The 121896-nt window shown below is 38.9% G+C and overlaps 5 protein-coding genes across 10 annotated transcripts in view; all 5 read right to left on the reverse strand.

Moving 5' to 3' along the window:
- ric8b (RIC8 guanine nucleotide exchange factor B) overlaps window positions 1-141 on the reverse strand; it is a 13534-nt gene extending 13393 nt beyond the window's left edge. For both annotated transcript variants that reach the window (XM_041795365.1, XM_041795364.1), the window contains exon 1: window positions 1-141. This exon is cut by the window's left edge and continues 82 nt beyond it. In XM_041795365.1, coding sequence (XP_041651299.1) covers window positions 1-2 — 2 coding nt within the window. In that variant the 5' untranslated portion in view covers window positions 3-141.
- A 7451-nt stretch (window positions 142-7592) lies between these two features.
- rfx4 (regulatory factor X, 4) lies at window positions 7593-34651 on the reverse strand. The gene is made up of 18 exons (XM_041796010.1): window positions 34463-34651; window positions 31831-31917; window positions 31551-31611; window positions 27636-27759; window positions 26194-26255; window positions 24133-24346; window positions 23583-23660; window positions 23297-23460; window positions 20570-20670; window positions 20421-20479; window positions 20171-20315; window positions 19731-19825; window positions 19094-19211; window positions 17690-17809; window positions 15800-15961; window positions 15536-15701; window positions 15288-15426; window positions 7593-8688 (listed from the first exon to the last, which is right to left on the reverse strand). Exons 1-18 carry the CDS (start codon window positions 34503-34505, stop codon window positions 8416-8418), a joined length of 2211 nt encoding a protein of 736 aa, XP_041651944.1. The 5' UTR covers window positions 34506-34651; the 3' UTR covers window positions 7593-8415.
- A 6487-nt stretch (window positions 34652-41138) lies between these two features.
- Window positions 41139-75479, reverse strand: polr3b (polymerase (RNA) III (DNA directed) polypeptide B). Its single transcript, XM_041796627.1, has 28 exons — window positions 75318-75479; window positions 74985-75017; window positions 73701-73757; window positions 73537-73601; window positions 73341-73416; window positions 72607-72707; window positions 72307-72398; window positions 72099-72216; window positions 70638-70746; window positions 69750-69872; window positions 65119-65235; window positions 64902-65036; window positions 63562-63723; window positions 61890-62090; window positions 60466-60628; window positions 57867-58020; window positions 57636-57710; window positions 55531-55629; window positions 55290-55417; window positions 54020-54229; window positions 53753-53911; window positions 51661-51778; window positions 50499-50641; window positions 46252-46355; window positions 44788-44954; window positions 42609-42722; window positions 41502-41675; window positions 41139-41376 (listed from the first exon to the last, which is right to left on the reverse strand). The coding sequence occupies exons 1-28, from the start codon at window positions 75387-75389 to the stop codon at window positions 41247-41249; spliced, it is 3399 nt and encodes a 1132-aa protein (XP_041652561.1). The 5' UTR covers window positions 75390-75479; the 3' UTR covers window positions 41139-41246.
- Window positions 75480-76903: 1424 nt separating this feature from the next.
- On the reverse strand, window positions 76904-81299 carry endouc (endonuclease, polyU-specific C). The gene is made up of 8 exons (XM_041794939.1): window positions 81204-81299; window positions 80989-81045; window positions 80810-80909; window positions 80621-80732; window positions 80410-80531; window positions 77800-77912; window positions 77483-77633; window positions 76904-77370 (listed from the first exon to the last, which is right to left on the reverse strand). The coding sequence occupies exons 1-8, from the start codon at window positions 81212-81214 to the stop codon at window positions 77095-77097; spliced, it is 942 nt and encodes a 313-aa protein (XP_041650873.1). The 5' UTR covers window positions 81215-81299; the 3' UTR covers window positions 76904-77094.
- Window positions 81300-83862: 2563 nt separating this feature from the next.
- Window positions 83863-121404, reverse strand: ppfibp1b (PPFIA binding protein 1b). Of its 5 annotated transcripts, none has more exons than XM_041794935.1 (27): window positions 121244-121404; window positions 107984-108066; window positions 105885-106090; window positions 104736-104825; window positions 104494-104607; window positions 103880-104008; window positions 101186-101278; window positions 99458-99575; window positions 99270-99314; window positions 97611-97672; window positions 97425-97509; window positions 96167-96306; window positions 95676-95773; window positions 93650-93707; window positions 92983-93157; window positions 92504-92536; window positions 91787-91928; window positions 91499-91630; window positions 90750-90900; window positions 90537-90648; window positions 90290-90378; window positions 87562-87684; window positions 87341-87466; window positions 87065-87253; window positions 86692-86856; window positions 84931-84996; window positions 83863-84832 (listed from the first exon to the last, which is right to left on the reverse strand). In XM_041794935.1, the coding sequence occupies exons 2-27, from the start codon at window positions 108045-108047 to the stop codon at window positions 84749-84751; spliced, it is 2889 nt and encodes a 962-aa protein (XP_041650869.1). In that variant the 5' UTR covers window positions 108048-108066; window positions 121244-121404; the 3' UTR covers window positions 83863-84748. The 5 variants fall into 5 exon arrangements, with proteins under 5 accessions (XP_041650869.1, XP_041650868.1, XP_041650871.1 ...); XM_041794934.1 differs by having other exon boundaries at window positions 93650-93710; XM_041794937.1 differs by lacking the exon at window positions 99270-99314 and having other exon boundaries at window positions 93650-93710.
- Window positions 121405-121896: the final 492 nt, after the last annotated feature.

Here is a 121896-nt window from a genome sequence, read left to right on the forward strand (position 1 = left end):
ATGGTGGCTTTGTGCTGAAAATGGTGTTAGGTTGCGTTTAGATGTGACCAGTTAATGTTGTGGAGCTAGCTTGCTAGCTGGCAGGCTAGCTGTGAGTGCTACAGTCAGATCGGCTGTCAACGGCAGGGAAACTCCCCTCACTGTCTCCATCACAGACAGGAAAGACTGCTCCACCACCGAGTTCATCCTGAATCTTTCAATAGAACTACCTACATTAACCAGAAGTTTTTATAACACAGTAAAGCAGGTCTGATAAGTAATGGAGTAGGGATCTGAGTATGAATAGATAAATAAATCAGATTAAGACAATTAAAACGTTTTTGCTCTTTCTGATTCATTTGTATGGAAGCCCGAAGGAGATGTCTAAAATATTTTTATCACCTCATTTCCCTGAGTCGCCTTCATTTCTGTCATTTTTTCATTAAACAAGTATTAAGTTATCATTGAGAAACCAGTAAAAATAAAAAATAAAAACAATTTGAGTAATGTTAACACGTGATGGATTATCATAAACAGGCTGTAATTTGCCCCAGACTGGCGCTCAAACTTTAAACCGATCCAACTAAATAAAAGAAATGCTCAACAAAGAAAACATAAATCACATGAAATATAATGAGTAGGAGTTGGTGCATGCTGACAAGGGGTTTACACTTTGGAGAAAACACCAAGAATCAACATGTTAAGGTCCCATAAAGGGAAATTTACAGCTTAAACACATATAGGACAGTAATTGTTTGACCCATAAATTTTGCTTTTCTACAGCCAGTTTATCTCAACAATTTTATCAGAACACATAAGACCACTTCATGTTACAGAAGGTCATCAGAACACAAATAAACACTTCTAAGGCATGGTGTATAGTCTTCCTTTGGAGAAAAACAGGCACATGGTGAAAAGAGAGAATAGCTTAGCATGATAGCTAACTTGTTTACAGTTATTGTAGCAAAATGCCTTCTTAACCAGATCCTTGACAGGAGCTACCTGGTGGCCATACCAATCCTACTTTTAATAAGTTTGGTTTAAAATGGATTTAGCTTCATCAATAACACTCTCAAATAATAACAAAAAAAAACACCACTGATAAAAAAAAAGTATTAAAAGCCTTTTAAGACATTTTAAATCATTGGAATGGTGAGCCATTCTGATTGGCCCAACAGCTCAAAGTCGGGCAGCCCTTCTGAGATTTTCCCAAACTCCAGACAACAAGTCCTTCACTAATGTGAACACATTGATGTATATTTTATATCCATACAGATATTAAAGTTCAAATCCAGACTTATTTAAAATATTTATTTATTCACACAACATTCAGTGTTAAAGACTTGGATCAGAAACAGCCTAGCAAATGCATTCACCTCTATCACACTATTTTCTAATTTTTGCAGTCTTAAAGTACTGATTTTTCAAAGAAAAATCCACCCTGCCCATCTACATTTATGTGGTTCCTAAGGGGCAACCACATAAAGGTTTGGATCCACATGTTTGGAGCACACAGGGCATGCACAAGGGTTTTCTGTTTCATGGTTGGTAATTTTCTGTGGAAAACAAAAAAACTTTGAACGCTTTCCAACTAACCTAAAATTATGCTATCCCATCCAATGATTGATATAAAACAACTTAATTCCAAAGATCAATACAACAAAAAAATAAAACATTGGTTTTATTGCAGTAGAACTTCATTGCAAATTAAAGAGCAGTTTTATATATTTGGCATTTATATGACCTTACTATGAAAATGAACAAATCTGGGTTTTGACTTCATTAACATCCCTCCCCTGCAACACTTTCCAGTTCCTCCTGAGGGATTCCAAGGCGCTCCCAGGCCAGATGGGATATATAATCCCTCCAGCAAGTTCTGAGTCTTTCTTGGAGTGTCCTCCCGATAGGACATGCTCAGAAGACCTCCACAGGAAGGCGCCCAGGAGGCATCCTGGATGCCCAACCACCTCAACTGGCTTCTTTCAAAGTGAAGGAGCAGCGGTTCTACTTCGAGATCCTCTCGGATGTCCGAGCTCCTCACCCTATCTCTAAGGCTGAGCCCGGCCACCCTCCTAAGGAATGTCTTTTTGACTGCTTGTATCCGCGATCTCATTCTTTCGGTCATTACCCAGAGTTCATTACCATAGATGAGGGTTGGGACATTGATCGACTGGTAAATTGAAAGCTTTGCCTTTCAGCTCAGCTCCCTCTTCACCTCAACAGTACGGTACAGTGCCTGCAAAACTGCTGACGTTGCACCAATCCACCTGTCAATCTCACGATCCATTCTACCCACACTCGTGAACAAGACCCTGAGATACTTTTTTTTTTTTTCCAATCATATTGTTATTGGGGGTTTTTCAAATTAAAACAAACATATAAACAAAAAAGAACATGAACAGGGCAGCTCAGACAATTTACAAAAGGACACACTACTAGGAAATAAAAGATACGCAAAACAGGTTGTACATATTACATATGTTACAGGTGGACCAAGAAGATTAAAACGTAAGTTTATCGGTTTGGCACCCCTCATTCATATTTGCTGACAAGTCAGTCCCATTATGGCTATATTCAGGGTAAGGTGCAGTCATTGATCCTATGTGTCCTGGTTGACAGTGTCACTTCTGTTAAGGATCCCACAGTTAATGTGTTGGCTAGGTTGGGATCAATATACTGTAGATACAGATCCCAAACCTTGTAGAAGGTATCAGTTGTTGAGTGCAGCATACATGTAAGAAACTCCATGGGCATACACTGCATGATGATTTTGTGCCAGTGTTTCTTCGTTGGAGGCTTCTCCTTAATCCAGGATAACAGAATGTTTTTCCTTGCAGCATATGTTAAAAGGTTAAACAGACGTTTGTGATGTCTATTGACAAGCTTCCTATCAGGAAGGCCAAGAATAAGGCAAACAGGGTCTGGCTCAACCTCCACGCCAAATATTATACTCAGCTGCTCTACTATACCCGAACGACCCCGAAATACTTAAACTCCTTCACTTGGGGCAAAGACTCACTCTCCACCCAGAGGGGGCAACCCACTGTTTTCCGGCAGAGGACTATGGCCTCAGACTTGGAGGTGCTTATTCTCATACCAGCCACTTCACACTCCTCAACAAACTGCTCCAGAGCCTGCTGGAGGTCCCCAGCTAAGGAAGCCAGAAGAACCACATCATCAACGAACAGTAGTGATGAAACCCTGCGCTCTCCAAACTGGAAACCCTCCTCCCACTGCCATGACCGTGCCTTGAGATCCTGTCCATGAAAATCACAACCAGCATTGGAGACAAGGGGCAGCCTTTGCACACCAGGAACATGGACGACTTTGTGTTAAGGATGCGGACACAGCTCTCACTTTGGTTATACAGGGACCTGATGGCATGCTGCAGCCCGTAGTACCTCCCACATGCACAAGTCCACAAATGACATATAGACTGGATAAGCAAACTCCTATGCTACCTCAGGAGCCCTGCGAGAGTAAACAGCTGGTCCATTGTCCCACGACCAGGACAGAATCTGAATTGTTACTCCTGAATATGAGCTTCGACAATAGGACGGAGCCTCCTTTCCAGCACCCTAGAGTAGACTTTCCCCTGGAGGCTGAGTAGTGTGATACCCTGATAATTGGACCCTCCAGTCCCCTTTTTTAAAAATGGGAACCACCACCTCCGTCTGCCAATCCATAGACACTGTCTCAGACCTCCATGCCACATTGCAGAGACGTGCCATCCATGACAGCCCAACAACATCAAGAGCCTCCAGCATCTCAGGTCAAATCTCATCAATACCTGGCACCTTGCCACTGGGGAGCTTTTTGACCACCTCAGTGACCTCTACCAAGGATATAGCTGAGCTTTCCCTTAGATCCTCAGACTCTGTCTCCTCCTTGGAGAACATCTTAGACAGGTTCAAGAGTTTCTGAAAATGTTCTTTCCACCACTCTTGGGTCAGCAGTTCTCCACCCCTGCTTGTAACAGCCTGAGCCAAGCTCAGCTTTCCCCTCCTGAGTTGTCAAACAGTTTTCCAGAACACCTTTGGGTCCAACCGAAAGTCTTTCTCCATAGCCTCCCCAACTCCTTCCACACCTGGATTTTTACTTCTGCAACAGCCACAGCTGCCACTTTCCATGCCATCCCGGACCTGTCAGCTTCTTCCAGATACCCCTGGGCTAACCAAGCCCGAAAGGCCTCTTTCTTCAGTCTGACGGCTTCCCTCACCACTGCCATCTACCAGCGGGTTCTAGGGTTGCCACCAGGACAGGCACCAATGACTTTCTTGCCACAACTTGTAGCTGCTGCTTCCACAACAGAGGCTTTGAACATGGACAACTCAGACTCCATGTCCCCAGCCTCGTCCAGGATGCACAAGAAGTTCTTCTGGCGGTGGGAGTTGAAGACCTCCAGACAGGGGCTTCCACAGGGGTTCCCAGTTCTTCTGCACTACACGTTTAGGTTTACCAGGTCTGTCCGTGTGGCTCCCCCGCCATCTGATCCAACTCACCACCAAATGGTGATCAGTTGACAGCTCCACTCCTCTCTTCTTCCGAGTGTCCAAAACACACGGCCGCAGATCTGACGAAACAACAACAAAGTTGATCATCTGTCTTTGGCCTGGGGTGCTCTGGTACCAAGTACACTTATGTGCATCCCTCTGTTCAAACATGGTGTTCTTTATTGACAGTCCATGGTTTGCACAGAGGTCCAATAACAAAGCACCACTCAGGTTCAGATAAGCCAGGCCATTACTCCCAGTCATACCCCTCCAGGTGTCTCCGTCATTGCCCACATGGGCATTGAAGTCTCCCAGTATGACAAAGGAGTCCCCAGGAGGCACCCTTTCCAGGACACAACCAAGAGACTCCAAGAAGGCCGGATACTTTGAACTGCTGTAAGGTGCATATGCACCTACAACAGTCAGAGCTTTCCTCCCCGCAACCTGAAGCTGCAGGGAGGCAACCCTCCTGTGCACAGGGGAAAACTCCAACACAAAGGCTGCCAGCTGGGGGCTTGTGAGTATCCCCACACCCGCCCACCGCCTCTCACCCTGGGCAACTCCGGAGTAAAAGAAAGTCCAGAGCTGATGCTGTGCATGGAGGAGGGCCAAAGTATATTTAGCTGGTAACGCTCCACTTCCTGCACCAGCTCCTGCTCCTTCCCCACCAGAGAGGTGATGTTCCTAGAACCAGTCCATGTTGCCCGGGGACAGTACTCCTGGGCCTCCGCCCTTGCCTGCCTCGGAAATATATTTTTTTTAATGTGATTTTCAAAACACTGAATTATTCAGTGTTTATCAAGTACCTTCTGAATGAATCAGCTGTGTTTTAGATAGATATCCAGATGTTTTTAATTTTAATATTCTGGTTGATTTTTCTTTTAACAAACATGTTGCACAGATAAAGTAAGTGTATACCTGTGTGTTTTAAGAAGGGAGCTGTCATTACAACCTCAGGATCAGAGTGTTTTGTTGACGTGTCAGCACACACTCAGCTGACAGAATCCGCCAGCACAACCAGAATCTGCAATCTTTATCTGTAACCTTCAACGGATATTGATATTGACACTCAGGTCAGGTGATTAAATCATATTAGAGGATTGTCATTTTTCACATTGCTGTTAACAAGGGTTCTGTATTCAAAGTGGTGCTTGTGAATCCTGCATTATTCTGTGGAGACACATGGGATCCATATGCCAATGACAGACTATAAAACATGGGCGTAGTTACAGTAACTTGATCCAAGTTGTGAGGCCCATAGAGGTTGACTTCCATATTGGAACAACTGCCTCCCTTTTGGTGAATCTAGAAACAGGCCTTATACCACATCTGTTAGTCAAATATCCCAAGCCCCAATTAACGACTAGTCTCTGAATCAGACTGTATAAGTTTATTTTTATTGTTATAACAGGTACTCTTATAAGGGCCTTTATGAAGTTTCCTTAGTTTTATCAGTGAGCCTTAAGTGGACATTCAGAGAACTGCAGTTTTTTGCACTCTGTTTTGGTCGTGTGGAGGATGTCACTTGTTTCCAATAAACACAAACCTCAGCAGGGGTCAGAGGTCAAAGGTTACGGGACAGAGGTGCAGTGACCCCTTCACAGCAGGACGATTACTCTATAGAAATGTAATTCTTTCTGCAGTGTGGGTCCTGTGTTAGTAGCCCAACCCATCCCCCCACTGTTGTCACCACTTATAGAGAAAGTAAGACTTGGCTAGAAAACTTCCACATCAAAACATAAACAGAATATTGAGGAGGATCATTAAAGAATGCTGTGAGGATCTTTCAGTTTGCTGCAATCTTATCGGCCATTGTGGATCTTTTATTTTTGCCGATTTGTCTTTTCAAATACATTTTATTAAAATAAAAATCTTATTGTTTTGATTCTAACAGTTACTTGTAAAAAATGTTTGACACTGTAAAGGTGAAAATGTCTGTTCATGCAATCTGCTCCAACTATCCTGATATGACACCTGCCCTGCCTGAGTTGTTTAAGATATTTAAAAAACAGAGAAATCATTAATTTTCTTGTTTGGTGTCTTTTTCTCTTTTGTAGCCCATAAAGAGGCATCAGTACATTTCAGTCATTTTTCAGAAATAAACGAGCTAAAAACTCCACACAGGAGTTTTAAAAGAAAGTAAAAAATAATCTAAGTAATATCTACCTAATATAGGGCTTTGAATTCTTTTAATCAACAAAAACTGCCCTATATTCATGCACTGAAGGTAGAGAAAAAAATTGGGCTGTCAGCCTTAATATGATTAATTAAGGTACATAATTAGCCTAGCTTTTTCTTAATCACATTATCTGCATGCTTTATTGTCCCTTTCAGAACACTTTGGCTGAGCCTCTGCAATGTTTCTCTACAGCCACAGAGATTTAAAATAAGTCCACTGTTCCTCTGTGTCACTTTTCAGTTTAAGAAACTCACAATAAAAAGAAAGAAGTCATCTACACCTTGTGTTATGCAACATTTCACTTCTTTGCTGTTCCTTTTATTCTGTTTAAATTCATAAAAATGTCCTTTATCTGAGGTGAAGTTAATATCATAAAAATATGTTCAGAGTTCCTCATTTCCATCCTCATCAGCACATCTATTAATCTTAGTTTAAAACAGAACTAAAATTCAGAGTAAAATCAAGAGTTTTAGAAGCAAAATGGGGAGATTAAACCAGATCAACCACAGAAATTTTGAGGTCTATCACAATCGTTTTAACCGTTTGACATCCCTAGATAATGGTAATTCAAGACTGAACTCCACAGCTGAGTTTAAAAGTGATAACTAGAACAATAAAAACAAGATTTTTTAAAAGACTTTTTACTAAATATGTGAACCCGTTAGCTTATGATATGATGAACTTTGAAACTAAAATTGGAAAGAGAATAAAATAAATAAGACAATCAGGCAACTCATTGTTTTAAATTGAGAAATTATTTATGTGGCATTTTTTCCCACATACACATCAGTTTCCACTGTGATAGTTCGACAGTTACCACAGACAGTTTCCAGTGCTTTTATTTACAGAAAAGTGACTAGATTCCATGTTACTGTACACTTTGATATTTCCCTTTTTTTAATAAATACCCATAGGGTAATAGGTCCTCAGTAGCTTTGAGTGCATTATAAAACACACAACCCTAGGTTAATGCGTCTCTTACTAACCATACAAAACAGAGAAAACAAAGTACCAATTGTAACATAGAAAATAAAGGATACACCATGTTACAAAGTTACAGAATACATACTTTATATATATATTTATATTTACATTGTACAGTTTTTTTGAGTCACAGCATTCAATCATTAAAAAAACTCAAAATAAAGACACCTAAACACAGCACTCAGGAGTTTGTGTCTTTCAGTGTTTTGCTTTGTACCACAGTGTGTACCTGGTGTCCTAAAAGAACATTAAGGCAGTACAGTTCATCCACAATCTGCAGCAAACTAATGTGCTTTGACAAGCCCACGATGAGATGCTGCTCTCTGCAGAGTGACAAGAGGAGACAGCCATGTCACTGAGATTGTAAAGGAGTCAGTGACAGCTACCAGCGTGCAGATCTTGCAGTCATAAAACAGACTGATGCTGCGTGCTCTCACGTGGAGACAGAGGAGGGAAACTGGCAAAGGAGTACATTCCTTAAAGCAAAGGCACAGCTTGGCAGCAGCATTGCACTCATGATTTTGCTGCATGTTGTGACAATCTACATGATTCAAACTGAAATTTTTACCCCAGCAGTGAATTAAGACATTGATTGTTGAAATTTCACTAAACCTCTGCACAAACTATACAACAATCAGCAGGGTATTCTCAAATTGTCAGTACATCCTCACCATGATTCCTAATATCTTGCATTGGTACGCCTCACTATCTGCTCCTCCTTTTTTGACTTAAATGATTGGAAATGTTCAAAAACTTTGCATTTGGCAGGAAGGTCTCCAGTTATTTGGCCCAGCCGGTGGTGGCCTCTCCATTAATGTAGGCAAAGCCAGGGAAATGCTGCGAGTGTTCATACTCTGAGTTCCTGCGTGAGCCCAGAGGAGAATACATGTCTCCAGAGGTGGCATAACGGGATGAATGCATAGGTGGGCTGGTGTAACAGCTGTTAGCTGGGGACACGTCTGGCCACCGAGGGGCAACAGGTGCAGGGTGCAACCGAGGAGTGCTGCCCATCAAGCAGGGCTCCATGCGAGACATCTGGCCATTCAGCTGGTACTATGGAAAAGAGAAAGGAGAGGACACAAGTTAGAGATCTAGTTATTCATGAAACAAACAAAAAATAAACAGGTGAAGAAGAGGACATAAGTTGGGGATCTAGTTATTAACAAGACAGGCAAAAATAAATGATGAACTGGTAAAGCTTCAGGAAATTATCTGCCCTATCATAATTTTGTGCCAACACCTCACCTTGTTCCAATTTTGAAAACAGTACTGTTTGTTATTGACCTACTTAAAAATCAGAGTACTGATGTCTGTTTTAAGATTTGGACTTCTATTTCATTTTACATATCATATATGTGAACTTTTATTGTGCTTTGTAAATTTTCTATGCATTGTGTTGTCTTTCATCTGGATCTAGAGTATGTAATGAAAGTCTGGATTGAACTTAAATGTGTTTTAAAATCCAAACATTTTCAGTTTTCTATTATAGAGACTGAGAAAAAACATCCAATTAATACATTTAAGTAAGTAGAATAATTTCACGTCTCATGTTTGCATGAAAATAGATCAATAAAGACAAAGGATTTCTGAATGTAATAAGAGCTTTCCAAATTCTTCTACTGTAAGCAATGAAATGTTAAACAGGATGCTGATATGAAAAAAAAAACTCTTCAACAATGAAGAAATGCTGATACAAATGCAATTAAAGCGTATCTTTCAATTCGACAGGGGGGCCGGAAAATCTAAAAAATCGAAATCTAATCTTTTTTCTAATCTTAAAAAAAAAAAAAAAAAAAAAAAAAAAAAGCTTAAATTTCCAGAGGATTTTTTAAAAATAAATTTTTCAATAATTCTGTCTTTATTTATAGAAAAGAACAGTGACAGAGCCGGAAACAGGGATGAAAGAGTGAGGGGGATACATGTGGGTGAGGAGCCACAGGCCAGACCTGAGCCCAGGACAGACAGGTGCTTCTAAACCACTTGGCCATCTACGCCCCAAAATTGTTATTTTCATTCTGATTTTTTGGACTGAACATCTACTGAATGTGTACTTAGTCACTGAAATACCTTTTTTTGGTTTTCAAGGCAACAGCATTTTTGGAAATGCAATTTATAGTGCAGATTAAGTTTAACTGATTCTAGTTACATTACACTTCCTTGACATGTACATTCCCCTGTATGAGTCTGAGAACAATAATGTTGTGACTTAAATCTGACAATTACAGAGGTTCAGCAGAAGTTCTCTGCTGCTCTTTGTGCTTTTATTCATTCAAGAATTAATAAAAGTCGAACACAGATAAATCAGAAGAGAGCTATGGTGTAAAAATGACTGGGTTTAGTGTGGCTTTGTTACACTTTATCTTTTACGTGAGTAGTTTATGTTTTTCTTCATGTTGAATCTCTGTTAAGCTAACAGACCACACACATGGACTGCTGAAGAAAAGAAAAGAAAATCTTGCTGAGTTTGCTGATTACACCCCCTAACCCTAACCTCACAGTGGAAGACTACTTCTCTCTGACAGGAGTCTGGAATCTCAGGAGGTGTAATAATCACGTGGCATGTGATAATGCCACAAATATATTAAATTCTCCACACATGTCATTTTATATGTTATTTGACAATAGATCTAAATAGATCAGCTCTGTATTCTGGGCTGATTGGGTAAAAGCATGTCAAGGAAGCACTAAAACTCATTTATCTCTTCATCTATCAGCACGTTGAACAAAACGCTGACCTGATCATCACTACTTTTGACTTGACTTGACCTGACTCTTGACTGTTCAGACTGATCCAGTAATGATGTAATTAAATGTAATCTCATCACTTAAACGTTAATCCTCTATCTTTTGAAAGAGCAAAAGATTATGAAAGAGTATGGATGATTTTATTAGGTTAAAAAAAAGTAATTTCATAATCTAAATTTAACAGTTTTTCATTCTTTAAAATAATGGAAACAAAGCATTTCTCATGATTTAAGACAGCCTGACGACTGATAATTAAAGGATAATTTTAAGGTTAATTCCACTGATGTGAACGCAGCACACACTCTGGTCTCTCCATTACCTAAATGATAGATTTTATGTTACATTTACTTATAATAGAGGTGTTTCAGTGTCATTGACACTCACCCTGCTTTGCATGGGAGCAGACATCAGTTTGATTTTATTTTCAAAAATAAATTGTTTTGAGTTCATGCACCCATTTTCTAAAGTGTGCAGTAATTTGAACATGTTTGTGAAACAGGTACACATTTGGTCATTTGTGTGCATTTTATTCATATTTCATTTACCTGTTTTGTAAATTAGGGACCCATTTTAGTCATTTACAGTAGTTAAAGTCCTTTAATCTGCACAAATAAAAATATTTCCTAAAATATCAAACTATTTTAGGGTCAAGGGGTGCACGTTTTACCAGGCAAGCCACAGTGTCCCAAACACACCGATCAAACAGTATTCATAAGAAGCACCATGACCCGTCTGACTCTATAATGACAGGACCGTTACTTCCACAGAGAGCTGACCTCTGTGCCCTCACACCTGCATCCCTGCCGATATCTGATTTGATGCTGTGAGAGTCCTGTGTGCTCGGACTCAAATGACCCTGCCAGTGGTAATTTCCTGTCAGGGGAAATTGCTTCACAAGTCCTACCACAATGGTAAAAACAGAAAATTAAGCCACTTAAGAAAATGAGCTGACAAAGCGTTTGTTTTGCTGTTATTTTTGTCGCCAGTAGAGACCGAACTCAAACAGCCTGTTGACGAGGACGTGCTGAACAGATGTGATCGGGCAACTTTTTCTATTCATCTCCACTTCATCCTGTCCTCTGGCATAGACAGAGCAGAAGCATTGTACCCGATTTATCTCAGACAGGCTTAAAAAAAAAAGTGGAAGTAGGATCCTTCTCCCTTTTCACACTAAATATAAACACGACAGTCGCTCCCATTATGAGGGATCACAGCATGGAAAAAGACAGTCAGAGCAGGTCAGAGAGCAGAACGGACGGTCCAGCTGCCTCTTGTTCACGGACAGAAAAGACACCATTGAATAACAATATTTTAATAAACGCCCCCTGGCCCCACTCTGTGGCTGCTGCCTTACACACTTGAAGATACCATTGAGAGTCAGAGAGGGGAGTAACAGAGCAGAGCCCCTCTTTGCCCCGGCTGAGCCACCTTTCACTGTCTGTTTCCGCTGTGTTTAAAGGAGGATTCTGGGACTTTTAGAAAGGCTGCACTGCTGCAGCCCAGCTGATCTCCTCCCACTTTAAAAGCAACAAGGGGGCCAGTAGCCCAGTGCTCATGTCTGAACGCCACATGTACAGACGCTGTTCTTGAAGCAGGCAGCTCAGGTTCAAATCAGGCCTGTTGCTCCTCTCCTGCGTTTCATTCCACCCTCTCTCCCTGGTTTCTGACTCTATCCACTGTCCTATCTACAATAATGCCATAAATGCCCAAACATGAAGCATCAGCATCACTGTCTCTTCTTAGTGTTTAATTTTCCTCTTTAAATTGCTTCTAACTCTCTTTAAAGGACAGTTCAGGCTTCGAAAGTTGCTTTGATTTGATGTCAGTCTTATCCATACTTATGACCCCTATGTATGATATTATTCTGCTGCTCCTAATTGCCAACATAGTACAGTTTGACATCCTATCTGTATTGTGGAAACATGTAAATTAGTTTAGTCATAGTAAGACACTTATTTTCAAACAAATTTTCCCGGCCATAGAAAACATCAAATACGTTTAAGTTTCTTTGTTTGACAGATGTGACACTGAGTTTTCCCTGCCTCATTATGGACATCAGCTGCTTTCTACAGCTACTAATTATTGAGCTTTTTATTCATTTTCATTTACCTTCAACAGGTAAAAACGTTTGTACAAATGGTCTAAGGAACATGCATGTGTGGGATGAGCAGCAGAGCTGAGTATGTGCTACTATTGGGCCTGGGTGGGCCTGGGCCCATCCATTTTAGGCTCGGGCCCATCCATTTTGACCCAGGCCCATACTGATTTCGGACACAGCATTAGTTTTCATTCTGGCTATTCATCCAAAAAGCAGCCTGAGGAAAGCTTTGAGTGAAAGCTTCTCAGCCAATCAGAGGATTGTACCCCACGTGTGGACTCTTAAGCCTGCCCACAGGCTGCATCTTCACCAGCAAGTGATCCAATGAAATGAATGATAATGATGCGCAAGCTTTTCAAGCAGCAAGCTCAACGAGACTGACACAGACGGTAACTTTAGCTATTAGCTAATATGAAATGTCAACATGGCAAAGCAAAGCAGCTTGTTTTTATTTAAATTCACTAAGAAACGCTCCGAGGAGCAGGAGGAGGAAACTCCTGCCATTTTAAGTAAAGATACGAGTGATGAGTTACCGTCCAGCTCAGCCGCCCTCTCCCCATCATGTCCTTGTAGCCACCCCCTCACACCAGCAATTCAAGTAACAGACTAACGTTATCGTTAGTTTCTGGCTGTCTGTATGCACAATTTCTGGAGCGAAAATAATATTGGCAGTAGGCAGAGGTATCTTATGATAGCGTTATGGCGTTATGTATGTCTTTGTCCGCTTCAGCACTGAGCTGAGGATAGCGACACAATAGCCACGCAGGTAGGCTACTGAGTCGCTGTCCTCAGTACCGCAGAAAAGCTCTGAAACGCAGATGAAGGGGAACCCTTTTTTTGGCTTATTTTAACTGGCCCATCCAGTTTCCTGGAGGCCCATCCACAAACAAAATCCTGGCGCTGCTATTGGTTGAGCCCATGAGAAATTTGCAAAATCTTCAAGGTTACAATGGTCTCCCCAAAGGAAGGGTTTATCAGAGATGACCTCCAGAGTTTGGGAATGGAGAGGATGGAACGGCCTGCGGTCCTGACCTCAACCCCACTGAACACCTGTGGGATCAGCTTTGGTGTGCTGTTCATGCCAGAGAGACCAACACAACCACATTGGCTGACTTGCAATAAATACTGGTTGAAGAATGGGAAGCATTTCACAGCAGTGTGTGACCAGGCTGGTGACCAGCATGAGGAGGAAAAGCCAGGCTGTTGTGGCTGTGGATGGTTCTTCCACACGCCACTGAGGCTCCTTTTTGTTAAATGAATAAATTGTTAAATTGCCAATACTATTTTTTCTTTAGACTTCAGCCATCCAATCCATCACACAACACCAAACAAGAGTCAATGGCAGAATAATCTGTTTGGCATTGGTAGAGGAGATTAAGCAAATTTTTCATGGGTGCACCCTACATACTTAGCTCTGCTGCTCATCCCACAAATGCACAATCCTTACAAATGTGGCACCATTTAAAAGTGAAATTGACCAGCTTTCTAATCGTATAAGAATTATTGCCAAGAAGCATTGATACAACAAAGAAAATAATCAACCAAACACAAATTTCCATACCTTTTGTGATAAGTTTCGATACAATTATTTCAGTTTAAAATAAAACAAAACCTTTAGCTGTAATTTGTACTTGAATATAAGTTATGTTTTAAAAGTTCTTCAAATGTGAGTCTACATCATAACTATTCCTAACATATAACGCTTTTAACCACCAGCAGGGACAGTGGGGGATCCCAGTCTCTGGCACTATTACTTTGAAGGGTGGGCCAACAAGTTTGGAACCTGCTGCTGTAAAGGACTAACACTACATGGCATTATAAGCAGTTTATTACCCATGCCGATGAAATCGGCAGGGGGGTTATGTAAAGGGTTCTGTATCTTTGTTTGTTTCTTTGTTTGTTTGTTTGTTTGTATGTGTACAGGATAACTCGAGAATGGAAAGTTGGATCTTCGCCAAACTTTCAGGGAATATTGGGTTAGTGACAGGGAAGGATCAATTAGATTTTGGTGACGATCCATGCACCCATTCGTTTTTTCCCGGACTTCGAAATTTTGAACACCATAGTAATCAATGGGAGCGTAAGTTCCTCGCTGGCGCTGCTTAGGCGTGGGTCTGCCGCCTCAGATGGCCATTCTAGTTTTATTTCATGTTTTATGTTTGAATCTGGGTTTACTTGTAACATTTCCTTTTTTTACCTACAATGTTGAATGTTGTAAAATATTTTTCTAAGTTATTGCAAACGATGCTGTGGTATTTCTAATTTTCATCACAGTTTTATTTCTTTTATCAAAAACATTTTTGAAGACTTGTTTGCATGAGATATTAAGGTAGCTCACTCTGCCTGTGGCTTATAGAGCAAAACTTTAGCCTAGGCTCTTTCAATGGAAAGTTTTGACTTAGAAGTTGTATTTTTTCTTCATGTAATGTTAATTAAACAGCTTAACCTGCACCAATTTAAACCTCAAAAGCAAAGTTTAAAATTCATTGTTATGAATTTGTATTTTTTTAACAACTTCTCTTGAATTGAATTGAAATTATTTTTATTAAACAGCGATGATGCAATTTAACATAGTTTTAATGCAGAATATGAAACTTATAAACTGCATTGTTGCTTAATATTAAATTTTGTCCCTAGTTGGGGCCATTAATATTATCAGGTAACACTCAGCAACAACAAAAAAACATATTAAAAAAAAAAAAACGTACTACAATTTAACTAATCTCTAACTGCATGAAGCAGCATTTAAAAATGGATCTAACATGCAACAATCCAAACATGAGTTCAGCTCTGGTTTAGCAGCACTGACCTGTGCAGATGAGCGGTGGTAGGCTGAATAGTGGAGGGGAGGCGGGATCGTTGACTCATGGCTCAGACTGGGATACTGGCTCTGGATGGAGTGAGGATGCTGGTTGGTGTAGCTGCCATAATTGTAGCTACCAGTGTACCTACAGGGGGTTAATAAAGTAAAAAAATCATTCATAATGTCATCAAGCTAATTCAGAATATTTCCAAAAATGCCTCGATGATGAGATTTAATGTCAAAATGAAAATTACCCATGCTCCTCTCTGTGTGTGTAGACCGGCATCCTATGGGCTGAAGAAGGAGGAGGGACTGGAGCACTGTTCCTCATACAGGACAGCTGCTGGCCGGCCTCTGGAGCGGAGCCTCCTGCTGTTGTCACTGTGTATGTAAGGGACCAGGTATATGACTGAACGGCGCCTGCCACACACACAGAGACACACGTGTTGGCGCAGAGGAGCTACGTGCTTCTGTTTGTCTTTATGTTTATCTTAGTGTGACTGTAGAGCCCGGCTTACCTGTGGTGGGAGTGACTCCCGTGTACTCGGGGGACACGGCTGCTGTAGGGGAGCTGGCTGAGGAAACCCCCACTGAGTGGACCGAGCGGGCGGGGGAGAAGGATCCTGGAGATGGAGAAGTGGGGGTGTTTTCTGTCAACGTGAATTCCTCCTCTCTCTCTGCTGTATGGGTCGACACAGAACAAGTCTTTATAACAAAGTAAAATAAACTCATACCTCAAATAAAAGCTTCACTGTGAAGGTTTTAATATTATTGTGTCCTACATGTAAATAAAAGTAAGAACATCTGCTAATGCAGCGAAAAATTTAACTTGAGTGTCTTGAATTGAGTTTTATATTTTTAAAGGTTAGTACATCTCATTTTAATGCACTACAGAAATGTAGTGTTAAGGTTATATTCTACTGAGTGTATAAAGATATGGATGCTCTAATGCCTTGGTTCTCAACTGGTGGGTTGCAAAGTCATTTACATTTATTTTTCATTTCTTAATAACATTTTTATTCAAAAGGATTCAACCCCAGACATAAGGGAGCATAGCCTCCGGGTTATATGGGGTTTACACTATTATCACTGAGCTACACCAGCACCCCAGTGAATTTTATTTTATTGTTTATTCTTTGGCTTTTTTCTTGAGAAGTAGCTGCTATCCCAAAATCTTCTGAATTTTTTTTCAACTTTTTTCCTCCCTGTTTGTATGATACAATACAGATAATATAATATACATAACCAATAAAACTCTCTAATAACCCAACATTATGTCTTTAAATACAAAAAGTTGGTTTAATTCAAACAAAGACTCCTAAATTTACAAAGTTTTGTTTACTTTTGTAATCAGGAAAAAGGATTTCCTCAACAACACTGATGATTGAAAAAGCAGAAAACAAAGAAAATTGTACATAACATTGTCAACCAATGACACTGTTCTTAACAACAGCTTTATCTTATCAAGTTTTCATGTCTAATATAATCATTAATTCCTTTCTCGATACACCTAATAAAATAGCAAAATATATCACATTTTAAAAAGCACAAGATAAGACCTACACTGCTTGTAAAAGGTACAAAAAAATCTGCTAATGAACCAAAAAATTATTATCTAGTGTCTTGAAATGGGATTACTTTATCTAAACTAGTTAAAACATTTTTGAACAGTCATTCAAAACACAAAAAAGATACATCTAGCTTGGTAGACTTTCCTCTTATTACAAGCAATTCAGGACTTGAAACTAGATGTTTATCCGGACCTGCAAGATAAATGTGGCTTACTTGGTGTGTCATTTTTAGGGCTGCCAAGATTGATTGTATGAATTGCGATTATTTAATGTCCGCAATTAGTGTATTACTTGCAATTAATAGTATACTTTATTGTCCCTTTAGCATACTTTGGTTAAGCCACTGTAGCAACAATGACGTAAAAAAACGTCAACCACTGCTCCTTAATGTTTGTTTCACTTTAAATAAAAAAAACAAACTCAGAAACTGCTCAGTGGACAAGTCAGAAGGCATGTGCACCTTAGGTTATCAAACATTTACATTTTCACTGTACCCTAATTTGTTTTCCAATTCATGACAAGTTCCTTTTCTTTGGTCGAGTTCTTGCTATAATATTTGAGGCAGGTCTATCTACAAACAGACAGTAGAAAAATCCCAAACTATGCAAAAACAGTTTTAAATGTGCTAAAAGGATGTAATTAACCACAGAAATTCTGAAATTAATCATGATTTTAAAATTCTGATCATGTGACAGCCCAAGTAATTTTATATTTTTGACAATAAATTAGAAAAATATGCTTGCTCTTATTTGAATTTTTCCTGTGTAGTTTCTTAGCTAACTTGTGAAACATGTTTTTCTTTTTAGTTTCTCTGTTATACATGATCTGTGTTCTCACCTGTGCTGCCCTCCCCCTTCATGGCCCTCATAAGGTCATTGGCTCTCTCCTGGCAGTGCAGAGACTCCAGCAGATAAAGCACGTAGTCGTCAAACATGAGATGAATCAGATGGAAGGAACCTGCAGCAGAGATGAAAAGTTTTATGTAACAAGGACTAGAAGGGGTACAGAGGTTATAAAGTGACAGATTTAAATGGTGGAAAAACCAAACAAAGGGACAGAAATGATGATGCCCATTAAGATTGGAGCGTGTCTAAAAGCATCCGAGTGATGACATCACATCCTCCAGACTGACAGGACGGCTGCTGTTATTAAAAATGGACCGTGTGCGATTTTTCCGTGTACAGACTCAGTGCCAGAAATACATCCGCTGACCTCAGGGTCACGCAGAAGATTGGACCTTGGCATGTGAGGGAGTGTCACAATTGTGTCATTGTGCCGGTCGCTGCAGTCGCCGTGCGCATAATAAACACTTGTGGCTATTCAGGGGAGCGGGGCCGTAATACTGGCCGGTCATAAAATGGAAAAGACAGGCAAACACATCAGGAGAGGGGAGGGGCGTCTTTTGTTAATTAGCTGTTTGTGCACAGAGACCTGCTTTATCAAAACACTGCAACCAGCTGTGTCTTTGATTTCAACAGCCATAGACACAGCGCATAAGGAGAGGAAAGAGAGGCTTCTTTTATTTTATTTTAACTACTCTTCACTTATTGCTAACCTCTGTCATGCACAACAAGCTGTTACAGCAGCCATTATACTCCTCTTCTTCTAAAACAGGAATGAAATCCTCCAAAATTTAGCTTTATCAGTGTCTATGAGCTTTGAATATCAAATGTCTCTGAGAACTTGTTTAGGTTTGGATTTATCATTTGTAGGGTATCATTCATGATGCTCAGCACAGATTACTTAATTAAAGATTATTCATCAAATTTCTGTAAAAAAAAAAAAAAAAAAAAAAAAAAAAAATCTAATTTAAATTAAAATAATCTTCCCTTACCTGAAAGTCCTAAGAAGCTGTAACGGCAGATACTCTAGCTTGTTTCAAGCAATTCAGGCCGTTTTTTTTTGTTTGTTTGTTTCTTGTAATATCTTGAAATATGATGTTTATCTGGACTTGTTATGTGAATATGGCTTATATTAAGAGAAATGATTAAAAATTAAAAATTAAAAAGTTATAAAAAAAGTTACAGAAACAAGCAGGTGCAGGTGTAATTTTCTCCTTGAAGACTGAACTTATTTGTTTTTTTTTTTTCTCCTTATATGGCTGAATTTCCATCCGGGTGATTTTATAATCCTGTGTTGCATGGGTAGTTTAACGGTAATATACACACTAAACAGCACTGTCAACATGGTATTCCTATATGTTGCAATGATGAAGCATGACAAAGCATTATCTCGGCTCACCAAAGCTGGGTGCGCTGTGGAGGGTCATATCCCGGATGACTCTGGTACCAAAACACGACCACATCAGCAGGAACTGTTGGGCCACCTTCTTCAAGCACCCGGGCCTCTTCCCTGCCACCTAGAGAGAACATTTCCATGAGAAAAGAGGGGGAAGGGTCGGGATGCCGGGGCAGAATTAACCCCTGGGTCCGCATTGGGGCTTAACCCTCAGGAACGAAAAACATGTCAACAAGTCAACTATTTAATTTGCCCCCGGGGACACGCCTTCCCATTGAACTATTGTCTGGGCAGTCCAAGACGTTGCCAGGGTGACCAAATTTTACAAGCCAATATCTGGCACATAATGGACGCAAATGGGAAGCTTGAAGACATCATTAACTGGGAGGATTGCAACGTAAGTGCCTGTGAGGAGAAAGAGGAGCTGAGACGAGTGGCCTGCAGCAGCAGGTGTCTCTTAAGGGCAAAATAATCAAACTTCTGCTGTACAAACACTTCAAATGTTCACTTTAACCATCAGCGATCACAAAGAATCACACAAACAGCAGAAAGAGTAACATGAATGGAGACTCTGAGGAAAAAAAGGCGAGTCAGAAACGTTTTTAACACCCATTATTGAGAAAGGGAATCACTCTCTGACCTTGACGACACAGCGGTCCACCATTGAGTCCAGCCACTCGATGTATGCCTCGATGGGAGACTGCTCCTCCAGAAGACGATCAAACTCCTGATACACTGCGACAGCAAGAAAACAGCTCTAGTTATAATATATTTTTTAGCTTTTAAAAGCCTGAAATAGAAACATCTGGACTTAAACTACATATTTCTACAACATATTCTTCGCATCTGTGACCTCTGCTCTGGTCAGGACTGATTCAGAGGAGTGACGACAAAGATGCTCCATGGGGTGTTTTGGTCCAGAGTGAACTTGTTTAACCTTTTGCTCTTCATCATTAGCTCTCTAACTCTGCTGGTCGTGGGAACGATTGTCTCTCTGTGTGTCGTTGTGCTTCAGCAGAGTGTATTTCTCTTGTTTTCTGTGCATGTTGGAGTGGAATCAGCCTGAATGTTTGGACTTACAGTGGATAATAAGCTGCCTGTGTTCCTCTTGTGAGTCCTCCATGGTGTAAAGTGTCTGCTTGGTGATGCTGTTCAAGTCCACATTCCTCCAGTCTTCCAGCATTTGAAAGGTGATGTCGGCACTGTTTATCACTGTCCGCGATGCCTGGAGGAAAGATAAATCAACAATATTACCCACACAAGCATACCCATACCCCTTATCAGCTGTTTTTGTTCATACGGATTTTATTAAAAAAAACACAGTCAGTACCTGACAGAGATGGTTTAATGAAGTTTGCCGCTTCAGAATCTGAGAAAATCTCCTGGACACTGAAAACAATAAGAAGAGGAAACATATGGTTAACACTGTGAGCATCATGTTTTTAACTTTCTGTAATAAAAAAGATATTTTATACATACATTCAAATTTGATGTTTCTCAGGTTTTCAGGGAGGTCGTGAAGTGCTATTTTAAGCCACTCATCAAGCTGTTTGGCAAATTTTCGAATAACCTGAGTCAAACTGTTGAGTGAGAGAAAAGATAAACAATATTAATTGATTGGTTACAGCAACAACTGACATTTGTTTAAGCTTAATCTTTTTTTGTTTTAATCAAAGAAGCTAAGTGCTTGTTCTTGCAGGACATACGCCTAGCCATGATCAGCTTAGCCTAGCCAGCTGATCTCAATTATCATCTCCCAGCTCTCACAGCCAACCACAGCTGTTTCTCTCAACATATCAGTGTATCTAAATACGACATACTTCTCATTAATCCCTGCTTGCATTAATGCTGATGAACTATGCTGCTGCTGGCAAGTCTTTACCTCCTCCACCCCAGCCTCCTCCTTTATAGCATAAAGCTTGTTGCCTGCTTATATTGAGATTCATAGTACTATGGACTAATTGATTTAGAACTAATTTTATTGTATTCAGTACGCATTGTAGTGAGGGTCCTAATTTTCTTTTAAAATGAAAGCAGGTCTGCATCCAAACAGGAACATCCAACTCGTAATTTAAGAACGTACAAAAATCCAAAATAAAATAAGAATTGTGTAAAATGCAAGAATGGGATTTCAAAGTGTGATAAAAATGGATATTAATTGTGATTAACTACAGAAATTATGAGATTAATTATGTTAAATAAATCTCATCATTGCACCTCCCTATATGGAGCTTTACTATTACACATTTTATTTTGAACCATAGTGCAATGATATTATTCAGCTTAAATAGCTGCATTATACACTTAAATGATAAGTGCAACAGAAAAAGCTAATTTAAAAAAAATTGTTGTACTGATTTGTCCACTGGGACAAATCCTCTGTGACCTCTGACAGTTATAACGCATTAAAATTAACAGTATAGACTCATGTTTGTTGCTCCTAAACCGTGTCAATGTTGTCGACTACAACTATGACTAAAACTACCTTTTTCCTAACCTGACACGTGTATCTTTCAATACACAGCGTTTGGGAAAGTGCAGAGGACTTGAAAAATACTCAGTGTGATTGGATGAACGTTCTGTCTGTCACATCTTTACAGGCCAATCAGAGCAACAAAATATGTGATGTAGCCACGACTGAGGTACACATGCACAGCTACCAAAGAATAACGTGGACCATGGTGACTATAAACATGTCAGTACACAACTTTTGTCGTTTTTGAAAAATGAAAACCAACTCACTGCTGTTCTTTGTTCTGATAAAACTGCTACTTTAGCAGCATCCATGCTAAGCTCTTCCGTCATAATTGCACCGGCCTCTTGTTGCTGCTTGCTTATGTCACGACTCTGCTGCGCCTGAAAGTACTGCCCCTTGTTGCTGATTGGTCCTGTCACTTTCTAACCGGGCCCAAACGGTTCAGACGGGAGCTTTGCAAGATGGACTCGCCAGTGAGAAACACGGAAACGGGCGTATCCATCTGCTTTGCAAGGTTACCTTTTTCCATGAGGAAGACGAGACTAAGACTAGCTAAAAGTGGACATTTAATTTTAAAAAAGCAGAAAACGACGCTTAGTTTTCAGGGGAGACTGAAAATGTAATTTAGTTTTTTTATTGTTGTTAAAAGTGAGGAAGACTTCAGCCCAATTCACTGCAGTTTAAAGCGTAATTTTTACGCTTCCCTGTGACATTTTGCCCTCACTGTCAACGCCACAGAGGCTTAATGGGGGATAAGGTGATCCCCCCTCTGTGTCATCTTAGGAGCTAGAATCAGAGGCGTTACAAACGGGATAAACAAAGTCAGCAGGATAGTGCAGTACTGTTGGCACGGCATACTGTGTGTGTATTTGGAGCTCCTGCTGTGCCATGCTCTCTTATGCTCCTGCAAACACAGAGTTTTTTTTTAAGATGATTTTTTGGGGTATTTTGCCTCTATTTGATAGGACATTTGAAGAGAACCATGAATTGGGGGAGAGAGAACGGGGGTGAAAACATGCGGCAAACAAGTGCCGAGACCAGGAACTGACTCTGTGGCCAGTGCACCGAGGACTTTAGCCTCTGCCTATGGGAGCCTGCTCAACCCACTGAGCTGCTCTGAGGCGAAGCTTCATAGCAGCACTGTCACTGAAATGCACTTAGAAAAACCTTCAGTTTGTGACAATTTTGGCGCCCTCTATGGTCAGTTGGAGGGGTGGGACCAAACTGCTAAGTCATCTGTGCCTTATGAGTAGTGGTTTTGTTGGGGGGGTGTAAAAGGTTATCCATCTGTATTTTGACTGTCAAATGTATTTCTTATTGAGAGTTTCTGCAGGGCAAAATGAGAAAAATACCAGTTTCTGCAGCATGCTGGAACTGTCTTCCAATGATGCCTACCCTATTTCAATTCAGGCATTTTTTTTAATTACACACAAATAATCTGTTTTGTAGCTCATGGTTTTGTTCTCCTTTTTCAGCACATCAAGAGACAACAATATAATTTCAGTCTGCTTCATAAATAGCTAAAAAATCACCACAGAAGCTCATGTAAACTTCAATATTAGATTATTAAAAGTGAAAAAAATACCAGACTGATTTACTCAATGAACTGAATGAAAGCCATGGCATTACTGTTACAGATTATCTTAAATTCACACTAAAGAAAGTAACAAACAGCTGTAATAACCGTTCATGTGCTGATTTGAAGAGTAAAGCTGACCACAGGAGCTCACCTATCAGGCAGTGCTTGCAGGACGGTGGGCATCAGCACCCCAGAGATGGCCTTATAAAGGATGGAGTCACAAACACCCACGATGTTCACCACTGTGGGAGAGCCAAGGACGGGGAGCATGTGGGGAGGCATGCCCTGCCAGAAGTGCAGCAAAAAGCTCTGGACCTGAAACACCACACACATCATCATATTCATTAATACAGGAAGCAAAAGCTCAGCTTCTGTAACTTGTTCCATGCAATAAGAGTTTTGAGACAGATACTGACATGTAAAAATGAAAAACTTGCCTCATCAAAGTTAGCTCTTATTACAGTGTCCAGTATCCTCTGACAGTGCGTTCTGTACATCATGATGAAAGTTGACACCTGTGGGTAACACCAGAGTTTTAATCTCATTGCACCACAAACTTTTAGGGTTTTTCTTTTCATTTGGGGAAGCAAAATAGAAGTGGTGGAAAAACAAGAAAATAAATCTTGTAGAAAGCATGTGAACCAATAAATACATGTAACAGGTCTAGGCTGGAACGGAGTAATATAAAGCAAGCTTTAGAGATCAACAGAACACAAACCATTTAAAATCATGGCCCCTCTTTAAAAGCTGGACAGCTAGTGCCTGTCCTTTGTCCAATGCTAGATCTTATTATCTCCCCCAAAGATTAAGAGTTAGTGAGGAGCCAGCATATAAATCCTCAGGGTCCTTCTCTAAATGCAAACCCAGAGAAGGTCCTGGGGCAGATAAAAGACTGGAGCCAGAGGGGGCGCAGAGATGGCGAGATGGTTTAGGAGAGGTGGGAGGAGGGAGAGATTGTAAGGATGGACTTTTAAAACTCCTGTTTACCCTCTCCTCTGGCAGGCTGGCGGGCAAATTTAGGTCTTTGACATTTGGAAACTCTGGCAGGAGTGTCCCCAGTTTGGAGCGTGGTGAATACGCCACTGTCTGCTTCGTGACCTCTTTCTTCCCCGTCTCGTTCACCCACGCCGCTCCCTTTTTGGAGTACATCACGTCATAATACTGAGAGGTCTCTTTCACCGCTATGCCGTAGTAATGGTACCTGAGGTTGAACAAGTGGAGAGCAGCGGTTAAGGACAAGCAGGATCACTAGAGAAAAAAATTCACTTAAAGAAAAACTGAGCATCACCAATTATTGAATTGTTATTTTCAAAGATTTACATTATAAAGAATACGTCTAAATGCATTTATTAGTGACTCTTTGAATCTGATATTAGATCAGATTCAACGAGCCATTGGGCAAATCAGATTATTTATTTTGCTCAAATTATTTTAGATTTTCTTTATCAAACATATATATGTACTTCCTGCCAATTTGGAGGTGGAAAATTGAATTGTTGTTAGGCCTATATTAAAAAAAAAGTGTGCAACTTTCGCTTAATTACGTTTTTTAGTCTGCTCCCTTTTGTTATCAAACTGTGCTACGCATTTGGAATTGCTTAGTCAAAAAAGTTCATATTACCAGCATTAAATGCATACAGTTCATAGAAATATCAAATAAAATGCATTACAAAAAAATACAGATTTCATTTTTAAAGGAAGGCTGGAGAAGAATAATTCAAATGAAGTGGCATTCAACCTGTTCAACTGCATGGTGCAAAATCTTTTGGAAAATATCAGAAGATGTTTTTGTTACAAAATGCATAAAGGACTTCAGGGTGGTGACAGCAGTTGATGTAGATAACGTGAAATAAATGGCGCAAGCCATTATCATATTTTCTGGAACTTCCCGGTCATTGTTTCTTATTAGCAGCAAATTCATTCAATTTGGAGTCAACATCCCTTTCATCCATATATGGATGATTTTCTATTGGATAAATGGAGCATGTGACTGAAGAAAAATTACGCATATTCTTCCAACTTTAAGCAAAAAAGTTATATAGTGAGAAAATGGCTTAAACCCTTCCCACCTATTATTCATGAATGGATAGACACCATGTATGAAATATATGCCATGGAGCTGCTGTTATGTACCTTAAAAGTCCAAAAAGAAAACAGAATTTGACCAAATGGACTGAGTATGTCAAACCTATACATGCAGCCCTTACTTCAATAAAAAGAGGAAAAAGATTAGAATGCAGAGCACTCTTTATTTTCATTTTCAGTATTCTTTAGCCTGCTTTGTTTTGTTGTTTTCCTCTCTCTGTCTTGTGCCTCTCCAGTATGAAAGCTTCCCATGTTTCTATAGATAAATCACACTAATAGAGTATAAAAAGATAACAACTACAGAAAGAGCTATACTGGAAAAAGGCTGAGAGTTTAGTCTTGCAGTCGATGTAACATGCAATCATTTTTCAGAGAAAAAAAATATAAAAAAATAAACAGATGGAAAAGGTGAGGCTTGAGTTTATTATACCTACACTTTGTACGCAGCATGTACAAAAAGGCAACACTTGCTCTACATATGAATGTAGCTCCATAAAAGAGTTTGCCTACTGTAAAATGATGCACAGTGTACATTAAAAATAGAAAAATGTATATGGTTATTTAAAGTTTTGATGTTGTCAACCAGTGTCATGTTATGACACATTCGTGGTGTGTTTTATTTTGGCGGGAATGTCTATAAACATAGGACGGTCTTTCTCTTTGCATCAGACAGACGTGTTCAGTTGAGGTTGAGTTTTTTAATAGTAAAATTAAACTAAAGCCCACTTGTGTACTATCATGTCTTAGTCTTGAGTTAGTTTGCTTAATTTTGTGATGTCCTATCATAGAGTTTTAGTGTGTTTTTAATGTTTTTGACTGTTTTTAATTTTTCTGTAATCCTTGTTTGTTTAATGTTATTAATGTACATACGCAGTTAAATTGAAAGTGCTTTACAAATAAAGTTTTGCTTTGTCATTTGTACGAGCGTGTGATATATGTGGTTAGCTTATGGGACAAACTCACTTGGACTGCCCTCTAGTCCCCAGTCTTCTGGTAGTTAACGCTGGGAACTGTTGCCTGATGATCTGTTCATCAAAGAAACAGAAAAAGAAAGATAAAAGATGACAAACTTCCTTATTAACTGTCAATTTTTACGGTTATCTCAGCATTTAACAGTGAATCATAACAGTAAAAAGATAAAAAAAAACAGTAACTTTTTGAATTGTTACAAGCATGTTATTATTACATGACCACAGGGAATACAGGATAGGAGGGAAGGTTTTGCATTACTTAACAAGTTGCATTTTTACTTAAAGCTCTATCTCATAAATACTGAACATTTTTAGTCGTGTCAAACTAAGTTTTTTTTGGAGAAGGAAATCAAAGTCTCATAGCAGTAAAAACATGGAGTTTTGTGAAGAACATCTTTTGAGCACTATCCATTTAACATCTGAAGCTATAACTTTTAATTTCTTTCATCTATCCACCGAGCATCATCTCTCCTTTTCCTCTCCTCCTCTCCTTCCTTCTTCCTTTCCTCTCTTTTTGTCCAAAGAGATTGGCTCCTTGGTCCAGCTCCTGGTGCAGAAACTTTAGCAAACAGTGTAGCTCTCCATTGTGTGGGATGAAAAAAGAGGCCAAGCTGTGAAGTTTCTGTCAGGCCCCGCTTGATAAATGAGCAGACAGGGAGGCAGTCCGGGCCCTCTCTCGTTTTTTTGTCCTGAATCAATGAAGCCTTCCTAAAGGACACCCCACACCGCTCCAGCCACTGATCTAACATTCCCCAACATCTCACCCTTCCAAATTTCCTTTAATTACACATTAATCCAGGCCCCTTCTCTTTTTCAATATCTTCCGACAGGAGCTGCACAGGGGCGGGGGTGGGCTGGGTTGGGGGGCTGGGGCCGGAGTCCAGGGTACAGAGGATGGCTGGGGGTAGGAAGGCTGAGGAACTTCTTGGGGTTGTGGGAACAGACGAAAGCACATCTCCTTTGGCTCTAGATTATGTGTTCAGTGAACGACCGCAGAGCTTTGCTCGCTTCACACTGAGCTGAGGATGATATTACTTCAACAGCAGCCAGAGCCGCTGCAGTACAGAAACTAATCCAAGCAAGAGATGATCAGAGTTAAACTGACGAGAGCTTTCATTGGAGAGGAACATCAAAATGTTGATTATAATCTTATCCTTTTTAGTTTGTAACTTTTAACTCATAGAGAAGTGTAGATGGGCTTTAAAACCCCTTAAATGAGGAGAGAGCTGTCTTTATTCATGATGAGTAATCAGCTTCTTTCCAAATTACTCAACAGCATCAAATGTCTTTAAGACGGTCACTGAGCACAGATGTTAGAGTAAGTGTCCAGCTAACTTTTCTGTGTTTGAAGACGTTGTTAGAGAGTTTTAAGTCAAACTGTACACGTATGAGAGTGATGAGCTGTCTTCATCCTCTCTGAAGTTGGAATCGTACCTTTCCAAAGCTGGCTGCGTTCACAGGCTGCGTGTCGTGCTTCTCGCTGAAGTCAAGGTAATGCATATAGAGGGCACTTCGGGGGATACATACTCCTTCAGCTATCTCATAGTTCTCCTCTAGCCTGTGAATTGAAGCAGGAATGATTAGTTAAAAAATACCTGGAGTGAAAGTTTAAGCCTTGTTCAAATGTTTAAATGGGGATAAAAGTAAAAACTTTAAACAGAACCCTGATGGTAACAGGATTTCTGATGGAGCAAAAAAAAGTAATTTTGGAATGAACCCATATTTATTTATGTCAGGACCGTGACTCATTGCATTGGAATAAGATTTTCATGGCACTGCTGTTGGCACCATGAGTACGTATCACGGCTCCAATGTTTCATAACAAGCAAACAACCTAGTCCTCCAACTAATTGAGTTTCAATTACAATGTTGGCTTTCTGTGATATGAAAAAAACATAATTATGATTAAACATTTACAGTGCCTCATGCTGTCTTACGCCAGTTTTGCCATCCAGTAAACGTTTCAGTGTCTGTTGTGATATTTTGGTAACAAAAGTAATTATCATTGATTATTCATTGTACCATCATTATTTTATATAATTACACTATTTCCACCCATTTATTTTCATTTATGATTTGTTTTTAAAACTGCTGAGTGTTAAAATTCAATAAATGCATGTGGCGCTAATGCAGTAAAATCAGTGAGTAATCGAGCATAATAACATGATCTTAAATCAAAACTATGGTAATTATGTTTTTTTTCCATAACTGGGCAGCCCTTCTGACAACCCAGGTTTTGCTGATATCTCTCTTGTGAGATTTTCTAACATAAGAGGTGCCATTACGCCAAACTTAAAGACATGATAATGTGACTGTTTCTAAGGAAGCAGGTTAATGTGGATAAAAATACCATCTGTTAATTTCTGCACAATTAATTTGCAGTGAAATATTGTGAATCTTTATCTACTTAAATTTCCAGTATGTGAAATGATTTCTGAATTTAAACTTTTCCCTGTAATTTGAGAGTTGTCACTATCCAGAGAGAAACAAAACTACACCCCTACAGCCAGGTCAGAAATATATGTCTTATTTATTCTTGTGCTCTGGTTGCTTGTTTCTTTCTGTCTCTATCTTTCTTCATCTCCCTCTTTACCCTCACATGCACAGCACGGCTTCAGCAGACAACAGTGCAGCATGAGTCTGTTCAAAGAAAGTTTTTCCTTGCCACTGTAAATTTGCCCTGTTGCTTAGAGCTGTTCTCATGGTAGATTATTTTCATATAAAATAACAAAGAATAAGGTCTAGACTTGCCCTCCTTCTAAAGAGTCTTGCGATAACTTTGTTTACGAACTTGCCATTACAAATAAAGATTGTTTGAATGGTTGGTTCAGCTTTCTCTTTCTGTACGTGTCTCTAAATCAAGCAGAGAGTGAAGTAGCTTAAGTTTGTTAGCTCATTTAGCTGTTCAACAGGTAACTCTTTTGTGGGGTCCCACAGGGGTCTGTTCTCGATCACCTGTATTTACAATCAGCCTTTCACCTCTGGAAAAATTCATGTAGAGACATTAACTTGATTAGGATAATACATAACTGTGTCTGAGGTACAGTGTCTAATATTTAGCCTAGTAGTATTTAGCAGAACAAACTTGGAAAAAATGAAATACAACATTTATAAGTAGGTCTATCTAGAGATCATATTAGGTTATCTTTGATTTCTTTTTATTGTATTTCCTTGTTTTTACTATAAAGAGGCTTGAAAAAGAATCTTCTGACAGAAAGTTTTTGAATGTGTACAGTATTTTGCTAAACATATATTATTGGTATGTTTTTTAAGATAGATATGCAAAGCACTATAAACATTTCCTATCACAAAAAAACTCAAAAATTACTAAACAAACTTAAATAACAGACAAGAACAGACCAAAATCTGAGCAACTGAGCTATCTGAAGTACACTATTATAAAACAAATTTGTAGCTTTTGACCTGTGTTGAACCATAAACAGTATTTCTTTAAGGAGACAAGGCTTTAATTGGTCTTGTGGCACTCTTACACACTGATACAATTCTTTCCTCATCACTGCTGATAATGAAAGCTTTCTACATGTAAAAATGAACATACACAATAAAGACTTCTGCCACAGATTATGCAATTAAAGAGGCTGAATTCAAATGGCAGATTGAGAGAAAAACATACTTAAAAAGTGCAAATAGTTGTGTAGTTATTATTGATTAAAACATGATAGCAGTGTATGAAAATGAGCACTGGAGCTGCATTTTTCCACATTTTAAGAACAACCGTGTAACTTATAAATCAACATTGTGAGGTAAGGAGTAGCAACACGTATTTTAAGTTCATATTTTAATAATTATTTATCATTTAATGGATGAAACCTTCAGAGAGCAGTCCACTTATCTGAAGGTCAGAATAGGAAAGAAAAGTCAAAGTTGTGATTAAAATGTCTCTCGTGTCTTTCCAGGCATTCAACAAATGTAGTTCTGGGATTGGAATAGCTGCCTCTGGCATTGTCTTTATTCTTCAGTATATAAAACGTCAGTAAAGCTTTGTCCCGTTGAAGAGCACAGACTCCTGAGCTTATTGAACTTTCGTTCCCTCAAAAGCCTTTAAATTCTCCTCTGAATCAATGTTAGAAAAAATGCTCAAAGGCTTGGGTTTTTAGAAGGAAGTTCATTTTCCACAGTAATTTTCTAAATGTTGTCCAGTGCTGAGCTAGGAGTGGATTTATGATCAGTATTTGTAAATAATATAACATCAACAGGTGTGGTTTAGACCACTTTATGAAAAATGTGGATTGATTAAACGGTTACATTTTCAGTGAAAAAAAAAATCATTAAAAACACCTATTATTTCATTAACTTTTTGGTTAAATAATTTGTACATTTTGGTTTAACAGTTGTTCTCTAATGTTTATTTTTCTGGTTTGACCAAAAAAATCATGTTAATATGTAAGCTTATTATTATTAATTCCATGTCTGCTAAAGAAAAGGATTCCCACTACACAAGGTGACACAAGACCAACTACAGTCACATTTATGTCTGATATTTCATTTTAAATTTACTGAATAATTGAACATTTAAAGTTAGGTGTGCCATCGTCACAGGGCTACGCCATAGACAGACACGTATGACACAGAGACATGAGAGGGGTTTACATTCATACATGCAGAGGGTATAAAAGATATGAAATATGTTAGAGCTGCTCTTCTTCACATGCAGCATTTTCACATTTTAAGTATTACAACATTCCTTTGTGATGACAAATAAAAAGCTAAATTCTGAGCTTATCAGATAATAATGATAAGAAATAATAATAAGATAATAATAATCAGAAAAAGTAAGGCTAAAAGCAAATGTAACACCTCTAAACCCTGCTCCTCATCACTTACAACACAAAATGTTTTTCTGCATTAATAAATAAAGAACAAGAACATTTTAAATTAGGACGTCAATAAGATGTGTCTGAGATCCAACGATAAAATCAAAATCTCCTCAGTAGCTCACATACAGGCTGGTGTTAATGGTGCTGTGGTTCATATAAAACTAGTCAATTAAACGCAATCTTTACACACAAAACTAGCGTTTATAGAGAAATTTCTCTAGGCTTCAACAACAGGTTACGACTGCTGATCAGGCAGAACAAAATGTTATATCTAACATTTGAAATCTTCCTAGATAAGCATACGTTATTAAAGTAATTGTGTTATGGTTTCCTCAAAAATATAATATCAAGGCCAAATAAAAATAGGGTTTGACCTCATTGCTTGCTATTAATTCCAAACATTTCATTGTGACATTTTGACATAAGGTTTTTCTGAGCATGTTTTTGCCTTTTTCTCTAAATAATCGTCACATTTACTGAAGAAATTAGGAACCATTTTTGGAGTACTTACCATTCCAGAGTAGCCGGTGTCGAATGTGGTTTAGAAGCTCTATTGTTTTCTTTTTCTTCATCTGAAACAAAAAATACATCATTTAGAGCAAAATTATGTTTTTGTGGCACCAATGAAAGTTAACATACCTAACACGATAATGTGGAGTAAATTACATTTATCATATAAAATAACAAGCATTTACAATTTAAACTGAGTCTGAAATACAGCAAACAAACAGGGTTTATAGGACTCCTCAGTGAATACTGCAGTTGTTGAGTAGCAGAGTTTTTCTGCTTACGTTCATCGTTGGACATGTTCCCCAGAGACGTGTGGCTGGAGTATCTCTTACTCTCACTCTCGCTGAGGCATCTTTCAATCCAACTCTCTAAAAAAAAAGACACGATGAACCACAGATAAAAAAAAACCTGGACAAAATGTTTGTTATTAGCCTAAATCTAATTCATAGTCTTTATTTATCCATAAAAAGCAATTCAGGTCTCTTTTTCAAGAGTGTCCTGAGCAGGAAAGGCTGAAGCAAGTTAACCAAGTTTCTGACAGAGAGAAGCCATGTATTCAAATATGAAAAAGACACACAACTATAAAACACTAAAGGACACATAACATAAAGTTAAACCAGAAGATATCTGTCAAAAATAACTAAATGTTTCAGGCTTAAAAGATTTTACAGTGGTTGCTCATGAACTCTGTTCTTTTACTCAGACGTAACCGATTATGAGATTGGGAAAAAATATTCTTTTTTTTTTTTTTTAAATGAAACACTAGTATTTTTAATTGTTTAACAAATCGTCCGCTCTTTAGCAGCATTGTCTGGCCTTCACTTTTGCTGAAACTTGAAATCTGAAAAAACACTTTGTGGTATGAACTTATTCTGTCCCTCAGTAGAAAAGAAGCAAAGCTGTATTTACATAAACAGTGCAAATCACTGCCTATAGAGGACACTTTAAATGTCACTAATGTGACAGGCCGAGCTGACAACAATCGATTGTATGGGCAATGGTGGCGGCCATGGCTCTATTTGAGATGTTTTCACCAGGACGGCAGGAATCCAGCTTTGTTCCCAGGGGAGTATGAGCGTACACACTTGCTTAAAAGAGCCTGTGCACATTACTGAAGCAGTCTGCTGGAATAGAGGCCATTGTCCCGTTTTAATTTCTACTTAGAAATAGCTCCACTGGTGTTCTTTTTGTCACCAAGCTGCAGCAAAACACCAAAGCTTTCATGTAGAAACTGTCTGATACAAAGTGGAGAAATCATCTTAAACTCTCACATTTGTTTTAAGAAAAGTATTCGTGGAGTGCTGGATTTAATGAAGAAGTAAAGCAAACATGGCTGCTGGAGATCCTGTTTGGTAAAGTGCAACAAAATTAAGCAATTAAATTTCTAGAACAAGCTTCTTCTTGATGATGTGAAGTCATGAGAAAGTCTTGTATTTTCACAAAACCTAACGAATAAAACAATCAGCAACCTAAAAAATCAATTCAGTTTAGCACAGCCAGAAAGTGGTTCTAACAATTTTTGCAACATGACTATCAAAACAAAACTCTACTTATTATGAAAAACTGTTTATCCTGTTTTTTTACAGCTGATCTACAAATGATCAAATCATTATCTGTGAAGAGAACAAACTGCTGGCAGAACTACCTGTTGTTGCAGCCTGTTATTCAGTGGAGGACTCAAAAGTTTGAGAGCACCCAAAGAGGAATAAAACACTTCAGGGATCGGGGCGTGCTATAGTTTACAGACAGTTTAAAGACGCATTTTTTTACTTTTCAATCTTTGATAGTTAACCACTGTCATCAGCAGACTGTAAATAAATTATCCAAATTAATTCTTTACTCATTTTATCAGATTATAAAACCAACTGATCCTACTTTACCTGCCAGTTCAATTATAAAGCTTTTACCAGAGTTTAAAAAAGCACTCAGCCACGTGTCCCAAGGTTGAATAAATCACTATCAGAGTCACAAATGTGTCTTATCTTCCTCTGACAATTTTGCTTGTAAATACAAAGGAAAATCCAAAAAAAGAAAATAAAATAAGGAAACATTGTAAATTAAAAACTGAACCCACTGAAGTGAAGCTAATTCTCTTCAGAGGCTCTGTGTCATTTGACACAGTGACAGATACGTAAGGGAATAAATAATTGGATTAAATTTGATCAGCACATAAAATAGATGTTCATTCATCTATTAATGCCCATTTAGGGTAAAACTTTTTCTGCAGCAGCAAATGAAAAAAAAATGTCTCTGCTGGTAGTGATTTCAAAAACTTGTCACTTTTCTTTGACTGAACCACTTTTTAGCAGCAAGAAACCACTGTCTAATCTGTTGCATTCCGCCTTTAATCAGATTAAACATAAAAATATAATGTCACTAAACAAAATAAGACAAGATGCCAAAATTATATACACCTAGATACAGTTTTTAAATTAAGTTTTCGAATTCGGGGTCTTAAAACACCAACAATAATGAGGACAGAGCAGGTGCATAATATTCTCAGTGTGTAACAGGATGTCTCAGTTCTAAACATGAAGGAAGGAAGATTTTTTTTTTTCCCACAGATAACCTAACCTACATTTATTTTAAAAAGAAGCTAGTTAGTCAAGCCACTATGGGAGATTACAGGACTTTCTCCCTGCTATTTGTCTTTTCTTTCAATCACTGAACAAGTTTCTCTTTTGATAATTTTCGATAAAACCTAGCAAGAAAAAGTTCTATAACAAATCCTAAAGTCAACGAGGAGTGAAAAAGGTAAAAATCTAAATAAATAAACAGCTGGGCATTGAGGACACCCTCATCAAATGAGTGTAGAGGAAGTTTCCAAGCAGCAGAAGAAGCTCACACACTGTTTCTGAACAGAAGTGAGATTTCTGAGCACATTCAAAGCGAGCAGAGTTGAACAGGACTGACCTGTGGAATCCATATCAGGCTCCTCCAGCAGCCCGCAATGCATCCTCTTCCCATCAACGACACTGGCTCCTCCAAGAAAATGGCTTTAGTGCACGTTTCCCCCTCCTTAGTGGCTCTCCCCTTTGCTTGCTCTGTGTTTCCGTGACCACTGCCCGTCACAGAAGATGTTGAGGATCTGAGGTTCGCCCAGAGAGGGGTGGACTTGGCGGAGGAGAGGAGAAGGGGGAGGTGGGAAGAAGGGAGGAAAAGAAGGTGGGGAGGGGGGGTTAGAGACTCCAGAAATCCAGCGGGGGGAAAGCCAGACCCGTCAAAATGTTTGCTGATGTTTCATGGGAAAGGGGCTGATTTTATAGGAGCCCTGATGGGGACATGTCATTGATAGGCTTGGAAGGCTGATGAATGGCCCCAAGTCAGATGGGGATGTGGCAAGGCTCACTGGAAGTCTTTTGTGGGGCTGTTTTGAATAAGAAAAGCTCCCTCCCAACGAAAAAAAGAGGCTTAGATCTACGCAGTCCTAACACTGTGGCCTCCCCGTCTTCCATTATGGCATTTAATACGTTTTATACACCCCAGAGCTTCATATAAACATATATCCCTTCATAGCAACTGCTCATTCTCATTTTAACTCCCAATCTACATCCTCAGGACACTTGTTGCACCATTTGATCTATTTCTAACTTTGTTCCATGAGTGAAGCATCTTTATGTTTACTTTTTTTGAGTCAACATGTGAGCTCAGGCTCACATCTCAGAAATCCTCAAAACTCCACCGGTGTGAATTTTCTAGTGGAGTTCTCCCCTTCTCTTTCGCTCGCTCTTTCGCTGTGGAAACCTTATTTTTGGTGTGCCTCTGAGAAGAGGGAACCGTCACAAAGGGGGGGAAGTAAAAGTGCAAAGCCCGAGGCTGGGAGGGCTCTGATGGAGTGCCTGAGAGCTGGAGAAGGGAAAGCTGTGATTAGAATATGAATGGAACCACAGGAGAGGGGGAGACGAGAGGGGAGAGAAGAGGGGAGAGGAGAAAGGCGGATTATGGCTGAATTACTCACCACACCATGGATAGCAAAAAGGAGGACTTTCTCAACCAGTGCGCAGGCGTGGGCTCCACTGATGCTGCATCTCAGTGATACACAGCATGCAAACACCTGAGAGCAGGTGTGGGACAGGTAGGCGGCATCATCGCAGTTAGGAGAGATCTGTGCATCAATCCAGACTCAGAGGAAGGAAAAAAAAACTTCAGGAATGAGTGCCAAGTAAGAAAACTGTTATCAACACAAATTTCAACGGAGATGGGATGATATTGATTGATACAGTCAAACAGGATACAGTATGATGCACTATGACTCAGTAAGATAGGATGTTAGGGATATGATAGGATACAATGCAACAGGACAAGGAAAGATAGAATATAAATATAATTACATCTACAGCGCTTAACAAATTTATTAGACCACCTGTCTCAGAGACCATCCAGCATCATGAAGTGCTTTAATGCGGACTCTTTCATTTTCAGTGAGCTCTCCACATTTTACCATTTTGGACAGGAATGAGGAATTTCAAACTGAATTCATCTTTTTATACCCAAATTTGAGCCGGCTCACTGAGCTTCTCTGAGAAGTCAGAAATTAATCAAGCATAACATTCAACCACTAAAACTCATTTTTCTGTTCAGGAATGCAAGTAAATAACTATAATTTGACATAGTAATCAAGAAATATTAATGTGCTTTCCTATTTTTAGTTTTTTTTTGAATCCGTAAATTTGAAAATTCATGGATAACAATAATATTTATATTTCAGCATTAAAAATATCATTTGGGTTAAAGAGCTTCTACATATTGGTGTATAAACCATTTCAGAAACAAAAAAAAAAAAAAAAAGATTTTGGTTTTTACCAATTTTTACCAATGCTGTTAATTGAGGGCAGCTGTGGCATAAACCTTACTTTGGGTGGTGGTCTAATAAATATGAATAAAATATGATACCACACAATATAAAACAATAGGGTACAGTATGATACCATTCCATGCAGTGCAATGAAAAGACATGATACAATACAACATACCATGCAATGCAACATTATACAGTACAATACAATGTGACACAAAACTTTAGGATATGACGCAAAATTATAGAAAACATTAAAATATTTTATGAAATAAAGTCAGACAATACGATATGACATGACACAACAGGATATGATACAACACCATGCAATAGGACACGATACAATGCAATAGGAAAGGAAAATATATGATTTAAAACGATGGGATACAGTGAATAACAGGACAATAAGGACAAAAAAATGACTATGTACATAATACCCACAACACAGAATATGATACAGTAGGGTATGATACCATACCTATAGCATACCATGGAATAAGACAGAGAGCCCGGCTGCAGACATCAGACATACATATACACATGCAGGCTTGTTTGTTTTTTTTAAACTGAGGTGTCTTTTCAGTAAAACTGAACCCCAAAAGGTGAATGTACTAAACAGTAAACCAATGGTTCATTTTTGTGGATGTCACATTTTGAGGGAGAAGATTTGGTTAAAACTGAAGACTTATTCCCAGCCTTGCGCTGCACTGGGTTCCTAAAATGCTTTGTGTTTGGCTGCTGTCCAGAAGCTCAAGCTTGAATACTCTGGCACTTCTAAAACTGCTTTACTTTACTCTATCAGTGTGCTTCTTTATTGATATCTGCGGCCTGGTGCCTCTAAAATAGGATGCAATAGGTGATATAATCAAATTGGATAAGATATAGTGCAACATGTCATGCAATGCAAAATGCAGTACAACGGAACACATTATGATAAAATTAGGCAAAATATACCATGGTAAAATAAGACACAATGCAGTGGGATACAACATGATGCAACATGCAATGGGATAGGATGTGATATCATAAGGGATGGGATACGATACAGTGGGATAGGATACAATTTCTTGTCCTCTTAGGGAAATTGGTCTTGGACTCCAGAGATGCACACATTATCTGTCATCGTAGTTTTTATCTATTTAATTTTTTTTATTCATTATTTAATCAGATGAAAACCCATTAAGATTAAAATCTCTCTCACAGGGATGACCTAGCCCAGAGGTCAGCAGCACACTTGTAATAAATAAAAAACAATAAAAGCAAAAATCCATTTTTAAACTGAAACTATGTATCATGGGCATGCCAATATATTTCACAGTAGTTATTCTAAACAAAAAAAGCCATGTTTTTTTGTTTGTCAAGAAGAGATTAAACAAGAAAATCACTCTAACACATTAACGAGACAACATTCAAAGGCCAGGACAAAGCTGTGACTTTAAAGAGGATCTAATTAATTTCAGTCAGAAAAAGAAGGTGGAGTCTGAATCTCCTTCAGTCGACGTTCTCTGTTTTCAGAGCCGTTATCTTCTTATTAGAGCCTCGTAAAATAGGACAGGTGCAGGCACCAAAAGAGCCTCTTCCACCAGTCCTATTCTCACAGACACTCTGCACACACAAACGGATGTGTACTGCTTTGTTCACTGAAAAGGCCCCAATTGAGTTGTGTGTGTATGTGCAAGTGGGGGGCATGGTTACGCTACATATAACACGGTGGTGAATTTAAAAGAGGAAACCATATGATTCAGACACTCTTCCTGATAGCACGAATGAGCGAAATGCTCTGTTTTCTGCTGTCACTAAACACAGCTATATCAAAACATCCAGCTGTCTGCTCACTAAAGCTCTTTCAGCTATCGACTGATAGATTACAAACATCTCTGTTTGTAAAAACTACTCATTCTGAAGGTTTAATGATCAATAAGCCTCTAATGGACTTCTTTCTGGCAGCAAACATACAGAAATATTTAACTGACACATCAGGTCACCACAAAAACTCAAAATACAATCAAGCAGTACGTAAGGCTAGAGTAGCTTGAACAAATATCTGCTATTTTGGTGAACGTTTTACTTGTTCAATGTCTTTTAATAAGATGCATTGCCTAATTTAGATAGTACATCTCATTTCAACACAAATGAGGAGTAAAACTGGCTTGCAAAATTCCCAAGTTTTTAAAAAACAGGCTTGTTCTCTATTTTTTTTAATTTCAATCTTGTAATATGATTTATAAATGAGGCTTGTTTTAAATACAACATTCAGATTTAAGTTTTGCAGTGTGTATGAATTAATTCGTATCAATCTGTTTTTCTTTGTGAATTACATTTTCTGATCTGAGCTTCTCCAGTGTGAATATTGGCTTTTTAACTTTTTTAACTTCTACAATACAAAACTAAATGTGTACATCTGAAATTTCAACAAATTATAATTCCCCTACATTTCAATAGAAGACTTAATGATAATGCAAAAAGGTTTGATTCAATACTGTTATATTGTCAGCATTTTTTAAACCATTTTATTTTCACCTACAGTCATGTGCATATGATTTAGGCATGCAGGGCGCTATGAATCATGGTGCCCCATGTGCCACACATCCCGGGGCTGCAGGGGGGGCAGAGTCAAGCTGGACACGTCAACACACGTGTGTTGCTTGGCACCCAAGGTCAAGCTCGACAGCATCTCTTTTTTCCAGGCCTTTTCACCCCTGGTAGTACGACCCGAGAACACAGGTGATTTTAGGGCCCCAGACATCCACAGCCAGACCAGGGACTCATAGCGACCCTACTACCAGCCTAAGCCGCACTCTCTCCCCACATCCACTCCATCCTAAAGGTGTGGACTTTACTTTTTCAACAGATTATTGTCCCATGCCCCTGGTAATGCAAGGACATCCAGAGCATGACTGGAGAAGTCAATCTGCTTTCTCATCCAATGGTGCCCTGAGGCGGCTTACTCTACATGTTTGGGCCAAAAATTGAGGCTGATGTTCAAGTTTTGGCCCGAGCATGCCTAAAAATTCTGCACAGTACTGTATTTCTTTAAATATGCGGTTTAATCCATTTTCTTTTCTCTTGTTGTAAACAGCTAAATTTTATCCTTTTTCTTTTCTTTTTATTTCTCTCTACTTCTAGTAGTTACTTTACAACCTTAACAATGGAACAATCTTTATTTTAACACACATGGAGGATTTGGTAGAGATGCCCCCATTGTAAATATCAGGGTTGATGCCAGTTCTATTGTTATAAATAAAAATGTTGCTGGTTCTCACATTGCCAACATTTCCTCTCATGTTTGACCACCGTGAAAACAGATCAGAGTTGGTCGAGCAGGTCATATCTTCTGTCCAGCGAGGAGCAGTTCTTCTCTTTTCTGCTGTATTTCTGTGGCAGCATTACTGCGCCACTTACATGCCTGGCATATTTTCCACGGTTTTGAATGGTTTCATGCTTAAGCAGACATTTCTTGAAACAATCCCGTGTTTACAGAAAACTTTTAAAAAAAGAAACAGAAATATATAGTTTTTGTCTCTGTGTGGACAAGACTTTATACTCATAGTAAACTGATCAATCTGTGCATCCCTGATATTGGCCCACATGGTACAATACACAACAGGGTGACATATTTTAATAATAATTGAGTGAGGGGTTATCTCATTTGGTAGACCAAGTGCCCATATGCTGAGGCTGTAACCCTCAAAACACTGATTATGCGATTCCCAGTCCTGGTGCATGTTTGGTGCAAGTCTTTCCCCAAACTCTCTCCCCATATTTCCTGTTTCTTTGGCTGTCCTATCAAAATAAAAGCAAACAGCCACAAAAAACAAAACACAATCTTTTTTGATTAGCACTTTGCGAGGCTTTTAAGCAGTTTTCAGGGTGGTGGTGAATATTTAGTTTCAATTTATGTGTGAATAAAAATGGAAACCAAATTTAAATATCTGATTTAAAACATTTTATTAGTATTTGACCATAATAAGTATACTCTGACATTAACACTAAATAAAAGGATTGTGGAGAACTAGAAGGATTTGATATGTAACTACTGTCTGCAATTTCATTGAGCTACGGAATAAATAAAAAAGATAAATGAATAAATAAAATCCAGATATCACCTGAATGATTAGGAATAAAGATTTGATCAAGCTTCACTGCAGTGATCACCTAAGAGATTAAAAGAGTTTGAGGTTTCTGACTAGAAATAACAGTTGTTGGCTTAAAAGTGAAAATGCTTTTGGCCATCTTTAGTGCCCTTGCTGTACTAATTTAACATCAAAACATGCGTGTATGTCTTTGTAAACGAGACAGTTTGCTGATTGATAGACACCATTCTGCCTGAAGTCACACTGCTCTTAGTGGAGTTACATCCACAAGGTTAATTTTTTATATGGATAATTTTGATGTAATGATGAAGAAACCCTGATTAGAAGTGGTTCAGATATCTCAGTTGTTGACACTAGCAAGCCAAGTATACTTTGGATGAGACACAGACGATTGCATGACAAAATGAATGGGGATGCACGCTGTTATAAACTGCAGCCATTTGTTCCATGAGTACTTTTAGTCAAACAAATTAGTTTAAACTGCATAGTTAAAGTAATCAGAGTACCACACACAGCGGCTGAAAATGAAATGATTGTTTTTGTGTTTATTATGTACACATACAAAGAGCATCATGTTGAAAAGGTAGCAACAAAAAATCCCATTGTTTTGGCTTCTGAACACTATATATATATATATATATATATATATATATATATATATATATATATATTTTTTTTTTTTTTTTTTTTTCCCCCCAAACTTTCACCTATTGATTACACTCATAATCAGATTTGACATCCAAACAAATGTCCTCATCCAGACAGCTTACATAGTGTCTAACTGTGCACCTGTCTGTCCCTGTTCTGGTCACTCATTGTAGCGCGACAGTTTGAGTCGGGGGATGATGTTCATGGACTGCAGCTCCTGGAAAAGCAGCTTGCAGGCGTACGGGATACGCAGCGAGGAAACATGGCAGGAGGATTTACAGTAGTGACACCTGGAGGATGAAAAACTGAGAATCAGAGTGGAGAAAAAAAAGAGGGATAACATCTCTACTTCAAAGACAAAAAGTATTTTAGAGGCCCTGGGGTTCACTGAAAATTCTTCTGCCGTTCCACTTACCAGCCAGAGTACCCCAACAGGCCGCACTGTCCGCAAACGTCCACCTCAAAGGCATCACTGGAGATCATGAGGCGCTCCAGCAGTAGCATGCTCGCTCCGTAGCCGATCAGACAGTCACGTTCCATCTCGCCAAGACGCAGACCTCCATCTCTTGAGCGTCCCTCAGTAGGCTGCCTATAAATAGGAAAATGCAAGGAAATAAAATAGGTGAGACAGGGCAACAGAACATGCTGCCTGGTTTAGAGCAGTGGTTCTCAAACTGTTTTTGCCCAAGTCACACCAAAAATCAAGCTGAAGTCTCAAGGCACACCGTTTTCATGTCCTTGCAAAACAGCCTCTTTTACATATGTCGCAATATGTCCCAACTTTATGCAACGTGAGTGTGTGCCAGCTACAAAATCAGTTTGGTTACAGAGTTTCCTTTTACAATACAGCTCAATGGTGCGAGGTTTATCCCCAGTGTCTCTGTCCCAATTTCCTCTCTGTTGCTCGCATTGAGATGGACAAGTAAAAAAGGAAGAGGTAGCACAAAGGATGACAAGGTACCAGGAGTGTCCTACCAGAAGATATTCTTAATTTTCTATCACTTTTCTCACTCATTAAACTTGTTATCTTGTTTTACAAAGTGGAGATTGTGATGCATGTGTATTCTCCATATCCTTTCATGCCATTTTATGATCTGACTTTTGCTAACATGGAGACAAAACTATGTGGCTCTCAGCCATTAGAGGTTAGTCAATACTAGGTGCCACACCTCAGACTCTCCATTTTCCAAGTAAAGCATGAAATATCATATTTTTACATGTGGAAAACAGTCCATTTGCAGGGCAGAGAATTGCATATTTAACAGGTAACAGACAGTGATCATGCAGTGTTTCTTGATGCAATGCAATCTCTCATGCAGTATAGACATGGGTTATAGTAGTTTTAGTTGCTGCATAGTTGTAGTAATAATGTATAGTTAGACAAATTCCCAAGGTACACCTAGACTTGCCTTAAGGCACACCATTTGAGAACCACTGGTTTAGAATCAACAAAAAACAATTCTAAAACATATTACATGAAAAATGAAAAGTCCAATCAATAAAAATACCATATAGAGGTTACCTGGTAAGGACGGCTCTGGGCCCACGTGCTCTGGCGTGCATTTTGTCAAGGACCATGTGCTTTAGTTTCTGATAATACACCGGTCCAAAATAGATGTAAGCCTCCAGAGGTTCCCTAATGATGATACAGAAGTCAAACAGATAAAAAGTAAGAACATCTATGAAGAACTAAATCTTTATAACCATAAAAAAATATTATGTTGAATATGTAAATTTGAATAAATATATTTACTGGAATTTTTTTTTTTTTTAATAATTGAAGGATGGCTGACTCATTGTATTATTGAGTTTCATTGCCCCCTCTGATTCCTGATTTTTTTTGCATATTTTTCACACTTAAATGCCTTGGATCATAAAACCAATTTTGATCTCACAAAGACAACCCAAGTAAATACAAAATACAGTTTTTACACTATGATTTTGTTTGTTAAGGCAAAAAAAATCCAAACCTATCTGGCCCTATGTGAAAAAGTATCGCCTCCCCCCCTTTACATCATGAGTTAACTGTGATTAACCACAGTTTTTGGAAAGCTGAGCTCAATTTCACTGGCCACACCTAGGCCTGATTACTACCAGATTTGTTGAATCAAGAAATCCCTTAAATAGAAGCTGTCAGACAAAGTGAAGTAGGCTACAAGATGTCAAAAAGAAATGCCATGATCTAAAGAAATTCAAGAACAAATGAGAAACAAAGTGATCGAAATCTATCGGTCTGGAAAAGGTTACAAAGCCATTTCCAAGGCTTTGGGACTCTAGCAAACCATGGTCAGAGCCATTATCCACAAATGGAGAAAACCTGGAACAGTGGTGAACCTTCCCAGGAGTGGTCGGCCAACCAAAATGACTCCAAGACTGCAATGACGACTCATCCAGGAGGTCACAAAAGAACCCAGAACCATATCCAAAGAACTGCAGGCCTCACTGGCCTCAGTTAAGGTCAGAGTTCATAACTCAACCATAAGAAAGATGCTTGGCAAAAATGGGATCCATGGGAGAGTTCCAAGGCCAAAACCACTGCTGACAAAAAAGAACACGAAGGCTCATCTCAAATTTGCCAAGAAACATCTAGATGATCCCCAAGACTTTTGGAGAAATATTCTGTGGACTGACAAGACAAAACTTGAACTTTTTGGTAGGTGTGCGGCCCGTTACATCTGGCCTAAAAATAACACTGCATTTGATAAAAACAACTCCATGCCAACAGTCAAACGTGGTGGTGGCAGTGTGATGGTCTGGGGCTGCTTTGCTGCTTTGCTGCTTTGGGACCTGGACCACTTGCTGTGATTGATGGAACAATGAAGTCTGCTGCCTACCAGAAAATCCTGAAGGCCAATGTCTAGCCATCAGCTCGTCCCCTCAAGCTCAAGCACTCTTGGGTTATTCAGCAGGACAACGGCCCGAAACATACCAGCAAGTCCAACTCTGAATGGCTCAAAATAAACAAAATAAGGTTTTGGAGTAGCCAAGTCAAAGTCCGAACTTAAATCCAATTGAGATGCTGTGGTGTGACCTTAAACGGGCTGTTCATGCTGGAATACCATCCAATATGGCTGAGTTAAAACAATTCTGCGAAGAAGTGGGTCGAAATTCCTCCACAGCGATGTGAAAGACTCATCACCAGTTATCACAAACGCTTGATTTCCATTATTGCTGCCAAGGGTGGCACAACCAGTTATTAGGTTCAGGGGGCAATACTTTTTCACACAGGGCCAGATAGGTTTGGATTTCTTTCCCCTTAATAAAATCATCATTAAGAAACTGCATTTTGTATTTACTTGGGTTGTCTTTGAGAGATATTAAAATTGGTTTGATGTTGGTGATGTCACTGAGTCTATGTCCATGTTATATACAGTCTATGGCAGAGCCCTAATAAACCAAGTTTTGGTATGAATCAAATATTGACATATTGAGAGTGATCATTCTTTATTGTTTCATTAAAGAGGCAGTAGCTATCTTCTAAAGAAACCATCATTAGAGCTGCATACCATGAAATTATTATGTCACTCTAAATAAAGGGATATTACTGGAATTGCTTTCTTGTCTGTTGTGTTTTATGTCTGCACATGCAAAATTGTGGAGTTGAAAATGAAAAAGAAATAAATGGTAAATAAATTATGGTTATTTTTGAGTGCTTGCTGTGTAAACAAGTCCAGTTGGATCAAACATGGCCTTTTATATACCCTGTGATTCCTGACGTGACGTAGTCTTTGCCCTGGTAGTTGTATCCATAACGAATGAGATCCTCGCACACATCCTTCACCTTGCTGCCTCCGAAGGCTGTGCCATAGTGAAAACGTCCATCCAGGACCCCCGCCTTCCCAGCCAGTAGCTCTATCAGCTTTCCCACCTAAGAGAATCAGAAACATAAACAATATAAAGGCTCTGTGATCTAGACTCACACATAGCACCTTATGTTGTGGTGAGCTTAGATCACACATGTACCCCCTGGGGTGACACCAGCAGTCCTAGGATGACTGATTTCAACAATCCAACTGAGGTCACATCCACAGGACCCCTGACCCTGCCACATAAAAGGAAACATCTACTCTAAGGCCACTGAAACATCCTCCCGGGCCAAACATTTCTCAGTCTTTTCCACGGCAACCACAGAGCGTAAACACGCTGGCAAGGACAACTTCAGCAGTAAAGATCGCTCAGGTTTTTTACAGTGTAAGGGACAAAACAAGGGCAGAATCAGCCAAGTTTCATGGTATTTTCATTCAGCGCCATCCTTCACTTCAGATGTACTGTGCACGTTTGATAAAACTTCCACACTCTGCTACAGGCGGCCGTCTCCTCAGCAACAAATATCTGTTTGTGAACAGTGAGATTGCTGCTTAGCGGCGTCAATAGACGTGTGCTCTGGAGGCCAATGATAACCCTGAGAGGAGAGGAGCGTGGATAATGAGGGTTTTGTCTCAGGAGAGCAACACAAACACATGAAGTGAGACAAAGTTGATTCACAATGAACTCATAGATAACTATTTAAAAGTTACAAGATAAAGTGTAATAACAAAACATTTTCAGAAACAAGGATGAGACCAAAAAGTCGAAGTCTCATCAGAATAAGAGCACTGAATTAATATCTAATAATGATTACCACAGAAAGTATTTGGAAGTCTGTTTGACACTTTTAAAGACCCATGATCAGCCTTTAATGGATGCACCTGCACTTGTTTGGTTGTTTTGCTTTTATTTGTTAGCAGATGAAAGGTTACCTTTATATTAGGGTCTGTTGACAGAAAAAATAAGACATGTAAGAATGCCATCATGGTTCATTTAGAATAGAATTTTTCTTTTAAATCATTAAAGATAATAAATGTTAGTGGGTGCCTTGATAAATCACCTGTGTTTCTGGGGAAGATTTATCAGAATTTTACACGTTTTCATATCTGTCTTTAGAGTTTCTATTTTGCCAACATTTGATGGGACAGCAAAAGGGAAACAAATGCTAAGAGAGAGTCAGAAGGATCAAATCAAATCTTGGGCATCTGCAACAGGACTTTTCATACTGAGCACAATCTGAGCTGAATCAGCACCTCATTTCTGAACTTTTTAAGACAGGTCATTTAAATATGTTGATTCATTTTTTTTGTGTGAGAACCTGCAGAGAAAACATCCTAAATGCTTGTGAAGAGTCATACCGTCATTCTGGAGGGATAGCCATGAGGGTTCATGATAATATCTGGACAGATGCCTGAGTCACAGAATGGCATGTCCTCCTGAGGAACGATGAGCCCACAAACGCCTGACAACACAAAAAAAAAACAAGCATAAATACATTAAAAAACAGTAAAAAGAGTGGGAATGTGAGATATTAGATATGCCGATATTTACAGATTCCTTTTGGCTGATACCGATATCTCATTGTGTATTTCAGTCCTAAAACGTCAGTCCTTTGAACAAACTCTGAGGTTTAAGGATGAACAAAGAAACCCTGCTGTCCTTAAACCACACTTTAAAGTTTTAAGAATGAGGATAAAGAAAGAAAAGGACCTCAACTGACCTAGGGCTGTTGGTCAAACCAAATTCTCCATCCACTTACAAATATACATATTCATATTGGTGCAATAATACATATTCAAAACAAAAAAACAAATATTGGATGCAAATATCTTCTAAAATATTGATATTTGTTGATACCTATATTTGCCTTTATAAGCGTAAATCTGCCGATACTAACATAAGGCCGATAATGTCGTGCATCCCTAAATGTCTTTGATTAATGTTGACGTTTTTTGGTAGGATGATCATGAAAAACATGAGTTTTGCTTCAGAAAAGGAACCTTTTAATAGCAGATTTGATCTGCAAATACTGGGAGAAAAGGCAGAATATATTGTTTATTACCGAGCTGGGAAAAAATTCAACTTTGTAAATGTTTGTAATTAACTGATTTTTATAACACTGCAATTGTATTTCTGGTGCCTTTTAAACTCAAGCGGTTCAGGCACTTTTAGTGCATAACATGTAAATAAAGTACAATCAAGTAAGCACTGACACTAAGCAATAACAAAAACAATCTCTTAGGGGCAGTTTACAAAAAAAAAAAAACCAACAACAACAACAACAAAAAAAAAAAACAGTTGCATTAATATGCACACCCATAGACTAAAACTAACGATTGAGTCCCTTTTGATTTCATTACATCATTCAGTTTTTTTGAGCCCATCAGTGTAACAAATCTCATATGGCATAATTTGCCCACTCTACCATTTCCTGTGCACGGTTCTCTTCGAGTCACCCACAGATTTTCAGCACAGTTCAGGTCTTGGCTGGTCACAAACTAAGACAAATCTATTCTTTCGTAAGTTTGGATGTTCATTTAGGTCACTGTCAGGCTCTAAGGTGGCATTTCCCTTTATCCTCAGCTTTCTTGCAGATACCTAGCATATACCTGCACAGTCTCTAGCATAGCATGGCAGCACCTGCATCAAATTGGACTTATAGCACTCTGTGGGTGCCGGTTTGGTTCTAGGGTAGAGCAGGCGCTGATACACAAAGGCTGTGGTCCTAAACGCACTGGCAGGATCAATACCCAGTCTCAGCACTGTTTGCTGCACGTCTTCCCTGTAATAGAATTTAAAATGTGCTTCTACAAAGTTTCAGTCCAGGTGTGTGCATATTTATGCAACCACATTTTTTGCATTATTTTTTATATTAATTCTTCCTATTAGATTTTCATTGTTTTTTTCTATTCAATTGTTTGTTATACAATACAATACAATACAATAACTTTATTTATCCCCGCAGGGAACATTACATGTTTTATTAAATGTAGCATGTTACATTAAATGTAGACAAACTTCTGAAATGATTTGTCTTTGTCTCATTTCCTACCCTACAAAAATGAGGGCTGTGGAGACAATTAAGGGCCACCGTACCTTAAAGCCTGATCAGATTCTTTGACTAAGGCCAGCCACACACTACAGGATTTTAAGCCCAATTTGGGGCAAGATTTGCCCCCCCCCCCAATCGTGGCTGCGTATCCAGAGAGGAGCTTCGTCGCAAATGACTGCCTGAATAATCCTCATGCGTGGTGTCAACACGATTGTTTTACTGCTCCAAATCGCATCGTAGCCTCCAAAATCCCGAATCGTAAATATCAAACACTTTTGATATTCATGATTCCAGGTTGTAGTGCCTCTGACGAAGTACCACAACAACCAATGAGAACAGCAGAGTAGCGTCACAGCCGGATCATATGTACTTTCACCGCTCACAACCATAAACAAAGCTTTACTAACTAAATTCCAGCCAGGATTTCATCCTGAGTCTTTCCCATGTTTTATGATTTTTGCTTCACCTGTAACACATGCCAGGGCAGCCTGTTGTGGAGGGACAGCATGAGGGTTTCGACAGACATCCGTGTTTGTTTCTTTGTTTGTTTGTTTTTTTTTCTGAAGTCACGTGGTCGTTGGCAGGTCAGCAGGTGTGTGGTCTCCAGTGATATGACAGTCTGGCTGAGTCGTCTAGTGTGTGCGTTCAGAGGATTAAAGATGAAAATTCTTTTGAAATTGTCCTCATATCTTTGGTCTCACATGGTTTTTAAATCGTTTCAGATTTAAAAATCATGTTGTGTGTGGCCGGCCTTACTTAACAATCTTGTAGTAAACCGTTTGTATTTATTCATTGTGCTCCCCTGGCTGAGTTGAGCTGGGTGTGACATTTCTATACTTATAAGGACCAGCAGGTTCGTCTTTTGATTCACATGACATGGGGTGACGAGCACCCTGGTAGCCAGGAGTTTAAGTGTGAGTGCAAATGTTTGCCGAGGGGCCGAAGCACTCTTCCCTGGCCAGGGTAAACAGATTGTCGGCCCATTTGCAAATGAAAAAAAGAGAAGGAGGAGAGGCGAGAAGGAGAGCAGGAAGTGGAGAAAGGTGCTTAGCTTGACAGTGAGACCAGGATTACACATCCATGACTTTCAGCTCAACTCAGAGGAAGTAGAGAGGATCAGCTGGAGAGGAGAAATTGAATCTGTGCACGTGGGAAAAATTCACTATGAGCCCAGTGGTCAGCTACACAGCAGACTGCTGATGCCTAACAGGATGTAGTAACAGGATGTTGACTGGGAACAAGTGCAGCGATTTACTGGAAAGTCATCCAACAGCAGGAAGAAGGTGTAAAAGAGAGGAGAAAAGGCAAGAACACTGGGCCAGAAGAAACATGAAAAGGCGAAAATCAAAAGAAAGAAAAGGCAGTTTACAAAAAAACCCTTAAATGTTGGGATAAAAGTAGAAAATGGAGGCTTGAAGTAATCAGAGAGAGAGAGAGAGAGAGAGAGAGAGAGAGAGAGCGATACTCGTTCCCATAGCAGACATCCTTGGTGTTGTTTGTTTTTTGTGAAAGTGAATGATAAAAGAGGCATGAAATCAGCAGAGAAAGGCAAGACAACAGCAAGGGTCCAGATCCCTCCATCACAGCTCATACAGCTCCACACTGGCGGCTCGCACAATGGGCCCCTACTACTGACTACCGCTGCACCTCCCCCCCCCCACCTCCACAGCTGTGAGTGTGTGTGTGACCGGTAAATAATTAACTTATTCTGCTCTGCTGACCAGGACTTATGAGACTAGTCATGAGGAGCAAAGAGATCTATTGCTTAAGAAAAATTCATGTTTAATTAAATAATAAAACACGAGTCTGCGACTCTTTAAATCTATCTGTGTTAAACGTGAGTAATACAAGAAAACCTGTGCTTTTATATGCAAAAATATCCCACAAGGAGCTGGAAAAAGTTTTGTGTAAAATGAACATAAAAGTAACTTTTAACACCTCAATGTGACGCTCGAGACTCTGATTAAGCCGTCCGTCCATCAATTTCACATCTGTAACTTTCCATTAAAGATCTCCTCTGGTTCACCCCATGGCGACCCCACTCTCTTCGTCACTATCTGAGACAGAAGACATTGTCCCGTCCCAAGCTGACCGCCCAGTGGCCACAGCGTTAATGAGGAGAGTAAATTATGCATGGCGCCAGTTAGCTTTTTGATTAAAACATCATACCAGCCCTCTATAGGGGAGGTGCTGCAAAACAATGGAGGTTGTAAACACTTTTTCCCCCGAGTAGCAGCAGAATACTGCTGGGGTGTAATAAATTTGCATAGTCTGGCACTGGACAAAGAGCCAATTAATTGAAAAGAGCTCTTGAAAGATGAGGACAGGGGGGCAGTGACAGAGCAACAGCCACTGGGACTTGACTCAACAAATGCTCTAGCATTGAGACGACCAAAAGTTTTTTTCTCGAAGTCATTTACAATTTTGGTGAGAAAATTTGGGGCGGAAGGTTGGATGTATGTAATCATGATGCTCTGTGTTTTACAAATTATCTAATATCTAAGGGTATTTATTACACAGAAAAGAGTGGGTGAAAAGTGCTGAGGTCTGCACCTTTCTGTCCATGTCGACTGCTGAATTTGTCTCCAATCTCCGGTCTCCTCGTCTGCCTCAGGAGGATCTTGATGAGGAAAGCATCTTCAGCGTTGGAGGATATCATCACCTTCTCAATGTACGAGTCTGTTGAGCCCTTATAGCTGCAGAGAGGAAGCAAGACAACAGCAAATGTTATTTTCAAGAAATTAAGACAGTTAAGATGATTTCTCTAAGGTCTGGATTAATGGCTGCAGGGGAATCTTTAATATGCACTGATTTTCAAAGAGAGTTTCTCCTTCTACCCTCTTATTGTGACACAGTCTTCTTATAACATCAAATTTGGTTTATCTATTTGTTGATCTTGAAGTTGTGGCTGGACTGATGGACAGAGGTTGGTGAAAATCTGAAATTTCATTTAGATTTTGTTTTACTATTTTTTTGTTCCTTATTTTAAAAAAGTATTCCAAACTACTTTTGTCATGTAATGTGGGAGCTAATTTTTTAACTTGGTCTAGTTGTCAACCTCTCCCATAGGGGAAAAAAGTGCAGTTTCTGTGCATCTCTTTCAGTACCACCTGTTTTGCCACTGAAGTTTGCACCTCTGCTAGCTGTAATACAGTAGTTCAGCTCGAAGCCTGCGGTGATTGTTGTGAAACTGAAAAACTAAATGAGTTGCTCTGCCCACCTCCAGAGTCACCTGATGTCTCTGACTGAAGTGTTTTCAATCAAATCAGCACTCTACAAGGTTTATTTACTCATCAGTATCCCCCTGTTTTCATTAATTACAGGACTCTGATCTAATTAGAGAGAAAAATATCAAAAAAAAAAAAATCAAATGGATGCAAATTTTTAAACCTGTCAAGTTGTATCAGTTTGCGATAACTGCACCTGCTGTAATAACAGCGCACATCCCCAAACTTTATACAGCTGTATTGGTTTCACTTGCAAATAGAATAAAGCCAACTTTTTTAGATTAAAAATGGTATTGAAATTCATTTTATACATTAGATTTCATGGTATCTTAAAACAAACAAACAAACAAACAAAAAATCTGTAACTGCTTTGACATTTCTACGAATGACTTCGACTGAAGCTGAACAGGTATTTTTAGAGAGCGGCACTGAAGTCACATTCAACATGTCAAAGTGGATGTGTGTGAGAGGAGCTAAAATAAACTCACCTGATGGGCACGTCTCTGTACTGGGGCTGGCCTGGCTGGGTACTGCCCTCCAGTGGTGTCTGGGTGACAGTTGGCATGGATTTGTTCACCAACACCTGCTTGTTCTCCACTCTCTCACCTGCACCACACACAGGACATGGACGAGTCATTTTTGTTGAAAAAAACATATTACTGTTTAAAAATAGTCAAGTGTTACATTTGATTAAAGTCCTAGGTGACAGATTGAAAAGATATGCACTGATAAAATCATGAAAAATCTTTGTAGACTTATAATAACTGAAGTGTTTCCCACTGGGTCAGACAGACTGTCTGATGAAGAGCAGCAGTGCTTGAAATGTCACTACTTTGGTGCAATAAATAATTGTATTTTTGGAGCCCTGCAGTGTACAAGACGTTTTCTGTTCACTCCTGTGTCCCCCTTAGCATCTGACTGGCAAATTGTTCTGATCATTACTGCTACAGGACTTATTATTTTCATCCCAAACATATTTCACCAGCATTTAATCACATAAAGCAACTATAAAATTATTTAGGTGCACTGACCTGAGTTCACTACTAAATGATTAAATAAAAACCTAAACTGTCTGCCCATCAAATCCTAGAAATATACTATGCAAGCCTTAGGAGCAACTGCGCATCCTGGGACGCTTTCAGTAATAAGAGGAGACTTAAGTTGGAAACAAAGTTCCAGTTTAAAAACATAAAAGAGAGAAAACATCAAGGGCAACATTTTATTTGAACTGTATGAATTAGGAGAAGTTCGAAAGAGTAGCATTTGTTAGTATTTTTAAATTGTTTTTTTGTGATACCTGCCAAGGAACTACAAATGTAAATTAGCAATTTATATAACTCTGGCATATTCACGTATTTATATTATACTTACATTCGTTAATGTGCTCAGCCCCTTTTAAAAGCATGTAAATAAATATTGCCTTATAATGAGCTAAAAACACCTGTATTATATTGAATGTATGCTGATGATTCTGAGATTTTTAAATACATTACTGACAGAAGAATAAACAGACGATTCATTTGAATTGATATTGTTCTTCTTTATTTTCAACCCTCTCAGCCCATTTTGTCTCGCCTGGACTTATTGTCTTAAAATTTCGTAAAACATCAACCCTGTGGTGCACAGTGAAGCTCTAGACATCCTTCTTCAGGACAGCCTAGGCTTTGTGAATATGTGCGCTGTAAAATGTAATGGGACTGTAAAGACAAAATTTTAAAAAACAGAAAGTAAAATTCAGATTTTTATGTATGACACACAGTAAACGATAATGACTAAGTCTTTTTCACAAACTTGTTCTCCCATCCCTTGAGGACCAAAAAATTAAAAAATAATCATTCTGTGATTCAGTGATAAGTGGTCAAAATATTCACAAACTGACAAAAAAGTCCTTATGTTTTGTTTTTTTCTTTACACTGGCTGATAATGTGCCAGTATTCATAACAGTTTCTGTCTGCAGTGACACAGGGGGCCACATAAAAGGGTCTCTGTCTCTCTTTCTCCCCATTATGAATTATTCAGGCTGTCTCCTCCAGCTTCTTAATGTAAAGACATGTTCTGTTTGGCAAAGCATGACGTGGCAACGAAACAGCCTTGCATTTGTTGTAAGAGTCCATACGACAAAACAACACAATGAACAGCATTAGCCGCTAGCAGCAGAGACGATCAAAAAATGATTGAAAATGGATAAAAAAGCACTCAATATCGGAGTTATTGGTGTGAATCTAATCTTTTAAGACCCCAGAAAGTCACCCAAGATCCAGGTTTGCTGAAAAAACCTCTATAAGGGCTACAAAAGCATGGACAGCATCATTAGAATGGCACAATGGAAGGCTTCCAAGGGAAAAAGCTTAACCTTAAATAACTTTTGTTTCTTCTTGTCTTATATGACAATGTCAGTCTCAAAGGGTTAAATGAATGAGGATACACAAGCAAATGAATTATATGATTTGTAATCTTTGTTTGTTTCTGGTTTCTTTTCTTGGCTGTTGTGTCTTAAAAGGCCTGCTTTAAGCTGGGTTTTATTTCTTTGTGCATGACACAATAACTAACTTAAATGAATCCAGTCTTGTTGGTACTCACCAGGGGAGCAGATGCCATCAGCATCCAGGATGCTGTGCAACCAGATGGGCTTTCTTGTGGCAGCATCTAGCATGGGCCCCATCACCTTATCAAAGGTCTGGTTGGTGTATCGTCTCAGTGTGCACTTGGCATTTTTATAAACTAGGCAGCGGCCAAATCCTACACGGGTACATTCAGATCAGGCTTTCAATATGTTTTTGGATTAAACAGAATCAAAAACTGGGACTGAAATGCTAAAATCCTGTGTGACTGAAGACATGCTCTCACCTCTGTCAAGAGAAGCTTTGTTGAGGACCAGAGCATCCTCAATGTCGTAGCCGCTGTAGCTCATCACGGCCACTGTGGCATTCTGACCGGCAGGAAGCTTCTCAAAGTCAATCAACTCGATGGTTTTTGTTTTGACCATGGGCCTCTGAGGATATGCCAGGAGATACATCAGTGTGTCGATACGATTCCTCTGGTTGTAGCCAATAGTGCCTGCAGACAAAATATAATGAACTTTTCAGTGTTTAGATAAATAGACCACATTTTATGTGCATATGCATTGTCATTTTTGATTTGATCAGGTGTTTAAAAATCAGTTAGTTGCAGATCAAAGTTGTATTGCCCCCCCCCCCCCCCCCCCTTTAGTGTGGGGGTGTCAGGGCTGAACCTGGTTAGGACTGTCTCAGAGCAGGGGATTTGAGGAACAGGGCGAGTTATGGCATAAAGCCCAGCCTCCCGGAAGCTTTGACATTTGTCAGATGCTATTACTTCACAATCAGGCTACAAGCTCAAAGTGTGTGATAATAGGCCCGAGCCACACAACCAGATTTGCACATGTATAGAGCCCACCACACAAAACAGACAAGGCAGAGGATATTGGGCCAAATATAGTTCCAGTCAGTGTTTTTGTAATAGCGGGGGGAGGGGAGGAAGGGGCGGATGGAGGTAAAGCGGTGGGGTGGGAGCTCTTACGAATGTTAGTCAGGCTGTTTGGGGAAGTTTTGGTTACCAAGGAGTTGCGGGTGCGCACTCTGTGGTCTTTTGCAGCTGAGCACACTGACCCCCTGAGCACAGCCAGAGCAGACACAATGAATTGCTAATGACACTCTGGGTGACTGGCAGGGAAAGGGCCTCCGCACACACACAGCACAATAGAGAACCTACGCAAGCGCCCCATGTTTGATGTCCATGCGCATACACACACTGACTCACACACATAAGAAAAACACTCAATCACACATACAAATGTATTCTGACAAGAAGTAGAACGGGAGTGGGGTTTTTTGGGGGAGACTAACCAGCAGGCTGCTTGTATCTATAGTGTTTGTTATTCTAATGTGCTTTTGTATCATTTCAACTTATGCAAATAAAACTGTAAACTCTGAACCAGCAGATTTAAAAGGCTTAAAAACAGAAGATTAGATTACTGTCAGTACACATGCACAAAGGTGAACACTGCAGCTGTGTGGAGGATGTTTGAGAAAGGATTTCAAGTCTCCACAGTTCAATGACCTGTCTGCTGACTGAAGCCACCCGCTCAGCTGACTCTTACCCATCGCCTGCTTGCCCATAGCACACTGGTATGTGTTTCTGGGGGACTGGTTGTGGTGGGGATAGGGAATGAGGCCAGCGCACACCCCTAACAGTGTGAAGGGCTCGATCTCCAAGTGTGTCGTGTCCCTGTGGATATAAAAAAGAATTAAAAAGAGGCATTAACACCCAAGTGTTGAATGATGTAACCAATTAAGGGAAATTTTGATCAATTAACTTTAAAAAATCATTTGACCACTCACTTGTTAATCATGTGCTCATACAGAGCAATCTGACAGTCATTCTCCTCGTTGACATCCAGGTACTCCACCAGGCCCTCATGTAGAAAGTCCTCAAAGGATCTGGAGAAAAAAATTAATGGGATTCAGATTTTTTTTGTATTTCTTGATAATCTTACCAGACAGTTAGGGGAGGGCTCTACAAGAAGATGTAGAGTTAAAAGAACAACACGAAAACAACAAAAGAAGCAGCAAACTTGAAGAACGGTATTTTTTCTTCTACATCAATGCTATGTGTAGTTCAACATATTCATAATTTCAACAAAGAGCAAAAAACAACCAAACACACCAGATAGACTGCTTATCATATGTACTGCGTGAGATATGGGAGGTTGGTGAACATCTAATTCCCCTAAACCCCTTTTTGAACCCCTGACACTGATGGACAGGCAGTGGAGCAGGTAGAGACCTCTAAGCACCTGGGCATAGATACTGACAGGCGGCTGACCTTTTCAAAACTCAAAGTGTACAAAAAGGCATTAATTAAAAATCAGTTCCTGAATCAGTACTTACCTTCAATATAGGAACCTGGTTCAGTTTCATTTCAGTTAAAAATAAATCAAAGCTTTCCTGGATCATTAATAAGTAAGTAAAAAAACTGGAAAAACTCAGCTATCAGAACTTCATACCCAAGCAGTTAAAGGGAAAGCCAAACACATCACTGCAGATCCCAGAGACCCTTGAATCCTTTCAGCTTTTACCATCAGGTCATCGCTGCAAAGTCCCCCCTAGCCACCAACACCAGTTATCGAAATTCCTATTCCTGCTTTAATTTCTTTCCTCCCAATGTGTTTTTTTTTTTATTTCTGCAGTGTTTGTGCTCTTTTTCTGTGTTTTTAATGTTTTAAAAATGTGATATATAAATAAAATGGATTGGATTCCTGCCACCATAAACATCTTAAATAACCAATAAACATTCCTACCACAACTCATGTTTCCACTACTTATTCAAGGTAAATTTGCAACAAAAGCATTTTAAATACATCATCTTATCCGTTTTAATTTATTGTATTAGCCATTTTTACTCTGTTTCTAGGAATGTACGGTTTTAATGTTATGTGTCTTTGTTTTGTATGTTGCACTTTATGTTGAACCACAACTAAAAAAATGTTTGTGTCACGACGAACAGTAAAGTTTTGTGAACCTGAATCCACCTGTGCAACCACCTGTGTCTGTGTCTGTGAGGGGAAGGACCTTTGAAAAAATCTCAGAGCATGATTGGATAAACTTTCTGGCCGTCACATTTGGCTCAATCAGAAAGACAAGATACATTATTTAGTAGGCATGTGCCTACTAGCATTGAGAAACGCTACAAGTGTGGTTCTTTGCACTGTTTATAAAAAGAATTGTCCAGTTCTGACAAAACTAGCACTACAGCTACATCTGAGCTAATCGCACCACTGACTGCCAGTGTTTACAGTACAACTAAACCAAACCCAAACCAACCACAGACTAATGCAACGGCAGGCTAGACGAAGCACAAATACCTATTTTACTGCCAAGAAAAGCTTTGGATAAGGTTCTTTGCTCTTCTTTTAATAAAAAAAGCAGTCCAGTGTGATTAAAAACTGCCACTATGGCTACATCAGAGCTAATTGCCAGTCCCCACTGTTTGCCAGCTTGCAGTATAACGAAATCCCGCTTGTAGCTACTGCCTCATTCTCCTCAAATGATGCAGATTTATCAGGTTATTCTCAGATCAGGCATAAATGTTTCAAATTAAAATTTTGCAAGATGGATCTGATGACAGAAGTCTGGCCGAGTCAATCTGCATTACAAGATTATGATAAGAACACACTGGATAAATAAAACTCAATGAAACAATTACAGTTTGTACATGAAGATCTTCCAGGGGTCTATACAGTCTATGGTTGTAGGCTGTTTGCACAACACCACAAACCCTTCCCACTCACTCACACTGAGTTTTCCAGGAAATTGTCTTCTGCCTTCACACATAAATCTACACTGATTTAATGTGGAAATATGCTCTGGTCTAGTTTTCAGGAGCTTAGTTCAGCTGTTAAAGCATCTTTAGAGTGATTGCTGACATGTTGTCCTCTTACTCTCACCTGTAGCCCTGTGACAGATCTTCAATGTGCTTGTTCTTCACCATCGGCTGTCCTTTCTTTACTATGATGTACGGCCTGATGAAGACAAACAGAGAAGTGAAAAAACAACCTTAAATCAATAATGCATCATATAAAGACCGGTGTAATCAACTATTGTACCAATGTCTGCTGATAGATGTTTCCTTTGATGTTTTTTATGTTAGATGTAAAAAGTGGTTAAAGCTTCCTGACCTGCAGAGACGTCCTCCATCAGAAGAGATGTAGACGCAGCGGTCAGTCAAGTTGGTGGAGATGGAAACGAACTCATTGATGAAACCTGCCCTGCGCATCAGCCTGAATGTGTTGACCAGCTTATGATGATCACGAATCACACCAAGAATGTTACCTTATAAAATTACACAGACAGATGTCCAGGATTAACCTCACTATAGAAACACTTCAGCGATAACCTCATAATATTAAAGATAAACATTGTCCTGAACCTGTGACTCAATCAGTTGTGCACTTGTGTAACTCTTTTGATTGATTCCCTTTTGATGGAGAAACTTTTCTGGATAACATTAGCTTTCTTATAAGGAGTGAGAAGAAAAGATCAATGTGATGTATTACGTCAAGCACATTAGTGAACTCTGTAGTTATGTTATGATTTTTTGTTTTAAAAATGTAATAACAATAATCTGTTACCAGAGGTATTTATGTTGCAGCAAAAATAAACAAAATTAACTCACACTGTTTTTCCACTGCTAGTAAAGCCTGGCAAATTTTATTAGAGGACTTCCAGGTAAATGTGACCGACAGAATGTTCATCTAGTCACCCTACGCATTTTTATTCAAAGGCTCTGCCCTTTCCCAAATGCTGTATATCGAAGGTTTTTTTGTCAGGTTAAAGGAAGGTAGTATCATCATTGTCACTACCTGGAGCATGCATATAAGAAGCCTGAATCTGTTTAAAGTGGTCATGCTGTTTGGGCTGTGATGGCCATATGGGAAATAACGCCTTAGTATTAAGATTATGGGCAATGAGAGGTTGCATGGTAATGGGTGGCTAGGGAACACCAGAGCTCACTGTTCAACCTTTCTGAGGTGTCATAGGACAAACTGGACAAAAACAGTTGAAGGGCGATTTCCTTTTGATAACCCTCATTGTTGTCATTTTGCAAAGAAGATATCTTGATTAATAACATCGCTGGATTATCACAGCAAATAGCAGCAACAATACTTTTTTAGGGGCAGAGCCAGCTGTAGCCAGGGCTAAAGGGGGCCCCATGAAATCTGATTGGCTCCCCAAAATCCTGAAAATGACCATGTATCTGCCCTGCCAGCCATTAACTAGCCATTTAGACATACTCAATAGCTGAGCATGTATTAACTTACACTGGATTAGTCTTACTAACTTTAAAATCCTAATGGCGAGGAATATGAAAGTGGCCCCACCCTCCTTAAATAATTCTCCTATGTGGATCTCTGTGGAAAAAGTTTGGACACACCTGGTCTAACAGGACCAAAGGTTTGCCTCTTCGCCACCAGACAAGATGCTTTGTTAAGCGGACACCAAACACTGCACATCATCACAAACACATCATCCTCACTGTGAGACACAGTGGGGGCAGCATCATGCTGTGGGGATGGCAGTCAGCCCGGGAAGGCTTGTAAAGGTAGAAGGTAAAATGAACACAGCAAAATATATGAAGATTGTGGAGGGCAATCTTCTTCAGTCTGCAAGAGAACAACGGCTTGGGGGAAGATTTATTTGCCAGCAAGACACTGACCCAAAGCATAACGTGAAAACTACACAGAAATGGTTTAGAAACAACAAGGTGAATGCTCTGGAGTGGTCGAGTTAAAACCCAGACCTCAACCCAACAGAGAATTTGTGGCTGGACTTGAAAAGGGCTGTTCTTCCCCATTCAACCTAACAGAGCTTGAGTAGTTTTGCAAAGAAAATTTGAGTAAAATTGCAATGTCCAGCTGTGTGAGCCTGACTGAGACTTATCCACACAGACTCAGTGCTCTGATTGAAGTCAAAGGTGACTACTGGGGCTTAGTATTTAACAGTCTCTTATTTCAAATGATATAATATTATTCAAATAACATAACTTCATAGAAATCTGTTTTAACATTGACATTAAAGAGCTTTTGAAAATTTTGTCAAAAAAAAACCAACTTATTGTGATAAATATAGACTTTAGTGAGCCCTTTATTCTAAGTGCTTGCATCCTCATAAAGATGGCATTGCTGCACTACGTTTAAGTTAAATACATAAAACCCCTTAGAATCAGAAAACTTAAAATAGAGACAAAAAAAAGGGTAAAGCCTGTGTATGTATGAATGTATAGTAGTGTACTCTGGAGCGCCTGGGCTGGTAGACTGCTGGGGTTTGTTCATATCGAGTCTGACAGACAAGCAAGTGGAGAACAGAGGAGACACTGTGCTCTGCCTCTGTGTGAGGGCACACGTGCAGCGAACACACTCTGAAGGGCTTTGACACCTGCTGCTACCAACTAATTAAATGGTATGGCAGCTAATATAATTTGACAGTTATCAGTGGCGAGACAAACATATACAGTAATTAAAGGGCCAAGTTCTGACTCAAGAATAATACCTACTGCTGCCATGAAATTAATGACTTATCAGCCTCCCTGCTAAATACTAAATTGCCTTCTGTAAACTAAACAGAATATTCTCCTTCATGTTCACAAGCAATGTTTTCAGAACAAGGAGGATTAGACTTTCTTTTCATGTGATCTAAAGTGACAGCATCCAGTCTTAATTCTCCCACTTTATTTATTCATTATATTTACTTATTAGGCTCTGCTGCTGGGAGTTTTACCGTTGAGGAAAACGAGGAAGACGCTCGGGTATGAGAGCTCCTCCCCGCACAGCAGGTTGACGTCTTCTACCCCGAGGTTGAAGGCCAGCTTGATGATCGGACCGTCCTCCATGTCGGTGGTGATGTGGGTCATTAGAGCCAGGTTCTTTACCAGACCACATGCCTATGAATAGAAAAGATAAAAAAAAACCAACAGATATTTAGAAATTTAAAGCATGTCAGATAAATATTGTACCACACACAACAAACAACATGTACTTCACAGGTGTATTAAAATAATATTCCTCTGCGGTTCAGTACTCTGTGAACATATTTCCTAACCTTGCAAAGCCACTGATTGGCCAGATCTGTCATCTGGCAGATCCATCTTGCTGAGCTCCATTCTGGGATGTTTGAATGAGCGAAGAACCACAATGAAAGATTTTCTTTGTGAAAAAGATGTTTTTGCTCTCTACCAGCTTCAGCAAGACTCTGAGTCACCAACTGGCTTCACTGATATTTTAACATTTGCACAAAAAGGCTGAAATTTAAGAGAAACTGTTGGGAAAAAAATCATCATAGCACTACTGATTTCTCTAACATTTGCATATCCTTATCTTAACAATCTGTCCTTCCTCCTGTAACCTCACCCCCATCTGACTGGAAAAATCACCCACTGCAAAGACATGGGTGAACAAGCAACTCCGGATAATTTTTTGAGAAGCCTAACATAAATTTTATGGAAATTTTGAACTGTGCATGTGAAAAAATGGCTTATTTGACTTCTTCTACCTGGTTGAAGTCCAGAAAAGGGAAACTAAAAGAGCAGTCCAAGCTTCACATTCTGCTCCAATGTAATCCAGTGGATGTTTTATGGCACCCAGTGGAGTGTTGACTGCAGAGCGCGTAATGTGAACCACACGTGTAACTTTACATTTGCTCCAGTGTCCTTTATGTAAAAAACTAAAGCTTATCGAAAAGCTCATTATCCCAAACTACATCCAACATCTTTTATGGTTTAATTAAACAAAATATGCTCCCTACTGCACCTACAGGAATTATAGATTTCTATCAAATCAAAAAAGAGAAACTTGCATAGCAAAATAGCAAAGTGCTAAAAATGCTTTTCCCTATCAAGGGCATTCAGTCCAACAATATATAACAAGCAACTTCCTGCTGACATCTAAGTCAATTTTTCTCATTCCTCTTTATTTTAATTTTATCACATCTAAATGTCTTTATCGCATCCTTTCTAGTGATACTATTTGTGCAGAGTTGAGCTATATTACTGGTTGATTAAACACAAAAAGACCCAATTTTTGTGACATTTGTTCACCTACCATGCCAACAACAGAACATCTAAAAACATGGAGCATTCAGCATTTAGTAGATCTAAAACAAGGAGATCTATTCCTCAAACCTTCTCGCTGCAGCAGCACACTTACTTCTCCCTCAGGAGTGTCAGATGGACACAGCATGCCCCACTGTGACGGCTGCAGAGAACGTGGACCGCTCACTTTTCTGGTCTTCTCAAACTGAGAGGAGATCCTGGTCATCATGCCAAGAGCTGAGATGAAGGAGAGACGAGAGAGGACCTGGGTGACCCCCTGACGGTCCATCTTGAATCTCTTCAGGGACCAATTGCCCTGTGGACAGAAAATTCCTTATTTCACCCACCCCCAAAGGAATTTACAGAAACAAAATATAATCTAGCAGTAATATTTAGGATGGCTCCTGTTTAAATTCTTACGTAATCTTTCTTTTTGGCAAACTGATGTTAGTTCTAGACGTTTGCATTCACAAAATTTCTATTGCATTATGTCAAAGAAACACTGTTTATGCAGCATGCATAGATTGCTTGTACATCACCTTTGTGTTTATATTGCCCTTAGTGCTTATACATACTTTTTTATATTAGCTAAGAAACATACCATTCCCATAATGCTTTCACACAAAGCCCCTAAATATTGTCGGAAACTTTCAGGGTAAACTGCATGTGTAATACAAATGGTCAATTGACATTTTTCCTATTAGCATCCAAGAAAATTTTGCATGTAAAGTCTGATTGAGTCCAAGTGTGAACACAGCAGGTATTATCCAGGAAAACTCCTCGCGGGTAATTTTGAGGGGGTACTAATATTTACTAGTGCATCTGAAACAGTTAGAATATCATGTAAAATTTCTTTTGTTTTGCTATGATTTAAGTCAAAAATTGAAACTTCCACATATTGATCCAGACCGCAGCAGCATGTCTGGTCTTCAACCAACCCATGACAGCTCACGTCACTCCTCGCTACACTCAGCCAGCGAAAGGCGCCTGGTACTTCCAGCACATCAGGCCCCTAAGTCACAAGCCCGATTCTTCTCTTCTGTTGTCCCTCGATGGGGGAACATCGATGCTGCAATTCATGCAAAAGGAGCCAAACCAAATATTGAGAGGATAAATGAACATAATTTTACAGAGGGTCAACATTTCTGAATCACAAATCCTTTTTCGACTGATGTTTAGTGATATCCTAATATTTTGAGATGGTGGAGTTTTGATCTGTGTGAGCTGTAATCATCAAGAATAACACAAAAAAGTCTTAAAATATTTCACTTTGTGTGAGATGATTGTAGAATAAATTGAAGTTTCCCATTTTGAATCAAATCAGGGAAAAAAATGAACATTTTCATGATATTCCTAGTTTTTGAGATGCACTAGTATATCCTGCTACTGACAAACAACCCATGTGCAACTGGGGAAATCTTTGTGCATGAGATGAAAGTTTTTTATAGTGATTTTTATTTGCCAGTATGATATTTTCTGCACTTATGGTGCATATGTGAAAAAACAGCCATCAAAGCTTCAGTCTGTTGTTCCATCTGCCATGTCTGGATTGTTCCTGGCCCCTGCATCAAACTACAAAGCTTTTGAGAAACTTTCAGGATTACTTTCGTGAAAAAGTGACAAACTATCCCACCTGTCTCCTGCAGCACCCCCACAACCCAAAACCACAGTGATTAAATGAAGAGTACATCCATTGCTGGTTGTTGATGTAGAGTGATGTGAATGTTTTAAAATAAAAATGTAGAGAATACAGAGTTTATGCGTGACAGAGGCCTTGCCCCCCTTACTGTGGATATGGCGTTGACCATGCCGTTGGTGATCTGATCTTGGCGCATGTGCTTCACTACATCAAACTGAGCTGCCCTCTGCTTTGGGATGATCTGGTCAGCAATCTTCTTCAGTTCAGAGTTAAACTTCTTGAACAGATCTTCAAACAGCAGAGACAGGAGCTGAAAACACGTGAAGAAACAACATTTTTAATTTACTTTGCATTCTTATTTCCTCTAAAAACTGAAAAATCAAGTGAGAAGACTCATTTCAGATCATCATTTGTTTCCTACAGTCTGACTCTCTGGTGTACTGACACTCCACATCTGTTCTGGTCTCTAGCCGGTGCTGAGGTGTGTTGAAAAGTCAGCTTTAATAACCAGGTGTGGCGGTTCTCTGATAAGCCTGACCTGGCCTACATCCTAGGTCCCTGTCCTCCTGCACCAGGCCTAAAGAAGGCAGTGTCTCCCACAACACCTCCCCCCACCCTTTCACCCACCTCCACCCTTTGCATTAGCATACATCAAAACAAACAGGCATTGCTGCTTGAAATTAATAAAGAAATTAAGCTTCCGTCGCACAGCCAGGCCAATTAGTTGAATGTCAGGGAACCATAATTGGAGAGTGAGGAGATTGCTGGCGTTGTTAGTGTGTAAGCCCCCTATTGAAAGAGGGCTCTGTGCCCCCCTCCTCCTGTCTCCTGCTCCTTATACAGAGCAGGTTGGGGGGGGAAATTAAAGGCCTTAAGACAGCAGTAATTACATTATCAGAGCCGGGCCTGCGGATTAGCTCAATCGCTCCAGTCAAGGCAGCATTTCTATTGTCATGCTGCTGAAAAATCCCCATGCTTCCACAGCCTCTGGATTTTGGTGCCACCTCATATCTCTCTCCTGACAAAGCCAGGCTGAAATACAGAGAGGAGGGGGTGCGAAAACAAAACAGGGAAAAACAAAGCTGAGGGAAAATAATGAGAGTCTTATTAAAAGAACGAGGCAGGAACAAAGATGCAGGTGAGAGATCAGGACTGGAGCAGCCGCTGTCCTCTGGCTCAGCGCTGTGATCAACTGGCACTGAAGCTTTTTTTGTACTTTTCTACACATGTATTATTAACAAGCATATTTTGTACTGGAGCAAAGAACATGCAGGAAATACCTTTTGGCTGACAGAATAAAGAAATGAATTAAAAAGGTTCCTTTTTATATTGGAATTGAACTTATTTCTACTTCCTGTTGATCGTATGGCAAATTAACTTAACATGACAGATCTGCATGTTTTTGTAGGAGGAGAAGTCTAAATGGTGGGTAAATTATGATATTTTAAACCATTGCATAACTATGAAGTATAGAAGCACTGAGCTTACCTGTCCAGCCAACTCAAGACGTTTGTTGCCATAGTAATCTCTGTCATCCACCTTGTTGTCACCTTGAGCCAGGATCACCCTCCGCACCATCACAGCCAGGTAAATGCACTTTGCTCGAAAGTTAAACTCTTTCACCTAGATTAAAAGAGACTAAATGTTAAGACTTTGTTGTGTGTAGCAGATAAAATCCAGTATTTCTCTCCGCCTGTAAACGTACAGGCACATGTGTGAGGATTAAAGATGCCAGTAGCTCTCTGGCCTCCTCCATCTTGGTCTTCTTGGGGCCTCCCCACATGCGCTGTCTGCGCACTTTATTCCCGAGGTACCGCAGAGCCTGAAACACACAGCAGCAGACAGATAGAGGTCAGAGGGCTGAGTCAACTTCTGCAAAAGTTTTACAAGTTAGTGCCAACCTGACACCAAAGTCCTGAAACTTGAACCATGGCAGTTATTAAAGTGATTCATTTTTAGAGAATACAGTACCTTATCAGCATTAGCACACTTCAATAAAACTTCATAAAAAACTCTGGTAAACAAGGAAAACAATCAAAGACAAATAGATCAGAAAAAACATCTATTATTAAAATCAGCCATAAACATAGTATATCTTAATATTGGAGTTAAATAGAACCACGTCTTCATTAACATGACACATCCACATTAAATACTTAACCAGTCTCAAAATTGTAGTCTCTGATCAGATGTAAATCTGGAAACTCTGGATCAATGAAACTTTAAACGTCTTTCATTCTGGTCAGTTTTGTTTAAACTGTTGGCACTTCTTTCAAGGATTTTATAGGAATGCACAGTTTTATCCACATGATAGTGGTATCAACAGACATGTGCTTCAAAAGAATTATTTTATTAAGAGATATGAAAATTGCTGATAAAGTAATGAAGTGTTTTGGTCAAAGGCAGCTGTTAACAGATGCGTCTTCAACCTTGATTTAAAAGAGCTCAGACTCTCAGCAGACCTGATGTTTTCTGGGGGTTTATTCCAGATGTAAGGAGCATAGAAGCTGAACGCTGCTTCTCCATGTTTAGTTCTGAATTTGGGGAAACAGAGCAGACCTGAACCAGACAACCTGAGTGGTCTTTGTGGTTCATATTGTATAAGAAGTCACTGATGTGTTTTTGGCCTAAACCCTCAGTGCTTTATTAGCAATCAGGCATTCAAGAAGATTCACCATGTTTATTGTTGCTCCAATTAAACCAAAATTCTTGAAAGAGTTCATACTAATTACATTAAAAGGCATTAAAATATAATTACCTAGATTTGATGTATCAATGAAAGAGGACTGGTTCTGCTCAAGGTTTTGCTTAAGGTGGATTTATGTTGGGTCTCTGTGAAGTAAAGAGTCTGGTCTAGACCTGCTTTGTTTGTAAAAGTTCTTGAGAAAAAGTTTATTCTGAAATGAGGCAACACAAATGAAAAGTGATTCATAAAAATAAAATGAGGATGTTTTACAAACCGTGCACATTTAGGGCCAAATATTAATTCATAACTCTGATACAGGTAACCTCAACATACATTTCAACTAGATATGTGTTTTTTTCAAAAGTCAGTTTCAAAGTGTGAAGTTTTCTAGTGAGGGTGAAAAAAAAATGTCTGGAAGCCTCAAGTGAACTAAAGGAAAAGTCAAAGATTAAGAAGACCACTTTCTCTGCCAAACATGTGGGACAAAACTATATGAACATAACAAATTTAATTGTAATCATGTAGAAAAACATGAAATTGTCTTATTCAGTCATACCAATAATAAATTTAATTGATTAAATCATGTCTTTAAATCCAATGACTACATTTATATCAATAGGAAAAAAGCAGTTTAATGTTGTTAATGCAGATTACTTATCATAATCTGATAAGAATGTTTCTAAAGCCGTATCTGCCTTTAATTATATAGATTTAGGCCTCATTGTGCACAATACAATGACCCTGTGAATACCATGAAAAGACATGACGAAGGCCGGCAGGCAGGGGAACATGAGCGTTGTGGCGACTGGTTGCTAGGCAGCAAATGTGGCCTCATCAATGCATCAGCAGTGCGTCTAACAACATAATCTTTATGAAAAACAAATTGGCCGATAGCATTCATCTGTAGATGTCAAAGTAAACAGGCGGGCGTCTTGAATGAAACATTACTTAACAAGCTGGTGAGACAAAATCTTAGTCATCTGATGACAGAGACACAAAATATCCACTGCCAAAAAAGGTTAGGAAGAAGCTGCTATTTAATGCAATGAAAATGAACTTTTCTCTCTTTTCATGATACATAAAAATAAATGTTAATATTTCAGTCATTAAAGACCATTTGTTTTAGTCCTTTGTTTTCAGTGGATGGGACAGTTGATGGAGTTGTGAATGTTGAACCCAGGAGAGAGCTGTATCACTGAGCACTGAGTGTCTGCTTTCATCACTGAACTTAACCCAGTCAGAACATTAGAAATTTAAGATTTCAAATCTATGGATGGAGACAATAATAATGCTTATTTTTGATACTATCCTTATAGTTAAGTTCTTCACTGACTAGGAAAATTTGGGCAGATAGCGAGGTTAGATAAAAGAATTTAGCAGATTCTGATGTTTTTCTTTATCTTACTTTTGAGTCTTTTTTATTGTTCAGGGTTTATAAACACTTTTAAGGATCAAATTTTTAGACTTTCAAAGACTTTTTTAAGACCTGAACTGAGAAAAATTAATTCTATATAACATGTTGAAAATGGTCAAAAATTAAAGGAGTGTGGGATTTCTTGGTGGACGGGAAAAAACTGAATTATCCGGTTTAATTCACTGATAATGACATGTCAGTTGATACAGGACAAAGAGATTTTTTGGTCATAAACACATTAAATGCCACTTTCTGTCACTATAAGGTATGATGATGATATTTATCATAACAAATACAACAAGCATATACTAAAAAATTATATATACATCGGTATTTTTTTAAGGATATATTTCTGTCTCTATTTATAGAGGAGGACAGTGGATAGAGTCTGAAACAGGGATGAGAGACATGCGGGAAAAAGGAGCCACAGGCCCGATCTTGAACCCAGGCCGTCAACATACATGAGGCGCGCTTTAACTCCTTGGCCATCTACATCCCAAAAAATAATATAATAAATCGAAATAAATCTAGGTAGAAAAGAAAGACTGATGAAGACACGTGTAAGTCAAAGTGCCCCCTAAACTTTAAGACCACTCAATGGTAAAAAGAAGACTTTTTATGGCCTTGAATTTCTAGAGTCCAATTTAAGACTTTTTAAGGATCTGCAGAAACCCTGATTGTTGTTTTTAATTCCCCAGTCTGGATGAATGGCAGCAGCTAATCAGCATTATGAAAATATAAAAACATCTGTTAAAATTGTTTAAGTCATTCAGGCTGTCATTAAAAAACAACTAAGTAAAATTAAATCATTAAAATTTTGAAAAAACAGCCGTAAATTTCATCTTTTTAACATTAAAAAAATATGTCCGATACAAAAAGAGAAAACCAGGCACTCCAAAGAAGTCGCTCTTAATCAAGGCTTAAAGACATCTGGAGTGGTGGATGAAGACCAACTTGGTAGGAACATGTTGACCTTTTAAATGATTTGGACATTAAAATAAAGGATTTTAAGTATTTTCTTCCTCATTTTTACATGTTTTCATGTTTAGAGTGCCTGTTTTTCTCTTTTCAAGTTGGACGTTATTCCCCCCTGTTCTCCAAGAGCACTTTACTTTGTTTTATAATTCTTACAAATAAGTCACAATGAGCAGCCAGTCCCCCACCTTCTGCTCTATTCATTTAAAAAAGTTTTTCCTTAATAAGGGTAAAATGACTTTATCTGCTTCTGTTTCATACAAAAGCGCATTCACATTTTTCCAAAGAGTTCGGCAATTTGAGAAGCACTGTCATATCTGAACGCTAAATAAGAAACCAGAAGTTTTACTAAAGCATGATATATGGGTCAACAACATGCACAGATCTGTCCAAAGGTTTTAAGTCTGCCTCTAAAAAATTTCAGTAATCACACAGATACTTGTGTTTGTGTTATGTGTACAGGAAACAAAGACTACATGTGACAAATTAGGGTTTTACGAGGTATGACTTCCTAACAGTTGTTGTCACTTCGAGGCTGCCAGGCAACCAGAAAAAGCTCCAATAAATAAAGTTTAAAGGTGCTGAATGTCTAAACTTTGGACGGAGCCAGGCTAACTGTTCCTCACTGCTTTAGGTCCTTGTGTTAAGCTAAGCTAACTGAAAGTTGGCTAAACATTCCTGTTCACCAAAGCAGATAAGACAATTCTAGTCATGTTGTCATTTAGCTTCCAGCAGGGAAATAAATGAAGCCATTTCCAAAAATTTCTGCCTACTTCTTTAAAAAAACAGGTTAAAATGTACTACAGGTTATTAATTTAAAAGTAATGCTCCTATGTGTACTAATTTAATGTAAATTTCCTGCATGCTTTGTTCTCACCAAACTCCTTATTCTGTACCACACAGGTTAAGAAATTTTTTTTTTCAGGATGAGAAAAACTCACAAATATTTTCATTATTTCTTGTTTAATGTGTTTTTTCTGTGGGTGATGGTTTGGCTGCACATGCATTACTACAGTGAACAAAACAGCATTTTTACCGGTATACCAGTCACAGTGATATTAAGGACCAAGCCTTTTTCTGGATGAAAAATATGGTTTTAAAGTGTTAATAGAGCACCAGGTTAAATCTGCATTGACAACTGACATTCCAGATTTAGATAAATGGAGAATAAAAGGCTGAGGTGATGCCCTATCACAAGTGAACTGACTTTTAGCTTTATATTTTACAAACAAGCTGTGGCACAGATGGACCACAGAGGTACCTGAGTCTGTGTGAAGATCTGGGCCTTCTGACACTCCTCCAGGCTCGGGGCGAAGCTGGCCATAACATGCTCCTCTGTGCCGATCATCTGCACAATCTCCTGGTCGCTCTCTACACCCATACCCTGTGTGAATGTCAAACAAAGATTTTACAAGACTAGTCAAGTCTGCATAAAGAGTAGTTAATATATTTCACATGCTTTTATATCAAACAGGCCTTGTTAATGCGATGGATTAATATTTTACAACTTCTAACTTATGCCAGAAGGCGTGAGGAGGAGAGGTGTGTATTTAGGGAGAAGATGGGTGAACTGGGAGTTACAATGTAGTCTGACATTTGCTTATGGAAATGTGGAGCTGTAGAAACTGAATCCTCTGTCCCACACTGGGTCTGATGTTTTTTGTAGCTGCTGCCAAACAAGGAGAAGAAGTCATCCAGGATATAAAAGTTCACAGCAAACAGAGCAGGCAGACGGACTGTGTACTGCGGATATTGACTTGCGCTCCCAACCCTCAACACTGACATGTTGGGAGAGATTTGTCCTCACAGGGAGAAAGACGTTAATGACGCCAGCTGGCTGACTGACATTTTTATCAAGAGCAGGGAGCAACAAATGAATCTGATGAAGAAAAACTGAAACTTCTTATCTCCATCACCACGCTCACCTCATGTAACATGCATTACTGATGGTTACTTCATTTATTACAGCTTATGTGGATGTATTTAAACAGAGTGGATCATAAAGGGTCAAACTATCAGATAAAGCAACTCTGGATAAAAAAAAACTAAAGCCTCTGTTCATACATCTGTGCAAATTCTTGGGAAAAAAAACATCACTCTAACTGTCCTGTAGCACCCCCTACTGGTTGTTAGGTGTCTTCTCATTTACCTTGAATATAATGGCAATAGGAGCATCCTCTGACAGCGTGTTGTGTCTCAGGTAGAATCTTCCTTGTTTGACGATCATGTTGGTTCTGCTTTTCTTCTCATGGGTGGAGCTGGAACAAATCAGAGCAGGGTAAGAAACAGAGGGTTTGACAGAGGAAGTTTCCCAAAACACAGAGACCTAGAAGCTATTGAAACAAGACCAACTTGTAATACATCCACCCATCCATTTTCTACATCACATATCCCAGAGGCTGGAGCTTATCCCAGCTGTCATTGGGCAAGAGGCGGGGTACACCCTGGACAATCAGAGTTGACAAAGAGGCAAATAACCGGACATGCTCACACTCACACCTAAGGCCAATTTAGAGTCACCAATTCACCTAAGAGCATGTCTTTGGTGGTGGGAGGAAGCCAGAGTACCCAGAGAGAAGCCACGCATGTACAGGGAGAACATGCAAACTCCACACAGAAAGGCCCTGACCGGGAAGTGAACTTGTGTGGCAACAGTGGTAATCCATGCGTTGCCAAGCAACCCACTTATAAATGAATCCGTTATTTGCAGCAGAAACAATGGGCAGTTTTAGCTCGTTAAAGGTTTCCTGCAGACCTTTTTCCTATTAAGTAATGTGGGGTTTTTTTGTTTGTTTCATGTGCAAAAACTTTAAAATGATCTCTAGATCATCTGTTGAAGGTACAATGTTTAATATTCACCTAGTAGCATTTAGCAGAACAAACTTTGTAACAATGAAACATAATATCAGTAAGTGTTTAATCGCCTGTAAATACAGAACTGCTTTCTGTATTTCAACTTAGAGTAAGCCTTTTATTCATTCATAGGGAGAGACCCTGTCATTGATGTCACCTTGGAGTTTTGCATCTTGCATGTTTCTACAGGTATACATTTCTTTTTAAATTCCTCTGGTTGCAACGTTTACCACCAGAAGTGAGCAGCTCAATCTTGAATCTGACTCTTAGATGTTGCCAATATTCTGTAATTTCACAGGGTGTACCTTTAAGATGTGTGCCTGCAGTGTTAGGTTACTTTTTTTAATCCAAAGGTAGATATTTTTGTGGGGCTACTGAGTCAGCTTCCTTTTACACAAACAAGCAGCACAGGACACCATAGGCAAAGGGATGACAGTGCTCAAAGATGGAAGCAAACAAGATCACAGTATGCCATCAGTATCAAAAGGGTAAGTAGAGACTAAATAGGAATAAAAACATATCACTAGTAATTGTAAACATAGCAGAATAGAACAAGTTCAAATGTAACATCAGTAAAAACAAGATAACTAGACTCAAACAGTCAATAAATAATTGTGTCAAAGCTTCTACAGCACTGATATGTACTCTGACTTGCTGCTGGAAAAAAAGTTTTTTTGTATTATTTGGTTTGGTATTTTATACCTTCATCCTGAGGAGAGAAGCTGAGCTGATATTTGTTAGAGGAATTTTTCAGTACCTGGTAACTGAGGCTCCGACTGCACCCTTTCTGTCCTGCTCCACAATGATTCTGTTTTTGGACAGCTGCTCTTGGATCAGGATGACTTTCTCCTGACCTTTCACAATAAAATAACCCCCTGTAAAGAAATTAGAGGAGATTGAAGTTCGATTTTTTTTTTTGTCTATAATGGACAGTATCATTTTTGCCTGTGTAATCTTTTGTGTACCTGGATCCAGAGGGCATTCATTAAGTTTTGAAAACTCCATGGGAGTCTTTCCTGTGAGAACACAGTTTGAGCTTCGCAGCATGATTGGCATCCTGAGGGGAAGAAACACATCAGAATACAAAAAAGACTTCTTCATATTGAGTTACATCATTTTGAGTATGTTTCTTGCTGAGTAAAGCATCTACAAAAATGTGGAGGAGACCAGCATTGTGTTGATTTCAAACTCAGCAGATTAAGTTTGAAAAGTTTTGGGATAGGCTGGATGTAACTCTGTAAGATGCTTAAGACAAACTCTGATACCTTCCGATGGGCAGTGCATTGCGGATGATTCTCTGACTGCCGCGAGTGTATTCAATGTCCACAGTAATGGGCGCTGAGTAGGTCATGTCTCTGAGACGACACTGTGGAAACAAACAGGACAGTGGTAAAGATACATTAATGATTAGTTTGCATGTTAAGTATCAAGAGGTGAAAGTGATGTGTTCATTAAGCTTGTAGAAATTAAGAAATGTTTGAAACACAGCATGACTTAAATAAATAGATGGGAGTTCGGTTTGTATGGCCATTAAATAATGTATATTATCAAATATATATATAACAGGTAACATGAAAAACATGCACACTCTCAGACAGTAACGAATATACATAAACATTCTTTAGCTACTTCAGAAATTATACCTATTCATCCGGTCGTTAAACCGAGTGTCTAATAAGATAGGATGTGTATATATATATAGATATAGGAAAAGGAGTACCTCTTGAACTCTAAAAAGAGTGAGTTTGAGGTACTCTTTGGAATGGGCTTCATATAGTCACGGAATTAAAGAAGAAAAAACTCTCTTTAACCGTTTAAATACACTGAATTTAACAACATCAAGTAGTTTTTCTTCTTTATTAATATTCCTTCTTTAACCCTATAACTAAGTACATACTTTGACTTTTGGACATCAGTCAGTAACCTCACTGTTCACAGGCAATAATCTGGCCAACCACCAGTCATATTTCTTTAATGCTGCTCAACAAAGAGCGCTCACCTCATGAGGAGATACTGGTCTGGTAACATTGAAGCTTTCTTCAACATCAGGCATGCCAACATAGATATTGAGGTATCTGAAAGTAAAACACAATAATATTTTAACTCACTTTAAATCTGGAGGCTTGTGTATTTCTGGGGTCATTAGTGTGAGATAATTAAGATTAATTGCAGAAAATCATGTTGACGTGACTTACTTGAGGTACCACATTGGATCAGCATCACTTGTGATCTTTTCATTTGCTTTCATTATTTTCTTTATCTGAAAAATAACATGCCAACATATTTACATAAAGACTGAGCTAAAAAAATGAAACTTAAACAGAGGCAGCATTACAGTAATAGTTAAGCCGTGTTCTACCTCTACATTGATGAAATAGTTGAACGAGTCGATGTGCTGCTTCACCAATCCTTTTACCTGGAAAACACAGAAAAAAAAAGTCAGACAACAGCACAAAACACTGAGATACTTAATGGCACACAAAGTTTGTGTTGTAGGTGGTGGTGAAAGGACTTGTCTGACCAGTAGATTAATAAATGAACCTTTTTTGGACAAGAAAAAAGTGAACATATAAACCATGATTGTCTTTAGAGCTCATCTCTTGTGGTTTCTGGGTTTATAGGGCAGCTTTGCTCAAGGATACGAATCACTGATATGGACTTTTAAGCACAGTCAGCAACAATTGATATGTTCATTTATAAAGCCATTCTAGCCAAATTTCCAGACTACGCTTCCTCTCTTTTAATCTTGAAGGATGGATTGCATAACCTGCTTTTGTTCGTCTTTGTGCAGTTTTTTGTTCACAAAGATAGCACTGAACTGGGAGAGAGGGCCATTTTGGTTTTCTGCCCCTTTTCTGGAAACAACCTGTAAACCTATTTCAAACTGCAAAACCTAGTGAACCTAAATGTTTTAAAACCTTTAGTGAAATCTCTTGAATCCAAACTTTAAGACTGATTATTCATAATTGCTGTCAACGTCTATTGTGTACTGTACTAAGTGTAATGGTTGTTGAAACTGTGCACTGCTGCCATTCTTGGTCAGGTCTTCTTTGAAGGGAGATCCCTGGTCTCAATGGGATTAACCTGGCTATATACAGGTTAAATTAAAAATAATAACAATTTCTTACAGTCATTTATATCATATTTTTTATTTTTACCAAAGTTATCCAAATATTGTTTGGTACTCAAAATATTATAAATAATATGAATAATATTTGTTTTCCAAAGTCCAAGAAGAATGTTTCATTGCCATGTTTTCATATCACTGAATTTGGGTATTTTCAAATATTAGTTATATTTAATATTAATTAAATATAATAATGAAGGTACTTTATAGCTGTTGATTGATTATTAGCTGACAAAAAAAACATCAGTCATATAGCTGTCAAACCTTTTATTAAAAGATTTCTGATTAATGCAATAAAGATCTATTAGTGAAAAGGTTTTAATTTACAGTTAAAAAAAGACTCTGTCTTCTCACTATTAAATTCATCAAAAGCATCTTCTTTTCATTTACAAGGTATTTTATTTTTACTTTATAAATTAATCCTAATAAAACATTTTTAATTCGGGGGATTTATAAACTGTATGGAGGATCAAATTCCGTAAAAATGTACAAATAAATGAACGTTAGCTCTGTTACCTTAAGAAAGGCTGGCAGCAGTTTCCATTTTTCCTGTTAAAAAGGGAAAAATAAATAATTACAAACTAGGATTCATTTAATGTTATACTGTCTTCATGCAGTGCAACTTTACACCTTTAACAAAGCAACGAAGCGAACACACATTCATCCGATAGCGTTTAAATTCAAGTATTTACTTTCATTAAGTATACTGAATGTCAAGAAAGCGACACATTTTACGTGGTTTAGCTTTTCTCTCCTCGCTGTGTGTGAATTAGGATCTACAGCTAGCCACTGCACTAGCTTTTTCGTACTCGTGGTCTGAAATTTCGTGTTTTTTCATCATAAACTCACCGCTACAGTGTTGACAGGAGCCGCCAACTCCTGAGGAGTCATGTCACAAAACTCTCCTCCAAGTACCTCCATTTTTATTTTCTATTTTTCAACAGTAAAACATTAAACTCAGGCCATTGCATCTGTGTTATTCTTCAGCACCGGAACTCGTTCAAGCATGTGTCTCGCTTGTGTGTTCCATCATAAAATTGCCGTGCCGACAGACTCAAATATTTGTTCCGGTTCCGCGTCATAAAAAGAAGTCAATTTATCGATTAACTCTAGCTTTGAAAGGGTTTGAAACGCAAGAGATGTGTAGAAACTCGTCACACTTAAAGATTTAGAAAAAAATACTGGCAGTGGTTTGCAAAAAATGTACCTAAAATAAAACATTTAATAGCAGTCATAGGTAGGGTATCTTACAGAAAATAATACCCCTACTTATACCTCAACTTCTTTACTGATAAAGTAATTTTTTTTTTTAAACTTTTGTCTTCAGAAACAATAAATCACCTAAGTCGGAGCTGTAGACTGGGATTGAGTTGTTTAGTTGGTGAAAAACTCTAAAGCTCTGACATCTTTATTCTTAGTCTATTTCCATATGTAGCCCTGGACGTCGATGTGTCATTACACAATATATTAGGTTAGTTTTCTGGTGTCTGACATTCAAAGACTTAAAGCTTGTCTTTTCATTTGCTCATTAAGAAATTAAACCGTTTTAATTTGAATAGAAATGAAATTAGACATTGCTGTCAATATTTTCTCTCTCTGGGTTACACTGGCTCAAAGAAATTAGCATTAGTAAATCTACAAAAACTTGAAAATACAGCTCTTACTTTGTGCACAGAAATTAATAACATAGTTGATACTTCTTTGATGCGTAAGGATACACTGGTAACTTTACATGCAGAGGCAAAAAATAATGAAGAACATTAACATTTTGTTATAATCAGTTTACTGAAAAAGGGATGGTGTATTTCTTCACAATACTCACAAATTACATTCCAACTAAGAGATGATTAAAATGTGTTACAGGAATTAAACGGTGCATGAATTTGTCAAATATTTGATTTTGAAGGGTGGCCGAATATTTCATCAATATAACTTTATTTCATGGAAAGTTAATCACATGTACAATGGTTTTGATTTAAATGACAACTTGAATGCAGTTTTAACCAAATACACAGAGCTTAAAAAATTTATTAGACCACCATCCAAAGTAAGGTTTATGCCACAACTGCATCATGGAGTGCTTTAATGCGGACTCTTTCATTTCCATGAGCTCTCCACGTTTTACCATTTTGAACAGGAATGAGGAATTTCAAACTGAATTCACCTTTTTATACCCAAATTTGAGCCAGCTCACTGGACTTCTCTGAGAAGTCAGAAATTCATCAAGCATAACATTCAACCACTAAAACTCATTTTTCTCTTCAGGAATGCAAGTAAATAACTCTAATTTGACATTTTACTCAAGAAATAATAATGTGCTTTACTATTTTTTCAGTTTTTTTGTAAATCAGTAAATTTGAAAATTCATGGATAACAATAATAATTCTATTTTAGCATTAAAAATATCATTTGGGTTAAAGAGCTTCTACATATTGGTCTATTAACCATTGCAGAAACATAAAAAATGATTTTGGTAATTACCAATGCTGTTAATTTAGGGCAGCTGTGGCATAAACCTTACTTTGGGTGGTGGTCTAATAAATTTGTTAAGCACTGTACGTATATACATTCCCTCTTAGTTTTATAGCTATTTTAAATGAAGGAGCATATCACAGGATTGTCCACCTCAGTGTGAGTGCTGTCTAATATGCCTGCTGTTGCTGCTGAGCAGTTTGGGATATGCCGTCCCAAGGGAGCGTCCGTGTCTTATGACCACGAGCTCCATCTGACACCGGTCGATATTGACCAGCACTGTGGTGCTCCTGTCTGTGTTCATCAGGAAGACGATGGTGAAGACCGCCATCTCAAACTCAGGGCTGGTCCCAATAAAGGAGCTGCCAACAGGCTTCACCAAACCATGCCAGCTGAACTGGAGGTTCAGGACGTGGTCATCTTGATCAGGCTGCAGAAAAAAAATCACAAATTTTTAGTTAGAAGATTAGTTCCAAACACATGAAGAATGAAACATTTTATCTAGTTTCAGAGTAAAATAGTTCACTGTCGCCTCTACGTACAAGGTCATGATTTCTGGCCTTGTAGCCCTTGTAGTCCAAATGTCTGTTTTTTTCTTGCAGGTAGAACTGGACCCAGTTGTGAAAACCAATGATTTCTGTTTCAGATTTTGTCTCTCCAACAAAGACATGCTCAAATCCACAGGAGTCCAGGCTGGTGAAATACAACACAAAAGTACTTTAAACGCTCATTCACTTGTTGATACATTTGTAGATGATTTTATCACCCGACTACTTCCTATTCACTTATTGATCTGTTAGAAAAATAAATTAGATAGAATCTATAGAATAGAATCTATGATGATGTTTGGGGATCTTACCCTGTGTTTCTCTGTCTGTGGTAAAGGTGGAACCAGATCAGGTGCAGCTGACTCTTAAAGAGGCGCAGGTTAGAGCTGGACTTTCCTTTGCTCACCAGATACCTATGAGCCCGCTGTGGAGAAGACACATCAATAAACATACACATCAGTGCAAACCAGACTGTGGTACAACACTCATTCTCAATAAAGAATACAGTGCCTATAAAATTATTCACCCCCTTAGATGTTTTACCCTTTTATTTATTTTAAAAATCAATTATGATCAAAATAATTGGGCTTTCTTGAAAAAAATACACAAAAACTCCTTCCATAAATTCTCTTTTGAATTGAGGTCTGAACTTTGACTCAGTCACTCCAGCACATTTACCTTGTTGTCCATTTCTGTGTAGCTTTCACTGTATTTTTCAGGTCGTTGTCTTGCAGAAAAAAAATCTTCACCCAAGCTGTAGTCCTCTAGGATTTTCTGCATTTATTTTACCCTTTATCTTTACAAGCCTTTCAGGGCCGGCTGCCAAGAAGCATCCCCCACAGCATGATGCTGCCACCACTGTGCTTCACAGTGGGGATGGTGTGTTTGTGGTGATGCGCAGTGTTTGGTGTCTGTCAAACATTGCAGCTTGTCTGATGACCAAGAAGCACCATTTTGGTCTCATCAAACCAGTGCACCTTCTTCTACTTGAATTTTTTTTGTATCCATCCCCTGACTAATGCTTTTAACAACCTTTTCTCTGAGTTGCTTGGAGTGTTCTACTGTCTTCAAGATGTAATGGTAGCCATGAATACTGACTTACCAGTGACTGGACCTTCCAGGCACGGGTGTCTTTATACTAAAAATGCTTGAGACACATTGACTATGCTCTTTAGGTGGTCCCCACTTTACTTATTGTGAGACTACTACCACCCATTGGCTGGACCTCTGTTGAATTAGGTCAGTCACGTATGTTACATTATGAAATTACATTGATTTTTTGGTCAAAAAAAGCCAAATTATATTGACCATGACTAATTCATTTGATCAATAAAAGGGTAAAACATCCAAGGGGTAGATAATTTTTTATAGATGCTGTAAATCTGCAGCACATGCAATCTCACCATCCATTGTCTGTCATCCTCTGATAGATGGAAAATGCCTTCAAGAACATTTGTGAATTTGTCAGCGATTACGGTAAAGCCACTGATTAGCACTGATTAACTTCCTCATAAGATTTCTTTTTCCATGTAGCAGTTGTGTCTGCAACATGAACACTTTTTTTTTTTTTTTTTTTTTTTATCTAAAAACATTCTTGAGTAGTGCCAGTAGAAAGCTGCTTTACTTCAGCCGTATGAGTATGAATTTAGGGATTAACATTTTCTGAAATAACAACATCAAGATGCAAATCTGTAACAGTCAAGCTTAGCTCTGTCCTCAAAAGGAGAACAAAATAACTTTAGAAAATGCTTGTTATTTTCTTATGAGTTTGGTTTGATAATTTCTGATCCTTTTAATTATGACTTTTAGTCTTTATTATTCCCCATTTGGACATTATAGTGTAATTTCTATAAAATTTTAGTATTTGCTTGTGTGGACCCCACAGAGAGTAGTCGCTTTGGATCCTTCCCATAAAAAAGCAGACTGTTTTGACAGTTTGTTAAGCACCTGGTTTGACACCTAATAAATGGCAGCAGCTCCAAAAAGTAAGAAAAACTATAAAGTAATAAGAGAGCTTCTCGCTAGCTGTCTCTTTTCCTTATGAAAGACAAAAGAGTCATTAGTGTTAATGTTTGTTAAAAACTCCTTACAGGAGCTCTAAGCAGGTTACTTCACATAACATTTGACTTAACACTTTACTCTCATTTGTTTATCTAATGACATATTTTCTTTCTTAAATTCTCCTCTAAAATGTTCCTACTTCTTTTTTTGTATATAGGTTTACCAGATGTTATAACAAGATCCAAATAATTTCTCTGCAATATATCAAAAATAAATACCATCAAGTCAATGTAGCTCACAGTTTTACTACAAATGTCGTATGTAAGTGACACATATGTTTGATTGTGATATTAAGACTTTAGAAATTGTGAAAAACTTTCATTCTGTAGTGAAAAGTCTGTTTGAGAAGTCTCCCTGTCTTACATCAAATCTAGCAGACAGAACTGAATTCTACAGTCTATCACTGAAGATTAACACTTTGGTCTTGATCTGGACTGCTGTCATCAGATCCATCTAAAAAAGCATCTTCCTTCCAAGAACAAAGAGTCTGGGTCCGTATTTCTCAACAGATCATCTTTAGGGAGACCACTGAAGCCAACACTGCATTCCTCAGCTGCTCACAGATGTTTTCAGATGTTTTTTCTCATTATATAACTGTGTAGTAATGTGTTCATCGAGCAGTGAGACAGGAAGAGACAAAAGTCCCTCAGGAGGCCAGCTGCTGCCTCGAACCTACAAAAAACTGGAGAAAAACTAACAGGAAGCAACCAAGGAAAAAAAAATCGAACTTTCTATTATATAAGTGATCAGAAAGATGGGTAAACAGTAGATGGAAGACATGAAGTGTGGTGCATAAATAAACTGAAGTATAATGAAGTATGTCTTGTAAGCTGTCGCTGGTTGGGACATGTCTGATGTACCTTCATGACTTCAGTCTCTAAGACAGCATCCAGGAAGAGATTAGTCTCGGTCAGCTCCTCTGCTGTGACACGTTCAGCCACGCCAGTGGTCCGCTCATAGTTGTCCAGAAGATTTGTTAACCCTGCAGGCACACACGTCAAGATTTGAACAGAGAGGTCTGAGAATGAGTGGGATATAAACGTGTGTAGAAAGTAATGCAGGAACACTCACTGGAGAAAGTGGTTATGTTCCTCAGTTTATTCTCATTAACATTGGAGAACAGAGGAAGTGAGGCATGATCCTGTACAACATGGCTGCCCTGGTTTACAAAACTGGCTCTTCCCTGTACAATCAAACAGAATCCATCAGTGCAGAAACAGCAAGGTGAAGTGTTGCCTGAATGAGGGAGAACCTCCGTACCTGAACAGAGATTGTGTAATCTACACCAGGACTCATCCGATTCACATCCAACCTCCACAGCTCATTGAAGAGATTGGAGAGTTCCTGGTTTACAGCTGGTCTGTGATACACAAACAGGCAGTAGAAATACAGAATCTGACAAAACAAGTCATAAAAAAAGTTTTCATTGGCTACTGTACCTTGATGCATTTAGTCCAGTGAGGAGAGACGTAAGGAGGACAAGAACTCCACAGAGCCTATAAATCATACAAGTATGACACTTTATCTGTAATAAACATCCAAAAGAATAAAGACCTTGTTTCAAATCAGTATGCTCTGCTTTGAATACGAATAAACTGCAAACTGAGCTTGACTCCACTGATGAAATGATTTACTATAGTTTTTAAATACAAACCTTACAGCCATGGTTCTTCTCGCAGGTTTCCACTCCTTCAGTTTTTTGCTACAGTGAAGTTTTGCCGCAGGTCATGTCTAAAATACAAGTCTAGACCCCACCCATAAGCCTTACAGGCGTCTATGCTTACAGACATGTTAAAATGCTTTCCTGAAGTAGCCACTAGATGGCGCTTGTACCTTTGATTTGAGACATTTCAAACTGGTGAGCTCTGAAAACTACAAATGCATTTTTGGCTATAAAGTGACCATTACAGCAAATACAGTCTGTGAATTTAATTTTGTTTGAATAAATAAAAATTAAGAAATACTTGTTGTTGATAATTGTTACCAATAAAATCAAGAACATATACTTTGATATAAAATGTTTTTAGTTTTTGCACAGAGACTCTCAAACTGGCCAATAAATCCATCCTTTCCCCATATACAGTGGTGAAGTGCAGATATATTAAGTATAGGCCTATCCACTGAATATATAAATATGTATATATATATATATATTATTTCAATAAAGCATACCCACTTCCAAATGAAGGGAATACCGAATAAAGAGTGAACAAATTAAAAGTATACCCATTTCTGCATGTACGACTACACCAGTGCCCATACAGTACATTACCTTATGGCAGCAAGACTCATTTAAACTTTTTTATTCCAAATATTTTAAATGTAACTGAATTATATCATATATAGTATATTCTCTCTTAAATGGTTTCCCAGGCCACAAATTATGAAGGTGTTCATTATTTTCTTTTCCCCAAAGGCAAAGGTAGGCTTTTTGCCTGTGGACATTACATACAGTGCTTTCAGACCCTTTTCACTTTCTTCAATCTTATGTTGCAGCCTGATGCTACAGTCAGAAAGATCATTTTTATTCTAATTAATCTGAAAATGTATTAGAATTAAAAAACTGAAACATCATATTAACATACGTACTCAGACCCTTTGCAAATACACTTGAAATTTAGCTCAGGTTCCTGCCATTTCTCTAAATCTTTGCTGAGATGTATCTACACCTTGATTGGCGTCCACCCATAGTACATTAAATTGATTGGACATGATTTGGAAAGGCATGCACCTCTCTATAGAAGGCCTCACTGCTGACAATGCAGATCAGAGCTAAAACCAAGTCTTGAGGTCAAAGGAACTGCCTGCAGAGCTCAGAGACAGGATTGTTGGCAGGCAGAGATCTGGGAAAGGCTACAGAAATCCTGCTGCACTGAAGGTTCCCAAGAGCTCAGTGGTCTCTATAATTCTCAAATGGACGAAGTTTGGCACAAACAGGAATGTCCAAGGTCGCCCATCCGAACTGAGCAATCGGGGGAGAAGGGCCTTGTTAAGGGAGGTGACCAAGAACCTGATAGTCACTCTGAGCTCCAGAGATCCTGTGTGGAGATGGGACAAAATTCCAGAGGGACAACCATCACTGCAGCCCTCCACCGATCTGAGCTTTAGCTTAGCTTTCATGTGGAGGTTTTTGCATATATAGGCTATTTTGTTAACTTCCATTCACTCATGACATCACAAGAGATGGCTGGACATGGTTCGTTTTAACTCCTGATACCCATTTTCTCACATGATTACACTGAAAATGGAGGAAAATAACATGATTCTTTAACAATAAACAAGGATGTTGGAACCTGTTGTGTGCCAACAAATACTGAGCAATGTCAGATTGGGGACATTGTTGCAATACTGCCAAGACTTGAAAACAAAAATCTTATAGAAAGGGGAAATTACAAACGAAACCGAAAAAGAAATGTATGGCCTCTACAGCATCATTTCTAATACATTTAATCATCTGAGCATCTTCTGACAAAGTTACCTTTTATTCTGTATTTATGGAAGATTTGTTTTGCAAACAGCTGAATATAAGTAGTAGTAGCAGTATTATCTGTTTATCTCTGTTGTCTGATTTTACATTTCAGTGAAAACAGATGAAAGGAAATGATACTGGAGGAAGTGAGGCAATTTTTCATGTTTACTATCAATCAAAATTAAATTGGGTAAATATTTAGTAATATGTCACTGGCAAAATACTTATTTTTCAGAACCTTTTTAGCTGTGATTTTTAAAGAAAAAGGAGAGAAGACTTGTGGAAAAACAGTTGTGATATTTGACTTTTTGACTCTTCAAACAATGAAAAAGTGTTGAAGAGTCAAAGAGGTCAAAAAGAAGTCAAAAACGTCTCAGTTTAGTTTTGAGGGCTGACTATGCACTTCTGGTGTTAAGCATTCTTCAAATCCATAACGTTCAAATTTCTGTTTTAAATTATTTTGCAAAGTACAGTAAAATAGCTGTTTTGAAATGAGTAAAAGTCAAAGAAAAGACAAGACTTGTCTTTTTACATAACCAGCCTAATAAGGAGCATGAGGCATTGGGTTGTTCCTTTTGTTTAAACTAAAAACAGACTGTTTATCCGCTTTATTAAACCGAAGACAAAGAATTGGAAGCACATGACTCTTCTCCAGTTTTATATCATCAGATGTGGCTTTGAAATTTGATATCTTGCTTGCATTGTACATATCTTGTGGTTTGCATGTTGTTTTCTGTCCTTGTGCTCTGAAATTCAACAGGTCTCTGCTTTCACCAAGCATGACCACAGCTGAGCTACAATATAAACACTAAATATATCTGTGTGTTAAAGACACAAAACAAACTGATTTAAATTATTTTATTGGTCTTAGAAATGAATAGAAAATGTTTTCCTTGTATTGCAGAGGGATGAATTACCACATTTAAAAAAAACTGACATTATCTCACAATTCTGAACATACGAGCCCTTTCCAAAAAATAACCCCTTCAGAATAAATCCATAGTAAAGATAAAATAAAGAAGCTTTTATATAAATGATTTTCAACATCATGCAATGATATTAATTAGGCTTTGTTTTGTATGATATGCATTTGTGCAAACATTATGTAGAACATCACTTGTGTGTGAAATCAGTAAAAAGACAATTTTCATTGAAATCACAAGGTTAAATTCAGTAAAAAAAAGAAAGAAAAAAAAAACACATAGCAGCCGTTTAAGTTTTTTGTTTATACTAACATCTAAAAATTGGGGATATCCATTGTCTTTTCTGTTTAACTACAGTAAAAAGGCATTTTTAAAAACATATATTAAAATCTATCTATATTGGTGTATTGTAGATGTCTTTAATTCTGCTGGTTTACACCTTTGCTCAGAAATCGATCACTGGTTCACTTTAGATGAGAACTAGAAGGATGCTAAAACACAGCTGAGTACAAAATATCCAGAAACCAGCTGGTAGACAGGCAGTGGTGTGGCCCTAAATGTTCCCTCCATCATCAGACAACAAAACAGCGACAAAGTTCAAGAGTCATAGAGCCCACAGGACTGAAGGCTTTCACAACACCACAGTTTGAAACTGAAATAAAAATCAGACACTGTAATACTTTAGGCTCGTCTTTTAGGGTTACTCCTACAAAAGAACCTGGCAGCATTTTGGGGGGTTGAGGAGAAAAGTCTGTGCATGGGAGAGCTTCATTCACAGCAGGACCAGGTCTCAGGGTGCTCACAGTCTTATGCAGTGGACTCTTCATCTGTTACACTGGGGTTTGGTGAATTTGAAATCTCTTTGAAGAACTCGTCATCTTTCAGCATGCTCTGGTGAAAGACACACCACAGAGAAAAGGATGTTATCCTCAAGAAACAACATTGCCAAAGAGTTTAATCTGGAGTCTGGTCAGCTTTAAGATTCTTACCGTGAGGTTTTGAATCCCCTCAGAGAAAGCTCCGATCTGCCTCACAGTCCCTTCAGAGTCATCCATCTGTGACACAAGGGGAAAGTTTCAAACTCAGAGATTGACTGAAAAAGTTCAACACTGACACTAATACTGACTAAACATCTTAGGGAATAAAGTCACCTCTAAGCAACAACGATGCCGTGAACATAACAAGAAGAATATAATCAAATCATTTAGAAGGCTAATATGTGAATTTTAGAGTGGATGTCCAGTGGGTGTCATCTCTCACTCTAAAAAAGCAACATCATTGCCAACCCCTTCCTCAGTGCACTGACTGAATGTAGCTGTTTTTAGAAGGTCTCCTTGAGTTGTACTTCTGTGATAAAACTCCATACTTGTGTCAACATCCCTGGTGTGGTGCCATTTCCCTTCTCTCATGTGATGTTTGGGCTAACAGTTGTAAAGAGGCAGGTTCACATAAAAAACATGTGCAAAACTTGTTTGAGCCTCTGACTGAAACAAAATCCAGCTAAAGGAACAGTGTAAACATAGAACTGAGAACAACAAACCCAGGGGGAGTTTGACTTGACTATTTTTAAGAAAGTTATCATTGAACAACTTATTTAGTTAGATATACTTGATATCTGCATCATTCATGTTTAAAAAGCCGCATATTAAACCTTTAACACTCGATGATAAACATATTAAATGATTTGGAAAAAATGGATAAAAGATAAGCTGCACATGTTAGACAGTGTTCAGGTGTTTATTGAATAAATCACCTACCTACCAGATGTGCTGTTGCTTTTTTTTGTTTGTGCCTAAGATGTTTTCAATACATCATAAGCGTTTTAATACAGTGGGAGTTTAATTTGATTATTACTGGAGATAAAGCAAAGTTTACTAACTTTACTTTTACTCTACTTTTCCTTTTACTCTACTTTCAGGGGCGACTATGGCTCAGTAGGTAGAGTTGGTTGTCTCGCAATGGGTAGCCGGTGGGTTAGATCCCCAGCTCCAGTCGTATATCGATGTGTCCTTGGGCAAGACACTTAACCCCAGTTTGCTTCCACTGCATCGTCGGTGGCGGGTAAATGAGTATGGATTCATTTGAACGGGATAAGCTAATACTATTGGCCAATACTCCACAGCAACCTCTGCCATCAGTGTAAATGAGGGGTGAATTGCTGGGTGTGACCTGAGGTGTAAAAGCGCTTTGAGTAGTCAGAAAACTAGAAAGGTGCTAAACAAGTTCAAGTCCTTTTACAATTTACTAACAGCCATTTCAGACTGAGCATAAGATATGTGTCTTGGGCACAATAATTTTTAAAATATTAACAGCAATCGGAGAGGGTGTTCAGAATTTTTCTCATAGTAGTGACTCCATTTATTTTTAATGTTTTAACTGTGATTCAGTACTGCTTTTTATACCTTTACTGACAGAGGATGATAGTGGACAGAATCAGATACAGGGATGAGAGCGGTGAGGAGAGACATGCACAGGCCGGATATGAACTAGGGCTGACAGCTTCCATTTGACTGTCAATTGTTTTTTTTGAAAATCTTTTGTCCAATCAAGATCACCCTGGTCGGCGAGTGTTTTTTACCTGAACGACCAATCAATTGGTTGGTGCCTGGGTGTGATTTTGGTCGACGATGTTTTTCTTTGGTTGACTATAGGCCGAGTATAAACCAGGGCTGACAGTGTACATGGGGGACACCTTAAACCACAAGGCCATCTGTACCCCATTCAGTACCTCCTTTAAAGAACCAGCTTACCTGTTCTAGCCTGTCAAGGTCGTCCTCGTAGATTTGGAGCTCAAAACCTTTCTGAAAACTTCTTCCCTTTGGCATCTCCACATCCATTGGACACACGTACTCCTCATTTTCATCCTGCTTCTTCTTCCTCAGACTGCCAAAGTTACCAAATGACAACTTTCTTGGCTGGTGTGAAGGAGAAATGGAAGAAAAAGAAAATCAATACGTTTATTCCACACACACTTCAATTTGATACGCGAGCACATTTTGGCGTTACAGCAGTATCTTGAGCTGCAATGTTGATAAACTTATAGCATTTTCCTCTAAAGAGATTTTCTTTTTCCTCTACCCAGGGAAGCATTACTGACACTTATCTCATAGTTTGGAGTGCTACCTTGACTTTAGTGGTGGCAGTGAGCAGAGTGTAGTCTGGGTTTTCGAGACACTCCTGTTTGAGCTGCTGGGCCTCTGATCCAATGAGCAGGTTAAAATGTGTGGCCAGGTGGCGACGTAGCAGCGTTTTATTTGGGGGGATGTTGAGCAGCAGAGCCATGGTCTCCACGTTGAACCGAGGCTCCAGAACCTGATGGGACAAAAGATGCTTTTAAACCAACCAAATAAAGGAGAAAATCTGTGTTTCTGAGATAGATTGAAAGCTAGACTGAGGTACCATCAGGCCGCCATGCACGCCACTGCCTCTTAGATTGGGAGCATATTCAGCGAGATCCACAGAACGCAGCCACTCCATCACCCTGTGGTTAGTCCACTGTGAGATCTCTGCTGGAGAAACATTGTTCTGCACAAAGAAAGAGACAACAGAAACATGCATTCATGTTTGCAAACTCTCATCTCAAATAATATATCTTTATGTACCTGCTTAAGTGGACATACCTCGTCAGATGGCCTGCGGCGTAAGCAGTTGGGCTCATAGTTGTTGAGGCGGAGTACTTGGATAGCCCTCTTTATACTGAGGTGATGCAGGACGCTCCCCACTTTGAGAGAAAGCAGGTCATCCTGAAGGATGAAGATAGACTGTCATTACTTACTGTAAACTCAACTGGAATATCCATGTTGAAGTTGTACGACTCCAGGAATCAGTCAAGGAATGGTTTACTTGTAAAGATAAGGCTGAGATCCAGGGGTTATATTTGTAAATGAAACACAAAAAAAATCAGCCAGTTATTTATCAAGTCACAGACTTTTGTGAAAAATTTGAAGAAAGGCCCTCCTCTGATTTTATGTTCGAAAGAACTGGATGAGAATGACATTCAAAGAAGTGTATTTTAGGACATAATGAGGATGTATGTTGATGGCTGACCTTTTGTATAGAATGTTGTCATAGTTAGCGTATGAATTATTAAGGGCAAAAACATGTTAGGAAAGATCTCAGGGATTTTTCGAACATTTATGAGAATATTCCCTAAAGGTGTTCCTGTGATATCATGTTAACAAGAATGAGAAAAATGCCCAAAGAGACAATATGAAAACATGAGGAGTTCAGTCATGGGATAATAAAGTTGAGGTTTAATTGGAAATGTGAGAAAACAAAAACAAACAAACAAAAAAACAGAATTAAACATGTCTTACTGCTCCTGCAGTTAAACAAGATTAATTCATATTTAGATGGCTCAAATGCCACTCTTAATAATGTGAAATGTGCCATTCCTCAGTCATTCCAGTGTTTTCAAAGCTCCCTGTTGTGCTCACTGTCACATTTTGTCCTTCCCTCAACTCCCACTGCAGTTTATTTCCTGTTGGAGAGAAACTTTTCCCTAAGGAACCATGAACAATTTCCTACAATCAAATTTTGGGGTTTCCTCCTTGACGATATACTGGGTTATAGGGTAAAAGAAGCTTGGGCTGGCTTGTAGAACTTGTCATTTCTGTCAGTTACAAGCAATGCCTGTCATTGATGTGGTTTATCACCACTCATACCGTTTCTTGCTCTAAATTAGCTCTCAACAAAGTTCTCAGTGTTATCCTTAAAACCAGCCTTTATATGGCCATCTTAGGGAGCCCCGCTTTAATTTGCCATTCTCACCAGGGAAGACTGAAGTTGCTGAATCTGTTTGTTAACATCTGCTGTTACAGATATGTTCTGTCTTTAAGATTTAATTTTCTTTATGTGACTTGAACAAGTGAAATACACCTTCATTCTTAAAAGATTGCAGCCTATTATAATTTATTAGTGTAATTTTACCTCTGAACCTTAACTGGCCCTTTAAAAATTCACTACCTGAAAGAAAGTCCCTAAGAATGATTCCTATCTTGTTTCACATTCAGGTTTACTTTATACTTAAATGCTGTACTTGACTTAGAGTAATTACTAAAGACAACATTTTTGTTTGTATTGTCGGTGCTTTTCTTTAGAGGTACAGTAGGTCAAACTGAGAAAACTAGCAACATCTAACAGTCAGATTCTAGATTGCTTACTTGTTCACCCCTCCTGCTCGATAAGTCACAGTCATGACTTTCAAGGAAAAACAAACAAGTCATCCACAACAGACTCAAGTATTTCAGTTTTTTGTCAATGGAAAACCTTTGGTGGTAGCATTTGCAACTTGGGGAATAAGTAAGGGATAATGCCCAATGAGGCCTCTGCTGTGCACCGGACAGTCCAGGCCTCTAAGTTGTCCATTAATCTCTGATAACTGGACACCTCCTCTGGCATTATCTTGCTTACGCCGTGGTCACTTGCTAGAGAAGATAACTAATCAAAAACCACTAATTCACTATTTCATACATTTTGCATCAAAATAGAAAGTTTTTAAAAAGCAACAACTCTGTTTCCTTTGTAGTGCCTGAGGGCTTGACTAATTACTGGAATAGTCATTACAATCCCGTAGCATTCTTAGGAAATGTACTCCAGTAACTAGTCTGCTCACTAGGCTGGTAATGCTGTACTCACTGCCTGCCTTGGCAGGCTGGATAGCACCATAAAACTCCCACAGGGGATCATTCAGAAAATCAGCAGGGAAGTTTTCGTGCAAGGAAGTCTCTTAGTGTTTTTATTGATCATTTAGTTAATTATTTTGTTTTGATTTCATCCTTCTGATCGTCACATTGATTCAAATCTTCCAGTGTTAACTCAGTCAAGTCAAGTTAAACGAATTAAAATGCATTTCTATTGTTTCCTTGTTTGGCCCATTAACTTCTACAATATTTTACACACTATACCTTTAAGAAGTTTTCTCTCTCCTCTGTGTCTCTTTTTGACAGTTTATGATGGGTGGAAAGCTAAAGAGGGCAGTTTTCTCTCTCTGTTACAGCGCATCAGAAAAAGGGAAAAAATGTTTGGAAATATAGCTTGTACTTAGATTTTGAAGTAACATTTGCCATTTTTAAAAATTGTATACTTGGGGCCCTGGTAGCCTAGTGGTTATGTTGCATGCCCCATGAACAGAGGCTGTTGTCCAAGCTCAAATTCAGCCTGCGGCTCCTTTCCTACATGTCAGATGCTTTGTCGTGACTTTATCTCTGTCCTAAACATTGATGTAAACAAAGAGATCCATCCAGCGGAGCTCATGAGACTGTCTATGCAATAATCCTGATGTGAGATGGCATTGTGCTTGTCAGAGCCCCTCATCCTAGGGAGAAAATGTATCATGTCAACACTCACCACCGTCATGTAGTGCAGCATGCGACCATCCACCCTCCCCTCATCAAACTGAGTCTTATACTGAGGCAAACCAATGTCATCCAGCCACCCTGACAGAAATAGGAAATGACAAAGTGCCATGAGAAGATTATCAGGCTTACAGTCACATATTTCAAAGTTTAACTAGTCAAAGTCTGTAGAAGGTTTTCAGTGACCAGCAGAGCTTTCATCACTTCATTCATGTTTTAGACTAGCAGCTTGTACTCACTGGTAACCCAGTTGTAGTCCAGCTTTCCCTTGTTGTCTTCCTCCTCTGAGCCAAGGGCCTGCAGAGCCAGCTGCAGCTTCTTCCTGTGTAGTGGGTGTTTGATGCCTAGCTCCTAGACATCCGCGAGAAAGGATTTAAGTCTTACTTACACAGAACATCCACATTGACTGTCTGTTAGCTCTAAACTTATTAAATTCTTCCACTTCATCTCACCCTCTCGAGGTCCTGCTGTGAGGCCTGTAGAAGCGTCTGACCAGAGGAGATCCATACACGGGCCATATTCACATAAAGGCCGAGACCCTGCTCCTGCAGCCAGTCACAAACTTGATTCTTTGACCAGCGTGCAAAGGGGGCATCAACATCACTGAAAAAAAGAGATCCAAACTGTCAAAAAACTATTTCTGCAGCCTTGGTAAAGGTGCACAACCAAATACAGGGTCTCTACATACGTCCAAAAACCTAATTTAAGACCTTTGTAAACAGACGTAAACATGTTGGTGAAAATATTTCATCAATATGCCATGTGGGGATATTTATCATAACACATTTTTTAAGGTGTGCTACAATAAGGGTGGGCTGCACAAGTTTAAAGCAGCCGGTTTGATAGCCCAGATGTTAGAAAACCAGACTAGTGTTGTTCAACAATGAAGATTTTTTTGTTTTTTTAAATCACAGCAAGCGTTACAACATAAAACACAAGTTGATGTCCTCACCCAGGACCCTGATGAGTTGTGTTGTTTTTGTGGCTATACGAGACTAAAAATAAATCGCTTATTACAGCTTTAAGACGCTTTATGGCTTTAAATTATGACTTTTAGACTTTTTAAGCCTTTTCAAGGATTGGCAGGAACCCTGTAAATAAATAAATTAAAAAACTGTCATTATACTTCATGCATTTTTTAAGAATTACATGTTCCCTGAGTTTCATAAACTCATTACTCGAGTTGAACGCACAGACTTACTTGTTGACTCGTTGAAGATCACGAGACCAGCCCAGTCTGGGTCCAGCTGTAGCTCGCACTCCACCTCTCTTGAACTCTCCTTCTGGTAGGTTGTCATCCAGATTAAAAGTTGTAGACTGACTCCTTTTCAGCCTAAAAAAATCACATTGATCAATACTATTTTTCAGATCATGTTCACAATTTTAAAAAGTGTATCACCTGTGATTGAACACTGACTGACACAATCACTGAAGAGTCACTCATTCGGAGTAATGAAGGGCCAAACTACTCATGCTATTGCATACTTACTTTCCAAAGAGTTTCTTTATTCCTTTGGATTTTTTCCTGCTCTCAGGGGTCGTAGGGAGTGTGTGGGTGCTATCACTGTTTGAAGATCTCTGTGGAAGTCCAGCGAGGTCCAGATGATCAGTGCCCTGTCGCTCTGTTTCAGCTGTATGAAAAATGCCCACAGAAAATCATCAGCATCATTTAGGCACATGTCTGAGTAGACAGAGCTTCCACACAGGGTCGGTGCAGTGGCCAGGACCAAGATAGGCTGGTAGGTTGTGGTAATGGGCATTAGAGATAATACCCTCTTTAGTACGCATGCATCAGACGTGGCTGGTGTCAAAGGCTGGAATAAAAATAGTTTTATTTAGCAGATAAAAAGGAAGCTCATTAGTTCTACCTACATATTTAATGCTTTCCAGATCCAAAATATTAAAATAATTTGATAATCTGGATCTTGATGCAGATTTGATAGAAGAGAAAAAAAACATGCAGTCACACAGACAAATCAACACACAACAGACTGGCTGTATGTTGGTGGGTATGCTGTGGAACACAGAGTAAAGACAAGGGTGTGGTTGTTCAAGCACAGCAGCTACTAAAACACGAATGTGGTAAAAGATGGGAGCTGATTGGATGAGTTCAGAAAAGGCAGAGATGGACAATGACAGATATGTGTCCTTTGTTTCCTTCAGAGAATTCCTGCAGCCCTACGATGACCTGAGGTCTATACTGTACCTAGCATCGGCGCACTTGCACTCCTGCTGCGGTCTTCATGTGGTACAAAGCACACACAACACACCACAGGATCCAACAGAAAAAAAAACACAACACAAAGGGCAGAGATTATGATTGAAATAACAACAGGATTGGAGAGGTGGAACAAACACAGACACAAATGTGTACAGTACACACAAAACAGCACAAACACAGAAATGAAGGGCAAACGACAGCACAGAGCAGACTTCTGTAATTAAACAGAGACTGAAGTTTGCACTGTGGGCTGAAAATTAAGGTCTTGGTACATGAAGTATATTTCATGGGAGTGGCTTTGGTAAAAGAAACCACGGAGGAGAGAAAAACTCCAGTAAAATTTCACTCTCGAGTAAACAGGAGGAAAAACAGGGCTAGCTTGTTGTCAAAAAAGCATCATACACCGACTTCAGCACCTTGTGAATATCCTCATCCAGCTGCTGACTCATGTGGTTTGCTCTTACCGAGGTTGGGGGTGCTGGATGTTTTTTTGCCCCCACGGATCTTGAAAAATCCTTTTCCAAAAGAAGAACGAGCTTTTCTTGAGCCAAAGCTGTCATCCTGTGTGTTGGCGGGCAGGGTAGCAGAGGGACCCAGGGGTGGCTTTTCACTGATCCTACTGATTTCTTCACTTGTATCCTAAAACGAGCAAAACACATGATCGACCCTTTTATGGTTATTCTAACAGATTATTTGATTAGATTGTTTTCTACAATGCACAAATGCTAAAAACCTAAAAATGCATCTTGGCATCCAACTAAACACCCAAGGCAGATTTAGTGGCAGTATTCAAATAATGAATACAGTAAGTTATGAGGTGTATGTAAAAGCAGGTAACTGTGTTCACTCATAATGTACTTTTAGTACTAGCCAAGAGTGATATTCTAAAGATGTGCCTTTATATCAACATATAAAACTTTTTATTTTCATATCAGTGAAGAATATACATACACAACATGAAATGCATTAAAAAAGGTTATTAACACAGTGTGTGAAAGGCTGCATTTCAAAGACTTTAATTATGAGACAAAGAAGTGAAAGCTAAGTAAAGTTTATATCAACTTTCTGTTTTACATTCATGTTGTCACCTTCTCTCAGCATCCTTTCTCACATAGAATACATGATTTCTACCTTTTCAACACTGTTCCTATCCATCTGGTCCTGGCTGCCGGTCTTTGTGGTATCTTGGCTGCTGAAATGACAAACAACGACAATGCTCTCCTCACTCATAATATCGTGGTTGAAATAAGGAGCCTATTTCACAGGCACATGACAAACAGCAAAGAATGCAGGATATGAACCACTGTCATTCACATTGTTCTTTTGTTTAACTTAATTGAGTCTCCGGAGACACTTCCTCACCATCTTTCGACAATACCAAAGTGAAAAAACAAATAGAAAACCTCCTTACACAAATAAGAGTAATAAAGAGTTAACTTAAAAACATTGAGATCATAGCACTATTTTAGTATCTTGTAAGTATGTCATACCCTAAATATTACCTTCCAAATACCAGTAATTCTGTTTAATGTCAAATTATATTTTAGTAGTAATGCAGAGTTCTCCAACTAGAATAATATATATGTTTAAAGTCTCATGACTGATCTGTTTAAATCTCAAGTGCAATTATTTTTTACAAACTAAAAATCTCTGATAACTACAGTTAATTGCAATTGATCTCCCTTTTTTGCCTTGTGAAATTCTACCGTTTAGCATTTAAAACAGTTTTAATGTCATTCTGGTTTTTGTGCTGTGTTAACCCAAGTTCAGACCAAGGATTTGCAATGCAACGAGACCATCTTAGAACCTTGCAGGAAACACTTGCAGTGTGTGAACTGAGATGCCACATCTTAAATCAAGCCTGCTGATGGGGTTTCCTACAATTTGGTTTGTTAAACTGCCAGTGGCTGCTTTTTAGACACTGCAAGAACATCAGTGTGAAATGGGAAATGTTTTAATAGGCAAGTAATTGTAGAAAGAACAATATTTGGTGGTTATATTTGGCTTAATTTGTTGGTGTAAAACAAACGGCTTGAAGCAGATATCTCTGTCATAACAAGTCTGAGCTTGCAAAGCATTTTTAAGCTAATATGTGCCCTGAAATTGTGCTGACACACTATGATGATTATGACAAAGAGGAATAGTGATGAGCAGGAATGAAACAGCCTCATGTTACACATTATTATGATGATAAAAATACAGAAGAAACAGTAAATGTCCTTCAACTAATGTCCTTCATGTAAAGACAGAAAATTTGCACTGTAAACTAAGAAAAAAAAACCCACTTTAATCTGAGAGACTAAGAGTCGTTGCCTTGAGAATGACACATTGTGTCTCTCTGTTGCAGTGGCGTGAACTTGTAGGCATCCAGAATGTTGCAGAGCGGCCCGTCGCAATCAGTTATGAGTTTCAACTTGTCTTGTTGCAAATATTTGATCTGAACTGGACTTTAAACTTCCTGTTTGGAAACAGACCAGCCTTTAAGGAGTTTTAGGTGAACAAAGATTCTGGCATGAAATTAACCATGGAAAAAGAAACTTGTTATGGACTGAAAAAGAAAATAAAGGAACAGTGAAAAGGTAAACACTTGGTTACACATGGTGCAGATGGGTTTTGACTAGCCTGCTGAACTGTCTTTGAGTTTTAAGTGAAATGAGACATTAAGGAACAGTGGTGTACTTATTTTACACCGTTGTGGTTGCAGGGAGATGCTGGAGTGGCTTAACCAAAGTGTGCTGAAAGGGTCAGCAATTGATGCACTAATTATGGACCTTAATTGCATCATGAGAAATGCATTTATGCTGACAGCTCGACTATTAAGGTTACTTAAATCAGGAGAAAACACATTTGTATTGATTCTAGGGATAGATTTCTCCAACCGTGTCCCAATGGCACATGTACTTGTTTTCTCACCGTCTAAATGAATGTGTGAACATGCCAGTCAATGTCAGCAACTTCAGTACAAAACCTTAGGGTCACACTGATCACTACATCACACCAGTAAAACATGCAACATTTTCTGGACATTATATTCATCCTGAAATTAGCAGTGACATAAAAATGATGAATGCAAAAATGGCAGTAACTAAAAAGAAATTACTCCAATTTAATAGGAGTTAATGTTTGCTAAACCAGTTTTATGCGGTTGATTTTTCACCTTTCTAAATCTTGAGGAGCAGATTCTGATACTTGTTCTGGATCTGACGGGCTCGGTGTGGGTGAAGGTTCCTGGCTCGCCTCATTAAGAGTCTCCAACTAAGCACAGATGGGAGTGAGAAAAAACGGTGTTAAACGTAAAAGAATCTTAAACATTAGCTTGCGTTTTCTCCTAAAGCTATGAGAACACATCAGTCTGACACTTCACACATTCTTCGAGACCTGACAAGAGGTGTTTATGAATTTATTCGATATGCACTTCAACACATCCCATAGGGACATTTAAAGAGTGTGCCATCATCAGTGTTTTAGCAAACATCTGACAGATTAATAAGATTTCAAGATTCTGTGAGGTTGCCATTAAAGACTTAAATCTTAAATAACCTTTTTTTATTGCACACATTACTTGTGATTTGTAATCGCCTTTTGAGTATGCTGATTTACATGTAGACTCTTCTAAATGTGGGACACGTCAGAAAATGTTTCACAAACCTCGTCTGGACTCTTCCTTTTCAACTGTTCAACATCTGACACTGCAGGCTTTTCTGACTCCACAGACACAGCGCTGGTTGATATAGATAAAACAGCTCCCTCCAAGTGACTCTCAACATGCTCCATGTCTTTGGATCTCTCTGGAGAAGACAATAATAAAAAAATGCAATTTAAAAGAATGTGTTATTCAGCATGGAAAATAAAAAATCTGCTAAATTTAGCATTGATCAAGCCGGATAAAGAGAGCTTCAGATCATAAAAGTTGTTTTAACAAATAATGAACAAAATAGTGACATAAGCTATGATACATATACAGCTCTGATGACAACAGATTCAATGTAAGAGCAGCCTTCAACTCATCAAACCAGTCTTCAGTCCTTTTCATACTGCATTTCAGCATTAGTGCCCGAAGCTCTGCAGTCATTACATCTTCAGACAAACATATTGATTCTGCAAGTGTGTGATACTTTGTGCCCCTGTCTGTTAATGCACATTCAATATGATAATGTGCGACCACTGTACAGTTGGAGCTCTCGCCTCTGTAACACCTCTGTTAATATCGCCCTGCTGAAGCCGGCACAGAAGGGAATCACTTTGTTCATTAATTACGCCTCCCTGACACTGAGACGGCAAACATCACTGGGGTGAAAATTTCACACCCGTAACTGCGTCGTGATTCCGCCTTTAAAAGCAGCTGACGTTTTCCTCTATAGATAACAAATGAAGAACCAGTATTTGAGGGTTAAGTGAGGATTTTTCTAGCCTTCTGCTACTGTTAAAAAATGCATGTAAAAAGCATAAACTCTCTGGTGGCATTGCAATATATTGGTGGCATTTTCTGGGGTCTGTTTTTCTTTCTTTCTCTATGTTTAATCCTCAAATATTATTGTATAATAACATTATAATAATAATATAATTTGTAAATGCCCCCTTTGTTGTTTCCAAGCCTGACCTACTTTAGTACTTAAGTTTGATATAACATTTTCAAAATAACAACAACCACAACAACAATAAGAATAGTAGAAATAATAATAAGAGTGCCTGTTTAGCCCAGTTGCTGGAGCAGGCATCTATACACAGAGGCTATAGTCCTCAACGCACTGATCATGTGATCACTTCTTGGTTTCTCAGTGCATGTTTGGTGTTGTCCTATCAAACTGAGGCAAAAAAGCCCCAAAAACAAAACAAAATAAAATAATATAAAAACAAACAAAAAACAAATACACAACAATATGCTCTGTTAGAGGAGTTATCCAACCTTTCTTTCCTTGAACTGACATCACCATGTCTTGAACTTTCTTGTACCGTAGCAAGGACTGCTTCAGCTCCTCAATCTTACGATCCTGCAAAGTAAAGGAATGTGAAAACAACAGTGAGGATGATGACTAAGGATGAGAGTCAATATCTGTTTAGACGCAAACAAATTAAAGCTTGTTGATCGTACCTTTTCTTCATTGGCTGCCATCAATGATTCTACTGCCTTTTTCATTCTCTGCACTTCCACATCTAGTGAGGAAAATACAGTTTTAAAAACAAAAGAACTGAAGGGCTGTGTAATAATGCTGAGGGGATTTAACACTTTCTCAGCATACAGGCTGCAGCATTAGTGACGATCATTTATGTAACAAAAGGCCACAGTTTGTTTTCTGAGAGTCCTTCACATACAGTGCTTAACAAATGTATTAGACCACCTGTCATATTTGTCTCAGAGACCATCCAGCATCATGAAGTGCTTTAATGCGGACTCTTTCATTTTCAGTGAGCTCTCCACGTTTTACCATTTTGAACAGGAATGAGGAATTTCAAACTGAATTCACCTTTTTACCCAAATTTGAGCCGGCTCATTGGGCTTCTCTGAGAAGTCAGAAATTCATCAAGCATAACATTCAACCACTAAAACTATTTTTTCTGTTCAGGAATGCAAGTAAATAACTATAATTTGACATATTAATCAAGAAATATTAATGTGCTTTACTATTTTTTCAGTTTTTTTGTAAATCAGTAAATTTGAAAATTCATGGATAACAATAATAATTATATTCTAGCATTAAAAATATCACTTGGGTCAAAGAGCTTCTACATATTGGTGTATTAACCATTGCAGAAAAATAAAAAAGGATTTTAATAATTACCAATGCTGTTAATTTAGGGCAGCTGTGGCATAAACCTTACTTTGGTTAGGGTTAGAGTGGTCTAATAAATTTTTTAAGCACTGTAGATCCAACATTTGGACTGTATATGATTGACAGATATAATTGATATTTCTCTGTCTGATCAGCTGTTTAACAAAACTCACTTCAGGAGAGCATATTTAGGTTTCAGAATATGCTCAGCAGCAATACTCAGTTCATTCTAACAAAAGTTTTTTTTCATTCTGGTGTCATTAAAAAATAAACCTTTTTGGCATGATTTTTAAAATAAAACAAAATTCGGAGTAGTCAAAGCTGCTGAACTTGTTTGAATATAGTGATGTTTATCCCACATTTCAAACAGAATAAAGAAGTTTTAATGGCTACAACCGTGGCCAGATCCTGAGTCATAATGCCAAGTCTGAGTACTGACATTGTTTGATATCTAGGAGAAGGATCAGTGACAGGAGACAGACACACTTTAAATAAACAACTAACAACAAAGATGCCATCTCACGACACAGAACATGACAAGAACATTACAGGTTAGCAGTGCACACTGGGTGTTGGTGTGAGCGGGAGGTGGGGGGTTAGAGGGGAGGTATTGAGGGGTAGAGGAGGTATTTATTGTTGGATGACAAGAGGCAGGAGGATGAGCAAGCAGCCTGAGCAGTTATGACATTATACAACTCATTCCTCATTCCTGTTGAACACACAAGGCAGAAATTCCTGTCTGGGACATTAAAAACACAGTTATATGACCTTTGGATGACCTTGGTTTTGTTCAGTTTTTAGGCAGAAAAAAAGTTTTACATGTTGGTGATGTGATGCTCCGCGGTCAGGTATTAACACTCCGATGGGTTATAATGGACAAGCAGAGTTCACATGGCTCATGCTCGTTCATGCAAACAAGGCTGCAGATGGGTGCGGTAATAAAGTGGGACAAAAAACACAAGCATAAAAACCCCCCTTACGTTTTTCTTTCAGCCTCTTTCTAAGAGTTTCATCTGGGTGAGAGACTAAACAGGACAAAAACGATTAATAAAATCACAGTTGTTTACAGATGATCACTTGAGAAGAACCAGCAGGGTTTCTTATCATATGGATAATATTGAACATCAAACATCTCTAGTATTGCTTGTGATTTGACGGTGTCTCCCACCTCTCTCTGTGGGATCTGCACTGCTCAAGGCACTGGATTTGAAGCCTGCCTCGTCCTGTAGTTGCCTCATCTCTCCATCTTTGCCCTCCAGCTGCCTCCTCAGTATGGCGAGCTCCTCCTGTCCAACAGAGGAGAACAGTGAGGATCAATCCTCCACAGATAAATGCTTCTGCACCCTGACTCCACACTTCAAACAAACCACAACACAAAGGTTCACAGGTGCTGACGTGGCGTACACCTGCTTTAAAGGGTAATAGTTGTGTGAGGTGGAAAGTGAGCACAGGGCTGAGGTGACAACAAATACAGAAGACTTTACGCCAAAACAAGAAACGCTTCAGCAAACAGAGGAGGAATCAAGCAAGGGGACAAATTATGGAAGTTTAATTGAGAATAACATTGGGAAAAAATGAATGAGTGGAACCTTTCAAAGAGGGAAAAACAGCACAGAAAAAGATAAAACTGCCAACTCTTGGCAAAAAAGAAGCCTAACAAATTATAGCATACCTGTGGTTAGAAAAACTGGTGCACGCTTAATGAAATGGTAATGTTCTGTACTTGAGTTTTTGCATTTTCCTTTCTACACAGTACAACAAATTACATCATATCATTGTTTATGTAAGACAAAAATATTAGAGTAAAAACAAAAGTGAACTTTTTAAACCTTCTGAACACCAGGCTTTAGGACTTTCCACACAAAAATAAAAACAGAAGAGGAGCCAAAGGGTGAGGTCAAAAACCATAATCATACAGCAAGCAACACAATCATCCTGAGAAAGGCAAACCTTCATTGCCTGGAGTTTGTGTTCCTTCCTCTGTTTCTCATACTGCAACTGGCCCATTTTGATTTTCAGGCTAGAAAGCTTGGCCATTACCGACTACCAGCAGAGGAAAACAACCAAGGAAGAGAGAGAAAAACAGAGACGCAAGGAGTAGAATAGAGGAGGAGTCAGGCATTCATCAAAGTTGATCAGCCAAGATTTCAACCAAGACACTTTAAATCACACTTAAAAAAAGACACTGCTGACCCTAAATGAAGGGGCTGTTTTGTTTTGACAAAGACTCCCTTTTTAAAAGAGATAGGATAGGACATCCAATAGCCTGATTCCAAATGAAAACATTTTATCATGATCCAATTACTATAAAACACAAAGTTTAAAGACAGCCAAAACAATCCTTAAGGTGGATTCAATTACATATGGAGCTGTTTTCAGAAACAGGGGAAGCAATGATCCAGCACTGTGGTTGAAAACCTTTTTCTCCCCAGGCCTTCCTATTTGTTCCTAAAAAATCCTGAGTACCTACGCAAAAAATAGAGATACACTGCTGTCAAAAACTAATGTAGTTATAAACTGATTTAATATGTGAAATTACAAGGGTGTTTTAATAAGTAGGGTGAAATTTTTTAAAGGGAGAAAAAAAATAAAATCTTTTAACTCGAGACCTTTTAATACATCATCCAGTAAATGTAATTGTGCAAGTCTAATTTTAAAAAAGGACAGAGCAGCCCCTCCTCAGGCCCCCAGCTGGGAAGCAATGAGCATGCAGACTGGTTAGAAATCGGATTAGCGCAAACATTTTTTATCTAATCTTACAACAAAATTCTAGCAAGTGTTTGGATGCAGGACACCATTCTTTCAAACACATTATAAAGAAGTCAAGAAAGTGTAAGAGGCGTTAGTCATGAAACTTTCTTTAATAAAAAAAGAAAACAGTTGAGCTACAACTCACCTTTGTGGATTTAAGTTTCTTTTCATACTGTAGTTTTTCATTCTCCAGCTCTGTCAGTCTGTACCGAAGTTCATTTATTTCAAGTATCAAATCCTTGAACAAAAAACAGAGATCATATCATAAAAGGGAGTGAAGAGTAACAAAACTCATCAAAATAGTAGTATTGTAGTATTTAAATACTGAATCTTTCTCATATAGATGAAATGGAAGAGTTTTAATGCTAAAGCTCTTGATTTAAAGGGATAATATGAAACATTTTCATGTAAACATTGGTGAACTGATAGCACTGGTACGATTTTGTAAGACAAGAGCGGTTTAGAACTATTCTGATTAAGGGTTGCCCGACCCTACCCTAGTTCATCAGTACGATAACCAATATGCGTTTATTATGGCGTCCATAACATTCTTAATTTGGCAAACATAAAACTGCATGATCTGTGTGTTCTGATGTGAGTGAGTGGCTTTTGGGGTGTGTAATTGTGCTGTCCCTATTGTCTGTAGGTTGAGAATCGAAGGATCCCAAAGGTTTAAAACACAAAGCCCTGTTGGCAGTCAGCTAACCTGACATACCAGATACACTGTTTGATACTGTATTGTATTGGCATATTTCCAATTCATCTTGAAAAGCTCCCATAGTAAGTGTTTGGAAAGGGCAGGACTTTTCCAAAATTCTCGAAAGGTAATTGGAAGAAGGTTCTATCTGTCACATTCATGACGAGCCAATCAGAGACTACTTTGACCAGACAAGACAAAATGATGTTCTGTACATGCGCAACTCTTGAGCTGACAGGCTATCGCTGCCGTAGATTGTTAATGGTGGAGCTTCTCTGTGAATACAACTGATGCCAAGACCGGTCAGGAGACATACAAAAACATCTTCTCTGCCAAGACAGGCTTTCGGTGTGGTTCTCTGCTTTTGTTTTAAAAGGAAATGTGATCCAGTTCGATTAAAATGCCGCTTTCCTTCAGCTACATCTGCGCTAACAGCTATCGCAGCAGCAGCCACTGGATACAGCTGCAAACCCCCACTCATAAAAATCACAAACCTGCACCAAAGCAGACCAAGAGAAGAGCGAAATAATCTTTTGTGTCACGAAAAGCTTTCAGTGTTGCTGTCAACCCTCAGTCCAGTTCTGATAAAACTGCCGCTGTGGCTAAGTCCGAGCTCATCAGTCCACAAGCAGACATTGAATAAATCCACTCACACAACAGCTAACCAACCCTTTTCCCCGTAACTATCACAAACTCATGCCCAGGCAGGTCAGCAGATAAGTAAAAACATCTTTCACATCATGAAGAGCTTTAAGTGTTCTTTTTATTATTGATTTTATACAGAACCGCTCTAGTAAAACTGACGGTATGCTAATGCTACATCCAAGGCAATCACCACATCACCACAGACAATACAAACAGCTTTGAGTACATTTAAAACCCTCCAATAGTGCAACTCTGTATGTATGGTTCTAAAAGTATCATCACTCACGCAGACACATGCAGACCCACATGTAGCTGTCAGCCAATAATTAATTTCACTTATTATCGGTAAGACAAAATGCAGATACCAATAATTGGTCAATGCCAAATATTAGCATCAATAATCAGCCAGGCCAATAATCGGTCTACCCCTAATTTTGATCTTGAAAATATGGATAAAGTTGAATGTAGGCTGTGTCAGGTTATACTTGCATATAACCAAAGCATTGAGTGGTGACATTCAGCTCAGGGATATGGATGATAACCCAAAAAGAGGATTGAAGACCAGCAGCTCTCATGCTGCTAATAATAGCTACATTCTGAAAACCAACTCTGCCAGCTGTTTACCAACTGTTTCTGTGGCATGCCTTAAATAAACTGTTGTCAATTTTGGCAATTCTGGGTGTTTTCTTGGCTTAAGACTAGCCGACTAAAAACAGTTATAATTTGTGTTTAACTAGATGTAAAATTTTTCACCAAGGAACAACAATAGTGCCAACAATGGAAGAAAGACTAGTGCTAAAGGTTGCCATCTACTGAACATCTGCTCTGTAAGTTTCATATTAGACCTTTAAAAGTACAGCACTAACGCTGTCTACAGAGAAACTTACAGAATCGTCTCAAGAAACTGAAATCCTTAGAGATTAGAAACTTTAAAGCAGCAGCAGTGTTAAAACTAGTGAAAGCTGTTTGTGGAAAAGAAGTAATTTATGTGTGCTGAGGCAGGACGTGGACAGCAGCTTTTTGTTCCAGTGGGGTGGAAGAGACGGCTGCGCTGCTCCAACAATAACATGACGTGTTTGAAATCTTTCCAAGTATTCTGCACGGTTCATCAGGGAACAGAAATCTCCCCATCTCCCTGGCTCTAGCAAACAACTGACTGACATCTTCATGTTTGTAAAGTCTCTGACCAGGGGGGGAAGCAGATTCAAATAAAGTCAAAAACAACAAGAAGTCCACTCCACTGTAACATTTTACATTTATAGTCTCATCAAACACAGCAGGCCTATTTTCCATGGAGACATCAGTAAATGTTGACATTTTTCTGAGGTGCTAGAACAGCTGCTTTCAAACTGACAATAAAATAAGAAGTCCCTCTCCCACACAGGTGTCAGACAACATGAATGAGGGTTTGTTTGGTGTGTGTAGGCTAGTGTGTGTGTGTTGAGGTGAGAGAGGAAGGACAAAGAGGATCCCTGTTTTAAGAATAAGTTCACATACCTCACTATCCCTAAATCTTCCAAAGTCAAGTCTGTCCTTCTCCATGGCGTTCAGGGTCAGCTTCAGGTTGGACACTTCAGATATGAGCTCCAGCTTCTGGGTCTCCAGCGCTGTTCTGCACAAAAGCTCCTGCATAGAAAAAATGTTTGCTTGTAATTATGACTGTCAGCATCAGTGCACATATCATGATGTCATTAAGGTCCATATTTGGTGCGCTAATTTTTAAAAGTAGCTTGCTTTATAGTCTCTTTCAGCAACACTTTTGGTTAAGCCACTGCAGCATCTTCCTGCAGCCACTGTCATGTAAAATAAGTACAACATTGATCCTCTGAATTCTCATTTCAGGTTAAAAAACTCAGCTCAGTGAAGAAGTCATCTGTACGTTTTGTCTTCAATCTACCTGAAGTTCCTTATAGTCTGAAAATAAAAGCAGGTCTGTATCCAAACAGGGAGTCAATTACCCTTACTATACGACAATACAAAAATCCAAAATGAAACCTAAATATTTTGAGATGCAAAAAGTAGAACTTCAAAATGTGAAAAAGGGAGATTAATTGTGATTGAAACATTTTATAGTTTGACAGCCCTGCTTTTAACATAAAAAATGTACTTGCCTGTTGCAGCATCTCCTCTGTGGCGTTGAGTTTCTCCCTGTGCTCATCCAGACACATGTCCAGGTCTCGAATCTTCTCTCCCTGAGCTTCGACCTGGTCTGTTAGCACACTCACCTGCAGAAAACCAAGAAGTCAATTTCTTTTCTCAAGAAAGAGATTTCCCATGAGTCTATCAAGCATGAAACTATTTTAGAGGTTTTATAAGAGTTGGTTTGATATTTTTAGCATTGCTGGATGGTTACCTGAAGAACCAGGGACTCTTTATCACTCTCCAGTCGGGATAATCTTTCTTGGTAGTGGTCGCCCCCACTGAGGGAAACATGCCCATTGGACTGCAGAGAAAAGGGAGTATGTTTTATACAAAGACCCATAAAAGGGTAGTGATGTTTGCCTTTTAAAGACACAGGTTCATAACAGAGCAATGCTAATGTATCTGATCTCAACAGCCTCAACGGTTTCCATAAAATAGTAATAATTTCAGATGGACTGCTTCACATCAAAGCATGACTAGCTACACTACTCTGCTACGCATAAACAAAACCTTACATGGCAGATCAGACTCAGTCACACTGCTGTATGCAGAGTGATTTACAGCATTACACAAAAACTCTGGCATTTCTCTGGCCAACAGCCCATCTCTCTCTCCAAGCACAATTCTGGCTCCAAAAAATGCAGCCCATTTCTCCTGACACTTGCTGAGATATTGACAACAACAGCATTTCATCTTGCATTCCCAGGGAACTCAGCAGAGAAGGACAGTGATGATTTTGCTCTGCAAACAAGTCAGTCTTTGCTCTTCTCGCACACAGGCCTGTTCGCCTCCACTAGGCTTAATTCACATAGTTTAATGCAGCACACACAGAGTGAGCACAATCAAAGCAAAACAGATGAGCTGCAGCTTGTTCACAGCACATTCTGTCCAACTATCGCAGATAAAACTTCTTCCAAGGTCTCAGGATTTTAACTGATTCAGACGTGGTAAAAGCTGCGTACGTCAACATTTTTCAAAGAGTGGAATGCAAATAAAATTTCAAAGTAACCTTTTAAAGCCTTTGATAGAATAAGTGTCAGCTGAACGTTCAGCACAATGAAGCACAACAACAGCAACACAAGTCACTAATTTATTATCTTGTTTTTATAGATATCTCAGTCAAGTGACACTGACCATGAACCTGAGGCTGCACTATTAGGAGTAATATACAAAAAAGGCTATATATGGCTTGATTTCATGAGTTTCACTTCCTTATAAAATACATATAAAGGCTGATAAAACACTTGCCCTAAAGTTTTCACTGGCATTGACTAATCTTTTACATTTCTCACACACAATGTTATTTCACAGATCTCATAGCTTTCATGCATGTTTTTCTTCCATCATGTGAGGCTCTTACCAGATTACCATGGAGCCACTCAACTAGACTGTCAGCCGTGGAGTCAGGAATCTGGCAGCGAAGACTCTCCCTTTCCTCTGTGTCCATCAACTCAAGGACACTCCTCAGGTCCTCCAGAAGGTGAAGAGCACGTAGACTGCCCATAAAAGGAGAGGTGGGTGACTGGCAGTCGAATAGCCCATTAGAGTAGTCCAGAGCCTTAGAACCTAGGACAAAGAATCCCATTAGAAAAGAAAGGAACACATAAAATGAAGTAAGAATCCTAGACAGACTCATTAATATACTTCTCTCAATGGAGGAGAGACAACTAGGGAACATTTTTTTGCTCTGGTACTGAAGTGAAAAAACACACTATAACATGATTTAATGATTCTCACAAATGAAAGTTGCTGACAACAGTCCTGATGAAGACCTAGGTAGTGACAATGTGAGGATTAGCTATTTAGAAATGTATTTGCCATGTTACAGCTGCTGCTGTAAAGGCAACTTAATTCTACATAAATCCCAGAGTGTGTCTTGCACTGCTTTTTTGAAAACAATTGCAGGTTTTTTATTATTGGACTCTGTTTTTACTGATGCAACCCTTCACAAGATAAACAGATCAGGATTTTAATCTTTGATAAAAGTAGATACAGTAGAAATCAAACAATACTGATACATGTTTTTTAAAGAAGAAAAAATGAATACAACTATTTGCAATTTTTTAAAATTGCAAAACTTCACTGAAGACATTTTTGGGCTAAAATGTTTTTTGTTCAGTACAGACAGTATCTTCTCACAGTCACTCCTACACTCACTGTCTGTCTGTGGATTTCTGCCTAAAAATTAGAGTCGTCATTCCACCCTGATTATTCAAAGAATTTTGATTGTTAAAGTGGAAGTAAAATCCTTTGTGTTGTATTTTTCAGTTCCACTGTTTTGCATTTCAAACTGCTTTTGTTTCATTTTAGATTTGTGTACTGCCTAAAATCAAGGGCACTGACTTCCTGTCTGGATACAGACAGACAGATGGAAAAGTGAAACGTTTAATAAAAGTAAAGATGAACTTTGACTCATCCACTTAGCTGAATGTGACCTTTTTAATTAAAATGGGGCATAAGAGAGGTGCAGCGGTGTCTTTGTATACATTACTGTGCCTACAAGGAGACGTTACGGAGGCTTAGTTTGCTGAAAGGGCCAATAAAAAAGTGCCAGAAAATATAACTTTCATTTAACAAGCACCTTAGCCCTGCTTAATGTAAAATATCCCGCACTGTCTCTTACTGCTTCACTGTTTCTCAAATACTGCAAGAAGCCCACTCTGGTAAAATCTGCATCTTATATGTACATATATCAACTGTAACTTAAATCACTGATGTTCTTGTGTTTCAAATACATGGGCCAGATGTGGACGTCGAACAGGCCAGGTGGATCTGGCACCGTGTAGTTCCTAGAGCATCTCCTCTTTTCGCATTCCTCATACAGGATGAAAATAAAGTAACCTTGGTTCAGCATGTTGATCAAAGGTTTGTAGGCATAAAGCAGAAAACCCTCAACAATAAGGATGTGAGTCTCCTCCTCCTTAGTGTCAGATGCTGGGATGATCTCAGTGTCCAGAAAATAGAACTTTCATCAAATTACCCTTGCTTAGTGTAAAATATCATGCACTGGCTCTCACTGCTTCACTGTTTCTCAAATACTGCAAGAAACTCACTCTGGTAAATGCATCACCTCATATGCACATTGCACTAATTAATCTACTTACCGTACCAACTACTAACTTCATCAATTTACTGTTTTGAATTGCTGTTAAGTAATCAATCTATTCACTGTAACTCAAATACTGTAAGAAGGGCCTTCTGTGGTAAATGATAAATTAAAATAGGCATTGTACTGTTTTCCAAACACATGGCACCAAAAGTATCAAATCACAAATATTTTGACAAACCTTCTGGTGAGCATGTCTACCCAATACAAATTCTGAACAAAAGAAAGAAATACTCTCTTACAAGCACAGAGCTCCAGGCATCATGTGATGGCATAACCTGGAAGAGTGATACTTAAAAGTCAAGAAACACCTTTCCTAACCACTTCAAGTCATGAAAGGTGAATATCTTTACCTGCAATGATGCCGTCCATCTGCTCCAGAGCGGCTGCCAACATGTCGCTGGCATCGGACATCATCTTGAGTCACTGGGAAAACCTGGAACAAGAGTTAAAAACCATTTAGACACAGAAGGATACTCTCTTCAAAACACTGTTTTAGTAATTTTGTAAACAGTATATATAGTTTGGCTCTGATTAAAAAAAGTAAAAATTGTGATAACTGCATTGTGCACAAGCAGTGTGACATCACAATAAATCAGTGCTTCTCAAAGTGTGGGGCGCGCCCCACTGGTGGGGAATGGAGACATAACAGGTGGGGCGTGACAGATGGGAGGAAATATTCAATTTAATGCGCCTCTCTTTCTTGACAATAAAGATCATTCACTGGAAACAAAACACCCACACACAGCCTACATGTAGCTGAAATTAAAAGAACAATAAATATTTAAACAGCATTTGATAGGCAACCGGGAGAAAAATCTAACCTGGAACTTAAGTGCAAAACTAATGATTGACGTCGGCATGTTAATTGCAGCGGAACAAAGCAAACTTTCACAAAACACGGCAGCAAGCTACTCTGAACAATACGGGTAGGATTGTGACATGGACCACCAAGGTTGGCGAGCCAGCACACACACACAAGACAGACGGGCAAAAAGCCAACCAAAAAGAAAATATGACAAGACTTATCTAGGTTTTGGATTCCAGGTAACAGTGGTGGGGGCAGAGGAGAGACCCGTGTGTGTTCTGTTTCTGAAACCGTTAGCAGCAGACAGCATGAGGCAGCTGGAGACAACACAACCCAGTCACGTCACCAAGCCACTGGATTTCTTTAAAAGAAAACTCACTGAGTATGGACAGCAGGAACAACGCATGGTAAAGGCTACACCAGTAACCTGTCAGGCACAAATGGCCTCCTACATTACTTGGTGTTAGTTCAATAAATTTAAAAATGTGTAATTTGTCAGGATTTTTGTTGGGACGATCAGGGCAGGTGGGGCTTGAAAATTCCCCCTTGTTCAAAGTGGGGAATGACCAAAAAAGTTTGAGAAGCACTGCAATAAACCAAGAAAGGGCACATGAAGTGTAAAGGAATTCTTGATTAACTTGTCTGTTAATTCAACCACAAACAGAGCAGCATGGTGCACTTTGCATTATCACAGTACAGTCGATTTAATAACAAATCAGTGTTGCAGCTGCTCTGTGTCCAAGATATGAAGTGCAGACTTGGGCACGGTGCAGCAATGGTGGTTTTCAGCTTCTAGGCTAAAATAAGGCAGTAATGTGGGCTTTAAGCATGCCATTAAGAAAAGGTTTCCACCCAGGAAGTAGGCCATGACTGCAGAACAACCTCAACAACCCCCGTATGGCTAAAAAAGGATAGTGCTTGCCTGGTAAAATGGCATGCTTGTAACTTAAGTTTTGGTGAGCTGAGGGAAGCAGTCAATGATGACGAGAGGTCTGTGCCAGAAATAACAACAAATGATATGCATTCTGTTGTGAGAGAGAGTGAGAAAACTGAATCATGTATTTCTGAATATCAATCAGGCCATTTACCTAAAATATTTTCACAATGACGGATCCAGCCAATAGGACACTGGACACTCTGTGTGAAGATACATTTCAGCCTGCCAGTACTGGACATGGGCCAGAGCAGCACAACAGTCCCTTTTTCTTCTAACATTTAATCAAAAGGCTCTGCTGTATATTCGCGCATGCTTAAACATGCATGCACAGGCACTGAGATAGACATGCTCGCAATGCCACACACACACACACACACACACACCCCTTCCTTAAACTGGCTGTCTCACATCCTGGGAGTGCCCGACACTAGGACGCAGCATCATTTTCAAACTTTATGGAAACCACCCACAGACCTCACGCTGTTATTTGAGGATTCCTGTGGTCACACTTTCCATTATGTGCACAATAAGCATGCACTAAATATGAGAAGCATCACAACTCACAGTTGGCACAGGAATCAGAATGCCATCAGCCAGCTCCACTTTAACTGCTGAGATGATAAAACTATTAAAAAAATTAATGTCCTCTCAGGGTGCCTGCAGTCAGACTTCACGCCCCACCTCTTACATGTTACAAGAAAAACACCATGAGATTTAAAAATTTAGAGTAGGAATCAGACTCTCATGGGGCTGAAAAATTTGACAAGTTGGCTGTGGACATTAGATCATTTGCAGATGCTGCATTTTTCCTGGCAAAAAGAATACGTGTTACTACATTGTATTATTAAATAAAGCAAGTCTGGGGAGAGGGTTTTACTCACTTGTAAGTAGAGTTATCATAGTACTAGATTGTTTTCAATTGAGATTGTTACTGGCAAAAATAAACACTAACAATTCCTCTTCAAATACCAAAGCAAGAAAAAAAACAAATCCTTGGCACTCAACATTGGTTTATTTCATCTTTTTGTTACCAAAAATTGCAAATAAACCCCTGCGTTCCATCTTAATTGCACAAAAGCATAAGTAATAGTTTGGAAAATACTTGATCAAAATAAATCATATTCAGACAGTCACATCCCACCTGTTTTTGACTACACTGTCCCTCGAGAGACGCATGTATATTATTAGATAATTTGGAAAAGAAACATGAATCGAGAAACTTCTCACAAAATTTAATCTTGAATTGCGAAAGAAAGGAAGAAAGCTGCAGGTGTTAAAGAAATCACCACCTCTTTCAGACATACTTTACTGTTAGTTCTAATTTTGCTTTTAAGACCATACCGCCCCCTCTGCACCTTATAAATTAATTATCATACCTAATTCAAATTCATCCGAGAATAACCCTAGAGAACCACTGATTTACAGGGGAATCAGCCTTCTTAGCACAGCGTAGAAATTTTATTCCAATATTCTGAATGCTCAGCTGGCTCAGTATTTAGTAGGCGTGTAATGATTCATTGATGTGGATCAATGTCGTTAGGTTGATCAAATATCCACTCTACTTTCAGCAGAAAGTATAAACAGCGGTCTACATGGTCATCTTTCAGCTGTGCTTTGACTTGGTAATTTCTCCCATACACCTGTTTGACAGTTTCCATCAGCTGGATGTCATCCTGAACTATTTAACAAGCTAGACAGACAATTGCTAACAGCTAGCACCCAAGATTAAGGAGTTGAAGAAGATATCCATACCTTTCTAAGCTCTGTGGATTTATTCAGACATAGACTATGGCAGGGATGATTTCCCACCTTTAATACACCCAACATTTGCCCTCTTTATCCGTATATGGCTGCAACATAAGATCATTTACGGATAAAAATAGGATCTACCCATGGCGTTCAATAAAGTAGTGCAGATGATAGAGAGAGGGAAAAGTCTGCTATTGCATGCCTCTCTGTGCTAGACAGGTACATAATTCTGTCTGATATCGATCCCAGACTGTCACAAATCACTCTCTCCGCCAGCTGTGGGAGCACATATGCCTGCTGCGTGCATCACAGCACAACAAAGGCATTTAAACTGGTGATGACGGTGTTGCAGAAATCCATTCCGTTGCAAAAAATTTACCGGTGACTGTATTAATACCAGTTTACTGCCCACCTCTAGCTTGAGTTGAAGTGAATGATTCAGAGTGACTGGTTTAAAACCCTTAGAGTGTTAAACAAGGTAAAGCCCTGTCCACTAGCTTGCACACTCTTTACATTCATGACCGAGCTCTTGAGTTTAATGCTAATTCACTTGAATAATTGGATATTGGGTATCTTACTGCTACAGGTGATCTAGCTCTGCAAGCTAAACCACAAGATGTTTAACAGAATAGGTTACATCTATGAAGGACCTGGTGTTCAAGCAGAGGCTATCAATCAATCAGAATAACACTCAAATTAATTTATTTTAGACAAAGGTACTTAAATCAGCATGAAAGATTTTACATTTGCAAACATGGCATTAGACTGCATATCTGAGTATACATTTTAGGACTTCCTCTTGATGAGTTTAAAAAATGAGGCTGGAGTTAAACTGGACTGGTTCAGCTAGAGGAGCTTTAGGATCTTGTGTTAACAAGTTAAAAATATGTAAAGACTTGGGGTATTAATTACTGAGCACTGATAATACAAAGCAATGTTTTTTTTTCACTTTCAATGTTTAAGAAGTTAGCCATTTCTGCAGCAAAAACCTGTAAGAAACATCAGAATGGTTTATTCATTAGTATTATTTTGTCAAAAATCGATTGTAAGATCTCTTTTTTTCAATAATGGCATCATCCTGTAACCCTTTAAGGGCTGGGCATATTGGTTATGCATTACACAATAATAACATTAAATCCAATCCAATTATGACTAGGGTAGGGCTGGGAAATAGCCTAAAAATCAAATCTCCGATTGTCATAAGAAAAAAATTAATTTATGATTTTAAACTATTTTTCTTAACCTTGTTAAAAAAACACACACACAAACACAAATGACAAGAAATTAATCACAGCAGGTTTTTCTACTATTTTCATGTATTAAATTTGACAAGTATCAACTACATTTGTCTCTTGGGTAAGAGTGAAACCTGTAATTTGGTCTTAAAAAGTGCACTTAGTTTACTGTAAAGAGGTATGTTTACATCAACACAGAAGGCTTCAACTATTTGTTAAAACACCAATGTGAAATTACTCCATAACTTTGAAGTAAAACATTGTCATTTGAGGCCCATAAAAGCAAGTGGGCTTTGCATGGACTTACATTAAGCAAATCATGGGTTAAAACTTGTGATGCACAGATTGTGAAAATCAGAGCTGATGCCGATACTGCTGTTTAAAATGACAGTTGGCTGATACCGATGCAGACACTGATGTTTTTCCATTACTCTGAGAACAGTGTTGTCATATATAAGAATGGGAAAATTAATCTTTATAGAAATTTATACTGTTAGTGATACTTCTTATTGATCAGAGTCCTTCTGATACCACAAATGATAATTTTCTATAGTTTGGGGTAAAGACAAAATGAGGACAAATACTTACAACAGAAATGGTAAAAACTGAGTTGTGTTTTGAGTTAAAACGACATGATTCAGTCTGTGACATTTATGTTATATCTCTCAAATACAATTTCCTCGTATTCACGGCTGCATTTATTAAAGTTCCTTGTCAAAAAGTATTTTTCCTATGTTTTGTGGGACATTTCAACATATCACAACACATAGTATACAGTTGTCTAATTTACTGAGGTTACCTGAATGCATCATATTTTCTGTCTTCCAGCCCGTAAAGTTTGCTAATCAATTTCAATCCTGTTGATTCCAACATAGATTTCTACACTTGATTAATATTTTAACAGACAGGACTTGTTGCAAAGTTTGGTAGCACTTTTCAGCATTTATTTGAGCACATGAAGAGGAAAACTGTCATGGAGCAGCTGTAGAGTTTATGAAGCCCTATTACTCCCAGCACAGGCAGTCTTTCTTCCTCAAGCAGACAGCTGAAGGTACCACATTCTGGTTTAATGTGATGCACAATACTGATGTGATTTTAGTTAGTTATGTGCTATGTAACGCCAGACATTATCCAGCACGTGACTTCCTCTGCCCAATAAAAAAACAAACTTTGAAGGAGCAGGTGCTGAAAGGATTACACAACGGCTATTGTCATCAGCACGTTACTTATTTTGTTGATGTGCCAATGACAGTTCATGAGCCCAACATCGGTCGATGCCGATGTTAAACCAATGTATTGGTGTATCACTAGTTTAAACAAACTTTGAACTGTTGTTTAAGCCAGATCTCTGCAGCTAAAAACCAAGAACAAGCTAACAAACCAAGACGACCCAGCTCGTGTTACAGCCCCTGGCAGACAGACAGACCAGGAGAAGATTCTGCTGCTGTTAGCTGCTTTTTTATTGTGTGCTTGTTGGATGTAGTGGTCTTATCAATTCTTTAGTTAGACACACTCGGCTGCATGTCTTTGTTTCAGATGTTGAAACAAATTTGTTGTGTTGCTTTTTTTTTAGTAGCTACAGCTTTTAAACAAATATTGCAGCGGGCTGTGGTTTGTCCATGGTCCAAAGCTGCAAACCCAAACCAATTCCAAACAGCTGATGAAACAATACATTTCTTAGGAAGAAACAAGATTCACGCTGTTAGCAATGCTGTTGTGTTTGTGTCTCTGTGGTAAGGGAGGGGGAAGGTGTGAACCACAGGTGCCAAAGGGTGAGAGATAGAGGTCCCACGGAGGAATTTCCAATAATCTAGATTTTTATATTTAAAATCGTCCTAAAGAAAAAATGTGAATGAATCAATAAACTCAATATACCACACAATCCTAGAATGAGGATATTTAGTTATCTGTAAAGTTTCAGTATTTTCAATGGTAGACAAATGAGAAAAGATGCTGGGTCCCTTAAATGAACCATTTCTATGTTAAAAATTGGTATTAACAGGTTCTCTAAAGAAAATATATTTTTCAAAGTGCAATGAAGTTCTGATGACAGTTTATATTTCTTAAAGTTACAAGTACAGGAAGTTAAATAATGACATTAGATTATGCCATATTCAGGGTTTTAGGGATACTTTACCAGGAATTGTTTGGTGCCAACACTTTATTTCTTTCATTGTAGTTTATTTCTATACTCCAAGTTGTCATTAAAGTAAAGGGACACTTAATCATTCTAAAATCCTCTATTTTATGCATGAATGTAAATAATTCACATTATAGCAAGAACAAAGCTCCATCATTCACACAGCGGTCTGATGTCTTAGTGGTGAACCTTGAGACTACAGGAAATATGGTCTATTTTTCAAAAAGGAGTTCACTTTCAATTTTTGCACATTTTTTTGTGAGTTCATTCACCATAAGATAAAAATATGACCTTTTAAGACCATCCACTGACATGGAGAACACATTTTAAGGGATAAAGCTGCTTCTGTGACCTGTTGAATCCTGACTGTATGATGATGAACTTTGACCTACTTAGTCTCTGTCAATGCATCTGTTTTATCGTAGAAACGGCTCTACTACTTCTCACTCTTTGCGAGAAGTTATTTCATATCAGGGTTATCCAAACAACGGCTCCTGGGCCAACTGTGGCCCTTTTCAATAAAATTAAAGTTATTTTGATTTAATTAGTGAACATTCGATTCATTTACATAAACAGGACACTCTTTTTTACTGGTAAAATTAGTGGAAAGGTTAAAAATTGAACTCCAAAAAATAAAACGGAAAAAAGAGAATTTGGCAAAAAATAAAACAGATTTCATAGGGCCCTAAAATAGTATCAGAAAGTCTGGCCACCTTGGTTGGTGCAGGTGCCCCATGTACAGGTGACACTGGTCCCAAGCTAATTTGATATACAGCCCCAAACAAATGTCACTTTGCTGTGATTTTAAATATTTTTTTTAGTGACGACAGAATCTATTAAGGCAAATTTATGGTAAAGGTAAATAACATGATATTTGTAAACCTATCAAAATAACCCCATTGGGATTACTTTCTCCAAATATGTAATCTGGTGTAATTTCCCCAAAATATGGGAATCCTCAATAATCTGCTAGCCATTTTAAATGTTTTATGTATTCTTTAGGTCAGGCACAGGCGGGCCAAGATGATTTCATCTAAGCTTTTGGTTCAAAGATGAAATTTAAATGGGTCAATCAGAGGGAACAAAAGCAAACAAAAACAATATGCCCTTGAAAACTTGAAATAATGAGTCAGTATCCCAGTACCAAACCAGTGACATCCCATCAGACAGGCATATAACATTAGACAGACAGAAAAATGAAAATCAAAGAAAATGTGTCTGTGCAGCATGAGATAAACTAAAACAAAAAAATAAGGGTGTAAACAAAAGAACTCTTTAGCAGCAGTAGAAACTGCACAGCACAGCAGAAATGCCCTGTTTAACAACACAGGCAGAGTTTTTGATCATGACTAACAGTGAGACTGGACTGAAGACCTGCAGGGCATCCCCCCTCTAAAACCTGAGTCAGCACTTCTCTCACAGCAGACAGGCAAATATGGGTAAGGTTAACACATGGCTTTCAACAAATGCACTTCAAACACACCCTGCCAAGACCAGACATGCTGCCCAGGAACCTGCTGTCCTCGTGTCAGTCAGTGCTAAACAAGTGTAAAGACCCCTTCTGAGCTATCCCGTAGCTTCATTCAGGATTCAGAGGAGATCTGAGCACAAAGAATGCCTAATTACAGAGAAGCTGGCTTTGTCCACAAGTCCTAGGATGCCCCCATGGTATGTTAGTTAAACAAGTTTGGAAGCAGACAGGCTACCTCTGATGATGTTGTTGTTAATAAAGAAAGGCCATGGGTATTCAATTTGAAAATTTCTCGGAGTAGGAATTTTTGAAAAAGTCCTTATTTTGACTTCTAGAAGTAAAAATGTGGTTATTCATATGGGCAGAGAACATAACACACTTTATTAACCCCTCAAGGGTTATAACAATTCCTATGTTATTGAACATGCTGCTCACACATCAGCTGTAATACATGTACATGCACAAACATGATCCATGGACTACTGCGTTACTAGAGAGATGCCAGAGTAAGCACCAAAGCAGTATGGGGGTTTGGTGCCTTGCTCAAGAACACTCTCCATCTACTACAACATTCTAGACTTTGTTTCCGACCAGAACTTGAATCTGCGACCTTTTGGGTTCTAACCCAAGCCCTTACAAACTGAGCGATTGCTGCCCCTTGTCAAAATTCTGCAGTATGTTTTTGATAGCAGGTGTTTCAGGACAATGCAAAAGTAAGGAATAAAAACTTCTTTGTGATAACAAATATATTTTGATTCCAAATCAGTTATGAATCTCATAAATTACTAATAATTAAACTTAAGTGCGACTCGAGTCCAAGTCGCGGACTCGAGTCCCCATCTCTGATATCTATCATTTGATTTTACCAGGATCATATCCAAGTTAAAGTTGTGGAGCAGCCTCCAACATAAGAGCAGCTTAATGTGCTAGTGAATGCCTGTTTTTCTCTGCTTTAAAAACTGTATTGTCTGACTTATTCAGTCAGACCACAGCAGTTCTACAGGCACCTGGCATGCTTTCCTGGAGCTGATCCAGCTCAATGCAGGACCTGGTGGGCTGGACCAGACGTGGGGGTGACAGCGTGCATCATGGAGGGGTCAGTTGGGAAGATACCTGGAGAGATGGGGCATTGACCTGGCACAGGCCTGGATGATGGCCATCAGGAAGCCAAAGCAGTACAGGTCCAAGGTCGACACGGCAAAGTGCTAAACCAGCATATGCTCCCATACCTGACCTGACTACTTTCACTCTGCTGTCCTTTTATTTAACTTATCTCATAGATGACATTTCTGACCCTGAAGTTTACATTCAATCTGAGCTTACAATCAAAAGAGACATCTCAAAAACCCCCAACGAGCAAGCATCACTCTCAAAAACAAAGTCTCCCTGTCTGCTCTACTATAAGCACCACTTACAACCATAAGACACACAGAGAAGGCTATTGTTCAGGGTACGGGGGTATTTTGACTGAGAGGCATGAGAAGACAAAGGCAGAAAAAAGCCTCCAATGCAACGCTACAGTACACATGGCATTTACAATAACACCTGCCCGTATACTCCTCACTGACGCAGAGCCTCAAACAAAACAAAACGGGGGGGGGGGGGGGGGAATGCAAAAAGCAGTCTGGCCCCGCGGTTATAACAGCCATATAATTCACTGAGACAGCCAGAGAATAATGAATACAAGAGGGAGAGTGGACCATGATAATGGCTTTTCAAATCCTTCAGGCAGGGAGAACCATCGAAACCCCACTCTCGCTGGACAGAGAGAGCAATCCTGGGATAAAAAAGGATACAGTAATTCCCCATGCTCTTTTACACACAGGAAGTGGAAAGAATACTTAAAAGCCTTGAGGCCACTTGTTTCTAAGGGGAGAAAGTGTTTACAGCAGACATGCAACTGGCTTTTACAGCTTATGTCGAGAAAAGATGCACTGGTGGTAAAAAGCCCAGGGAGAGAGGAATTTACAATGAATGCAGGCCTAAGAAGTTTGCTTTACTTGTTCTTTTTCCAGATCTGATTCAAAGTCTGTGGACTTAAATGGATCCAATTCTCACCACATAATGACACTTTCCATGTTTTGAGTCAGGCTTTGACTCAGGCTCTACCTTGACACAGTGTTTCCATGAAAAAGCCTAATTCTGGCAGTTATACCTCATCCTGTTTCACCTCAAACCCTGAACACTGTATTCAAAGACCAACAAAGTTTTCTTTAGGCATCATATTAGAGGTCTAATCATATGCCGTATGCCTTACACAGATGCTTAAAAATGTATGAGCATACCTTCTGCTGTGATTTGATTTCTAAGCAGATCTAATGTTATTGTCTTCAAGCAACAATAAGGAATTCAGACTGCTTTGTTTCCCACTGGAGGTCTCTGGGCGCAACTGCACTGCTGTAAAAAACAGTGTCATTGCACCTCCCAATCATAGACGGCATTTGGTGACTGGCAGAGGGTGGCGAAGTCTGAAAGGACAATATGAGAAGCCAAAGAACCATGTTGATCAACAAGGCAATAGTACAGGATTTTGCCCAAATACATGGTTCTACTGGTGTCTACAATGTGGATTATGTGTTTAACTGTTGACATGATGTCTATAGTGTGTGATCATATGGCAACATTGGAAAGTTGAATTTATATAATAATGGTTGAATTAGTTTTATAAGATTCCAAATATAGCCTAACTTCAGTGGTAATTTATAAACTAGCCAGAAAAACATAAAGGGAGAAGACAACTTTTTGGCATATTATATTTAAGCTACTTGTGTGCAGGCCTAAGACAAAAGTTAGGTTTAACGGCTTTCTGCACCCAGGAAAATTACTACACACAAATTCATAAGGACACCAATGATGGTACAACTTGATTTTATGTCAAAATCTGCTATAACTCTCAAATTCAGCTTTATTACATTGATTCCTACAATAGTAACCTGTCAGTAAGCAAGAGATGTAGCAATGCAGCAGTGTTTTTCACCATTTGCCTCATTCCTAATTTTCTCACTGATGCTTGTATTGAGATGAGCAAGGAACAAGGAAAGAGCGAGACAACAAGGAATCAGGGGTGTCAGACAAAAATATTTCCTCAATCTTCCTTCACAGCAGCAATATTTGTACTTTAATAATATCCATATTCTTATGTGTGCTCTGACTTGTGCAGGCATAGAGGCAAAACTATTTTGCTCAAAGCAGTCAAAGACTTATCAGTACACTCTTACGTTTGTCTACATTCAAAAGAAAAGTACTTGATGCCATAGTATTTACAAGGTGAGCCTAAAATTCACAGGGGAGAAACTTGAAACTTTAATTGATGCAGTGTGGAAAGCAAGTGAACGTTGTATAAAAAAGTACAGAGAGAGGCTGGGTGGCTTCTTTTTAGCTGAAGGCTGGTGTATGAACTAGTGCCTTAAAGCTGTAGGCTACAAACATCTTATGAAAGAACTGCAGCCATTACCAAAGCTAGATAGTGCTAACAGCAGTTGACTTCAGTTCTCTGTGGGATTGGGGTAACTATTCGCCCTGTTGAGAGTTACCGTACCATTATATTGACAATGTTTAAAAAGGTTTATGCTGTAAAATTAAAGGTGACAAGAAGTTAGGCATTGCATGGTGACTGTTGTGCTCGCTGATTCACTGGGTGTAGACTAGACACAGTCAAAATATTCACCCACAGCCTGCAGGGCGCTGCTCAGGAATAACCTGCAGCTATTTCCAACCTGAGCAAGCAGGCGGGATACATCACCACTAATTTTATACCACAAAACAACTAGGCCTGCATGGTGACAAGACGTCTTTTCAACGCTTTAGGAGCTTTTTCTTTATCTTTGGCTGACTGCAATTTAGAATAAGAAAACCACAAGATATATGAGCTATGTGTGATAATATGTTAGAAGAAAACTAGACAAAAGATGGAAGTTGGGTTTCAGGATTAAAGAGATTGCATGTGATATAGGCTAATATTTGAGGGTCTTTTTACGCAGCCTGTATGTGTGCAGATCATGGCAGCAATTTATCCATGTTGGACAGCAGCACACATTCTTTTTATATTACTCCCAGCTGCTTGTACCTCAACTTTACCTATCAGAGATTTTATATTTCACATTAATGCTAAGAGAATAAAAAAAGTGCTGCTGAGAGAATGGTTATGTAAATCAAAACAGCTGGTTTACAAACAGTTGCTGTTTCAGCTTTGCTCCACATGAGCAGAACAAGCAAGTTGGCTATTGTTTTACCAGCTAACTTCAGCATTTTTTTAGGATTCCTCCTGAAGAAATTCCTCACATTTTTGCTGCAGTTAAAAACAGAGAAAGGGGAAATGAAGGACCTTTGCCAGCATCCAAAAAGGTCCTTCATAATTTAGATTTTGAAGGAGTTTTATCACAGTTACACCAAATATTACTCTCCAGTGTAAGCCCACAAGGATTTATGAAACACGGCTGAAACCCAAACATTACTACCTTGAGAGCATCATGTTTCTGTTTTGGCATATCTATTGTTTTGGGAACCATTTGAGAAGGAAGAACAAACGATTTAAAAAGGTGAAGGGCAATAAGCCGTCTGATCAGATTTCATAGCTTAGACAATTCCCAGACAGTAAGCTATAGACACCCTAGTTTAGTTTTGGATAACAACATCGCCCACGAAATCACGGAAATTATCACCTTTCAGAACCAGAAATATAAAACAGTCAACATCAGGTCAAGACAAAGTCAAATAGGATAAAGTCGAGGCACAGAGAGGTGGCCTCAGGCTCTGTTTTTCACCACAACGTCTAACCACAGAGTCTGGAGATGTGGCAAAGTCACAAACTAAAGTTAGACCGACTTTTTCAAGTCAACCGCGTTAAAATAGGCTTTTGCCACACTGTTGTGGGGATTTAATGATAAGGTTAAAAGATTAACGTTACTCCTGCACGAAACTACTGTTAACGCACAGGGATGTGGAGTCGCTTTAGTTACAATGTGAGAAAATAACGTTTGGTTTCTCGTTGTTTTAATGGTTCAACAAGTGACACAACTGCATTTTAACTAGCCTGAGGGCATGTATAACCTCCTGAAGGTATCTAAACACCCCCAAAAACGTCAAGGTTCGGTTATTACAAATTCTCTAAGATATAAGCATGCTGAAAAGCCATTTAAAAGTCTTAACAAGCCATGAAGTTTTACCAGACGAGCCACAGCAGCCGTTTGTTTCGACTGCAAATGAGCAACCTCTGCACCTAACCAAGCCGATGGAGAAAACAAATCACAGGCCAAAACAGCCCACTTTCTTACCGTTAACAAACTCCTGTCGACGAAACTCTGGCTTTCCCGTTAGTACGTTTCCTTTATTAATGTCAAAACTCCACTGTACTAGGATCCTAAACTTCTCCGAGCCCACGAGAACTACCCCCGGCCGACACTCCACATTGCTACGCCATCATGTCGAAGTGACAAGATTGTTGGAAAAGTTGGGACGTCATGGCTGGAAAATCCCGCCCTGCTGCAGTCTGGATTGGCCCGGGAGTAGGAGCCCTGATCCGTTCAGGGAAGATGGGAACAGCGGGACTTACAGGTTTCATGTTAGGTACAACCGATTCACGTCAATGTATGCAACTAATACAATGAACTGGAAAGTAGTCCAGTGTTATTCTAAAATGTACATGTGTGACAGGCGAGCAGATCACGTGTCACAGAAGGCGTTTAACGTGTTTAGGTCAATTAGTAATACGCCTCGCATTTTATAGCGACTCTTGAACTCAGCATATTACTGAAAGTCTAGGAGGTGCCTGCGTGTTATCTTCAAAAAACCCAAAGGCGACATCAGGTGGTCAATAAGGGTCAGTGGAGGAAGAAAGATAGTTTATTCTTACAAAGTGGCAACGGAATAACGCCAAACAGTCCTCCTGAAGTTACGAATGTCAAGTTTTGTTTATCAGAAATGTAAA

The sequence above is a fragment of the Cheilinus undulatus genome, linkage group 9 (genome assembly GCF_018320785.1).
Source record: "Cheilinus undulatus linkage group 9, ASM1832078v1, whole genome shotgun sequence".
Classification (NCBI taxonomy): Eukaryota; Metazoa; Chordata; class Actinopteri; order Labriformes; family Labridae; genus Cheilinus; species Cheilinus undulatus.

Excerpts from the sequence above, each read along its gene's own strand:
- rfx4 (XM_041796010.1), bottom strand. The coding sequence starts at position 34,505 with ATGCATTGCGGGCTGCTGGAGGAGCCTGATATGGATTCCACAG. Across the intron at positions 31,918-34,462 it reads GCCTGATATGGATTCCACAG|AGAGTTGGATTGAAAGATGC; the intron begins GTCAGTCCTGTT and ends CTTTTTTTTTAG. Across the intron at positions 19,826-20,170 it reads CAGGCAGCTTATTATCCACT|TGTATCAGGAGTTTGATCGT; the intron begins GTAAGTCCAAAC and ends TTGCTGTCGCAG.
- polr3b (XM_041796627.1), bottom strand. The coding sequence starts at position 75,389 with ATGGAGGTACTTGGAGGAGAGTTTTGTGACATGACTCCTCAGGAGTTG. Across the intron at positions 51,779-53,752 it reads TGATGGCATCTGCTCCCCTG|GTGAGAGAGTGGAGAACAAG; the intron begins GTGAGTACCAAC and ends TGTGTGGTGCAG. Across the intron at positions 44,955-46,251 it reads GCTATCCCTCCAGAATGACG|GTGGGAAAGCTGATAGAGCT; the intron begins GTATGACTCTTC and ends TGATTCTCTTAG.
- ppfibp1b (XM_041794934.1), bottom strand. The coding sequence starts at position 108,047 with ATGATGTCCGATGCCAGCGACATGTTGGCAGCCGCTCTGGAGCAGATG. Across the intron at positions 101,279-103,879 it reads GAAGATTTAGGGATAGTGAG|GATTTGATACTTGAAATAAA; the intron begins GTATGTGAACTT and ends TTTTTGTTCAAG. Across the intron at positions 91,631-91,786 it reads ATAAAGAAACTCTTTGGAAA|GCTGAAAAGGAGTCAGTCTA; the intron begins GTAAGTATGCAA and ends TGATTTTTTTAG.
- endouc (XM_041794939.1), bottom strand. Across the intron at positions 77,913-80,409 it reads TAGAGACTGAAGTCATGAAG|CGGGCTCATAGGTATCTGGT; the intron begins GTACATCAGACA and ends TCTTCTCCACAG. Across the intron at positions 77,634-77,799 it reads CACAGACAGAGAAACACAGG|CCTGGACTCCTGTGGATTTG; the intron begins GTAAGATCCCCA and ends GTATTTCACCAG.